The following is a 144,179-nucleotide window of genomic DNA, read 5'->3' on the forward strand; positions in this document are numbered from 1 at the left end:
CTAATTCTCTTTTATCCCATTCACACTTTTCTCATTTTGGCTTCTTAACGTGAAAACCAAATCCACACTGGAGTGATAATATATACGTTGGTACTTAATGTCTTCTGTGCCCAAGGAAATTTGTACCTTTTATTTTGTTTGCAAAGTGCTCAAGTCAGCAGTAGAAAATGTTTTTCTGACATACCTTCATTTTCTGATTGTTCTTTCTTTCTTTCTTTTAAAAAAAAAAAAAAAAAAAACACATGAGTTTTCTCCTGTCTTTATTCTGGGGAGGAGGAATCTTCCTCCTCCTCTTCCTCATCTTCCTCATCTTCCTCATTGAATGAACAGGGGGTTTCGCCATGGGACTCGGAGCAGTGAGAGGCCACACTGCTGGACTGGTGACTGTCTGGAGCAGGGAACTGCCTGGTTACTAAGGCCACTTCAGCATCCAAGCACAAGCCTTGGCTTACACTTGACTGGGGCATGGTGGCATTAGTGGTCAGGTCTAGATTTGAAACTGATTGGGTAGAGTTCAAAAGGAGTCCCTGCTTTAACCAAGAAGGTCCTGTAGAGATATCTGTGATATAGCCTTCCAAAGCTTTCAGAACCAGTGACTTGGCAATTTTCAGGTTTTCTAGAGATTGTTCTTTCTTAATCTCTTCAGATTAGCTTGTGTTTTTGTTTTTGTTTTTGTTTTGTTTTTGTTTTTGTTTTTTTTCCTATCATTCAGCTTGGCATTGCCATCACAAAATAACGGAGACAAGCTACTTTGAAAAGAAGTGGTGTACTGAGCTAACATTTTGGGAAGTTTAAGGGCATGACACACAGCTGGACTCGGTTCTGATGCCAGTCTGCAAGGTGGGAATGTGTTCCAGAGGAGGCCAACACAGGAAGAAGGGCAGGCAGGAGGGCCCAGCCTTGATGCTCTTAAACAACACGTCTTGAAAACTCAGGGGACTCCTAAGAATGACTCCATGTAACAGCGACATAAAGACTGGTCCCCACTGTCAGGTCTAAAGGAAACTCCAATTCACCAAACTCCAAAAGGCAGTCCAAATATCTAGAGATGAGTTCAAGCTGGACTATAGAATGATTTCTAGTGGTTAGATAAAAGTCAGCATTCCTCAGATATTTGTAAAGCCGGTTTCCTCTGCCAAAAGGAGTCATTTCCTTTACCTCTGGCAAAGGGGACTTATAACTCTCCAATAAACATGTACCTGTGACACCTAACATTTTATCAAGGTCCATGCTAGCCCCCAGGCTTCCTCAATCCCTGCTTCCCCCCAGCTACTCATCCTTCTATCCCAGGTAGACTCACTATTCTGACTCCTGCGGCTCACTGTGTTCCCTCCATTCTCTATTCCTCTGCTATTCTTCCTTCTCTGGCAGATAACCCTCATGGGTCTGCTGGCCATGTTCACTCTACTTCTTTTTCTCTCAGCTCTGGACTCTTCCAGAAGCTTCTGGCTGTACTCTGTTATACTTACAATAAAAATCCCTCCCCTTAATCGTACCATGGAGCAATCTTGTACAAAGTTTCTCTACTTCAGCCCCCATGCTTACATCTGGTGCCCAAACCCTCCAAGCCCCCACTTCTTATACTTCCACATCACCTGCTGCTATGGCCAGGCGAGTCCCCTACCCACAAATCTCTGGGAAACTAAAAACTACATTCAAACCTATTGTGTGACAGTTTCCTAAGAGACTGAAACATTCTGTCTTGCAGGGAAACTCTTTAAGCAGAGAAGTAAACAACTCAAAATAGCTTCAGGAAGTCCCTAAAATCGACCAGATTCACTCTGCCAAAGTAAGCAATAAAGCTGCAAAGAAGACTGAGACCAGACCATCGGCATGGAAGATGCAGAAACCAGCAGAGTTGCCTGAAAGAGATTTAGACCAACTGAGGCACTTGGAAAGGACACTCTCCAACGCATTGAGCTGTCTGCAGGCTGTGCAGTGTGCTCCAGGTTACCAGATTTGTGAGCTGTCACCCATGCTGAAGGTGATGCAACTGTCTTTGAGTCATTTCTTCTCCTGTAAGTGACCCCTCACCCATATTCCTGTAAGTAACCCCAATAAAACTTATGGTTCACCAAACTGGACTTTGGTCTGTCTTGGGCTCTCTATCTGGGATGAGTAGACATGTGTGTTGCGTCCCCCCAGGAAAAGTTTTGTTACAAACAAAACCATAGTAGTTTTGGAGAAAACATCAAGTTTCCCATGAAAGTTGGTCAACTATTCCAACTACTAGAATCTTATCTATGCCAATTGTTTCCTACAGGAAGAAAACAATGAAATTCTCCTTACTTTTTGTTTAACAAGTTATAGAACACAATGTGGACTGTGGATATGACCAGAGTTGACAGCTCAATTACTCATTTGTATCTAGATACTTTGAAATACTTGTCAGTTACACCTTTTACTTCATGTTTCACAAACACACATGATGCACATAAATCTGAATCAGGCAGAGAAATACAGTGAGAGCTTTATGAGACTAGGACTTCATACCTTCAAAGTGACCATATTACACACTCATTCAGCTTTGACCTAGTGCTCACAAAAACTATTTGGTAGAAAGGCCTTCCATCCACAGGCTTTCCATCTTTTTACTCCCTTGCTAAGTCTGTGTGTCTATTTACTGAGATAGGATCTCACACAATACAGGTTTCAAATTTACTATGTACCAGGAATGACCTTGAACTCCTGATCCTCCTGCCTCTATCTCCTGATTGTTGGCATTAAGCTTTGATACGAATGTGTGCAAACTGAGGTCATCTAGTCTCACGCTCAACCTATTTGAAGCAAAAGAGGGGAAAATCGTCTTTCTTAATATTCAACTTTAACTTGTCCCCACATAATGGATTGACAATTGGAAATATTAGGAGATGTTTAAAAATGGTAGAGATATAGAGAGGTTCTCATCTGCTCACAATAAAACTGAGGAGTTAAACTCAGATATTCTTTGCCTTCCCTCCTTCACCTTTCACTCCCCTCTCCCTTCTCTGTCTTTCTCCCCCCACCACCTCCCTCTCCCTCAAGGACATGTTTAAATGGTTTATAAAATAGTAAGGCAAGAACTTTTCCTTTCTCTGAGCTCATAGCGACTCATTTAGTTCATCAAATGCCCTCCTCAGATTCTATTTAAATGACAGTAACATTTGCTCCCTGGGAATAGGACTGATATTATCAACCTACTTAACAGGGGCTATGAAATTTGAGACGGACTGTGGGAAAATGCTGGCTCAATGGATAGCGCTATGTCCAGAATGTCAAAGAGATAAGATGCTGAATTCACATGAGTTGCTTTCCCTGGCCTGGCTGCACATTGCATGGCAGATGGCCGAGTGGAGGCTGATGCTCTTGAGTAACTTAAGTGTGGGTTGGAACTAAAGCCAAGTTATTATCTTCACTGTTTGCCCCTTGATCAGTGAGGCAGCCTTGAAACTCATGACCCCATTTTTAAACAGTGAAATGTCTTAAAGAAAGAAGTCCTGATTCATTTTAGCTAACCAACAAGAGAAAGAAAGACTCAACACTCTGTGTATTTACTTCTGAGCTATAAGGAATACTGTATGTGGGCAGAGCTCTTGATAAATTATGAGATAGTTTCCAGGCAGTGTTCTTCTTAAGCTATTTTTATATATCATTTATACCAAATATATAAAACATTCATCTTTTCATTTATTTAGAGTATTTAAGAACTCATGGGTACCCATCCCTAATAACCTCTTCCTTCTCTCTAGGGGCAAACACTTATCCATCTTTCCTTCTTATCATAGTTACTTGCTGTATATGTGCTCTGTATACTACATGGTCTGTGTCAGCTGCTATCACTAGATTCTAAAGTTGGTGAGCACAAGGTTCAGCCTCTTGACTGCACAGAACAAACCTACTATCAATGTTTTACACATCTCATGATGATTCTGTGCAGAAAGTTTTCCGTGAGTTGCTTCGACAAGAGGAATAACTGGTGGTCTCTCTCTCTAAGCATACAACTCATGTCTAGTTTTGTGTGTGGCATGAGTAAATCTTCCTCTTCCAATAAGGTGAATTAAACCAACTCATATATTACTCCCAAGCTGTTAATGATGTACTCTGCCCAAACTATCATGGTGTTTTTTAATTATCTGGATTTTGTTGAATATCCTTTTGCTCTGGGACTATATGGCCTTTACTTTCTCACTTCTAATTTTTTCTTTAGTATTCAGAAACAGTGCAGACATGTTTGCAGCAGTCACCTTTGTATATTTCCCAGCATGTTCAGTGGTCTCTTTTATCATTTGGAATTTACCATCTGGTTTATCAGGGGCTTCATCGTCTAGTTTCCTTTGACGTCTAGCTATCACTTCTGTAATGATGAACTCCTTTCTTCTTTTTTCCAAACTTCCTCACTCAGACTTTTATTGCATTATTCTTATTTTATCATAATATATGGTATCTGTAAGTTCATGATCCACCTCAGTGGCCTTAGATGCACTGCCATGCACTGGTCTTCCTCTCGCTGACATTTCTCCAGCTACCACATGCTAGAATAGAAGACTCTTCAAGCACCGCATCACACTTTCTTGCACTTTAAGAAAGGTTTTTGGAGCCTTAATATTTGAAAGACAGCTTGCTTAGGGTGACAAATCTAAAAAGCTGGCCTCCAGTTTTTTGAATGTCACTAATATGTTCTCCTGGTTGTGTATGTGTTTCTGGATATCCAATACAAGTCTAATGACCTTGACTTGAAAGCTATTTGAACATCTACCTGGAGATCTTAAAAAATTAAGTTTTATCTTTGAAAGTTGATGATTTATTGGTCAACTATTTTGGATCATACACATAAATAATCATATCATCTAAAATAAATGATTTAGGCTTGTATTCCTGCCCCCCACATTCCCTCCTTCCACACCAGTCACTGTGCAAATCAAGACTAATTTTGCTTGAAGCCTAATCCAGTCTTCTGTGGACGGCACCCTCTGACCCTGTGTGCTTGGGTCTTCTCTCTGCTGTATCCCTTGTGGTCAGCAAGCAACAGCCTGAAGCTGCAACAGAGGAGGTTTCCAAGTTGGGCCCTTTGGGCACTAGGTTAGAAATCCAAAGTCCTCTTTTCATTATACGGTGACTCTGTCCACTTCAGTTCAAGCTGGTTTAAATAGATCTTTAATTTACCAATATAAAATACTAAGACAGATGACAATAAATCAGAAGTGCACTAAACACTCACATAAAGAAGTAATTAAGAAAATAAGTGGTTTAAGGATCCAGTGCCAGACACACAATAAAAGTCACCGTCTGCCACTTCTCACTCCACAAACACAGGGTCATGTACAAACTCTTCACTTTGGCTTTATCACCCTAAATACAGATGAGGGACATAAATAGCTAAACATTTAAAATGCCCTTGAAGTGTGATACATAGTGGAAATAAGTGTGCATCATTTAAACTGAGTATATTTCTTTTTTTTTTTTTTTTTTTTTTTTTGGTTCTTTTCGAGACAGGGTTTCTCTGTGTAGCTTTGCGCCTTTCCTGGAACTCGCTTGGTAGTCCAGGCTGGCCTCGAACTCACAGAGATCCGCCTGGCTCTACCTCCCGAGTGCTGGGATTAAAGGCGTGCGCCACCACCGCCCGGCAAAACTGAGTATATTTCTTTTAGGAATGTTTCCATTGCAATTGTAATGACTACTTCCTATGTAGCATTTATGTTTAGCATAGACAAATTACAAAACTCGACCAGCAACAAGAATTGAGCAAAGAAAAGAGCAAAGAATTACAAGTTGTTTGTCCATTTCGGCCATAATTTTGAAAATAAAAGGAGTAGGAAACTCTTTCTTGCAAATTCATCTCCTTTTGTTTTACTTTTTAAGCCAAAAACAGCACCATTTAATGAAAACAAAGTTAAACCCTACTGAACAGAAATCAGAAGACTCGGGTTTTCCTACTGACTTCTATGACCAAGCACCGTTTGATGTAAGGTGCATGCACCTGAGGCTGAGTTTCTGTCTGCAACAGAACCATCCTACACGAGTTCCCCTCTCCCACTCATCACTGTCGCTCTGAGATGATACAAAGAGGCCATCAAAAGCAAGTCACCATCGCTGAGTACCCACTTGATTTATGGGGAGAAGAGCATTTAAGCAGCTTACATATAAAGACACTGACACTATATCAGTTTAAGTAACTTAGGTCTGGGGGTGATTGCTCAGTGTGTAGAGTGCTTGTGCAAACGTGAGAACCTTATCTCAGATCCCCAGCATCCACACAAGACAAGAGACAGAACATGTCTATAACTCCAATGCTGAAAGACGGCAACAAGGAGATCTCTAGGGCTTGCTGGCCAGTCAGTCTCACCAGACTGGAAAGCATGAGGGTCAGTGGGAGACCCTGTCTCAAATATTAAGGTGAGAAGCAAATGAGGATGCCGCTTGACATCAACCTCTGGCCTCTGCATACACCTGCATGCACATATTCACACATTTACTAACATGTACATACATATACATCGTACATACAAAGAGGAGGAAGGAAAAGGGAAGGAAGGGAGGGAGGAAGGAAGAAAACTCAAGTAGCTTGCATTTGAAAGTACTTTTAAATAGTAGAGCTGTAGATTAAGTTGGATTGAAACAGAAAAATTTAATTATGAGCTTTTAAAGACCACCTTCAGCCAGGCATGGTGGCTCACACCTTTAATTCCAGCACTCAGAAGGCAAAGGCAAGTGGATCTCTGTGAGTTCAAGGCCAGTCTGATCTTCATAGTGAGTTCCAGAACATACCAGGGCTACATATAGAGACTCTGTCTCCAAAACAAAACAAAACAAAGAGGAAAAGAGAAAAAAACAAAAAACAAAAAAAACCAAGATCACCTCCCCTAATCAGCAGGAATACCTTACTCCTGTGCTTAGAAATCCTGTCCTAGAAGAACCTACAATATGTCAAAAATGAACTTCAGATTTGATGAAGCTTACTTTTGTAGGTAAGAGTCAAAAGACCTGGCTTCACGGGGTTGGAAAGACGGCTCAGCAATTAAGAACTGGCAACTCTTGCAGAGGACCTGGGCCTAATTCCCAGCACCCACATGGTGGTTCAAAACCACCTGTAATCTCCAGTTCCAAGAGGTGTAACCACTGCGCCATCTCTCCAGCCCCTTAATGCCCCTTTAATGTAAAATATTACCATCACCAAGATAGAAATATTGAGGATTCACCATTGCCTCTCCATGGCAGATGGGAACTTCCATACCAAGTCCCACATAAAATAGGGTCCAACCCAGCCCTAATCTATAAACCTCTGTGGATGGACCTTGCCTCACATAATCCCATCCTCAGTTTTTACTTTCTCCTCCTCAATTCACATCATTGATACACACCTCTTTGCCCCATCTGTAGTTTGGTGGGAATGATCTACCCTCTTATTTCACAGCCAGAACTGACGGTGATAAACAGGTGAGATATTCTTTGTGATTTGTTTTGTATGTGTACCTATGCACAAATGCACATGCATATGACACAGCACATACGTAGAAGTCAGAAGACGACGTGTGGACGTCAGTTCTCTCCTTCCACCATGTGAGTCCCAGGAACTGAATGTAGGTCATTAGGCTTGGCAGCAAAGGCCTTTATCCACTAAGTCATCTCAACTGCACAGGATACATCCTGATCTGATAAACTGTCCTAGATATTCAAAATATCCCAGATAAGGATGGGATCTATAATCCACTAAGCAACATTGGGCTTTGTTGTATGAAAATTATTTTTAATCTGCTATAGTTGTCAAAATGAATAATAGAAAGGCCACAATGATCCTCCAGTTGAAAAATCCATCCCTAAGTACTGAAATTAATGTTGCACCTTGGGTGGACAAATGAGACAGTTGACAGTGCCCTGAAAGGAGAGGACAATGGCCCAGCACTGGATCACACCGACCATCTGTGCAGCCAGGGCAGAAAAATCCTTCTATGATGGAAGTACACACACTGCTGTGTTATAATCTGAGCCTAACCAAAATCCTCCATAATAGTATATATATATATATATATATATATATATATATATATATATATATATATATATATATCACTTAATAGTTAGGAGAAAAAGAAAATGTTACATAGCCTCATTTTAACATATATTATAGAATATGAATACTCCTAAAATATTCACTAAGGTTTAAAGAGTAGATTAATGATACAAATTTTCATCTTAGTTCAAAGTATAACAAAGCACAGGGCAACAGAATGAATTGCTTAATTGAATCCTAACAAGTGAATAAAGAAAACTGCTAAATTGACTTGGGAGACAGAATAGAGGTGGAAATCATCAATAGAGATTATGTTTGAACTTGCTTAATATATAAAAACAAAACTAATTTATCCTAATCATACTTTTTTTTTTAAACAGAGGACACAGATTCATTGTTGCCACTCAGAAAATGAGTGAGATGGGAATACAAACCCTAATAAAAACCTTCTGGCTTCTTTTCAGTCCTAACACATAGTTTAGAGTTCATGCCATGGTTATCGGGAGAAATCTATGGAAAATAAAGCTGAACAGGACTGCAGATCATCAACAGGCTTAACCTTGTCAAGCAGGGATGAAGCCGGAAGTGCTGTGTGAGACTGACTGACAGGAATGAAAACCAACCAAGGAAACACAGTTGCAAGAAATGGTAAAGTTAATGAGGTCTGTAGTCTGCCCTGGCCAAGATCAGAGAAAACTGATAGGCACATTATATGTTTCAACAAACTGGTAAGTTCCCCAACCCTTTGAGCCTTTCCACGGTACTGTTTATACAATCCTGATGGAGGGCTATGAGCGTCATGTGGGAAGACAACATTTCTAATTGTACAAATTACATCCTTGATGTCCTGATGCTGAGGTTATTGTGGTTTAAAAGTTGTACACTGAGTTATGTCAGGTCACCAAGGGAGAAAGATTCCATAGACTAGCAAAATTCTTTCATTTAGTATTCCTGGTTTTTTCTTCTTCTTTTTTCTATTAATTACTATAGTCAATTTTTAAACTGTGATAAAATATATGTAACCTAAAAGTCATCATCTTAGCCATTTCTAAATAGATGGCTCAGGATTGAAAAGTACATTCATTTTTGTGCAAACAAGATCCAGAATTCTCTCTCCTTGTGAAACTAAAACTCTCCTCCTCACAATCCCTGGCAACCAACCTTCTGCTTTCTCTGTGTAGCTGACAATTCTGGGTACATCATATATGAAATCAGATAGTGTATATATAGGGTGTATTGTATATATGTATGATGTATATATGTGAGTTGTGGTAGTTTGAATGTAATTGGCTCACATGATCTCTTAGGGAGTGGCACTATTAGGAGGTGTGTCTTTGTTGGTGTGGATATGGCCTTGTTGGAGGAAGTATGTCTGTGATGGTAGGCTTTGAGAATCTCTTTGCTCAGAATACTACCCAGTGTCTCAGTTAACTTCGTATTGTCTGCAAGATGTAGGACTCTCAGCTACTTCTCTAGTACCATGTCTGCCTGCATGCCTGCCACCATGTTCCCTGCCATGATGATCATGGACTGAACCTCTGAAACTGTAAGCAAGCCACCCCAATTAAATGTTTTCTTTGTAAGGGTTGCTGTGGTCATGGCATCTCTTCACAGCAATAAAAACCCTAAGACATATGTGTACAAGTGTCCATGCACACACATGTGAGGGTCAGAGAATGATATCAAGTGTCTATCTCTATCATTCTCCACCTCATTTTATTGAAACAGGTCCTCTCACTGAACCAGAAGCTTGCTAGCTAGCCAGCAAGCTCTTGGGATCCACCTGTCTTCACCCCTTCTTACCCCCAATGCTGGGATTATTGGCATGTATAGCCATGGTGGCTTTTTACATAAATGCTGGGGTTTTGAACACAGGTCTGTAGCTAGAGTTTTCCTGCCTGGCCTAGTCAGGACAAATCTCTCTCACCTGCCAGTCCCACAGCCGCTCAGACCCAACCAAGTAAACACAGAGACTTATATTGCTTACAAACTGTATGGCCGTGCCAGGCTTCTTGCTAACTGTTCTTATATCTTCAATTAATCCATTTCTATAAATCTATACCTTGCCACATGGCTCGTGGCTTACCAGCATCTTCACATGCTGCTTGTCATGGCGACGGCTAGCAGTGTCTCCTCCCACCTTCCTGTTCTCTCAATTCTCCTCTCTGTTAGTCCCACCTATACTTCCTGCCTGACCACTGGCCAATCAGTGTTTTATTTATTGACCAATCAGAGCATTTGACATACAGACCATCCCACAGAACAGGTCTTTACACTTACAGAGCAAGCAAGCACTCTTCCCCACTGTGGCATCTCCCTAGCAATCTTTGATCTTATGGCTGGAAGCATATTGTTCTCAAGGTTTATCCATGGTGCGGCATGGGTTAAATTGCCTTCCTCTAAGGCTGAATAATATTTTGCTGTATGTGTATGCACTTTATACTTACCTGTTCCCTCAGTGAGGAGTAGTATTCTGATATATATATATATATATATATATATATATATATATATATATATCAGATATACTCTCATATTATCTCATATTATCTTTCTTCATCCATATGCCCATTTATCCATTAACCTATTTTTATTCATCTACCTTTTGGGTATTTTAAATAACACAGTTGTGGATCAGTCTTTCTTTTTCAGTCCTATGTTTAAGTGTGTCTTAGACCCACATTCATGAGAAAAAAACAAACCCATAACATCATGTTGTTTACATCCCTGCTAATAAGATGGCCAGAAGCAGCATGGAGACTAAGCACAGAAATGTGGCATGTCTTCCTACCAAAATATAAAACTGTGTTAAGGAAAGAGTGCACAAAGTTATTCCATGCTTGGAAGCTTTTCCTTTTCATGCTTTTTGTTGCTGATATAATTTATTTTAATGAAAGCTCATTCAGAAACATTTCGTTACGGCCACTAGTATGCATTCAGTAGCTCTCGGTTGGTCTTGTCAGTACATGAGCCTGTGATAAGCAAGAGAAAAGAGACTTAACCTGTCCTCAGAAAGAGGAATAGCACACTGTCACACATGCCATTACACCATGAGCTGATTGAGAATAAATAAGTAAAGGAGAGAGGAAAAATATGACTGGAAAATTCTAGACATTAACAGACTGAATGGAAAAGCATGTTAAAATGACAAACTATGAAAATAACTACTTGAATTGTGTTAAATCCCAAAGACAATTGTTAGAAAGGGTACTGTTACTATTTCCTATGTGAGAATCATGATAAGGTGGTCACTCAAAAAAAAAATGCCTATAGAGCTCAGGGTAATAGTTCCTCACTACAGCATTCCAACTGGCTTCCAAATTCATTTTATTGGATCTCGCTGTATTTCTGTAGAGTCTAGGATTAACAAAGAGACAAGTAAAAGGATAGTTAAAAACAGCTTCTATTAAAGTATAAGTCGATTGGTTACATTTGGAGTCAAGAACTCACTTTCTAGCAGGAATAGAAGCATGGCCTTGGTTACATTCCAAAAGCAGAAATCAGACCCTGTTATCTTCATCTGTGCAAGGGAATGGGGACTTGACAGTTTTCATTTCAGCCTAAATGACTCAACAGCATTAAAACACGGAAGAGACAAAGCAGGAGTCTCCTAAGCCTACTAATGGAGAAGGGGAGTCACATTGTATAATGCTCTCTCTGTCCTCCACACCCCACCTTTGCCTTTAAATCCCTTCTTAGTGAACTCCAGGAACAAGTCTCTGAGGAAGGCAAGATTGCTTCACAGATAAAGAAACTTGGCCTCAGAGAAAGTACATAACTTGCCCAAGGTCCCCCACCAAGTAACTGATAAAGCAGTCCCCTCTAAATGTCACTCCAAAATGGACCTGAGCTTTGGAAAGCCCTCCTCCAGTATTGCTTTCCTACATGACCCTACTGCAAACATATATGTTATTTTTAGTCCTATTGAAAGCATTTTGTAAATACTTCATTAAGTTTTGAGCCAACAGAATCATGATAGTGCAATAAATAATTGTGTGTTAAAAAAGAGATATGAAACTAAATTTTACAGGCACTATTTTCTGAGCATCTTTGTGGTTCCAAATTTTTAGCTATTCCAGGATGTTGTCTGAAGCTTACTTCTGTATGTTGTCCAGAATCATATATATTGTGTTATACAGTAGATTCACAAAATGGTGCACAAAGAAATATGTCAGCCATCTCCCTTTGTTAAAACTATCTTCTACATTAAATGACTAATAATGAGCTGCAGAGATGGTTCAGTGGTCCACATGGTAGCTCACAACTGTCTGTAATCCCAGTCCCATCTGATGCCCTCTTCTTACCTCTGAGGACATGAGACATGTATGTGGTACACATGCATACATGTAGGAACTCACACATGCACATAAAATAAAGATAAATAAACTAATGAACATGTGAAATAAATGAGTGATTGAATGAATGCACAAGTGTGAATAAATGGGAAAAGGAGGAATGTCACTGTGGGGGCTCAGGACTGTAAGGGCTCAGGACTGTTCACATTTCCATGTTCAGACTCATGTCCAGGATGCAGGAAAGCGTGATATACTAGCATTCATTGCATCTTTGAAACACAGCAAATCTGATAAATAGTGAAGTAAAATCAAGTCAACATATTTTTCTTGAAAGTTCAGTAGTTCATGAGGTTCTTTTCCTTTGACAGTTAAGCAAGCCTCGCTTCCTCTTGCCCAAATCTTAACCACGGTGAACCTCTATTTCTCCACACCCAGTGATATCCCAGGCTGAGGAGATGATCTCCACATTGTTTGGGTTTTCCCCAGCTAATTATCTCCCCGACTAATATGTAGGTATATGTGCTTCTAGCACCTGTATTCCCCATGGTCTTGACCTCAGGGTGTTCTCCACCCCTACTAACTAATGTTGTGTAGAGATCTGAGATACCAGAATGCTTTGCAAGATTTGTTTCTTTCAAGCCGTACAATTTTAGCAAGTCCTTGTCCTTCACCAATCTCTGTACCAGTCAGAGAGTGGATAAAGGTCAGGGGGAAAGGTAGCATACATGAACTATGAAAAAGTACAGCCCAGCCTGGAAGAAAGTGCTTGAAAACAGTGCATGAGAGCAACAAGGAACAGCTTGGAAAGACAAGCTTTCACATAGAAACTTCTAGATGTTTATGTCAGTGACTTCCTTGGTTTGAGCTTCTGTTGACTAGATTATGTTTTTAAGATTGAAAAACGTGAACATTCAAACTAGAAATGGTGGGGCATGCATGTAATGCCAGCATCTAGAGGGCTAAGGTAAGGAGGATTTCAAGTTTAAGATCAACCTAGGCTGCATAGCGAGTTCCAGACCAGCCTAGAAAAAAACAAGAAAGAAAGAAAAAACAATAGTTCTAAACTTCAGGCACACTTATATACATTTAAGAAGTACAAGTGGATACAAAAAACACAAAACAGTAACAACAAGAAGACAAGCCTCTCTTGTTTGGTAGAAATACATGGGGACTTCCTCAGGACCTCCCACATGCCACATGGTTTTCACCGTGGGCAGACAGAAAGCACAGGCATCCTTAGGCACACTTGAGGGGGAGCAAATGCATGTGCTAGGTGGGCGACGTGCTTCCCAAGACAGAGTGATCAGGAAACAGCAGAAGGAAAGTAAAATCCTTCACTGAAAGTTTTTAGAATATTTGCAATAATTCACAGTATGAACTTTCCCTGTTAAATCTAAAATTAAATGGAGTTTGTACTTTGTACCTGTAGGGGTTTTATTTCCTTTTTTCTTATAATGAACTTTATTATAATAGTACCAGTACATAAAATGTGCTTCTCTTTTTTTCTTTTTAAGAAATCATTTGAAGCTGGGGAGATGATTCCGTGGGTGACGTACTTGCTGGGCAGGTATGAGGACCTCACTTTGGATTCCCAGCATTCATGTTAAAGGTCTAGCATGCTGGTGCGCACCTGTACACCAGTGTGGGTGGCAGAGACAGGAGGATCCCTGGGGCTTGCTGGCCAACCATACTAAGCAAACCAGCAAACTCCACTGTCAACAAAAGACTCTGTTCTCAAAAAGGAAGAGCAGGGATATTTACACCCAACACATACACATGTACACACACACATGCACACACTCACACACACGTGTAAATAAATAAATCACACAGTATGTTTGAAAGACACGTTTAAACGCTGAGATCCTTCTCTAAAATAAGGAAACATCCAGGCTATGGACACTGGTTTAAAAGCAGTAAATAAGAGTCTGTTAGGAATCTGATGGAAGGAAGACAAGTACTTAGAAAACAGAAGATTTTTCTGACCAGCTTACTAAAGCTGAATGTAATGCCCACAGAGGTAACGGCTTCACTTTAAAATTGCAGGGGAACCAGCAACAGTGTTCAAAACTCAACGCTATTCAAATCAAGGATGCTCTACCCTGAACAGCCAGCCACCACCTCAGCACCAGCCCCTTCAGTTAGGCCCTGGGTCACTGATCTTGGGTCCTGGAGGGAAAACCTCATGTCCTTGCCTTGAGTCACTCTCAGATGAGTTGCAGATGGTCAAAGGTGTCCCAGATCCCAGCTAAATACCAGTCGAAACTGTTCATCACGACTTAGAAGCACTTGGTGCTTAATCTGAGTTCAAGTGCAATAAAATTTCTAATGTTAAGACGAGCTTATCTGGGGTGGTGGTAGTCGTGAAAGACGTTCTGTAGCTTTTGTCTATTGTTAAATGATCCCTTAAACCTGGGATGTTTGCCATAGAATTGCCTTGACCAGTCTTGTCAGTGTGAACTGTTGGGTATTCTGGTTTCTTTTCACTGCCTCAATTTTCATGTAATTATAATCCTTTGTTCCACTCCAAGTAGCACTTTACCTCTCTTGCTATTTAGACAACCAAGTAATTGCAGATGGCTATCAAGGCCTATCTTTGCTGTCTCGAGGCCAAGGCCAGCCTGTTTAATTCCTTCAACCTGTCCTCCGAAGGCAGTCCCATCCAACCACCTCAATCATCTCTCTGACTCCTCGTCTGAACCCTTTCCAAGAAAATGTCTACAGCTTTCCTGGTCTCAGGCTCCCAGAACAAATGCGGTTTTCAGGTGCCATTTGGTCAGAGTCACTTCCCTACCCCGGGGTTCATCTCTGGAATTCTTCACGTCTCTTTGGTCTTTTTCTCTTTTCCTATATTCAGGGTGGGTCCAAGGTATTTCACAGCCCAAGGCAAAATGAAACTTCTTTTTCTTTTGTGCTTTGTAATTGGACTCGTTTCAGAAGGGCCCACACTCCCCACCCCACCTTGATTTCTGAATTATAGATGAATTGCTAACTTCTCTGGCTGCAAGAGATCATAAATAAATACTAGGTCTTGTAGTGTTTGGAAACGGCATGCATTATGAGAGGCAGCATTGTGGAGGCTGGCAACTCATTTAATTCCTGAGAGTCTCAGTGTCCTCAGTTAATTAGGAGACCATCAGACAGGGGGAGGCTCCAGCGCCTGGGTCCCTAGGTAAGCAAATGGAAACCCAACTCAATGTAAACAACCAAGTGAAATTCAAGTTCATCCAATCAGAAACTGTCACTAGCTTCTAGCTAGAGAATTTTCATTGCCACGATCCAAATTCAGCTCTTGCTCTCCCCCAGCTAATCAAATATTTGCTTGGTTTGCATTCACACTCCCCTTTGGAAGCCTTCTCAGCCTGGCCCTTCTGAGAGCCTCTGCTGGAGCTGCCCTGTTCATGAATCACTGTCTGCTCAAAGAAAGCTCCTTAAACTCTCCGTGCACCTTAGTTTATCTTTTATACTATAACAAAAAAGGAAGTGCACATATATTAAAAAAATACACAAAATGGAGTTGGGAAGGTGACTCAGCACTTGCTACAAATCATGGACACTGAAACTAGGGTCCCCAGAAAGCCTTGTGCATGCCTGGTGAAGCACAGGGGTATGTCTTTAATTCTAGCTTCAGAGGGGACGGGAATCCCCCGGGGCAAGCTGGCTACGGAGACTAGTCACGTTGGTGAGCTCTGGGTTTGACTGAGAGACACGGCCCTGAAGAATAAGGGGGCACAGTGACAGAAGGTGAATCCTGACATCAGCTTCCAACCTCCACACACATGTGAACCCACATGTGTGGCCACATACATGCAAAAACATGCCTATACATGTGCCTACCACACACAGACATGAAAAACAGAAAAAGAAAAATACGCAAAGTTAAGTGTAATTCCTAACATATTATATAGAGGTGTTTTTGTTGTTATTGGTTGGTTATCATGCTTCAGTTTGCTAGGAAAACAAAATTGCAAAAGCCACAAAATGATGTAGGAAAAGTTAATGCTCCATAGAGAATAAATAAGAGTTCTGCTTCTCCCTTGCAAAAGCCTTCCAAACCTGAGTGATCTGTTTAAATATGTACCAAGTCATTTCTAATCCTAATCCTATCAGAGGAGAGTCTGTGGGGAGTCTCTGCCAATAGCATCCTATCAGAGCCCGGCAATAAAATTAAAACACACAGATTATCAAATTCATTTTTTAAAGTCATTTTTTTTTCCTACAAGAAACTTTAAATAAAGGTATTTGCTGCATAGCTTAACAATCCTTCAGTTCGGTTTAACCAGCACAGTGTTGAACACTCCCAGTCTTGTTCAGAAGAAAAAACAATTCTGCTTGCACATCTTTTCTAGTCTTTAATGTTCTTATTCTTAGGGTGATTAACCTCCTAATAATTTCTGGCCAACCTTCCACAGGATGAAGAGAAAACTGGCTAACCTCCCTACCTCACTGAACACTTCAATGTGCTGAATTCTGGCCTAGGACCCACTCTACAACATAATACCTCCTTCCTGGCTGTTGCCATCAGTGGCTTATGGTTCTTAGCGAAACCCACGTCTACAAATTGACCTGTGTTCAAAACAGCCCAACCCCAAGGCTAAGAGCCCCATTCCTTGCATGCAATGACTGACTAATGGAAGTGTGAGACTTTAGGCACCATGCATTCTGATGTGCACCTGTAGGCCTAAGCAGCAAGATCACTGGGACCTCAGGTTCAAGGTCAGTCTGGGCAGCTTGGCAAGACCTAAGCTCAGTTCATTGAGTATCTGATTGAAGCTCTCAGAAATGAATAAATATTTTATTACGAGTGCACTGTGGTTCAGCTTTTACACCAGTCCTGTTACCTTCTCTCCACTACATTTAGAACATGCACACTCTCCCATAATCTCTTATACCTATGTCAGATCCTGCACCTCACAGAACCCCATGAGGTTCACAGAGGCACAGCTGGAAGTGGAGTTTTGAATCAACTATATAAATAGCTGGGCTGCTGGCAGTAAAGACTCTCTCGCTGGTTTTAGGGAAAGTAGAGACAGCCCCTGGCATGCTATTGAAACTTTCACCTATGGAAATGTGGGCCTGTATGCCAGTGGAAATGAATGCCTGGGTTGATGCACTGCATCTCGCATTTGGTTATATGTTGCCGGGAACCGATGCTTTGGGGAAACACAACACAGCTGAGAGAGCAGTTAATCACCAATTAAAGTGTAGATGTTTCAGCCTAGCGCCTCCTTAGACAGCACACAAAGAGACTCTCATCTTTAAAGCCAGAGGGCAAGAACAATTTAGGAGGGATTAAAGATTGAAGCCTTCAGAGGAAGCTGTATTTTCAACCCAGACACATTCGCGTCACAAAGTTCAGGGACCTGTTTGGAGAGTAGCAGAAACCAAAGCATCAGAGTGGAGAATACCAAGGTAAATACATTCAAAACTCCTAAATACCCATATTTTTCTGAGCCCCCTGGGCCTGCAGAAATGGCCCCTTCCTCCCAGTTAAATGTCAGCGATGCTGGAACTCAACTATTCCCACTTCCTGACTCAACTATTCCCACTTCTTGGCCACCAGGCCAACAACTAGAGTCAAGTCAAAAAATACAGCCCTATGGAAGAAGCACTGGGTGTGGTGATATAGTGCGTCCCCCAGTGTATTGTGCACCCTAATAAAGCTTATCTGAGGATCAGAGGAAAGTGCCAGCCACTGTAGTAAACACAGAGGTCAGGAAACGGTAGCACAGGCCTTTAATCCTAGAGTTCGGGAGGCAGAGATCCATCCAGATCTCTGTGAGTTCAAGGTCACACGGAAACAGAGCCAGGCATGGTGGCACATGCCTTGAATTCCAACACTAGGAATTCCAACACTAGGCCCCATGACTGGATATTGGTGGCATTACAAGAAGAGAGAAGGACCAGAGGACTCATACATCCACACACACTCTGTGTGTCTTGTACCACCTGCGGACTCCGCCAATAAGAAGACCACCTTGAATCTCTGTAATTACGAGCGAAAATAAGCCTCTTTTCTGTATAAAGTATTCATTCAATCTCAGGCATTTCATTATAATAATTAAAGAGTAATACTATGTGAGATTACATCTTATCTTTCCTTGCACTGTAATGAGCATACAAACTTCTTGCCACAGCCTATAAGTCTGATCCAATACTCTCCATCTCTACTCTATTATTAATTTTATATTTTATTGATTACTGTACAATTAGATTTGAAACGGCATTCTTTAATTCCACCCTTTTTTTGTAGGTAGTAGCTCAAGGGCAGTAGAGCTGGGACCTCTGCTCCAGGGTCTCTTCCCAGGTACTGGATATATCAGCCTGTCATTTCACCCATCGGTTGGTGAGGGTCTTCTTCCCAGATTACTCACATGGTAGTGGGTGGTATTTAGTTCACTTGGGTGTCTGAGGATGTCAGTTATTCACTACTTACTCACCAAAGACTGCCCCTGGTTACTTGGCACAGGTGAGGCCCTTTAGAAGGGCCCGATTCTCCCTAGGGTTCTGAGGCAGAGTATGCAGTGTTGAACATAACCACGTTCTGTTAAGCACGGCTAAATGTTCTTGAGAATATTAATTTGACACTGAGCTTTCCTTAAATGTTAATTATAAGCATTCTCTAATATGTTTCTTTTGTAGATGAATAAAATCCTAGAGAGCAGGCAATACAGGCCTTTGAATAGTGGCAAATAGACTTCGCCTTATGCCCAGTCACCTAGAGGCAAGAAATGTCAACCAAGTTGCCCCTTATCTAGTGTGGATCTAAATTACCTCATGGTAGCCCATGACTCCTGTTCCAGGAGGTCTCTCCAAGTCACAACCATTCTAGACAATCAACCTTCACTGGTATTAGAAGACCACATGCCAGGCAAGACCAAGCCTTAGTGGACTTTTGATAACCCTGAAGCTATTCTCACTCAAGATGGGAAGGGGAGTACTTCCTCAGTGACTCAGTAGGAGGCTCGTGATTGGTGAAACTGGAAGCTGTTCAGTGATTGGTGTAAATCCAATCCTTCATTTGCATGGCATACGTATGCTACACGGACCTTCTCCTAGCTATGTAACCAGATGTCTCCTGGTTCACCTACATATATGCAGACATACTTATACAAAAAATGTCTTCTCCTGAATGTATTTCTTGCCTACCTGTGATTTTCATCACGTGTCCCATGGGCTGAGGTGGTAACGAAACGGGAGCATCAGGAGAGGCTAACAGCAGCCGAGAAGGTAGCACACACTACCCTGGTGGCAGCAACGTGGCAGCGTTGGGGGGAAGACCATAGCTGAAGAGGTCCTGAGAGAGGACAGAAGCAGAAGTAAATGGGAAGCAGTGTAAGTAGGAATGGCAGAAGAGGAGGATAGAGCTTCAAAAAAGCAAGACAGCAAAGAGCAAAGACCACAGAGGCCAGGGCGTCGGTGGCCCCCCACAGGAAGAGCGCACAACAGCTGCTTGGCCATGAAGCCTGAGGGTCTTCACACCCACGGTTCAAAAGTGATAACATCGGTTGACACTGACTGCTGAGGATTTCACAGCAGCTGAGGGCCTGGCTGCTGGCAATTGGAACTCGGGGCCTGAAACTGGAGTGCCTGAAAGTCTCTGGCTTCTAAGATCTGGGCTATAAGTCTCTTGTTCTCGGGGCTTGGAGCTGTAAGCCTATGGGTCTGTCAGCCAAGTCTGCAAGCCTTCAGCACTCAAGCATCTAGTACCACCAACACTGGAACTGTTCATTGCCTGAAACATCCACGGAGAAGAGCAAAAGAACCCCTGCTATCTCACTGGTAACACATAGGTTGTTCTGTAGAGCAGTTCAAAATGTTGTAGCTTGCTTCACCACCAAAGGAAACCCAAAAGACAGGGCCAGGCAGAGACAGAAATGGAGTTAGATAGACAGAGAACTCGAGCAAGAAGTCATTTCTTTATAACCTGATCTCAGATATGACATAGCCTCACATTTGCCACACTCTATCTATTGGAAAGAGTCTGAGGAGGGGATTACACAGGGTGTAACAAAAGGAGGTGAGAATCCCTTGAAGCCATATCCAAAGCTACTGAACCTAATCTACAACACCTCAAACTTCAGACCCCCCCCCGAACCCCTACACCCAGCCTTCTTCTTCTGTCCTTTATTTTTTTAACTTTAATTTGTTTTCTTTTTATGTGCATGCACTCTTTTCCAGCACGCATGACTATGCACTCTGTGTACAGTGCTCCAGGGGACCACGAGAAGGTGTCGCATCCCCTAGGACTGGAGTTACAGAACAACACAAGCCACCGAGTGGGTTTAAGAACTGAATCCCAGTTCTCTGGAAGAACAGCCAGTGTTTTTCACTGCTAAGCCATTGTGATGGCTAATGTCTTCAGTTTAAATTACTGTGCTTAATAGGTCTATAAAACAAAAATGCCTCTAACCTATAAGCCCAACTCGTCCAAAGACAGGTAACTTCCTGGAGTGCTGGGGGCTGTTTTTTCATGTAAGATAATAAGCATGTGTTTCTGCTTCTGTAAACATGTTCAGCTGCCCCAACTGCACAGGATGTGCCTGATCACGTGTAGGCGGGAGGTGTAGGTGGAGGAAGGTAGGAAGTACGTCAGGATGTGTGCTTGCCCTTGATTGGACGAAGGCAGGAAGTATGTAGCTTGTGGGTTTTGCCTTTGTAAGCCCCCAACTAATGTCATTTGGGACCATAGTCTGGGAATCCTGGGTTTGGACCTGGCCAGTGTCTACTGTTCTGGCCAGTATTTAATACAGCTTGCTTCAAATTTGGCTCAAAAATTGTGGTATTGGTCTTCTTCTCACCCAGCGGGATTAACACCATCACTCTAACCCCCTTCTTGTCCTTTAACACAAGAAGCTGGACTTTATCCTTTAGGGCCTTTGCTTACTCATTCCTGCCAGGAGGGATTATCCACCTTGATCATGTGGCTGATTGCCTCTCACTAATCCATCTCCACTCAGGCATCCCTGCCTTTCCCTGAACACAACAGCTAGTACCATCAGCCTCAGTGCCTCGCTGTCTCTCTCCCTAGCCCTGGCTTATTTAGAACTTGAAACCGAATCACCAGACCAATCACCCCTGTCTAGAATCAAAACAAACACCAGGAAACAAAATCACTTAGAGCTGACCGCACTAATGTGCAGATGGTAGACAGAGCCCCAAAGTTGCGAAGCATCAAGCAAGTGAAGAGGAGCCAGTAGGCCACTCTATCCCACTTCTCCTGGACATGACATGTGCCTTGAATTGGATGCTGTGCAGGTACCCAGTAAGAAAGCAGCTCAGCTGGTACAAGGCTTGCTAAGCATAGTGGTCCATGCCTATAATCTCCACACTATGGATATGGAGACAAGAGGATCAGGAATTCAAGGTCACTCTCAGCTAATAGAGAGTTCAAGGCCAGTCTATACTACCATGAGTAGATGAGCAATACAAATTAAACTTGGTGGGCTATTAAAAAAAAAAAACTTAATACAATATACAGTGGTCAGGAACTGAAACCAATACACGCAAATAACAAAATAGTATTTTTTAATAAATACTGTAGCTTGTATTTATATATGTGTGTATACATACATATATATACATATATACAAATATGTAACAATAATAATGAGGAAGAGGTTATCAACTTGAGAATGAGAGGAGGGACATAAAGAGTTAGAGGAAGGGGACATGGGGCAGGTTGGAGGGAGGAAAGGGAAGGAGAAAGGTGATGCAATTGTTTTACTTTAAAATGGATAATAGCCAGGCAGTGGTGGTGCATGCCTTTAATCCCCGCACTTGGGAGGCAGAGCCAGGTGGATCTTTGTGAGTTCGAGGCCAGCCTGGTCTACAGAGTGAGATCCAGGAAAGGCGTAAAGCTACACAGAGAAACCCTGTCTTGAAAACAAACAAACAAAAAAATTTATAATAAAAAAATATCTATTTTTTTTAAGAGGACATGCAGGGAGGTGGTAGTGTATGGTTTTAATCCCAGCACTCAAGAGGGAGAGACAGGCGGATCTCTGTGAGTTTGAGGCCATCCTGGACTACAGAGTGAGATCCAAGACAGCCAGGACTACACAGAGAAACCCTGTTCTGAAAAACCAAAAAAAAAACAAGAAAAAGAAAAAGAAAAAAATCGGGGGATAATGAGGTTGAGAGGGGTGGAGATGGATTTGACAGGATTTGTAGGAAGAGGGGGGTGAATATAATCAAAATGCATTGCATGCATGTCTGAAATTTTCAAAGAATTAATACGATTATATCTTAAGGAAAGGAAAGGAAAGAGGCACACAAACAGGTTTCAGTGTTTGCCTGAATTAAATGTTTGCACAAACTAAGATTAATTTATCATTAACTTTTAATTTTCCTCTCATTTTCAAAGAGCAATTAGTGTTCATATATGTTTATATAAAAAGAGAAAAATGTTTATCCCCAGAATAGAGGTGTCAGCCTATATGCTTCAAGTGGGAATAGTTTCAGTTAAATCTCTGGTGTGCGATATATAACAATTTCAAATCACACCTCTGAGGAACAGACAGTCCTAAAACTTAAAGTTGTGAGAGATGGAGAAGTCTGGATGCCTGTGAGAGGAAGCTCTTCATTTTACGGCAAGTCCAAGCACGCAGTGCGTTCAGAACAGGTTCATAAAACTTGCATGGTGGCTTCTTCCAAGCTCCAAGGATGTTTGACCAGAGTCTAGGCACTTCTCAAACAAAGACACTGTGATTACAGCCCGACATTGATAAGGATTTTTTTTTTTCACCTAAGCAGTTGATTTCTAAAAGGTCCAGGTTTCATTTGTTGAATTTAAGACAAGATTTAGTTAGGCAAACAAGCGTGCACTTGGGTTGCCCTCCTGTAATGCTGGTAGGTAGGAGGATAAGGACGTCTGCTTTGGTCAGAGCTGAACAAGGTGACCTCACCATTGCGATTGGAGAACTAAGGCCACCACAGCATGTATCAGGACTTATGAAACAGTCACAGGACACTCTAGCCAACCCACAAACACCGTGGAATAAACAGTAAGACCTGCTTACTTCAGTTAGCACTTACAGTGAATCTGAGGAGAAAAAGCTGACTCCCAGCTGCTGTTGCCTTCGGGATCAGCTGCTGCGGGAGACTTCTCCAGGACATGTGAGTCTTTTCCCATTATAACTTCACTCACAAAACTGGTGTGTTTATTTTTCTTTAGATTTTTGTCAAAATATTCTCATGAACACACCAGTTTTATGAGGAAGAGGGAGGGAAGAAAGAAAGGAAGACTTCCAAAGGATAAATTTCTCCTGGGACAGAGAAGTACCCTTTAGCTTAAAACCAAAAAAAGAGGCAGGGGATTGGAGATTATGCCATACCCTTTGATAAATAAAATATTAACCAATTAAGATTTCCTTACATTAACTCACAAAGTTAACTAGAACCTCCAGTACCATCAGAAAAATAAATACCAGTGATAATACAAAGTGATAATTTAATTTAATCAACTAAATAAAAGAAGCAAATACAATTTTGAAAATAAAAATAAAATTAACTGGAAAATCTCAGCTATGGTTACAGTGTCAGGGGCTCTAGCTCTGCTAGGAACAAACTCAGTTCTAAAGCCATAGCTGTTCCAAGCAGCACATTGCTGTCTTATGAAAATCCACATAAGTCATCAGAAAAGAATTTGAATTAGAAAAATAAATGTAAAAGGTACTTACCATCTGCTAAAAGTGACAGTAAAGCATTGAGCAATTGTTACATGTTCAACTGGGAAGTCAGGCAGGAGTCAAGTCACAGGGATCCCTTATCATTTACATTAAAGGAATCCTGAAGAGGTCAGATATTTGAGCATGAGCTTGGGACATTACAATGAAAACAATCTTAAATAATCTTAGAGATTTTTCTAATGGTGATACAAAGTCAGAAAGTAAGATTTTTAAATTTGATGCCACAACAATGAAACGTTTCTATATAGTCTACCAAATCCCATAAAGTCAAAACAAACTGGAAATAATATTTGCATTCAATATTTTAAAAAAATGAAAATCAGTTGAGAATGGTAATTTACATCTATAAACCCAAAACCAGCCTGTGCTACATAGGAAATGCTAGGCCATTCAGGGAATATAAAGAATCTATTTCTTTAAAAAAAGAAAAGTCAGCCGGGCGGTGGTGGCGCACGCCTTTAATCCCAGCACTTTGGAGGCAGAGCCAGGCGGATCTCTATGAGTTCGAGGCCAGCCTGGGCTACCAAGAGAGTTCCAAGAAAGGCACAAAGCTACACAGAGAAACCCTGTCTCAAAAAAACAAACAAAAAAAAAGAAAAGAAAAGAAAAGAAAAGTCTAATTTTGTTACTACAAGGAAATTCTAGGCATTGATTAAAAAAAAAAATCAAAGACTAATGAGGAAGCAGGGAGGATGGCTTAGTCAATAAAATACTTGCTACACACCCATGAAGACAAGACATAAAAAGCCAGGCATGGTGTTGCATACTTATAACTCTGTGTTCCCTAGTCTTGAGGACACAGAGATGGGAGTACTGCTGGGGGGGTCCTCTGACCAGCCACCCTGGGCTGTTTAACACACACACACACACACACACACACACACACACACACACACACACACACACACACCTGTCTTACTTAGGGTTTCTATTGCTTCTATGAAACACCATGACTAAAGCAACCTGGGGAATAAAGGGTTTGATTGACTTACTCTTTCTCATCACTGTTCATCACTGATAGGACAGGAACTCAAACAGGGCAGGAATCTGGAGGCAGAAGCTGCTGCAGGAGCAGTGGAGGGGTGCTGCTTACTGGCTTGCTCCTCGTAGCTTGCTCAGCCTGATTTCCACAGCCCAGGATGGCACCACCTACAATGGGCTGGGCCCTCCCCCATCAACCAGTAATTAGGAAAATGCTCTACAGGTGTGCCTACAGCCTGATTTTTTATGGAGGTGTTTTCTTAATTGAGGTTCCCTCTCAGATGACTTTAGCTTGTGTCAAGTTAACGTCAAACTGTCCAGCCCATCTGCATGTATATGATTGTGCACATACACACAAAGATCAATTAAAGAATGATTTTAAAATCTGAAATAAAACTGAGCATCTCTCCCTCTCCTGTGACTAGTGAAACCCAGAGAGTCTGATAATAAACAGCAATGGCACATGTAGAGACACAGGCACACGTTGGTACCGATGGGAGTGTGAAGGGACCCACCACTATGGAGAGCAATGGGTAGCATTTATCAAAACTTAAATGTGTATACTTTTGACCCCTATCTCCTGCCTCTAGGAATTAATCCTGTGGGGATATTTATGAATGTACAAAACAATATATATGTAATAATCCTCACTGCAGCTCTGTTTGTATTAGCAAGAGTTTGAGAAATTCCAGGAATCATGCATTTTACTAAATAAGTCATGGGACATGTAAACTCTGGCAGACACTCTTGCTTGTCTTCTGTTTTGCTAATCCTCTTCCCCAGCCCTGGAGATTATCGTGAAGGGTCTGTGTCAATGATGGTCATTCCATTTTCCTTTCTGAGCTCAATAAGATATCCAGTTACTGTCTCAGGGGGGACTGAGTAGCTGGGAAATAGGAGCAGGAAGGAAATACACCTTACACTGAACACTGTTTTGAACTCTCAAATTGGGTCCTATGGATGTGTACATGTGAACTATACACACTATTTTTAATTTACATCACCGTATAATTGTAGTCTAAAAGCTGAAGCAGACAGTTTTCATTTTCACAAGTTTTTAAGGCAGTAGTAGAGCTGGGAATACAGTTCAGTGGTAGTTGACAACAAGTCTTCTGTGAGTCTCAGTGAATCCCAACCATTCAGGACACATAGTTTGCTGTTACCTGTTTTGTTTGTTAGTTTATTTGTTTTGCCCAGTGAATGTGCAGGATAAGTAAGTGGCTGATGAGGATAAACTCAGAGAAATATCCCATTCAGTCTCTTGTCTCTAGCCTGTTCACACAGATATAGCTGAATATTTAAGACTGAATAATTTATAAGGAAATGTGTCCCTTGTTGTTCTGGAACCTGGAAGTTCAAGATCAAGGTAGAAGCAGATCAGTTGTCTGAGGAGGGCTGCTCTCTGCTTCCAAGAGTGTGCTTGATGCTGCATCCCCCGTGGAAAAACAGTGTCCTTGAACAGCGGAAGAGGAAAAAGAAAGTGAACCTTTTCCACAAGCCCTTTTCATGAGAAATAACCCAGTCACAGAGCAGGAAGCCTCCTGCCCTGTCACCTCCCAGAAGACTCATCTGGAGAGTAGGTTTCAATATGAATGTTGGAAGGAACACCATTCAACCACAATGGTGTCTGCCACTGTGTGTTGGTTTCATGATTGTAGGCAGGTATTGTAATTTCCTGAATTAGAGCTCAGCTCACTCAGAGTCAAACAGGAGAATAATGAAATTCAATGTTCCAACACTTCCAATAGTTTAAATACTAATTTAGACCAGGAGCTGTGCCAGGCTTTCCTGGGCACTCCATTGAATAGTTACTTCTGCTGTGCTCATTCAATTAGAACAGATTTGAATGGATTTGGGAGTCAACCTTTGGGGAACTGGTCAACATTTTTTAAAGTAATCTGAAACGCTATATTGGGAGCTATAAAGCTAAGACTAGGATAATTCCTGGTTTTGTCAAGAGTACTCTAGGCAGTTGTGTTATACTGTTAACTTTGCCTGAACATTGAAATCACTCGGAAGACTTTACAGCTAGTGTTTGGAATTCAGTGACAGAGACTCCAACTTGGTAGTCTGGGCTCAGCATCACTATTAAGACTCAATTTTCTAATTAGCAGGTAAATAACAATACAGGTGTTAAAATAATTAAATGTGGTATGTGAAAAGCACTTCCTAAAGTATAAAATGTTTTTAAATATTAATCATATGTTCACAAGAGAAATGTGTAAATGTTATGCAACCTTCTAAATTGATCCTATATACCAGTTCCTAACCGTCATCTATACAGAATGGCATCATTTCCTGTGTCTGTCATTTCTTGCCTCTCTAACCTATCAGATCTTACATACGTATCTAACACTTAACTCAGTTACCTTTACTCTCACTGTTATTGATAGGACTAAAATTTTCTCTCTAGAAGCAGGTATATCATGACAGACATTTTCCTTTTGTCCAGTAGACTCCTCAGAAGGAACCTATTAGGACTTCTCCTTCATTCATTCTGCAAGTGTGAGTTGAGAATTTGTCAGATGGAAAGTACTGCACAATCATCTGCAGCTGAAAAATGATTTAAGACATCCCTGGAGCTTAAGTCTCATAGAGGAATGTGAGAAAGATGATGGTATTAGCAAAAACCTCTCAGATTCCAGCATTAGAAAACCATCTTGCACAAAGTGAAGCTCACAGAACTCTCCAGCCCAAGCTGAGCTGCACAGTATTGGTGCTCAGGCACCAGGAGCAGAAAGGTCTGAGTGTTCAAGACAGCAGTTTATTCAAATATCTGAAAGATGTTCAGTACACCCGAAGAGGAGGGAAGTTGCAAAAGGAGAGTCTGGGAAGGCAAGCATTCATCACTCATCACAAGCCTTAGAAACGCTTTGAAGGACTTAATAGTCATTAAAATGTTTGAGACTAAAGAGTACACAGCCACATTTCTATATTTCCATGTGTTTGTTCTGTTCCAGTTGTTAGATTGCAATTTGGAACAAGCCTTTGAGGGGACCCTGATGAGGTAAGGACCCTGGATGTCCTGCTTTTGAGGATGGGTGGTTGTGGTCACATCTGGTGGTGTGATAAATGAAGTTTGGAGAGACATGGAAGGAAGCAGTGATCCTAACACAAATCTGAAAGTGTCACTGTTGATCAAAAATTCTTCAAAGTTTTCCTATTCTTGGAAAATTTTTCAGAATTCTTCAGATGGTGTAAAGTGCCCTATAGTCTACCTCCACATTCCCTCTCCATTCCATGCACTTGCTCTCTCTGCTACTTGTGTGTACCAATATCTTTGGAATAGAGGATGATCATGTAGTGTGTCTAAAAATACTTTGTACGAGGCACAACTGTTTGGTTCACAACAGTACTCCAAGAGCAAAGGATAATGTACTCCTAGACCTGCACAGCTTTGGAACTGAGTGGGGGTGATGGGAAAATGAAGGAATGACAGACACACAGATAGAAAAATTGGGATCAGGTAGGCTGTGCATTCTGATGGAGATGTAGCAACACCAACCCAGAAATCCAGCACATTTATTACATAGGGTGCTAACCAGATGGAGGTGGGCTAGCTTACATCAGTAGGGGGTCTCTTAGGGGAGCAGTCCCAGGTTGCAGTCATCTGAGAGAAAGAAGCTGAGGCTGATAGTTTATTCATATGGTTTTAGCTAAAGGTCAACTGTTTGTCAATATTTGTACTTGGATCAGGGGAAGACATTGAGATTTCCATGGGTCTGAGGCATTGGGGTTCTTGACATGGCTGTGCTCTTGTCAATAATACACATTCACTAACGATTTCATTCACTCCCCACAGAAGGGAGTAATTTAAGAGATGTTTAAAAAGCCAGACCAAGGCCGGGCGGTGGTGGTGTACGCCTCTAATCCCAGCACTCGGGAGGCAGAGCCAGGTGGATCTCTGTGAGTTCGAGGCCAGCCTGGGCTACCAAGTGAGTTCCAGAAAAGGCGCAAAGCTACACAGAGAAACCCTGTCTCGAAAAACCAAAAAAAATTTAAAAAAATAAAAATAAAAATAAAAAGCCAGACCAATGGGATCTGAAAGGAGAAAAGACAAGTGGACGTCAAGGATGAAACAAACGTTTATGGTGTGAGTAACAGGGTAGTTTGGGAAAACAGTCTGGAAAAGAGCCAGAAAAGCAGGCCAATGTAGCCTATGTGGACCTTGAGGCGGCTGCAAGATCAGGCAGGGACACTAAATAGCTGATAGGATACAAGTACTTCACACCTGTCAGATTATTTGCAAGGCATTTTAATATATATTATCTCACATAATTAACTAAAGCCAACTGTAGCTAGAAATAATTAGCTATCCGACCTAACTTTAAAGTGGGTTTACATAAATTATGGTCATGAAGACTAGTTCCTCTGGACAAATGAGCAATTTATCCTGGAGGAGTTACAGAGTACATGATGAGTAGAATCACTTCATTTCCTGAGTTTCCCTATAGCACAAAGCAAAGCATATTTTAATGGCTTGGTGAGTGGCTTTATTCCCACAGATGAGTTTTCTTTTCCCTGTGTTTCACATGAGTCATTATGGGGTCCAGTTCATTTCACACAATTCCAACAGGCCAAAGAGGGAAACAGCCTCCCACTGCTCCCTCAACAACCCTTGTCACTCTGTTGCTTCCTAAATCTCTGTTTGTAAGGATTTTGTCATTTCCTGCTCTAGGCAGGGAGCCTTGAAAAGTTAAATCTGTTAAATATTTATTCTTCACAGTTATATAGTCGGTACATTTTTGCTATGAACCCAGGAGCAACATTCTGCATTCAAGACACACTTCCACTGTGTCTTCCAAGCCTTCAGACTTCAAGCTGCTCATCAGTAGGATAAGCACTTTGCTCTATGGTATTTTAGAACAGTATTTATTATTCATGGATCATCTTGGCAATGCAAAATACAGCTCCTTCCAAGGGAATAACTGATGGTTTGCTCTAAGCCAAATATGAGTGATCATGGACGGCCCAGCAACATGGATTCTGGTTGCCCCAAGGGACATGTTCCACCATGAAAACAGTTATACAAACTCTTATAGTCACAGAACAGAAGACAGCCATAAGTTATTGTGTTTACCACATACACTGGTGAGGACCACAGGTAGGTGTGTTATAGCAGAGCAGGGAAACTCTGCTGAAGGTTTCAGGTGCATAGCTAATGATGGTCTCTGCTTTGGGGAAGAACATCACCATGCTAGTAGCCTTCTGAGTTAATGCATTCCAAATGTTTTATCTGATAGTGGAAAGAGATGTTAGGTTACATACAAAAGGTGGGTACTAAATTAGTTAAGGGAACTAAAAAACAGCCTCAGACAATTTTGACTGTGAATTTGTAACATTCCACTGTCCACATCACTAAGTTCATATTAGTTAATAAGCCTTGTGTTGTCTTCAACAGAAGTGTGGCTTTTGTCTAAGAACTTAGCATAACAACAGTAGCCAAGCACATGAAGATCAAGAGGGCTATTTTCTTACAGCACACTCTTATGTCCATACCCAAGGGGTAATTGTTCTCAAGATGGGATTAATGAATCTGCACTTTGAGCAGCTATCTGGTGATATTTATGCACACCATTGTTTGATAATTTTTTATGATGTAGGAAATTCCTATCTTATAGCCTACCATCAGAAAAAGTTTGCTGAACCTTCTTAAGGAGAGATAATAGGCCAGAACAAGTAGCACATGAAAAAATATTTGAATCTTTAAGTAAGAAAAAAAAATACCATCGGAGGAAAAAAGAGTTTACCTGCCTTCTACTAGAGTAATTGCTGAAGGACCAAGTTACCACTGTCTTACACGTAACTAGCAGATATTAATCGTTGATTACAAAAAAGTAATTGAAGATAAATATAACGAAAAGGGGGTGCTTTACAATTCCTAAGAGTAGGGAAAATAATTCTTAGGCTTTGCGGCTTTGTTGCTTTGTTTTAAAATTTGCTGCTCATCTTGTTTGTTTCTCTTTGTGTAAGAGCTTTTCAATAATGTTTCTTTAAAGGTATGACAGGACTGAGTCCCTAAATTAAACTCTCAATTGTCCACAAACCTTTGTTTGGTATTCCAATATCTATACTAGAACACATAGAAAAGTCATGTAATATATAAATATACATGATATTATATGTAAAGTCATTGTTTATAATATAACCAATTATTCATAATACAAATTGAGATATTGTAAGTGGCTAAAACTCTTGTGTTCCAAGACAAATAAATACTATATTTGAAAGACTCTGGACAAATAGAAGTATATAAGATGAGATCTTGTTGAAGTACATGATCTATATTTCTTAAATTTGAAAGAGAAGAAAAATTACTTCTGTGAATATTTTTATTTACAGATATGTTTTATTCAGGTGCTAAAAAGTTAATTTTTAAATGTGTCTCTTTTGTCAAATAAGTAGAAAACTCCATTATCTATTAATTAAACATAGGTAAAAAGTAACAGACAGTGACCAGAAGAGAGATACATATTATGCATGCAGGGAAAATTAAAACTTGAGATGTTGGGGGGGGTGTGCTTTGATGTATGAAAGAGCCATTGTTGATGTGGGACAAAACCTCCCCAGTGTGGGACAGAGATTAAAAAGGAGGGAGTTGCTAGCAGATCAAGGTCAACTGAGATATATGAATAACATAAATGCTATTAATCTAGTATTGAATGAATCACAGGAGTTCAGCGGGGTATGGTTATGCGGCCGAATTCGAGGCAGGAGTGTTTTATGTCACTTGGTATTAGATAATGAGCAAATTCATCAAGATTCCTAAATACCATCCAAACTGGCACAGAAGCAGCTTAGAGGAGCCTGAGAGAACAAATCAAAGGACTAGATCTGAGGCTGAGAAAGGTAATAGGGATGTTCAAACAGTGCAATGAGGTTCGGTACTTGCAGGCATCCATACAATCTCACTCTGCAGGAAACGGCGTGAGAAAGGATTTCTTAGTTGGACTGGGAGCAGCTTATTATGTCTTATGTGGCCTCCCTCATTATGTCCTCATTTGATAGTCAGAAAAGATGCAGGCAGTACTACCTTAAAAGACTGGATACTGGAAAACGTGGAGTTCTTTTCTTCTGTGATTCATTTAAAATACAAAACGAATCGCTTCTCCTTTCTCCAGGGAAACTCTAAAGTAACTAAACAAGGAGCATTGGCTGTTCTCAGACTCAAATCTGCCTGAACGTGTGCTATCGTCTGGGTCTACAGCTGGCATAAACCACGCACACTACTAATTAGCCAGACACATACGTGTGTGTGTGTGTGTGTGTGTGTGTGTGTGTGTGTGTGTCTATAAGACACTATAGACTCGTGTCTTTTAAAAAACAGTGGCGAAGAATTGGAAAGGACATGAGAAAAGAAACAAAAGAAAGGAAAACAGATATTTAAAAAAAGACTAGTGATGGTGACCAAAAAGGAAGAAAACCAAGAACAGAGAATATGAAAGTAGGAAAATAATACAAAGATTAGTTTTTTAGTAGTATTAGCACTTTCTGCACTTATGGATTTTATTTCTGTCAGCCCACTAAGACTCACAAAACTTTAAATACATTGAAAAATCATAAAAGTGAGCTTCAGAAGATTGTCATGGAATAATAACTTAATTTGAATGCAGTGGCTTCATTTTCTGAATTTCTATGGCTTGGACCTTGTTTCAACTTTATTCACTCATTCATTCAACAAGTGCTAAGGGCCTTGTATGTACGAAGCATTGAAGAGTCTGTAGTGGACAAAGCAGACGAAATTCCTGCCCACATAAAATTTTGATTTAAGATTGGGTGCTGGGAGTGTAGTTCAATGTCAGAGTGCTTGCCTAACATATACAAGGTTCAATCATAAGTACTGGGGAGTGGTGGAAGGCAAGGAGCAGGAGGAGGAGGGAGAGGATGATGATGATGATGACAACGTAGGTGGCTATTAACTAGAGTTCTTCCAAAATTAACGTCCATGATGAACTTCAGAATCTTACCTAAATCAGAAATAACATTCTTTGTAGATGTAACTATGGGAAGAACTTGAGATTAAGGCATTTAGGTTGAGCTCTAACTCAATGACTGGTCCTTGTGGGAAGACACGGAGGAGAGCAGTGATGGGAAGAGAGCGTGGAGTGGTGTATGGCCAAGCTGAAGACTCCTGGAAGCTATGGGAGAGAGAAAGGGTGGGTTTCTCAGAGCCTCAAGAAGGAACCCAACTTACCAATTTTCATTTCAGACTCTCTGGCCTCAAGAACTAGTCAATAGTGACTTTCCTTTGTCTTTTTTAAGATTTATTCATTTTATGTGTGTTTCACCTGCATGTATTTATGTGTGCCATATGAGTGCTTGGTGCCTTTGGAGGTCAGAATAGGGTATCAGATATCCTGAAACTGAAGTTATAGATGGTTGTGAACCACCATGTGGATGCTGGGATTGAACCCAGAACCTCTACAAGAATAACATGTACTCTTAAGCACTGAGCTGTCTCTCCAATCTGAATTTCCTTTGTCTTAACCCATCTGGTTTGTGCTCATTTGTTACATCAGCCTTAGGAGATACTAAAACAGTGGTGAAAAGAATTGATGGGCCAGCCTGATTCCACCTTAAGATTAAAAGTCATATTGTTACAAGGACATAATAAGTTCATTCTTGTTTTCTGTAAAAATTGGATTTGACCACATCTTGACCCATTTTCTAGAATTTGACATGTCACACCCTGTACCCTAATCTCCACCCTGATAAGATGTTCTACCAAATAATTGTGAAATGTTCAGCCAAGTCCCTTTGTAATCGAAAACCCCATGGCCTTGCAATTTGGAGGCTAATATAAACCCCACCTTCTCCTGTGTTCAATACTATTTTCTCAAACCCTGCTTTAGGGAGATAGCCCTGTCTGATAGAAAATAAAACTTGCTTAATTCAACTAAAAGAATCTGGGTAATGGTCTTTACTCTCTTTCAGTGGGATTAACAAATCTAAACAAGAATGAGCATCCAAACTAAAGACTGCCTATCACAAAGGGCCCTAAGGAGGCTGAGAATACAGCAGTGCAGATGTGGCACTGTCTTTGAAAAAGTCCTCAATAAAGGGACCAAAAGATGAGGGTGGGTTCCTCAACAAATCCTCAGATGATCAAGTCTGGGAGGGACATCTTGTTCATTTCACAGCTGAAGAAACGGAAGTGATCTGTCTTTTGGCTTTCTTTCCCATTTGCCTCAAGAGAGGTGCAGATGGTCTGTCTTGTCTCAGGCAGGAAATGTCCATCTGGCAGACACCCCGAATAATGCAGCTGGAGTCCCAATGAGGGGAATATCTTACCCGTGATATGGTAAAACATTCATTAATTCCACAGTTATTCTACAGCAGTGATGTTGTACATCACCATGGGAGAAACAAGCAGAATGGGTCATCCGTTAGAATCACATACACAACCCTAGAAGAGTCCCATTTCATTAAACTGCAGGCAAAGTAAATCAAGCACATTTTTAGTTCTTTAGGTTAAAACTAAAGGTTCAAAACAAGGCAGAAGTGAAAGCAAATGAGGTGATTTTTCTTACCTCCTGTAACAGAATACCTAAGACCAGATGACGTAAATAACAGATCTTTTCTCTCCTAGTTACACTGGCATTCCCGGATTGGTGGAGTGAGGGTACTCCCTGGTTTACAGATGGCCATCTTCTCTCTGTGCCCTCACATGATGGGAAGGGCAAAGAATCTCCATGGGTCTCTTTTATATGGTCATTAATCCCATTAAGGGATTAGTTATGATATCACATTAATTACCAGCACTCTGCTTTCACGACCAAATTGCCATCCAAAGGCCTGACCTCTTAATGCTATCACTTTGCAGGTTAACATCCAACACATGAATTTAACCTACTCAGTTCATTGCAAAACTGGAGCCCATTTCCATTTATGGTACTAAAAAAAAAAAAAGCAGGATTTCCCATTTGTGCTTAAAGCACACCTATTGTACTACTAGTTATAAAGCTTCTAGTTGTAGGAAAACAGAGCCAACAATACACAGAACTACCAATGGCCCAGAAGAATCATGAAAGTAGTCACAGACTTGAGAGTGTCAAGATCTGTGAGAGAAGAGTCATCAAGGCTGGGTGCAGAGGTTGAGGAGATGGGCAGAAAATGATGCAAAGACGCCAAGCAAAGCTTTTAACATGCTCCTGGGGCAAGAGAAAAGAAACTCAAGAGTTCGATCATATCAAGGGACCAACAATGGAAAAAAAAAAAAAAAAAAGAAAGCCAAAATCTTGGAGCAGGGAGGAAACATAGGAAAATAAGCCCAGTGCTTCAAGCTGCTTTTTCTCTTGAGATAGTCATTGTTTCTGGGTCAGCCTAAGGGTGGAGAGGCAGATCCCAGAGTGTCTGCAGAGACTGGAGCACTAAACAGAGCTGCTGGCAGTCACACGGAATTGGGAAGATTTTTTGTTTGGTATGTAGCCCTGGCTGTCCTAAAACGCACTCTGTAGACCAGGCTGGCCTCCAACTCACAGAGATCCGCCTGCCTCTGCCTCCTGAGTGCTGGGATTAAAGGTGTGCGCCACCACCGCCGCCGCCGCCGCCGCCGCCGCCACCACCACCACCACCACCACCACCACCACCACCACCATGCTGGGAAGAAGTTTTAAGAAACAGAGTTCCAGGAGTTCATTTGAGATTTCCTGCATTCTACATAGACGTGAAGGCAAACTTGAAATCATAGGGACCTCTAAGACCTAGACACAGCTCCAATGATTTGCTCTCTGGGCAAAGACAACCTTGTCTTGTATCCAAAAGCTAATTAACATTGTCTCCGAGACAAGGCCGTCCCCTCAGACTTATGGCTTTCCTCCATGCTGTCCTGTCTTTGGGAGTACCTCAGGCACACAGAGAGCAAGAAGTAGGAGGGAATAAAGAAACACACAAGAAGTTGTCCTAGTCAAACAATCAGGCCCTCGTTTTCGAACAGAGCCACGTTGTCTTCCTCTCCCAGACGGTCCATGAAGGATCACAGACAAATTTGTCATGCGTGAAGCTAGAAGAGGACCTGACCACCACACCACCACACCTGGCTTTGGATATGGGCGCTGGGGATCCAAACTCAGGTCCTCATGCTCGGGAAGCAAGTGCTTTATCTACGATTCATCTTCCCAGTCTCTTTGGTGGCATTGGCCACAATTGTACTTCTTTTGTTGTTTTGGTTGGGTTTGGTTTGATTTATTGAGACAGGATCTTTACAGCCCAGGCTAGATTCAAACTCACTATGTAGCTGAGGATAAACTTGAACTCTGATCCTCCAGCCCCTACCTCCCAACGGCTGAGGATACAGACATACAGCACCACACCCAGCCCACAGGTGCATGTCTTTACACCTTCATGACTGTTTCCACGATTCCAGGCTTTCCCCAGACTTCTGGAATCTTGAACTATTGCACAGTGCTTGAAGTTATACACGTAAGAAGGTTAGGGAAGACTTGGTAATAAAGGTGGAAGATAAGAGAATCAGAGTCCAAGCTATGAGTCATAGTGCCGACCAGACTGAGGGAAGAGGGTAGTCACCACATCAATTCCACTAATATTCCTTTCTTGGTTTTCATCAGAGACTGGGGGAGAACAAGCCAAAACTTAAAACTAAGGCAAACCTTCCTATGACCTGAATCAGTGTACTTTTTTAGGACTTTCCTCCCACTTTACTTGCCCTTCTGTGGACATTGCACTTCATTCCGTACCCTGACAGTGTCCAGAGAGTTATGCACATTCTACTGTCTTACCCGTGGGCCTGGCCTGGAGCTTTCCCTGAGGTAATAATATCTGGAGCGAGGCCAGCATAAATGAGGCCACAGAGGTCATCTCCCCTGGCAGCATTAAAACCCCCAGAATGAAAGAGTTCTAACCCAACAAGCAGCTCCACAGGGAGGGACTCATTTACTCCCTGTAAGTGGGCCTGTGGTGGGCTTGGCCTTGGGTACGATGTGTACATTTGAAGATGAAAAACAAGGAGAGAATTTTTGTTCTGTCTCTCCTTTCCCACCATTCCTTTCAGCGACGAAGCAGTTAATGCAGCGTTGCTCCTCTTGGCTGGAGTTTTCATGTTTTATTGGCACTGTTTTATCCCTGGAGACAATGGCAGATTGTTTCTGCTGTGCGCAGAAGGATCTTGTTCTGGCAGGCAGGCTTCCAGTCAACAAGCTCCACATCCTCTGCGAGAAACATGCATGTGCTTTGTTCCAACCTGACTTTCAACTACCTTTCACAGACAGCCTCATCCCAGCCTGCCATGTCAGTTCGAGCTCGCACAAAACTGAAACCAAAAAGAGTGTGTTAGAAGCAAACCCAGGGAAGGAGGCAGCTACTCAGATCCTCCGGCCGAGATGCTTTCAACTGCACGCTCTGCTCATATCACCTGACTAGAAAGGGCCCTCTTTCTCTCCTGCCTTTCCCCTGCTTAGCAGCCTTCAAACAGCATGTATTGGGAATCCAAACTGCAGCAATCAGTCTTGATGAGCTGCTCTGCCAGCAGCTAGGGAAGAAATTTAAAGCAATACGGAACTCCTTACTTTTGCTGGAAGGTACATCTTCACAGCCGAAATCATCCACCCCATCCACTCACCCTTTCAGGCCATAATCCCCTCCTGAGCATCAGCTACACTGTATCTTGGAGGAAAAAAGTCACCCAAGGTGGCCTCTGTAAGTTGTTCTTTAGGGGTCAAGAAATCAGAACTAAGGACAACTAATTCCCAAGACTTCCATACAGCCATAGCTCATAAAGCACAAAATGTTTATTAGATCTTAAAAAAATTTTTCAAAACTGAGCGTGGCAGCACATGATTTTAATCCTAGCACTGGGGAGGCAGAGGCAGAAGGACTCCAAGTTTCAAACTATGCTGGACTACAAAACAAGACGTGAGTTCGAGGCCAGCCTGGTCTCCAAAGCCAGTTCCAGGAAAGGCGCAAAGCTACACAGAGAAACCCTGTCTTGAAAAACCAATTAAAAAAATTAAAAAAAGACCTCTTAAAAGAAAAAAACATTCTATGAAGACATAATTTAAGGAAACAAACCACTCAAGGTTAAGGGCTTATCAATGGTCACGTAGAGGGTAAATGGTAAAGTTGGTTGTTAAAACCCATTTTCCAGGGTAGAAAAGACAAGTCTTCCATGTAGAAAAGGGCTATTGTGCCCTCAGAAGGTGCAGCAGCTCCACAATGGCAGCTGTGCATCTTTCTTCTCTCTCTCTTTCCCTGTGTATATGTACACATCCGTGTCCCCGGCAGGGATGCGTGTGCACATGTGTGTGCGAGCCAGAGATCAACAGGTGTTTTCCAAAATAACTCTCTACCTTCTTTTTGAGATGGGGTCTCTCACTGAAGCTAGAAGTTACCCACTGGCTGGACTGGCTGACCAGCAAGCCCCAGCTTGGAAGCCTGTCTTTTCCACATCTGTCCCGTCCTTGTATCTCAAAACCACACAACTTGTTTGATGCCTCATGTCACTGCTGGAGGGGAGTTTACCTCAGGATGGGTGATGCCTTGTGTCTGCTCCTTTTCTGAGTTGTTCTGAGTGTCACTGTTAAAAGGTGGGACCTCAAAAAGGTGATCAGGCCATGAAGGTCCCTCCCTTCCTTGTGAATGAGATCAGGTGTCCTCATGAGAAGCGTGGCAAAGGGAGTTGGTTGTTCCTTGTCCTTTTGCCTTCCTCCAGGAGAGGGCACTGTGGGAGGGCACCAAGCAAATCAAATGCTAATACATGGATTTGAAGGCCCCAGCCTGGGCCTGTGGTAGGCTGTCACAGCAACACCAATGGAACACACACTAACACACGTTGTTTTTAATAAAAAACAAGCAAGTAACAAAGTTCAGAAGGTCCCGTGTGGTGCAAGTAGATGAAAGGGAATCCAGAGGGCCTTCAGCTGTCCTCGTGCTGAACGACGGGCTACAGCCACACATCTGTCCATGGTAACGGCCATTTCACATATGGAAGTTATAACACTTAGAGTGTTTGGGACTTAATAAAAAATGACAGAGACAAAAGCAAACAGTATGAGGACTAATTGGGCCTGTTGACTGCCTTCAGCGAGTGGAGCTGCTCTGACCGAGGATGAGACATCCCACTTCCATGTGAGATTGTGTGAGCAGATTCTGGGGCAAGAGAAGTCACTGTTTCATTCACAACCCAACGTTGATGGGGTGGACAGGCCTACTGTGAGGCTTTCTGTTTGTTTATCCAGCAGTTAAGCTGTACTTACTGTCGACAGCAGCGTAAGTGTCAGAGCCTAAGACTTCCTTAGGTGCTGGCTTTGGGCTTTCCTGGTGACTCCTTAAACAAGGTCAAAGCAACAGCCAAATCGGGACCTAGTGTTTAGGACATGCACTTTCCTGAAAAAGGGGGGGGGAGTTCTATCTAATAGCTTTCCTGAGTCAAGGCACTCATTTAAATGGAGTTTTAAGCCTGTAATTGCCCTCAGGAGACTGAAACGAGAGACTTGCCACTGAGTTCACAGCCATCCTGGACTACATAGCAAGGCCCTGTCTTTTTAAAAGTAAATAATTAACTAGTTAATTTGTTCAAAAATTGGTTTTATGTTAAAATTTTTTTCCTCTTATAAAATTACAATAACACTGTTGAAATCTGCTTCATAGGAATATTCTTGCAGTAAAAATGAGAGTTCCTCCCATTATGGCTTGAATGAAAACAGGTCCATGTATTTAAATACGTGGTCCACAGCTGGTGGAACTGTTTGGGAAAGAGTAGGAAATGTGGCCTTGTTGAAGAAGGTGCGTCCCTGAGGGTGGGCTTTGAGGTTTAAAAATCCAATGCCGTTCGTTCCCAGCGTCTCTGCCTCTCTGCTTCCTGCTGGTGGATCAGGATGTGAGATCTCACCTACTGGTCCACTGCCATGCTTGCCCACTGCTTTGCTTCCCACCATGATGGTCACAGACTAACCCTCTGCAACCATGAGCCTCCCATTAAATGCTTCCTTTTATAAATTGCCTTCATCATGGTATCTTACCACAGAAGTAGAAAATAACTAAGACTCCTCCCCAGTGTAGTCAGTAAATCACGAGGAGACTAATCCATACATTGGAAACTCTCCCCCACCGAAGGTTAATAGTTAAGCTTTTATGTATGAATATTCACAGTATTTGATTTAAATACATAAGGCATGATATAACTTTTGACAAGGTCCTTAGACTAATAGTTATATAACGGACTTTTAATCTCATAGTCTAAAAAATTCAGACTACAAAAGTAGTTTCTATTCCTACATGAATTTCTTTCATGAATTGTAGCTAAATTAACATCAGTCAAGCAGAACTTCTCCGAGCAGTTCAGAAAATTTTCTTTACTCTCTTTTTCATTTCTACAAGGTGGCATCTACAATTTAGAAGGATCTATACACCACCCAGGTACTAGTATTAAAGGGCACCAGAGTCCACTGTTGTCCATACATGCTGGCATTTTCTGACTCTCACTGGTCTCTAATGCAGGACCATCCCAACACTTACCGCTGCCCACAGTCCTATCTTGTTTTCCATATAAACTGGACAGTTCCTCTGGGCCAACTTTGTATAAACTTTGGGGTGCAGGTGTGATAACCCTCCCCGCCAACCCCCCACCATCTTAAGGACAGAGCAAGGTTTCAGATGCTTTCCCTACTGTCTTGTCTAGAACTATGCCTGGACCATGGCAAAAGAGAAATGTGGAATCTCATCTCCTCCCAGAGCCCATCCAGGAAATAGCACTGGGCGTGAGATTGAGTCCCATATCTTCAGGATTGTGCCAGGAGTCCTTCATCCCTTCAGCCCTATCCATCAACCATGGCTGTCCCTTTCTATTCTTTTCCTCTGGATTGTGATAACTTGAGTCTGAGTAGGTGGACTCCCTCTTTCTGTACAGTCTTCTTCTATGCCTCTTGTCTAAGGCACTTTTTTTTCCAAGGTACTGATTTTTGAAACCTTTTTTTTTTTTTTAACAATACAAAATACCTTTTCCCTTCAACAGTTATCCTTGTCCTGAATCTCAAATGTCTGAGAATTTGAAGCTGAACATTAACTTTTCAGTTAGTTAAATCTTTTAATGTCGGGTTTGGGATTGCTATTATAATGACTATATTCTGAGAACTGCTGGTGTCACCTGCTGCCTAACTGGGGGTAAGTGTCAGGAATCATGAGAAAGACCAGGAAAGGACATTCACATCCCTATTTGGGGCCATTATCTCGCTGCACTAAAACATTGAAGTTATTTTGGTATTTTATTTCAAAATAAGTATGGCATTAAAAATGAAGACTTTTCCTTTACTACTATGTATACACATGAAAAGGAGCAATTACTAACTCTGTGTCAGTGAATAGCCAAAGTATTTACAACACACTGGTCCATCTTTATTGGGGAGGGGGTGACTTATTTTGAGAGTCCTAATTAATGATATTAATGAAAACATTTCTTAAACATATTCCTGGTGGAGTAACTGTCTCCCTGCAATAAGCCAAAGTAGTAGTTTGGCCAGGCCACCTCACCCACCTGTGTATGAACATGTATCAGAACTGCAAAGACGCCCTGCACACCCATCACAGGCGCGGCTCTCTCCATCAAAACAGTTACAGTTTGTGTACCTCACAGGGAGCTGAAGATTCTGATCCACATTAGTCCAGTCCCTCCATACCAGTGGTAACCCCTTTACTAATCAAATTATTTTTTCTTAGTCTGGTTTTCAAAACCAGGTGACCCAAGGCAGAGCCAAATACTAGTCTTTAAAAAAAAAAAACCTGGGGGGGTGGGGAGTGCCACCTCTGGCTTGCCGACATGTCTCCATTGGGACCCATGTGTAGGGGATTCCCTTTCATTTTGTGCTAAATGTCAAGGAATCATTGTATCCTGGACCTCCTGCACTCATTACTCTTCTCATTCTGCCCAGTGAGGTATTTTATAGGAGGCAGAACAGAAGAGGTAGAGCTGGACCATGACTCACCCTCCTGTGAACCTCAGCTGGACCATTAGAGCCCCTTGGGCAGACCAAGAGCCATGATTAGAATCTCTACTCTTTTGGCTACTGCTGAAAGCATGGATGTCATGTTCCATCCTGTTTATAGGCCCTGATTTACCACTGCTGGACAACGACTGCATTCACTCCTTTATTTCCATGCGTAATGCTGCCATGAACATCTTTATAGAGTATTTTTTCCTTCTGGTGAATTTTTTCCATGTGATAAATTCCCATAAATGAGATTATTAAAACTCTTCCAAATGATAATTATGACAATTGTATAAAAATCAGATTGAGGATAAAACACTGTTAAAAGAGACTGCAAGTTTGCCTGAAAACTAACAATAACTGTGCATGTGGTCAAGATGTGGAGGAACACGCCAAAATGAAAATTGTACCAACATAATGGGGTTAGGCTGGTTTCTTTTTTCTTTCAATGTTTATAAAATACTGTTAAATTTTGGTGGAATTTTTAAAAAGACCACTGACATTTTCTAAGCTTAGGAGTATGTCAGTTTCTCATTGGAGATTATTATTCATATTCTTTAAAGGGCCTATAAAAGAACAGCTTTCCGTCAGAGCCTTCCAGCTTTAATTACACAGACTATACTTCCATTGTTTGGTGGAGGCTTCAGTAATTGAGAAGTATGTACAGGACAATGACAGAGAGAAACATTCCCATGTCACTGTCCTCCCCGTTCTCCTAAATATGCACACTTGGGGATTCTAATCACAACTGGCTAGTAACTAAGTACATAGAGAGTAATGTTTTCATGTTTCAATCCTCATTCAGACTTTAATCTAATTTACATCTTATATGCAAATTCCAGAGGAAAAGCAAACAATAAGAAAGAAATACCATTAAAGTTTAAGTGGCTGCACTTTGGGTGGACGAGTAAGACATCGCCTTTATTTGTAAAATTATCTTTAAAAAATGTCTCAGAGCCATTAGTGTATCCTAATTGCTTATTAATTTAAATCAAATATAATGACCACAATTCTTTTCTTCTAGTTTCCAAGTGTCATTGTGTCATGTTACTCTTTCTTTTTTTAATAATCTTTGTTGTTTGAAAATTTTATACATGTAAATGTGTTTTGATCAAAACCACCCATTCCCTTCCTTCCAACTTCTCCCCTATTCCCCAACTTTCCCCTCACATTTTTGTGTACTTCTTCAGAACCCACGGACTCCACTTAGAGACGCCTGTATACGCACGAATGTAGGCATCTACTTACTTCAACATTATGAAGCCTCTACAGCCTCAAAAACTAACAAGTTTTTGGTTTACATTTTTAAAACCCTACATAGGCTACAGCATATTTTCTTAAATCATGGATCCCAATCCTATATGGGGTCAAGTAATTGAATATAGGGGATGTAGAAAAAATTGGCATCAGTAAAATATTTTTAAATGTACAATGCCTGAAAATCAATCCAAAAGCAAACGTGTAATGAGTCGAAAGTATTTCTTCCTGCACTTGGTGCTGTGTTATTTTACGGCAACCTTGGTTCTAAACATATGAGGAAAGAGAAGTTACAAGGGAAAAGGCGTTTGAAGTTCTATTGACTTGTGTTTGCTAATCTGGATGGGAGTCCTGCAAATAGGTCACTCATTAAAAGTTTATATGGTGAATTCATGAAGGCTGATCCCGAGAACAGCAGTGAAGGTTTTACAGGCCGCCCTGGGTGGGCATAAGCACACAGCAGCAGCATTGCTCCTTCATAGACCCATCTAACCATTCAATGGGTATTCAGTCATTACCCTTACATAAATAAAGCAAATCTTTTTTTCCTCCTTCTTCTCATGAATAAGAGAAGAAAACTGGGTTGTAAAATTAAACAATTCATTCCTCATACAGTTTTATAAATAATGTGAATGTTAAAAAGTGTCAGAGCTAGGGATGGGGGAATGTTAAATATATTATGGAGTCAGCAGGCTATTTTTCCTTTATTTAATGATGTCATCTTTTAGTTTTCAATTTTCAAAATCCACTCAAACACATGTGGCCCATCAGCAGCCCCATGCACTCAGGATGGAGATGCTGAAGGTTCTTACATAGCCTCTTCAGTTTCTGTTAACACAGACAGCTAATTGCTGACATGTATATTTGGGAAATAAGAAAATTTGCTCTAGCTTTTATTAGAATAGGTTTCTTCCCTATAGGAATCTTACTTTGTTTTGCCAATATTTCCAGAAAAGAAATCCAAATATACAAGTCTTGTTTTTACCTGGCTGCATTGGTGTCCTATCTCAGGGCTACTTGGTGCTCTGAAGGGTTCTGTTCCCTCCCCTTCCTCCTTCTATGTGCTGTCACAGGCCTTATCATGTATGGTTAGCACAGCATCAAGCCTAGGGCATGATCCTCTCAAGGCATCATTCTTGAGGTCTTAAGTTCAGTGATTGCTTGATTTCCTTTTCCTCTCCCTCCTAATTCCCTTCTCTCTTCATTCCTTCACTTTCTCTACTCTTCTTCGACACAATCACTGATTTTTTTGAGAAAGATTATATAGTTTGTGGGAATTCAAAAGCCAACAGGAAACAAAACTAGACCAGAGTTGCTTATAAGCCTCTAAAGACAAGCCAGAAATTAAAAGTCATCAAACATTACAAAGCAAAACATGGATGTAAAATTGTCCACTGGACAGGGGTGGAAGAACAGAGAAAGAGACTAATTCAAATCGCTTCCTTATTTGTGAATCTAGAAGTCAAGTCACTGTCAGCAACATAGCACATCTGCATAAAAAGCAACAGACTGTAAATGGCACTGGGAAACAGAGTGGATATCGGACATCCTAAATCCAAATGACTATGGAACTTACACAACCAAAAAATGGATTGTATTGGTTTAATTGGTTAAAGGCTTAGAAGAGACACTAGGTAATTTTTTTCTTCTATATGTTCAATTAATAAGCCAGGTAGTGCCTGATGATTTTGTAAGAGAAAAAAAAAATCCTCCTATGAGACATCATATATAAATCCTACATTTGAGTCATCTATATGGAAGATGGGTCATGGGACAACTGGTGAACAGCAGCTCTCATGAACTGAGGAACCTTTTTTTTCCCATCTGAGATATCCATTAGTCAGTAAAATAACAAAGCAGTACTGTGTGGAAAGCCAAATAGTAACTCTATTACTGGTCAAACTAGAGCAGAGGAAACGGCTTAACTAAATAAATTCTAGAATTGTGCACCCTGGTCTCTGACCCAAGGAATCCTAGAATAGGATCAACTTCCAGAAACAGAGCCTGCTCTGGAGAACAGGAACACCTGAGGGTTATTAGCTCCTTGAGGAAGAAGAGCAGATGAGAGAGCATCCCAGCATTCACATTTCAGATTTACCCATCAAATAAATGACTCCCCGGGGGAGGAGCTAATGGAAGTTGGAGGGGGATTAGGAGTTCCACTAGTTACAATCTCTGCCCATGGAGGAAATAAAAAAAATGGGGGAGGTGCTCCCATGCCCTTCCAGCAGCAAGGTGAATCATTAAAAACAAAACAAAAATGGGCTACTAGACACAAAAGATTATGAGGACCCAGGGATTTGAAAATATCCAGGAAGGGCTGAAGGAGCACACTCAAGCAGAGTAATTTCTCTTGCAACTTTCTTCCAATTTTTCTTTGACACAGGCTGTACCTCTGTCTTTGGATAAATTAGATATGTGTTAGTAAAGAAAGGGTGGGAAAGGAGGAGTAAAAGTTCTCTAAGAGGTGGCTGACTGGGCAAGAATTTGCCACTCTAGCCTGCAGACCTGAGTTGAATCCCCGGACCCCTCCCAAAGATGCAACGAAAGAACTGACTCCACGAAGTTGTCCTTTAATCTCCCTGCATGGGAAAAACATGTTCGCACACACATTGAAATTTAAATTGGCTGGGCATGGTAGTGCATACTTTAATCCCAGCACTAAGGAGGTAGAGAGGCAGGCAGATCTCTGTGAGTTCAGGGCCAGCCTGGTCTATGTGGCAATATTTTGTTTGTACTCTAACAAATAAAATTTGCCTGAAGATCAGAGGACAGAGCCAGTCACTAGATTAAACAGAGGCCAGGCAGTGGTGGCACACACCTTTAATCCTAGCACTTGGGAGGAAGAGATCCATCTGGATCTCTTTGAGTTCAAAGCCACCCTGGACTACACAAGATTAATCCAGTGTAAAAGAGAAACAGAATAAGGCAGTGGTAGCATACACCTTTAATCTCAGTACTTGGGAGTCACACACCTTTAATCCCAGCAGTAGGAAGGTTGAGACAGGAAGTGATATGGTTGAGCAGAGAAAGGAATATAAGGTGTGAGGAGACAGAAGGGCTGAAGACTCAGGGGCATTTAGTCTGAGGATTCATGGAGACAAGATCTTCCCTTTTCAGGTGAGGAGCTGGTGAAGTAAGAAGTGGCTGTGGCTTGTTTCCTCTGATCTTTCAGCATTTACCCCAATATTTGACTCTGGATTTTTATTATAAGACCATTTAGGATTCATGCAACAGGTCTACATAGTGAGTTCCTGGACAGACAGGCCCAAGTTGAGAGACCCTGTCTCAAAAAGCCAAAAGAGAGGGAGGGTGGGATGGGAAGTAATTGCTGTTAGCAAGTAGGTAAAAATAATCCTAAGACTTTTCCTTATAAATCTCCCTTGAGTTCAACTTAGACTAGAAAGAACAGTCATTTTGGGAACTGTAACAGACAAGAGGAATACATCTCTGTAGGACTCCACTACGTCTGCTGCCTTCACCTTTCTCTGAATGGAAATTATCCTTCTGAGAATGGACCTTTCTGTGGGGAAACAATTATACCAAACTCATATTAAGGAGAGTGAAATAGCACACTAAGTTGTGGTGGTCATTAGAGTTATATTTTAGGGACACAGCAATGTAAGGCTTCCCTGGTAGAGACATCCAATGAGGCTCAAAGTCATTAATCCTGCAACAGAGAGAGAGGACAGGGTTTGGGGCAAGTACAAGTGAAGGTGGGAGGCGGAGTGAGGGGAAAGGTCATCCCTACCAACAACAGGGCCTTCACTCAGAACTCTCCTTGGTTCAAAAGAGAACTTGGTGTCTTAGGGTTTCTATTGCTGTGAAAAGACATCATAACCAAGGCAACTCTTATAAAGAAAACATTTAATTGGGGTGGCTTGCTTACAGTTTCAGAGGTTCAGTCCATTATCATTATGATAGGGAGCATGGTGGATGAAGGCAGATGTGGTGCTGGAGTAGTAGCTGGGAATCTTACATCTTACAGGCAACAGGAAGTCAACGGAGACACTGTGTCATATCCTGAGCATAGAAAACCTCTAAGCCTGCCCCCATAGTGACACACTTCCTTCAACAAGGCCATCCCTGCTCCAACAAAGCCACACCTCCTAATAGTGCCAACTCCCTATGCGATTACAGGGGCTAATTACATTCAAATGAACACACTTGGTTTTATTATTTCTGAAAAGAAAAACCCAAATCTTGCATTTGAGGGCTGGATTACTGGGAAAGGGAGTGCCCTTTCACCTAGCCACTCTCATTTATTTTTTTACCAAGCAGGGATTTGAAAATGGTTCCTATTTAGTTAGTAAAGTTTTAACGGTGGTCAGGATGGGTGCCCCTCTTTGGAATCAATTGAGAATTAAGGACTTACAGTTGGAAAATAAAGGGAAGGAAAGATAAAAGTCAAACAGAAGTAAAACCACAATTCACACACTGCTACTGTAATAAATCAGTTGACAATAAACCTAGGACAAGGAATCTGAATAGACAGGAAGTCTGAGCAACTCTGCTGTGGATTCTAGGTAAAAAGCACCATTGTAGTAGCATCTTTTCAAAATTCACCAAGATTTCCCATGCCATAATGAGTCATTTACTTGACCATGGAGATTTTACCTTCAAGCATTTTGAAAGAAATCTAAGAGTCAATACATAGTCCACAGCATTCAAATGTAGGCTCCAAATGCCATCAAACTTGAGTTCAGGATGAAAGAATTTAGAAAGAGAGAAGCAGGACGACTTCCCAAAGGTTTGCTGTTCTATTTCCTTTTTGTTGCTGTGATAAAAACACTCTGACAAGAAGCAACTTGGAGGAGGAAAGAATTGGCTTTGTGGTGGTTTGATGAGAACATCCCCAACAGACTCTGATATTTGAATACTTGGTTCCCAGTTGGTGGCATTATTTGGGTAGGATTAGCAACTATGACCTGGCTGAAGGAAGTAGGTCACTTGGGGTGGGCTTTGAGGTTTGTTCTTTCAGCTTCCCACTTAATGCTCAAGATATGAGCTCTCAGTTGCTATTCCAGCCACCATGCCTACTTCCTACTTTCCCACTGCCTCTGCCTTACCATCAGAATCTTTAACCTTGAGAGCTATTATCCCAAATAAACTCTTTTATATATTGCCTTGGTTATAGTGTTTTATCATAGGAATAGAAAAAAACTGCTTACATGTCCAGGTCATAGTCTATCACTGAAGGAAGTCAGGGCAAGAACATAAGCAGAAACTCAAAGTAGAAACCAGGGAGAAACTATTTGCTGGGTCATTCTCTGGCTCTGGTTTAGCTAGCTTTGCTATACAGCCCAGGACCATGTGTCAAGGGATGGTGCCACCAATGGGCTAGATAATAATCAAGATCATCCTGCACAGACAAGCCCACAGGCCAGTCTGATCTAGGCAATTCCTCAATTGATGTCTTCTAGGCCGTGTCAAGTTGACAGTTAAAGCTGAGTATCACAGATTCCCAGACAACTGATAGTTTAGGATATGTCTGTGATGGTGTATCCAGAAAACACGTACTTTAATAAACAGGCTGGTTAAAGATATACTCTTCACCCTACATACACCACTTCAACCTTTGGGGTATACACTGGGAGTTACACCATCAATTCCATAGGTTTTTGGGTCATGGGAACTCAGTAAGTCAGTAAGTTACAACACAGGCTTTCCTGGTTTTCTAGCTTGCCAATCACAAATGGGAGACTTCTGGACCTCCAGACTCACATGAGCCAATTCCCATAGTAAATCTCCAGGTAAATAGATACACACATGCATACATGTCTTGATTCTGCTTCTCTCAAGAAACCTATCACAGAAGGGATCTAAGTGTTTTAGGATTTAGCTAAAGAATGGGTAATAGATCTTGGAATCTCTCTTTAATCTTAAAGCAGAAGTAATTCATTTGAATCCAGAATCATTTTGGTCTGTTTTAATCAGTCTTGAGCTCCTTCTTTCTGGAACAATCTGATTCCAGAGAACTTCTTACCAAACCGAAGTTTAACATCATAAAGTAGAATACTCAAATGCTGTAAACATCATATCTTGAAATGGTGAATCTCTCAAAGGCTTTGAAACTACAAGTCCTCCTTTATCTAGAGAGAAAAAAGATGAAAAGTAAGACCTGAGTTTTCAGTAGAAATAAACTATGTTTGTAGAAAAAAAGTGATCACCTTTGAGAACGTGTAGAATACAAAGAAAAAGGAAGACTTCCAAAGAAATTGTAACTGGGATCCTCTCACCTGCACATGAAACCAGAGAAGTTATGTTGACAATGTAGAGCACAGAATCATCCTAGTAAAAAGTTTATGGAGAAAAAGTCTATAAAAGTATGTAATTGTTCCCGATAGTTAATTCTGGGAAGGGAGATGGCATTAGGAGATAGGCAAAAGGGTTACTTACAATTAATATTTATTGTACTAGTGTATTTAGTAGAGAGGGATGCCTACATCAGTGATGTCATCTGTAGTTAGTAATATTGCAGTGGCAAAGAGAAGTCACTCCCAAGAACATGTGGACCATCTTGATTTTTACTTTTTTATAAATATTTATTTATGCATATGAATGTTTTGCCTCCATATATGTATATGTACCCTGTGCATGCCTGGTCAGAGGGCATTAGAACCCCTGGAACTGGAGTTAGAGATGGTTAAGGCCACCATGTAGGTGTTGAAAATTGAAACTAGATCCTCTGTAAGAGCAACAAGTGGTCTAAACTGCTGGGCTATCTCTCTGGTTCCTTGATTTGATCTTTAAAGACACTGTCTACTAGAAATGTCAGAGAGACTATTGAAATTCAATCAACATGGTTGCCTAAATAAGACCTAAATGATGACAACACAAATGGACATACTAACATGGAAGGGAAAAGCTTGGAGAGCCTCCACCCTAGACAAAGAACTATGGGCAACTGGGAAATGCTGAGAGTGGGAGAAATGGTCTTCCCCAGGGAAGAGTCCACAACCAATTATTCAATATCAAGTGATCAGTGCTGAGGTCACACACATACAGGTAACATTACTCAGACTGAGCAGTTTCTATTTATGTATTTAGGAATACACACACACACACACACACACACACACACACACACACACATACACACACCAATTAAAGAAAAAGAGGTCATAAATTTGAGAGAACAGGAGGGATGCACAGGAGGGATTAGAGTGAGGAAAGGGAAGGGGAAGATGATGTAATTATATAATAATTTCAAAAATATTAAAATTTTTACAAGAGAAAAAAAGACACTGACAGTGTATAAAACACACGGAGGCAAGGATATTACACCAGAGATCCTACCCCAGGCAGAGTGATGAGGCATGAATATAACCATTGTGACACACAGCAGAAAATTCTTCAAGAGGCTCAAATGAAGTGTTAGAAGAATTGGAAAGATGACTACTTCCTTCTGAGGAAGATCAGAAGAGGCAGAAAAATACCGAGGGTGAAAGGGCTCAAGGGGGCGCCAGATGGGAGGAGGCAATTATGTATGACAATGAAGCCTATGACTTGGTAAGCAAGTTTAAAAGACAAGGAGCTGGAGAGACGGCTAGGCTATTGAGAGTGATGGCTGCTCTTACAGAGGACTGGTGTTCAGACCCTAGCACCCACACTGGCCTAGCTCAGGAACACCTGCTAGCTCCAGGGAAGTCAACCCTCTTCTGGCCCGTGTAGGCACCTTCCCACATGTGCACACACATATGTACACACATAAACATAAAATAAATCTAAAAATGGTATCTTTCAAAAATAAAGAAAAAACACAGTAAAAATAGTTAATGATTATGAAATGCTTAAGCCTCCTGCATAGTTCTAGGTACCGTTTTAATACCTAGTTCTGACACTGTTTCAAGTAAAAGCTACCTGAATACTTTAAGAGTTCAATTGTTCTAACTTATAATATTTTTTTACTTCTACCTTAACATATTTTCTTGTTTATAAACCTTCCTCTATTGGACTCAAGAGCTAGAGTCAGAAAGCATCTGTTTATGTACAGACCCTGGTAGCAGACTTGATTCCACCCATCTATTTATCGAGTTTACTGAGCTCTGTAGTAAGAATTAAGAAAAATACTAAATTGAAGACATAAAAGTCAATAATCAAAGCACAATCTCAATAGGGCTTTGACAGAAATGATATTTGGAGTAAGAGTGTCAAAATCGTAATAGCATGAAAGAGAAATCCTTTTCCCAAAGCAATGGTATGGGAACTTTTCTAATGGCTGGGTATATGTATGAACATGTGGGTGTTGATACATGTATGTGAATGAACATGTTGGATTATTTTTAAAGGTAAAACAAGGAATAAAGTGTAAGACGAATTTTTGTACACAAGTAAAAGCATTGTTCCTTGAAACACCATGAGAAGGTGCACTTAACAGTATTTACAGGACCCAAATTATTATCATGGGAGAGACTAACGGACTTACCCTCCCATTGAAATGTTTCCATTTTGAAGTACAGGCATCCTTGAGAATAAATCTAAAGCTAACCCTTGGTTACAGAGAAGGCTGCAGAGGGAATCTGCCTGGGAATAAGAAACAACTTGTTGATGTCATATTCACTCCCTAACCAGGACTTTAGGGCACCGTCTCATTTTTTACATGAGCCATCGGTCATAAAATTACATCATAATCCACAGTAAAATGAAGAGCTGGCCAGAGGGCCCTCTGCTGAAAGGATCTGTGAGCTTCCTCTCCTTTAACAGTTGAAGCTATACTGCTTCATTCCTTCACGTGTAAGTGTAAGAGAACAAAATGTCATATAAGCAACTTTTGCTTTAATTCCAATACTAAGGGAGAAAAGAAACACTAGTTTTATATGATCCTAATCACCTTGCTTTCCAAAGGGTCATGTAGATGTGATGTCATCATGCAAGAGCTTATTTCAACTTCTGAAGATGTTTGTTGTTAATAGGCAGCTCAGGAAAGGCAAGCATCAGATACACTGATTGACCTTGGGAAGATTTAAATCTCATCGAATCCTCAGGTACATGACTGTGCTTCCCAACGGGCAAGAAGAAAACTAAGGCTTCAGTTACGCAACGTGTCGGAACTTGTATGAGAGTACCAAATCCTTCCTTTCAGCCCCACAAAGCTCACTCTCTATGTAATCTACAAGGATAGGGAAAGGAAGTTGGCAGTAGAAAGAAATCCTATTTGTTGCATCAGAAAAACATCTGGATGAGAGAGTAATCCACTTGTGTTCTTTTTACAATGATGGAGAAAGTAACTGACATTCTGTCCCAACACTGCCACACTCTGGTCATCTTATTCTGCAGTCATGTCATAGGTAGTAAATACGATGTTAATACCGGAAAACTGCTTGACATAGAAGTCATAAAGCAGGGCCTCAAAAAATGCCTAACTTCTATAACCTAATTATATATGCCTTGAAATCTTACATACATATGTGCTAATGTTTTCAATTTTCCACTATATATATGCAAAGAGCTAGAACTGCCAGTAACACCCACTGAAAGTCAGTCCACAACTTCCAACTCAGGAAATGCACTGTCACTGGGGCAGACTTACTGGGATGTTAACTATGGAGAAACTTCCAGTTGATTATGTCTAACACATCACATTGACTAGCAACCACTGCCTTGGAGAGAGGTCCTATTAGAATCATTCATACAAGATTTCATCCCTGGAGATTCTAAGGATTAGGGAAATGTTCTTTCAAAGTCTCCAACTCTCATATGTCAATCAACAAAATCTTTCAAATGGATGAAAAATCAATTTCAAAATAGCTATAAATGTAAATGTATTTAAAAATTTTTATTAAATATTTTAAACTTTTTTACATCAAAGTTAATAGCTCTTGGTGATGTGAGATGACTCAGCCGTTAAGAGCACTTGCTGCTCTTCCAGAGGACATGAGTTCAATTCCAAGCAACTACACAAGGTAGCTCACAACTACCTGCTAACGACAGCTCCAGGAGATCCTAAACCTCTGGCTCCTGCAGGCACCTGTACTTATATATGCAGACACACACATACATACACATAACTAAAATAAAACTTTTTTTTAAGTTCATAGCTTTCAATGAACCAATGCTGTACTTTTTTTTTTCAAAGACTTCATCAAACCCCTCCTCTCAGGGCTCAGGGAACTCTACAGAAGAGAAAGATTGTAATGGAAGACACCGATGAAACAAGGCCTTCTAAACACAGCAGGATTCACGCACATATGAACTCATGAGAAGCCATGATAGCATGCACCAGGCTTGTACAGGTCCGAGTCAGATAGGGTCCCAGGGCTTCGAAGGGAACACTATCCTCATCCATAACCCAGAAGCCATCTTCACGTGTCAACCACTTGAAAAGGAAAATCAGTTTTCTTCAATAGAGTCTCACTAGGTATATAAACCACTTAAGGGCAGGCCCCATGCCCAGCAGTAGATGGCCAATGCAAAATGAACTCAGTGGCATTTTTGTAGACTTTTTTGTCTCAAATTGCTTTGACTGGGTATTTTTCTTACTTTATTGGTCTTTTGCTTATATATCATAGAGTGAGTGTGTGTGTATGTGTGTGTGTCCTACTTTTTGTTTTTCCTGTTTATTTTATTGTTTTGTTTAGTTTTGCCCATTTGTTTTTTAAAGAGAGAGGGAAAGGAAGCATGGAGTTGAGTGGGTGGGGAAGAGATGAGGAGCTGGGAGGAGATGAGGGGAAGGGATTAGAAATAAATTGCATGATCAGAATAAATTGCATGAAAAAAATTACTTTCAATTAAAAAAAAGTCTGCACCTAGGAAACAATACTTCATCACAACTTATTTTGTTAGGTCTGAACACCAATTAGCAATGAAGAATCTTTAAGTCTCAATAAATGAACAAGATGGGAATTAGAATTTTTACAGCCCAAATCACATAGCCAAACCAAACCACTATTCTAGAATTCAGATGGCTGACAACCTAAATTTTGTGAGAAACAAATACATACATTCCCACACATGGAATATATGCACATGCATTTCTGCAGAATTCATATTTTCCAGTAAGGTTATTTGCTACTTGCCATATTTTAAATGAAGTGGCTTCTTTCCAGACTTCATCTAAGTTTTGGGTTAGCTACTTTATTTGCTGAACTTACTCTCTGGTAAAGCCAAGAAAAGAAATGATGCCTCTTCATGTCCCTGAAGTGATGACCTAAGTAAAGGGAACACACACAAGAGAGAGGGGTGAGAGACAGGAGAAATAGAGAGATGCAGGCATATGTGTGTGTGTGTGTGTGTGTGTGTGTGTGTGAGAGAGAGAGAGAGAGAGAGAGAGAGAGAGAGAGAGAGAGAGAGAGAGAGCAAGAGTGACACACAAAATAGCTCTTTGTAAACATAAGAACAGCCTCTACTCCCTTCCTATCCCCTTGAGAGTCATTGGCATGGTTTTGTTTTTCTGTTTTATTTGCTGGATGGTAGAAGCACATGCAGATGATGCCCTACATGCCACAGCATGCATGTGGAAGTCAGAAGACAACCTATAAAAGATGGTTCTCTCCTTCCACCATGTGGGTTCTGAGGATCAAACTCAAATCATCCATCTTGTCGTCATTATCCTGTGACATCCTGCCAGCTCCTAGACTGGAGTTTTAAAATGTGGTTTTCATTGAAATCAGGTGGATTTTTTTTTTTTTTTTTTGAGAAGCAGACAGCACAACCCTTCAAAACAAAAACATGTCTAAGCTGAAAGCATCAAGGGCTCACCTTGCTTACACAGGAGGCCTAATTCTTGTTCTAACACCAACAAAAAGAAGAAAAGAGGGGAGGAGAGGGAAGGGGAAGGTAGAGGAGGGGAAGAGCCAGATACATGTGTTGAGCTAAAAATAAACATTTTGCATTGTTATCTGTTGTAACATAAAAACAAAAACATTATCTTCAAAAGGTTGATTTGCTTGCATAAATTAAACTGTAACCTATCTCCTAAAACAAAAAACAAACAAACAAAAGACTTTGAGAAGTTTAAATAATGCTGCAACAAGCAAACTTACATCCCTACCAGAGTTGTTTCTGTCTCAAATCTTTCAGTCTGATATATAAACATGCCAGAGAGGTCAAGATAGTGATTACATACTTAGAATCCTAAACTGGTTTTCAAAAGAATGACATTTCCATCTATACAATTATATTAACAAACCACATGCCAGCATGTTTCTTATATAAGCAAGGACACTGTTAAAATAACAAATGGCACATTATCATCTAACAGTTGAACTTCATCAAGAATGTCTTTAAAATAATGTTAATATTTCATGACTATTTAACTCAAATTCAAATGATACAATGGCAGTTAAAAATTCTAAATTCCATTGTTTATTAAATATTATAAACTGTAATCAAATTTAGCTTCTTTTAAAAATAAATTACTATGCCTCTTTTTTAAGATAAAAAATGGTTGTTTAAAAAAGAATGTAATGCTGGGTGGTGGTGGCGCATGCTTTTTTTTTTTTTTATTTTTTGAGACAGGTTTCTCTGTGTAGCTTTGCGCCTTTCCTAGAACTCGCTTTGGAGACCAGGCTGGCCTCGAACTCACAGAGATCCGCCTGGCTCTGCCTCCCGAGTGCTGGGATTAAAGGCGTGCACCACCACCGCCCGGCGGCGCATGCTTTTAATCCCAGCACTCAGCTCTGTGAGTTCGAGGCCAGCCTGGTCTACAGAGCGAGATCCAGGACAGGAACCAAAGCTACACAGAGAAACTGTCTTAAAAAAACAACAACAAAAAAAAGAAGAAGGAGGAGGAGGAGGAGGAGGAGGAGGAGGAGGAGGAGGAGGAGGAGGAGGAGGAGGAGAAGAAGAAGAAGAAGAAGAAGAAGAAGAAGAAGAAGAAGAAGAAGAAGAAGAAGAAGAAGAAGGAAAACAAAACAAAACAAAAAGAATATAAAACATCCTATTTTGGTTCCTGCCCCTCCCCAAGTTTTCTCTCTAGAGTAGTGAGTTATAATAGTCAATTCTTATTTAAGGTGCCCATATATCTTACCTTTTTGCACTTTGGAGAGAGGAAGCACAATTTAATCTGAGCAGGCTCCAGACACCAGTGAGGGAGGATCAGATTCAGTGTTGCTGTGCCTTTAAAACAGTAAATGCCATTTTGGGGAAAAGTGTTGAGAAACCGTGACTTCTTCTCCAGTTGGACATTTTGAACTCTACTTTCCCAATTATGAAACGTTTAACTAAAAATGTGGTGCAGGTATGTGATTTGAGCTATGTGGGCAGCTGAGGCAGGGTGACAGCAAATTCAAGGGCTGCTCTGAGCTACAGTGTGAGTTCAGGGACAACCCCAGGAATAAAAAGAGGACTTGAGGTACAGCTCAGTGGCAGGATGCCTGCCTAGCTTTCACAAGGTCCTAGATGAAAGAGAAATAGGGAGGTGGGAACAGAAGCAGAAAAAATACTTGTGACCTTAACAACTAAAATTTATGAATTACTTCAGAGACATGTCTAAACTGGGATTTATCTGCCAGGTTAAAATAACTGGTTGGAGATTAGTGGGCTTTTTTTCTGTGAAGTAGAGCCTTTCAGTTTAACTTGGTATAACAGGATACACATTTTAACTTTCAATCTGTAAACGTCATCATAATGCACTACATAGAAAAACACATTTTGCTATAAAATAGTCAATTGCATAACTACATCAAATGGATTATTCAACATATAACAAGCTTATTCAAATACAATAAAAATCACTTAAGATACTTTTACATTAACATCCAAGCTCTGGTTCACATTCATTCAAAATGGTTTAGATACTGTGAGTTTTGACTTTCAATATTTAAGCCATCATGTAAATGTGGTCAAGGGTCCCACAAAACAGAACAGCTGTTCAAACTCACAGGAAGTGACAGGATCTATGTGGGAGTCCACATATCTATCTGAGAAGGAATACTAAGTTTTTTAAATAACACTCTGGCAATCCTACGTGGATGATGAGATTTATGGCTACCGCTGAACTAACACAATTATAGAGGATTATGTAATATACATTTGAACTTATAAATTTAAGGGAGAAATCAAAATAAAAATGTGACGTTCTGATGCTGGATCAAAAATGGTACATACATATGCAAAACCAAAACACGAATACTATAAAACTGAAAGGAAAGTCTAATAAATTGACGTTTGGTAGCTGAGCTTCCTTGTAATTGAAAGTCACAGGAAGAGACTCTAGAAAGCAGCGTGGGTCTCTATTACTAGTGCGCGCTCCCACTGAGGCCATGACGCTCGGCCCTCTGCTCTCCTTCCCCAGCCTAGTGCCTTACTTCCAGGGGTGGAGCACATGCACTTCAGTCAACAGTAAAAGTTCTATGGAGGAGAGAAAGAAAGTCAATTAGGGAAAACAATTTAGGAGGCTCCATTAGCAAACAAAGCTGTATGCTTTATTTACCAAAAACAAAAAAAAATCATAAAATACAAGAAATACAAAAGAGGTAATAAAATATAATAAATTTTATTTTTCCTTAAAACTGGAAAAATGGTCCTGAACAGTGAGATGTATCTTTTAGCTAGTGTCTAGCAGTCAATTTTGTATGTTCTTTATAGCTCTATTTCTTACACGTATGCAGTCATGTTATTTCTGTTATCTTTACTGTTGGTGTTCAAAGGCTAAGATAGAAATGAAAAGAAAACCACAGGGGACGGAAAATGATTTGTAAGATGCCAAGCATTATGATATGGATGTAAAAGAAGATTCCAGTAGGAGTAATCGTCGCACACACTCACCACACAGACACTCAACAACCCTGTATTTCACAGATACGCTTCCAGAACATGAAAGTATGTATTTTAAGTTATCTCAATTCGGGTTATATGTTTTTTTACAAATTAATCTTGCAATCATTAAGCAAGGCGCTATTAACAGAACAAGATTTTATTTGCTAAGCTTAACAAATTAAACATTTAAAGAAAAAATGATTACAGTAATATTGAAAGGTATTTTTATTGGCTTTTTAAAAGACAAATGCAAATGAGAATATATTTGGTAAATTAATTCTTTAAATTGTCTTAGATGTAAATAAATATAAGATCTACTGCAATATCTTCTTGTAAGAATTGGTAAGGTGAGTAATCCTTAAATCTAAGTTTCTGATTTGAAAATCCCTAAAACTAGTATTGCCTCTTAGCTTTTTGTTTTTTCTTTAAAGGACATTTGGTATACTCACATTTTCTTAAAGTTCATCTGAAACCACGCTATCTTTAACAAAGTTTATTTCTGTATATTTAGTTTACCTAATTTTAAATTAATGAAAAGAAATCTAGACACAATTTCTAAGAATGAAAAAAGCAATGTATGCACGGTTATTTACAAGAGTTTTCCTAAATAATACCATATCCAAAAATCTGACAACTCTTTTCTAATAATCACACTGCAAGTTTTAATAAACATCATCTATAGCAAAGAATATTTCAATGTTTGGAATTACCAGGTGAATCTAAGTGCCAGAAACTAAAGCATTTGACAAGATTAATAATGTAATGTTTATTACACTAGTGGTCACGTCAGAAGCATTTACATGCTGGAAGGGTTTATCACTCACCTCTTCCAACTCTATCAAACACTGATTAACCAAGTGTGACTGGACTTTGCTGCAACAACTTTACGGATTCTTTCAAGTATATGCATATCTTTTACATAGGCACATATGCAAATGTGCAAAATAAACGAAATACAGATAACTAAAGAATGAGCAGACATGGCTGTTAAGCATAAACCCCCTGCCATGGATTTCGAAGTTCCACCTTTCACTAAGTTTTCTTCTGCTCTCAGTCGTCTTCTATCTTAGCAAAGCTGCAGGCTTACAGATGACGTGGACACTTCACATTGGTGTAAGAAGGAATGTTGGGTTGATGCAGTCTAGAGACAAAGGAAAAAGTATTAAAATGTATTAAGTTATACTTGTCGGAATCATAATACAGTAAAAACACATTTTACAGCTGCATTTCATTTAAGTATATAACAGTCTTGGGATAAAGATAACTATGTGCTTTAATATTGTTCTAAAAGACAAAGCCTGTATAAAAGACCTTCATGTAGTCCACAATATTTACATTATATTTGACTCTTGAAAACTGCAAAATAATCACACTACTCAGAGAACAGTGTTCAAGCTAGTCATTTTTTTTTTTTGCCTTTTATCTTCCTGTTAATACCACCAAATCCTTCGTGCCACTATTCACAAAGACATTTTAACAATTAGAAAGAAAATTTAGTATCTTCTGGGAATAGAAGATCTTAGGGAACACTTAGACTAGTGTATTTTAATGTAATCCAGAAATACATTTATATAGACATTATATTTACATGTATATTCTTCAGCAAAAATAATGATATATTCTTACCTTTTTTTAATTAAAATATAGTTGAGTCATTTCCTCCTTCCTTTTCCGCCCTCCAATCTCTCTTAACTAAGTCTCTTTTGAAATCAAGGCCTCTTTTTCTCTGTCACTGTTACATATATCTATAAATGCCTAAATATATAAATATAACCTGCTCAATCCATTTAGTGTTACTTGTATGTATACAGTTTCAAGGCTGACTACTTGGTACTGAATAACTAAGTAGAAGATTCATCCCTGAGGAAGACTATTTCTCTCAATCTCAGCATTCCTTAGTTGCTTATCTATATTTATTTAAGGGTGGGGCACTTATAATAAGTAACATAAGCTATAAATGTAAATAATCAAGTCATAAACCACATAGTTTACTTACAAGGAGTATCATCTTCCCTCAATAGCTACAGTGGATTGGTTTCAGGCCCTCCCTCCACTATCAAACTCCTCAGATGCTCGCATACATTAGATAAAATAGTACGGAATGAACACACAGCATGCCTCATCCTCTGCTAGTGTGTCTCACCTCTACTTACGTACAACACTTAATACAATTCAAACACTATGTAAATGTTTGTTACACTGAATTGTTTGAACAGTATGAATGTAATTCTTTTTCAACTATTTAAAAATCCATGAACATAGAACCCATAAATACAAAGAGCTGAGTAAAGACATAAGTTCTCTATCTGAAGAGACTCCTCGGCTGTTTAGCAAACAAGTGCTGACTAGACACACAACTTCCAGAAATTCTCTGGTAACTATCAAGTTCTCTCTGCTTCTTTCCTTTTTTTCTTACTACGTGACAAAGTGTTTTCCAATCACAAACTTTGGTCATTCTGGTTTGGTTTGTTTGTTTGTTTGCCAGATCTCTGCTTGGACTTTGCACTACTTTTTGCAGAATATCCATCCTTTCTATGTAAGTATGTTGTTATGAAAATTATAGTTTTCAAATCTTCAAGTTTGTGCTGCTACTTACTTTAAATGTGCCTGTAGCGAATCATTAAAAAGAAGTTGAGAAAGTAGGACTTAAGTTTCTCTGGGCATAGTGGTGCACACCTGTAATTACAGCACTTAGGAGAGTCCCAATTTTTTTTGTTGTTGTTTTGTTTTTGATTTTTTGAGACAGGGTTTCTCTGTGTAGTTTTGGTGCCTGTCCTGGATCTCGCTCTGTAGACCAGGCTGGCCTCGAACTCACAGAGGTCCGCCTGGCTCTGTCTCCTAAGTGCTGGGATTAAAGGCGTGCGCCACCACCGCCCGGCTGAGAGTCCCAATTTTAAAGCAAGCCAGGGCTACAAGGCAAGAGCCTGTCTCAGAAGGCCAAGGCCAAGGGCTAACAAGCTTGCTTGTTGTTTCACATGTGAAGCATTGGGCTTGATCCCAACACCACAAAAATAAATAAATACAGTTTTTGTTTATAATTTTGTATTTTAAAATTTAAATTAATGAAATTCAATTTTAAAAAATGTTATCAGTTATCTAAAAAGGTCAAAAGCTTACTAAATTTCCTTAAGTTATTAAATACAGTATTTAGTACAAAGCATAGTAAATACATTAAAAATTATAAGTGCACATTAAGTATTTAGTATGTATCTGGAAAATATGACTCTACAATATGAATAAATAAACATATTAACATTTCTTACCTCTATAGTAAGAAGAAGTATCTTGTTCTATGTGCAGCTGCCATACTTTCAGACATGTTTCTGACTTTTAGGTAATTAACAAATCCTCTGAAGAAAAGGAGCAGGCCTACAAAGATTGAAATAACAGATATGTTCTTAACATAAGGGGAGTACATAAACAATAGGCAATGATACATATGATCTCTTCTGCTCAAGGAAGAAAATCTGCAGAATCCCATTTATTCTATATTGTATCTTAAACTACAATGATAACTCCATCATTATAAAATATAGTAACATTTTATTGACATTCTTTCAATTTCTTAATCCTAACTGTAACAAAATTAAAGCAAACATAAGTTATAAAAATCCATAGTCACATAGAAATATGCAAGCAATGATCACATTAAGTACCAACGTTAATGCATTTTAAATGAGCTCACGTCTAAAAATCTTAACCTTTTTTTAATTTTTATTGATTCTTTGTAGATTTCACACTATGCATTCCAATCCCACTTATCTCCCCATCTCCTTGCATCTGACCTCTGTCCATGCAATCTCCTCCCCCTGGAATCAAATCCAAATTTAAAAGAAAAATCAAAAATCAAGCAAAAGAAAGAAAGAAAACAAAACTAAAAAGAATAAACTAAAGGAGAATCATGTGGAAGCTGTAGTGTGGCCCGTTGAGACACACGGTTTATTCACCCTTTAGTCTTTCCTTGTATGAAACTTTCTGATGAATAGAACTCCTGAGCAAATGAAGATGTTTATTTTTAAAGTACTCAGACAAAATGAGGGCAGGTAAAAAACAAGCCTGTCTCACAATATAAAGTGTCTGCCATTTGTGAAATCTGCAGTCAAAGACGGATACGCTTTTAAGTTTTTACTTTTAATTAATAAAATACTAATAATAAAAACTGAGATAAGCCACTCTAGTGATTTCTTTTGATTAGACAGCTGAGGTGGCCCTCTAAGCAAAATACTATTTTACATAATACCCATTTACCTCATATACATTTGTAATATTTAAAAAGAAATGCCTGGGCTGGAGAGATGGCTCAGCCATTAAAGGCTAGGCTCACAACCAAAAATATAAAAAGCAATGCCTGTGAAACGCTTCAGAGCTTCAGATAAAGAATACTAGGTAAGTGTAGAAGCATTAACATTATTAGTACAAGCCTCTGTACAAACAGAGTTTTCTGGAAAGCACTCAACTCCAGTAAATTTATACCCAGAAACAGTGGGGAAAAAACAAAAGCAGAAGGTATGTATGTATATGACTTCCTTCACTAGGAAGGAAGAAAAATGCTTGTGAACTTGAAGTCTTAAGTCCAAAACAAACTGCACCCCACTCTGAGACAGTAATCAGAGTGCTACAGAAAGAGGCACATTTGTAACAGACTGCAGAGAGGTTAGCACACACACACGATGAGGGAATGAAGCAGGAAGTTCAGTTAAATCTAGTCCCACTGGCTTCCATACCCAGCTCTCTCCATTTGTGACCCCCTCTCTCCGAATTCTACGCATTCCTTCCAGATGCAAGTCAAAAACAGAAACATTGGGTTTTTCTTTTTCTGGGGTTTTTGGTCGTCGTTGTTTGTTTCTTCCAAATACAAAAAGCACTTTTGAAAACTAACAGACAACATTTATTTGTGAGATCTCTTTGTCTATGAAGCTGCCAGTTCTTAGGCAGTTTCTTGTGCTCAGGCATTTTCTAAACTAAGCCATTCTTTTCTACAGCCCACTCAGTGAGCACTAGTCTTAGCAGCCCACTTGCAGTCAGCCTGTTTTAAGTACTGACAGCAACATTTGAGTGCTGATGGAGTCTGCATCCTCCTGGTCTATGTGGAACAGGGCTGTCATCTGCACTCGGCCCCATGGTTATCTTCCTCTGTTCACTCTCTTAACAATGGACACGTACGCCAATACACTCACTAGTATGTCTAAATACTTAACACAATTAATAGGGTTTTTTTCCCCACTTTTAGGTAAAAGACTCAATAAAGATAAAAAAAATTCAGGAAGCTAGGATGTAATTAACAATATATAAACCCACGTTAACCATTATATAAATATGATCCCCAACACAGTTACAACATTAAAATAATTTCACTATAATATTACAGAAAGAATTTAGCGACCTTAACTGACCATTGACAATTTGTTCTCCAAAAATATCCTAAAGGTCCAACAGTATGACTAAAAACCTAAAGAGAAGACTGCCACCTACTGTAATCTAAAAGAATTAAAATATGAATTGTCAGTCAAGACATTTAAAATAAGGGCCAAAAGTACAATATGATGTTAAAATTAATTTAATTACCATGTATTACTGAGCACTCATAAATTACACCAACATAATAAAAAGCGACAACCAAACAAGTGCTGTGATCAGTGGGCATGAAGTCTTTCCCTGCACTGGCAGATTAATGATTAACACAGAGCACATTTCAAAAGCACAAAGACCGTTTCTGTGATCCAAAAATAAGAAGGCCCTGACTGCTCCAAGGCTCCTTCTCACATAGTACCATGAAATCGTGCACCTGTGCTTCCTCAGCTCCTCATCAAAGAGAACAGTATTTTAGTGAGGCTGCCATGTTGAATTCTGCAGGACTGATTTCTCACTCAGCCACTGGATCTCTGTGCTGGCAGCCTCTGCTTTTCCGCCTAGGAGACAGCGGCACCAGAGAACTGGGAGCTGAGGAGCGAGTGCAAGGATTTCACATCAGAGACTTGAGTTTTGCACTGCTAATACACAGCTGAACTCCACTTACGATTTTAGAAATATCACTTAACTGAGTAACAAACTAAGATTATTTAAACTGAACGACATTAAGAATAAACTTACCAAGTACAAGAAATATCCACCAAAGCCAATATTGTCCATTGAAATAGCCAGTAAAATAGTCAGAAAACTATGGAGTGAACATAAATATATTAACCATCTTTGTATTATTAAATTTGAACATTCAGATTGTTCTAGGTTTCAGAATAATTTATCTCACATAATCTTTAGTGCTTAAAAAACAGCATATAAAAAACAGCACAAAAGGAAAGCACAGGAATAATACTTAATGATATACATATATATTTGGGAAAACCTCTCTTATGTAACTGCAAACTTATATACTTCATAAACAAAAACTCCAAACTGCTTGCAAGAGAATAAATGCCTAAATGTTATATAATGGAACTGAACATTTTTTTTATTGAAAAGTTCACATCAGTTTCTTATACTCTTAAAGCTACAACTAACATCCCACATACACCACAGCACCCTGCTGCTTTGGATATTAGCACAAAAGCCACATTAGTTTAATCTTATCGGACGGGGATGTTGTGCTGACCTCTAGAAAGAAGCGCTTTGACCTTCTGTACACCCCCTACTGTTAATCACTGCCAAAATACTAGGCACAAAAAGACCCCCAACTCATTAGAGATTTTTCACTTTCAAACTAAATGCCTGGCATTCAGTTCCCAACAGTGAACTGAGAACAGCTAAATGAACCCTGAAGTGGCATTTCAACAGTTGCCATTACTGGACATGTTAGCTGGTCTTCCACTCTGTGTGAGGTGGCAAGTTAACAGGCAGCTGGAAGGCAGGGCCTCTCAGCACAGGACACAAGTATCTTTTTTTGAACAGGCACTGAACCTTCATGGAATGTAAAAGGTTTATCAATCCAGTGTTCTTAACCTACTATGGACAATGGTCCCCTATATAATAAGCAGCTTCTGTATCTTAAATTATGGATACTATGTATCTTAAATTACCTCAAAATAATTATTCTTTTAAGCATTTCAGATAACCTATTCTAAATAAGTTTTTAAAAAACTTATTTTAATTTCTTTCTTTCTACTGGTCTCCAAATTGAATCTTACTTACCTAAAAATAATTTTGTTAAATGCAATATTGATGCTTGAATCTGAAATTAATTAAAAGTATTTCCAACTATTTGCTGGTAATTTTTATGAAAGCTTAAGAAAATCTACAGCTTTGGAGAGAGAATGGGGCTCTAATACCCTCAAGGTACAGGCCATACATAATGGGCTGACTTCCTTCTTGTGTATCAAGAATGACCCTAGTAAATTATCAACTTTCGGAAAATTTACAAATTCGTTTTTGGATAGTTTCCTGTGTTGTATGATTTAAATGAGAAATTCCATTTGAGTAACAACAGGTCCACTGGCAATACTGCTAAGTCTGGACATACTTAGTGCCAACTCTTCAGTTTCTTACCAAGAAAATCTGCAAGGACAGGACCGTAGCTTTGTCTTTGTGTTTTATTTACAACGTCTAGTAGATTTAAGCTCCTGGTAGGAACTCACTGGACATCTTTTAAAGCAAAATTAAAATGAAAAACTACCAGAGGACAGTTCTCACAATGGCTCAAACTTTAATCATCTTATAAGAAACTAGTATACAGATCCCAACCAAGAGTCAATAGATTAACATTTAAAACCTAAAATCGGATATGTCCAGTACAGGATCTGTTAAAAGAACCAAGAGCCCTGGGAAGCTATAAAACAAATTCAAAAATAATAATACATCACTCAGAATATTAATATTTGTAACAATGGATACTTTTAATAAATTAATAAAACAGATGCATTATCAAAGCATCTGGAGCATTTAAAGAGGCGAACATTTCAGACTCGTGATTCTACTGAAAACTTTAGGAAGATTTAGCTCTTTCAGTCAGAAAGCAATGTTTAATAAGTACTACTTTAATTTAGTAATTGGCTAACATCATTTAAAACTCTGTGGCTGGCTGGCATAACACAGTGCAAGAATGGAGACATCTGAGGGGAATTCTGAGTGCTTGTGAGAAAACTCCAAGAAAACAAAAGTCTTATGACCTCAGTTTCTTCAAAAACACAGAACTGTTCTTGGAATGTGCTTTTTATGCCCCTCCCAGGGGTCTGAGGCTCTGAATTGCATGAGACTTTCATTTGCCTCATTGTTAGGCTCCATTCTCCCAGGCTGCACTGTCTTTAGAGAGGTGAGCAGAGAGCTTCACAGCAAAGTTGACACAACAGTGAATAAAGCTACCCATGCCCACCCTTCTAGGTCCACCCTTTTAGAGCCTGCAGGAGAGACTGCAGAAACGGCTCATTAGGCAAGACACTTGCCACCAAGTCCAATGACTTGAGTTTGGGCCCTAAACCCACATGGTGGAAGGAAAGAACAGACTCTCACAGTATGTTTTACACTCTCTCTCTCTCTCTCTCTCTCTCTCTCTCTCTCTCTCTCTCTCTCTCTCTCACACACACACACACACACACACACTCAATGAAAGCTAACAAAGCCAGGAAGAAACATTTGTGAACAGCCCCCCAAAGGAACCCTTCAAGAGGCAAAGGTAAGAAGTGATCTGAATGTGTCTGACAACGAAAACACCTACACAGCTTGGGCAGAACACCATCTCATAGCAAGAGACGCCGTTGAGACCCAAGTGAGAAAAGGACATGACCTTGAAAGTCACTTCAGGGAAGAGGAAATCCGGAGAGGCTTAGGGAGAGCCCACGGAGCGCGGGACGAGGGTTCCTCAGTAAGCTTTCTCCTTCTTTCTCTTTTTCTGTTTTGAATTTTGAGATAGGGTATTACACTGTAGCCCAAGCTGGTCTCAAACCCTTCCTCCACCTCACAAATGCGGGCTGTGGGTGTCTACCATAAACTCAGCAAGAGCGAGTTCTGACAGCCATTTCATAGGCCTTTACTTTTGAGCTCTCAAAGCTCTAAGGAGAAAGGAAGTATTTAGTTATTATTTGAAACAGGATCTTCCAATATTTATCTCTTCTCATTGTATTTCTAAACGTCAGAGTTCTCAGTTCGATTTGAGTATACTTTAAAAAGTCCTCGGCAAGCTCCACATTATTCTTGGTGACCTTGATATCTCTTTGACCAACCTTAACTAAGAACAAACGGGCATAGTAAAAACCACCTTTGAAGATATTTAAACTCATAATAACTCATTAAACAGAAACCTTTGGTTTTTGATTTAAGGCATACTTGTACTAACGATATCACAAGAGCAGAAAGCATGATCTGTTCAAAACACATATACTGTATTTCTGTAACCTATATGTGTATATATATATATATATATATATATATATATATATATATATATATATATATATATATACATACATACTATATTTCTGTAGTCTGTATGTTCGAAACACACATCCATTATTTCTGTAGAGTATAGGTAACTGGGCAAAGCTCTCTGCTTTCCATCCTCAGAAATAACCACATGTGGCAGTTTTTATCAACTTATTATAAGGAAACCAAGTAAATGGTAAGGACAATTTAGATAATTTAAAACGAGGACACAGATACCAAAGGTGGAAGTATTTTCTTATTTCAAATTAACAATCTTTCACATTCAGTTATGGCACATATAGTTATACCAAATCTTCATGGTTACAGAATGCCAGAGTAAAAAGTCTTTCCTGGGTGGAATATGTGTGCATGAGCAAACGCTGAGATGAACCACACGTTTTACAGAGGAATGATCGAAATGCTCACCCTGACAATAAGGATCCATTTGATCAGAGAAAGGCCAAATCCGCAGATAGCACCATACCTCCCAGCTATGGTATTGGTGATACAGAAGGACAAGCAGAATCCAAGCCAGTTGAAAATGAATGCCACTAAAAGTAAGAGAAATATGCTTGTTAACAGATTAACAGAAACACAGCCCTAGCAATACCTCACTGCTCACAGGAAACAGCAGCTTCCTCTAACTCTACCCACTGAGCTGTCCGTAGAGACTGCCACGGCTTGCTGTTTGCAGGTCTATCCATTAATACGCAAATAAACTAGTAAACTTGGGTTCCTGTCAGTCTAGTCAACAGCCTCCTTATCAGTTCTTTAAGTTTTATTACTAGTATGCAAAACTACATTTTTATTGATGCATTTCACTTTTCATTAACTCTTTAGGGAGCATACAAAATAATCGTTTTGATTTTCCATACATGTGGATCACTGAATTTGCTCATATTTGCCCCTTTACTGCCCCCCCACCCCCTACTCCTGTCTTCCCTCCTACTGGTCCCCCTTCCTTCAGATGCTCCTACTTTTGTATCTCTCATATGTATGTGTGTATATAAGAGTGTACAGAGTCCAGGACTACCAGCCCAATGGTAGCACCATCCACCATGGGCTGGACCCTCTTCCATCAATCACTAATTACGAAAATGCCTTACTGGCTCCTCTTATGCACCATTTTCATAAATGAAGTTCCCATTTCTCAAATGACTTTAGCTTGTGTCAAGCTGGCATACAACTATCCAGCAAACCCGGCAAGTCACATTTACATTTCAAAATAGTCTTCTGGTTCTGCTTTTTTGTAAATGTTAAGTTAGAAGAACATTAATTTTTCTTTATGTTTTCCTGAAGTCTAAAATAAGAATGATCTGGGTAATTAACTATAATGTCTCATTCTGACACAAAGATTCTGGCACACATACTGCAAACAGCTAAACCGTGGAGGAAGTTTTCCCACAATGGTCCACCACATTTTAAAGCATTAAGTCATTTTCAACCTGGTCAGTTATCTATTAGATCACGTATTAATTTCTAGAGTTGAATTAACTGAAAAGCAATTCTATTCTACTCTATTCTCTTAAAAAATTTTAAGAAGCACTTTATGATAAAACCTAACCAAACATGAGATTACTTCTCATAATCCTACTAAACACTATCCAGAGATACAGAGATATACACATTTCTCCCCTTTTATTTTCTATACATGAAAATGTAATTATATCACTAAATTTAACTGTAAATCTTTTCTAAAGTTACATGAATTAAGAAGCAAAAACATGAATGTTCGAAGTACAGAAGTCAAGAATTAAACCTATGAAAGGTTTTTATTAAAACTCTTATATTTGCCGTGATTTTGTTTGCAAAAAATATAATCTAGAATGTTTAAGTATAAGCTATATTAAGGAACATATTTCCAGACTATTAGTTTAAGCATGGAACAGAAACCAAGCTGCAATTTCAAGAATAGCCACTAGATGGTAGTAACTACAAATAAATCTATGCTTATCAAAGCAGGCTCTGGGCATACCAGAATAAAATACAATTTTAATCTTATATAAAATATTTGCAAAAACAAAGAACATAAAAGCAATTAACTTGTAGAAATATAATTTCACAAATTTTACTAAAATTCAGAAATTTTGTATTAAATCTGGGAATACATATTTATATAAATCAATATACTGTCACTGACCAAAATAATCTAAGTTACCATGCATTTATAACATTTATAAGTAAAGTATTTCAAATCCAAAACATTTATTGAGGTTAAAGGAAACAATATATAAGTTCAGACTCAAATACTTAGATGACATAAACGGTTTGCTTTCATTTCTAAGGAGGTTGCTACTTATACTATCAATAGTATATTCATAATCTTTTCTAATTGATAGTTTTCCTTTTAGGCCATGTATGTGTGTGCAGTGTAGATGTGGGCATATGTTCATTTGCATGTTTTTGGGCACAGTGTGTGGGATGCACATGTGTGAACATGGGTGTAGAGGCCAGAAGTTGCTAATGGATGTCTTCCTCAGTTGCTCTCCACTTTATTTATGGAGGCAGGGTCTCTCATTTGAACACAGAGTAACCCAGATCACTCCAAGGATCACTGTCTCTTCCTCTCAAGTGCTGGAATTACAGGCATCTGCTACACCTGCTCAGCACCACACCTGCTCAGAATGGGTTTAAGGAATCCAAATTCTGGTCTTCATATGTGCACAGCAAGCTTTACCCACTAAGCCATCTCCATCGCCCCACATTTTCTTAAAAGACATAACCATGAAAGGAATAAATGTTTAAGATATTCCTTATGTCAACAAAGTAAGTGAGGAGTTTGATATTATTGTAAAAGCTTACTAGATGAATAAAAATCAAAGATTAAAAACTAAGGTACACGAGACTAGCAGTAGGCACAGCAGTGATTAGTCATCTGTAACCTGAGAATCCACTCCTCCTTCTTGTTCTATCTACCACATCCACCTAAGACTACAGCAAAAGGAACTTAGGATTCAAATAGCACAGACTGGATAGCAATGTAAATACAATGAGTGAATCTGAAAAGAAAGCTGACTGTCCCCATCTCCTTACACATGTTTTTTGTTTGAAAAAGGAAATAAAGAGAAGAAACCATCTCAAACTGAGAAAAGAGGGTAAGCCAACTTCCAGACTCAAAAAGAGTTCAACACGTTAAAAATGATTATTTTTTAAGTTGAGTGTATCATTTTACATAAGTAAACTATTTCTCATTTTTATCTGTCGAGTAAACAATACATGATCTAAGTTTTTACTGAACATTACATGTCTACTATTGGTTTTAGCCATTTAAGCAATTTGTTCTATGCCTTTTTGGTAATATTTACCAGTGAATTTAATGCATGCTAATCCTTGTGTTCGGAAATAAAAAACACTATGACAGTCTCCCCTCGCAGTTTAAATTGACTCTGTTAAGTCAAATAATTAATAATTTTGTATGAGGTTAAAAATATTCAGGATTGTAGCCTTCTAACTATTACCCTGAATAAGACTTGTATATCCATACCTCTGTGGCACTGTTCTGGATTTCTAGAATTTTCCCTTCTCCAACCCTTCTGACTTAAGGCCATTTGGAGAGACGTCTTCTGCCCCCAAAGCAGAAATGTACAGTTCACTGTATATATGACTACAGCCTTGAAAGGACACAGTATTTCTCTTTAAAATCTTGTTCTGCTTTTTTCCCCTGTAAAATCTCATTCAGCTTAAATATGCATATACTTCTGGTCAATATCAACCATAAAGGCTGCTGCTATCAGAATTACCTAACAAACACTTAGCAAGTTCTAGGATTTACTATGTCCACTGTCTTGAGCAATTTACCCTTTAAATAAGGCGGACCCATGCCAGCAGCAGGTTTCCTTCACTGTTATTTTAAATATACTTACACCAGTATTTCCTAAAGGTAGAATGGAAAGGTCACTTACTGAAAAACGCCAGCATGAAAATGCCGTCATTGCCTACTCTAAGCTGGTCTACATCGCTGAAGTCATCTCTTGGTGTACACTCTTCCTCCTGGTTCTGGAAAAGACAGACCAAAACATGTCACAAAAATAATTACAATGTTATTACCTTCAATTTAAGAGTAAGAACATCAGTGACACCTAACGTTCTCAAGTGGTCATACAGGTAAGACATCAGCAAGTATTACTTTATCATAGGTGCCGTTGACATCTTTAACGGCAAACCACAAAAGGTAACTTGAGGGCTGGGAAGACGGCTCAGTCAGTACAAGCATACAGACCTGAGTTGGGACCCTAAAAATCCACGTAAAAAGGTTGGCATTACAGCATGTGTATAACCCCAGCGTTGGCGGGACAGAAACAGGCAGATCCCTGAAGCTCACTGGCCAGCCAATCTGGCTAAATCAATAAAGTTTTGGTTCAGTGAGAGCCCCTGTCTCAGAAAAGAAATGTGAAGAGGGAAGGAAGGACACCCCAAACCCAATAATACACCCAACACTTACCTCAAGCCTACACACACACACACACACACACACACACACACACACACACACACACACACACAGAGGTTGCGGGGGAGAATAATATCAAATTCAGGAAAAAGATACAAAGAAGACAGATGTGATACCACTGCATAAATGTCAAGCGGGAAAATAGAACTCTCATAATCAGTGACACAGGGCAATCTGGATAACCTCTGGTTAGGAAGTAGAAGTAATTATTAAAAATGTGTATGTCCTCCGATCTAGCAATTTCGATTCTTGAAATAAATTTTATACATATATACATATATATGTGTATATATATATATATATACTGACATGCTTATAAGAAATAATGTATTAAAAAAATTTATTGTAGTGATGCTATTAAGAACAGACTGGACACAATTATAAATGTCTCTTAATCATGCGCTGAGTTGGGAGATAACTCTACAGACGTTTCGGTTTCTGTATATCTTCATATAGAAACACTGACTCCTTTTTCTGGATACTCACACAGTGGATAGCTTTGGAGAAGAGTGGAATCTCCCAGCAGAGCAAAGATGTGGGCATTCTTTTTTTTTTTTCGGGGGAGGGGGAGGGGATGAAACAGGGTTTCTCTGTATAACTGCCTTGGCTGCCTTGAAAACACACTCTGTAGACCAGGCCAGCCTCAAACTCAACAGAGATCCACCTGCCTCTGCCTCCTGCCTGCTGGGATTAAAGGCGTGCGCCACCACCCAGCCAGATGCAGGCATTCTTAAGGATGGCTGGAGAGCTGGGATCCTAGCAACATAATCCACGGTGTGGTGGCCTGTAGGAACTGGGGGGCTTGGTGGACAGCAGAGCAAGACAACTGCCACTGCTCCGAATAACCAAGTCTTTCCTTCTGACCTAAGGAACTTCCTGCCTTCTTTCCACAATATCAGAAACTGACAAACTAAGAATCTGTCTACCAGCTGGGTTAAAATTCAAGTCAGTTCTTGGTAGACTGATTAAATTATAGGACATGTACCCTATGAAACTAAAAAGTCAGCATTAAAATTTTTAAGTTAATTTAAAAAGGTTTTTAATATCTTGGTGTTTTTACTATTCTAATAATCTCTAAAATATACTAAATGAAATAATGTTTTATAGTATACCTTCTGCTTACAAAATAATGCACTAACATATAAATGTTTTTGCTTACAAATGTAAAGAACTCTGAAATTATTGGTAAAATCTGTTATCACTGATTACTTCTAATAGTTAAGAAATAGTACTCCACAAGGTTTTGCTTCCTTAGCCTTGAGCCCTATCATTTCTCACAAACAAACCTGCACGCTGTTCTAGAGCCCACACAGCAGTCAGATGGAAGGAGATAATAAAGACGTATCGAGTTATTTATTTAATTATTAAGAGTAAATGAATATATGAAAGGGGAGGAGTAAATGATACACTGAGGGTGGATAAAAGGAGAAGCAAACAGGAACAGAAAATAAGACAATGTAGCTTTGATGATAAGACCATGAAATCTGAACTGTCTCAGGAGAAACAGGTCCATGGGCAGGAAAGAGAATCAGTGGAAAGGAGGTCCACAGGAAAGAGAATCAGTGGAAAGGAGGTCCACAGGAAAGAGAATCAGTGGAAAGGAGGTCCACAGGAAAGAGAATCAGTGGAAAGGAGGTCCACAGGAAAGAAAAGAACCAGGAGGATGGTGCGGATCAGAGTGAGCCGACACGGACTTTGAAAAAGTCAGTGTCTGGTATGTCTGAAATCAAATTAGGACATGACAAATGTATTGAAAAAATAAGTTCTAGGATGCCGTAAGCTGAAGCAGGGCATAGAGAAGATCAACAGAAAGTGAGGAGGTCAAGGACCAGAGACGGCGAGTTTATCTATAGAGTGTAATGTGACCGATACTGACACACACAGACAGCAACAGGAAGACTACACACACTCCTACACACAGGGAACGATTTTTACATTCCGTTTACAGAAAGCCACAAAACACTGTCAAACAAACGATGGCTTTACTCTTTGAGGTGTTTCTGCTGCTGCAGCTGCCATGGCAGCAGCTTTGGCCTTTTCAGCTTCATCATACGTAGGAAGAGAGGTAGCAACACTGTATGGAGGTGGCACGGGGTAAAACTCACTGTAAACTTCAGTATCTACAGAGAAACAAGATATTTAAAGGAAATCATTAGAATTTAATATGATTTTATAGCCACGGTCATACTTTAATAACTTACAATAAGACACTAAAGATTACTATTGCTATTGTAGGTCTGTATTGTAAGTATATAACACAAAACACTGTTAAACTTTTATTATCTTTTATTTGTTAAATTTATTATAAAGAGGATGGGATGACAAATACCATCTAAAGGATAGTTCCAACTCAAAAAGGGCTCAAGATTGAGCATTTTGAACATTCATTTATTTTGTATGTGCAAGTACATTTTCCCCTTCAGCTGTGTGGATTCTTGAGACCAAACTTAGGTCATCAAAGAATGGCACTATCTCCTGAGGCACCTCACTGATGCAAAAATGAGAATTTGAAAGGAACTTTGGAGCAGGAAGTGAGACTCTCATAGGATGTAACATCTTCCATGTGCTCACCAGGCTACACAAAGCAGCTCATGCACTCACCATTTCACACCCAAACCAATCAAAGATAAGCCTTTAGAAATTAGTAATCACAGCATCTATGTAGTGCTGACCATGGTGTCTGTCTTCTCTATACATTGTTAGCAACCCTGAGATCCAGGAAAACTACGTGACTTATGAGTCCCAATCACACAGAAGTGGCATCCCCAGAGTCCTCTGCTCTGAGGAACAATACAGGGTCATTTTTCTACATTAATTTCTGCAGCTACCCTAATCTCTTACGAAAATTCCATATTCTCTTTGCTTAAAGACTGGTGGACTTTTAGTCTTTCTCATTCTCACCTCCTTTTCCTTCACTTTCCCCAATATCCACATAGTTCTCTAGATTTTCATTAACAATTTCTGTCTCTGATTTTTAAAGCATTTTTGAGAAATGATCGGCAAAAACTATAGTAAAATTGTAAGTATAGACTGCTCATTTTGAAAAATAAAAATACAGAACATATTTCTAATATAATTAGTGTAAGTTAAGTTCAGCATGAATTGATAACGTTTACAGCAGAATAATGACTGTGGAAAACGTAGATTCTAAAAGCACTGTCAAACACTGAGGAACACTGAATTTCTTCTAACTATAACTATAGTATTTTGATATTTTTCTACACTAGCTTATAATTTTCTCTGTAACAGAATTTCTTGCATCTCCAATATGAAAAGTTTTTATTTTAGTATTATATTTTCAGCTATAGAGGTTTTAAGAAAAAAATAAGTTATCAACATAGGCTAAGAATCTGAAGCGAGGTCATTTCTAATCTACTGTCAGAAACTGGTAATAACAGTACAATTGAGAAGCAAAATCTAAATGAAAACACAATTATTAATCTAAGACAATAACATTGAAATTATACATTTAAATAGGACACATCATCCAAGAAGACATAATCTTCTCTATCAACAGCATGTAAAACCTTGAAAATCTTTTAATATTCAACATAGAAAAGAACCAAGCCATTAACAGAAACTGAGACATCTCCAGCTCCAGCATCAACTGTGACAATTTAATTCTCTGCTCTGTACACAGGCTTCTCAACAAGACTGAAGTCTGGGAGCTCCGTTTCCCAGTCTCCCAAAGACACTGACATGCTATGGAGCTTGACTTCCCCATGCACACAATGGTATTACAAAGGGAAGTAGCATCTAAGAGCAATGTGTCATGAAACACAAATGTCACATATTATTACTGATGCTACTCAGATCTAGAAAAAAAAAGTCATAAAATAAGCTAATGGAGAATACAATGTCACAGAAAACTAGGAAAAGATCATATTTAACACATAACTAAGAAACCAATAAAAATATTATCAATAATTTTTCACTAAAGAGACTCCAAATCTAGAATTACTCAGTTCTTGTGGTTAATTAAAGTCTTGAGTATCCTGTTAGCCAGAGTTGTAAATGAATGCAAAGACTCACCTCTACAGAGGATAGTGCAACAATAAATGAACACTCAACAATCAGACTCATCTTAGTTGAAATTTATCTAATCCTTAAAAACTATATGCTACATTATCTACTCCAGATCACAGAAAACCAGAAGCTTCTCAGTGTGTTTTATGTTGTAGTCAAACTACAAAGACAGTATACAAAGCTTTAGGTCCCATTAAGCCGTGCGAGCTCTACTAAAGTGTTCATATACCATATCCAGAAGAAATGAAGCCATGGCACGACAGTTCATTCCAAAAATTAAAGATGGATCAATTTTTGAAAATCTAAAAATTATTTTTGTTGCTACTTCATAACTGTAATTTTGCTACTATTATGAATCATAATGTAATTATCTGTGTTCTCCCATGGTCTTAGTGGACTCCTGTGAAAGGGACAGTCCACCTCACAGGGGTCACGACCCACCAGTTGAGAACCATTTCTAGCCAATCAGAGCCTTTTACTGACATAGCAAAGACAGTAGAAAAGGGCGTGGTAGCAGCAACAGAGCAGCAGCACTGTTGGCAGAGCTTTAGAAGCCCCAGTTCTTAGCAAGAAGCACTAAGTAAGCACTGATAAAATAAGCATTCTAACAAATAAAAGCAACACACTAACTTTATTATGGAGGACCTCAGAAGACTGCTTCCAAAAACTGCCTTGAAAAGTCAATGAACTTCAAGTGCTTGGTCTTTTTACAGGTTACAAATACAAAAATGGTAAGTGGACAAAGTTAGCATGAGCTTCCCACATGGAGTCAACCTTCACTTCACCAAGAATCAGGGAAGAAAATGTAATGAAGGCTTTGCTTGTGTTTGTGGTGTTGGTGATCAATTCAAGGGCCTCATGCGCACCACCATGTAAGCACTCTACCAAGGAGCTACAGCCCCAACTTATGAAGGGGTGTTTTCTTCTGTTACAATGTTTTTCAGTAACTAATTATTAAAATCAATACTTTAAATGATTGTGAAATAGAGACCTTATAGACACTTTTAGAAATTATTACAGTACTCAGGAAAATTACAGTAGTAAACAGAATCATACAATTATAAAAATAAAGTATATAAAACATGGGAGTATATAAATTATCATGTGCCTCATTGAACACTGCTGAGAAATTACACACTGACCAGGATGACCTGACACAGAGGACAAACAGCAGCAAGTGGGAATCTCTGACTTGGATACCAGCATTCGTATCATACGTATGCTCACCCATACCCACCACATTCTGACTCACTCTTTTCATTATCAGCTTTCCATTACAACCTTATGAATATATGAGCACAAACATATTATGTCTGTGTATATAGAGAGATGTGTGTGTATGTATATACAAGTGTGATTATATGTGTGCATGTATTCGCTTCAAAGTTCATTCAATAAGCTGGTGCAAGGGCACATGTTTGTACTCGGAGCACAAGTCACTTGGAGGCGGAAGCACAAAGATTATGAATTCTAGGCCAGCCTGGGCTACACAGTAAGCTCCAGGCCAGCCTGGGTTATAAAGCAAAACAAAACAAGCAATCACCCCCATTGAAAGACTTGATAATTACACAAAACCATCCCGTCAGAAAGAAAAGGATGTAGTGATCATGACTACATTCCCACCTGAAGTTGTAGGTACTTCCACAGTAATGCTACTGTAAGGAGGAGGAGAAGAGTCCGTTTCCAGTGCTGGTGCTGAAGAAGCAGCTTCCGAAGTCGGTGCTGTGGAGTTAGAAGTTGATGGCTGCTCTACAGCAGATGATTCTGAATTATCTTCTTCATTGTGAAGCTAAAGAAAAAAGAGAAAGAACATTAATGTAGTAACTTATTGTTCTCTTCACCAGCTAATTCTTAAAGATTATTTAAATTTTAAAGATATTCAGGAAAAGGAAGAAAAAAATAACATTTCAAAAATGAACAAAAAATTTAATGATTTAATCAGTATAGGGTAAAACAAAAACTATAAGCAGGAACTAAGTTCATAAGCATCACCCTGCAAGCAAGCAAATGTACCGAGTTCTCAGCACCTTGCTTTAAATATGCACTGAAATTTGGTTTCACATTTCTAACATAAAAGTATTTTCTGTGAGTAAAACCTGTCTTGGTAAGCAGAATACACTTGTATTCTACGGACAGGAGGCCTAAGTCTCATCACCTGGCCAGCTTGCACATCTGCTTAAAATCAGGGTCAGCAGGGCTTTTATCAAACAACTGAGCTGTCTGCTAGCAAAAGCAGATGTTTTGTTTTCATCTTGAAATTGCTTGTGTTAGTTTGCATTCTATTACTGTCATAAACACCGTAAGCACAAGAAATGGGGGGGTGGTATTTCACCTCACAGGTTATAACCCATCACCAAGGGAGGTCAGTGCAGGAACCTAGAGGCAGGAACTGAAGCAGAGACCATGGAGGGATGCTGTATTGGCATGTTTTCCATAGCTTGCTCAGCCTGCTCTCTTACAGCATCCAAGACTATCTCCCCAGGTGGCACCACCCACAGCGGGCTGGGCTCTCCCACATCACTTAATCAAGAAAATACCTCATAGACTTGCTTTACAGGTCAGTTTGATGAAAGTATTTTCTCTACTGAAGTTCCCTCTTCTCAAATGACCCTTGCTTGTGTCAAGTTGAAAAAAAAAAAAAAAACCACATGTGCGCGCATACACACACACACACACACACACACACACACACACACACACACACGTGCACTAACCAGCACATTGCTGCTGTCTACTCTTATGAATGAAAAAAATCTGTAGACGAGTATAGGATATAACTGGATTTTAAGACGAGGACATAATACTGTAACACATAAGAACAATTCAAACTTCTAAAACAGTACACAAGAACAGTTGTAAGTTAGGAGAAGCATTCTTGTTATCTGAAAATTTTTACCCCATATTTAAATTAACATAAGCTTTAACATTTTTTGTTTGTTTTTTGAGACAGGGTCTCGCTATGCTGGGATTAAAGACATGCACCAACACACCTGAGAGCCTGCTTTAATATTTTTAATAAATAAAATAAAATGCAGTAAAATGGAACCTAGAACTGCTAGTTTTACATATCTCAGAAGCAAAAATGTTAAGATACACACTATTCCCTATTTAAAAAAAAAAGGGTTTCTCCAACATACACTATATCAGAGATTGTTAGAGCAGCTCCGTTGTTTATTGTTGAAAATGGTACAATACAGAACTGTAACCAGTCAAAAATGTGCCTAACTAATGCAAATAAGAAAAGGTACCTATCTTTTCCAGAAAATGAAAGGGAAAGATATTAGTAAGCCTGTGAGATAATTATAGAATAGACAATAATTTTTTGGGGGGTAGGGGGAGTTTCTCTGTATAGCCCTGGCTGTCCTGGAACTTGCTCTGTAGACCAGGGAGGCCTCGAACTCAGATCCACTTGCCTCTGCCTTCTGAGTGCTGGGATTAAAGGCATGTGCCACCACTGCCAGGTAACAATCGAATTTATACTACCAAACTAGAGTCTTTCTGAGCTTCAGACCTGTGTAACCGTTTACTAATCCATTTTTTTTTTAAAGACACCAAGCAATGACCAAAAACAGGGCTCTTGATTTACGTTCAATTCTTTTTCTCTTCTCTCTCAGTGTTCAGCTAGTCTACATATTCTTTTCTGACTCTGAGACAGTCTTTCTATGTAGCCCACACTGTCCCAGCCCTCCTGATCTAGCATCTCACATACTTCACTTTTGTGTGCCTCCTTCAGTGACAGGACTCCCACAATTTAAGAAGCTGTAATTCACAATGTGTTTTACTAACCAAAGATATCTATAAAAGTGGAGATTAGTCTGTGAAAGCAAAAGTAACCCTCCAGGAACACTTCTCCAATCCTGCTTCAAATCAAGAGGACAGGCATTGGAGGTCCCGGTCACAAGGAGACTATGAAGGAATAAAATGAAAGAGAAGCCTTGCTACCCTTGTACTTTCAAGTCCCTCCCCGCCAGTCACTGACTTCCTTAAGTTAAAGGAGAGGAATGGAAGAGTTTTTTCATCTCAAAGCCTTCCAAAGAACAAAGAAAGCATGTAGGTGGGGTAATGATCTTATATAAACTTCTGCTTTCAAAAAAAAAAAAAAAATGACACCTCTGCTTGAATTCCTTTTCATGTGCTAAAGCTGCAGCATAAATATCTGGGAGATGTTAAGATGCCTGCCCTCTGTACGGCACTCATGTTCAGCCCCTCAGTTAAGTAACATATGCTGCTTAAAATGCTCTATCAACCAAACTCCACAAACCATTTAGGAGGGGAGGGTAATGAAAGGTAGCAATAGGGAAGGCAGATATGATCAAGGTGGGAAACACAACATGTGTATACACTGAAACTCATTAACATGTACAACTAGTGTACATTAGTAATAAATACTAGCTCTCTCAGACCTCAGCTATGAAAATTTTCATAAATCTGTTGTATATTTATTCTTCTTTATTAATCAGGCAATATGATCTTAAGAGATGATTAGCAACTGCTGACCTAGTCTTTAAGGAGGGAAAAAGGGAACAAGAAAAAAGGAAAAAAAAAAAAAAAACTAAATAAATAAAGCCAGTAAAACAGCTGCCTGTGCTGAACTGGAGCCTCCTCCCGTGGTCTTTAACCTGAGGTACCTGTTAGGTGACATCAGAGGGGAAGACGCCAAGGATGAGCCCTCCCTCAGCAGCAGCAGTTGGCAGATCCAGGAACAGGAACAGCAGGACTCTAAGCACTGGTCAGAGGACTAGAACCTGAATCCTATCTCTGACTCGGAACTGCCTGGAGTGTCACTAACTGATAACTATCTAAACCTGGTTCCTGGAGCTTTAAACCTTATGAGATTACTGGACAGCATCAAGCTTTCTGATAAAGAACAAAGGTATACCATTGCCTCCTCCTCTAAGAGTTAATCCAACAGGGCCTGTCAATCACCTAAGACAGGAAAACATCCTCAAGAAATGTCTGCCTTAGATATTTTAGAAACAGTATATAAAGCCTGCCTACTCTGTAAACTGATGTAATGGTCTCTGCTGCTGGGCACTCCACAGCTTACCAGTGCCTTACTTTACCTGCACCGGATCCTGAACTCTTTCCATAGTGAACACGAAGACTGGGAAGCAGATGGGAGGCCAGAGCAAGCCCCCAGTGACAGTCCATCATGGGAACTGCTTCCTACCAGCCTCCACACGATCTTTTCCAAGACTGACTTCATCAATCTCGTCGTACCAGTGCAGCACGAAAAGACCACAACAAAGGGCAGAAACGTCTACACAGTTTATCAGGAAGTTATTTATTGTCTCACATTTTTCAGTTTTATACCGAATTGTATTTCACTTTCTGATGTTTGGTTTTGGTTTGTTTGGAGTCAGGATCTCAATATGTAGCCCCAGCAGGCCTCGATCTCCTAACCTCCTACTATAACCATTCTGGCAGGAAAGAAGACATTCTGAAGAGAGATACTTGTGACTTCCCTTTGGCTACAACACTATTAAAACAATGATCCCCAAGGAACTGAAATTTCCTCAGGAATCTCAGGGAAGAAGGACCGCACAAGAAGGAAAAGGCCGAAGCCTGGTGCCAGTCGGAAGAGGAATTTGTCTCCTACAAAGAGAGGCAGACAGTTCTGACAACTTGCTAGACCATCATGCAGGAAAAAAAAACAAGATCAATGAAGTACCTTGACCAGGACTCCTTAGTGACACACACATCCTGCCCCCTCTGTTTAAATGTTAACCACATGCCAAGACTCCAAAGACAGACTTGGGATCACTGGACCTCTTTAATATTTCCTCTTCAAAATATGGCCAAATTGAACAGATCTCCTTTGCCTGTTTTTCATTACTTGTCTCTTCCATTTGTGGTTTATTGGGGATGGTGGCTGAGCCCAGCTTGTAAAGGTTGCCAAGGGCCATGCTCTCAACCAACTACTCTGGTATCACTGCTTCTGCCTTTTGAGGGCTGAGATCCAGGCCTGGTCCATCATATCAGACTTGGGTTTGCTTTTAAAAGATGGAAATTTTTGAAATCTAGTCTCTAGGTTTGGTGTAGCATCTGTCCATGGCACACTATTCTATGTCATCACTTCAAGCAAGTTTTTGAGATGTATTTATTAGTGGGTACGCTATAGTTTTAAGCAATTAAGGAAAAATATATGACTGTTGCTTCCTTCTCATTACAGATCCATGGCACTTTGGGTGGGCATTAGTTATATCTAGACTATAGACAGACACTGACTATATTACTCATCAAACTCCTTTGGCAAAGCAAATCACTCCCAACATCCAGCAAGGCCCTCCTTCTGGGAAGGGTACCTGGGAAAAAGACTGACTAAAATAACAAGGTAACCTAATTAAAGGACACACAAAAGCATATAACTAAGGACAAAAAAAGGAAAGCCCCCACACAATTAAGGAAACATCAAGGTATGTACCTATATAAATTTAACAGAGCTCATTCATCTTCAAGACAGGCATGCTTTCTATCAAATCACATATTAGAAATAACAACACAAGGAATCCTAGTTTTTAAGCTTCCCTTCCTTAAATGGCTTGAGAACCAAAATTTAGAAACCTAGATGGAAAAGATACTATAAGACATTTTTTTCTAAGAAGGAAAAAGTTTAAAAAATAATGTTTGGCTTTATAAAGCCATTTAAATGTTGAGTTTCTATGGGAGCCCACAGAGGCTCCCTAGTAAGGCCTTACTCAAGGTCAGAGAATCTGAGCTTGCTTTACCCAGCATGGCTGCATAATAATATGATTTGGCCAGGGGCGTGGTTACCAGGTGTTCTGAAGGGTCTACACTTGGCTGTACATTGTGCACTTTGATCTTGAAAGGGGGAGGTCTTTTGCCTCTCCCCTTGGTAGTGTATAAAAATCCATTAGAATAAAACTTGAGGTGACTGGGTATTGACCCAGGGCCCTCCCAAAGCTATCCTGTATCTCTGTCTTTCTAGTCGTCTCCGTCTATATTTCTATCTAATACTTCCTCATTCCTCTCTCCTCCCCGCAAGAACCCTTTGACAGGTCAGAGCCGGACTCCCACAAGTTTTAAAAAGATTCCAATGCTGACTCTACACACTCTATTCCATACAGGGACTGATCATATAATAGTAACAGCAATTTGTAATAAAAGCTTCTACTCCTTTCCTGTTCCTGTAATCAAATTAAATAAGAACATTTTGACATATCCTCCAGAAAGTTTCTAATTTGCATGAACTAAAAATAAGCCAGCAAAGTGGTAGTTGGTAAAGTTCAAAGACTAAAATTGTCTAAGCACACATTTCTCAATGAAGAGCTGAGACAGCACACCTTAGAGCATAGATAAACATCCAAACAGATGTCACTGGACTTGGAATCTATCTCTTTTAGCTATTAGAATCGGAACAATCTAGAAGAGTTTAAAGCAAAACTGTCGGAGACAGGAGCTACTGAGGCACAAACAGAGCAGGAGCTAGTGAACTGTAATTGTAACCATTCTCTTCCAGGGAGCACTGAGTCTGTGCTGCGGTCATGAGGCTCTGGGGTTAAAGACCTTGGCTGGATGTTACTGTCTTCCTAATCGGATAATAAGCCTAGAAGTTTAGGAAGTGGGTTCTGTTCATTTTAGTAGTCAATAAAGCAAGAAGCAGAGCCTAGGGTATGTACAGGTCCATAAACTTCCAGAAGTTTTCTCTAATTGAACGGGGAGCTTAACTCAAACAGTGTTATATGTACTGAACAACTCAAGATCGAGTAGTATGCACACATCTTGGGCTAGCTACAATTCTCACGGTACAGTACAGAGTAAAATGTGGAAATTTCATCACTCAGCTACCGTGAAGCAGTCATAGTAACCTCATAAGCAATTACCTGCCTCCTAAATTTACTAAATTATTCTGTTTTCCCAAAACCACAGATCTATACTAAACATAAACTCCAGGGGCTGGAAAGAGGGTTCAGTGGTTAAGAGCACTGGCTGGTCTTCCAGGGAACCCAGGTTCCATTCCCAACACCCACATGGCAGCTCACAACTGTCTGTAATTCTAGTTCCAGGGGATCCAGGACCTTCTTCTGGTCTCCATGGGCATAGGCATGTATGTGGTACACAGACATACATGTAGGCAAACACTAAAACACATTAAAAAAAATTTAAAAAAAAAATAAACTTGCCGGGCAGTGGTGGCACATGCCTTTAATCCCAACACTTGAGAGGCAGAGGCAGGCAGATCTCTGATGAGTTCAAGGCCAAGGCCAGCCTGGTATACAGAGTGAGTTCCAGGATAGCCAGGGCTACATAGAGAAACTCTGTCTCCAAAAAAAAAAAAAAGGAAAGAAGGAAGAAACTCTAACTCTGTGCATCCATCTTTAAAATAACTCCACTAGACCTGAGCTGCTACCTGAAGTCATGTTGACATCTGAGACCAGGCTGCTACAGAGGACCAGGTCTGGGTCCGTGGTGCTACCACAGCCGGGTTCTGAATTGCTGTCTACGGCCCACGGTGCCACCAAAGGCTACATGGATGCCTGGGGTCTGGACAGCAACCTGTGACCATGTTGATGTCTGAGGGCTGTGCCAACACCGGGGCTGATCTGCATAGCCTGCTTGCCACATGGGGCCATGGTGTCATCAGGGCCCAGGCTGATGCTGTGGACCATGTCTGGGTCCATGGCCCAGCAGCAGCCAGGGTCTGGAATGATGTTGTGGCTCCTGTTTCCACCAGGGACTGTGCAGATGTCTGGGGTCTAGACAGCTATCTGAGACCATGTTGGTGTCCGAGGGCCTTGCTGCCACAGGAGGCCATACTGATCTGGGTGGCCTGTGCTGCCACCAGGGCTACGGTGACATCCCAGCCAAAGTTGCTGCCAAGGGCCATGGCTGGATCCATGTTCCTGTTGTAGCTGGGGTCTGTGATGATGTCCTTGGTCTGTACTCCCACAAGCAGTCATAGGAATCATGCATGTTGGAATTGGAGGGACATGCTGAACTGGCCCTGTCCCTCACTGGCCCTGGGATAGCTGACCCTGCCCCTCATGGAACACTGCAGCAGGAGAGATGGCCCTACCCCTCACCACAGGCACAGGAGAGCCGCCTCCAATGGCATAGGCCTAGGAGAGCTGGCTCTACTTCTCACCTGAGGGAGCTGATCCCAGTGGCCCTGACTGGCCTGCTCAGCTACCACCAGACCCACATCCTAAGTCTCGGGTTAGCCCACCCTAACATTTCTACCCCATCTATGACCTGCTGGAGTGTGTGAAGGGACTGGTCCTGCAGAAAGATAACCAACTGCAGGATCTCCACGACTCAGGAAACAGCAGTATCAGTAAGGGTCCAGTGAAGATGGTGTGCCAGAGGTCTCGAACCAGGCCAATGACTCACTGCAATGAACATTTTGCCGGTGGGGATGACTGGACAAAAGAGTATACTATATGACACACCACAGCTCCCAGTGCCACTAGGATGAATGAAGAGGTGCTGGAAAGACGGAAGATCAAGGTGGGTTTTTTGTTTTGTTTTGTTTTTAAGCATGCTGCAAGGGTTAGGAGTAGATATGGAAAGACTGAGAAGTGAGTGGGACTAGGACACATGAAGTGAAATTCCAAAAAAAATTTATGTCATAAATAAATAAATAGATTTGAAAAAATAAAAATAAAAAATAACTCTACTAGAGATGATTCTTACCATAGGCAAACAACGAATACACAGACACACACACATTTAAAAACTCACCCTCTGCCATGAGAAATCAGAAAATAGCCAGTCCCTGGATTAAGGACAGACTACCTACTACTCTTCACACACTGAGGGAAAAGGCACTAATGACTTACAGCACTGAACAGCAGCAAATACCATCCATAGATATGACTTTACTCATTCAGGAAACATATACTATCAAAGAACATAGAGATAAAAGAGTAAGTTGGTCATAAAGAGGCAATTTCATACAAATTAGCAAGAATACCTCTGGGGGAAAAAAAACAATTTTATTGAATAAAACAACACAGAAGTAGTATTAATAGCAAAAATAAGAAAATGTTGCTAGAAAAATTGTACATCGGGGCCAGGAGTGGTGCATGCCTTTAATCCCAGCACTCAGGGGACAGGCAGGAAGACTTGAGCTCAAGGCCAGTCTGGTCTACATAGGGAGTTGCAGCCAAGCCAGAGCTAGAGAGACCCCTGTCTCAAATAAAACAAAATAAAACTGCACAATGGAAACAACAGACGTCAACTTCCACTAGTAAGGGTAAAATTAATTTAACCATATTGGAGAAAATTTGGTAATTTGGAGTAAAACTGGATGTGTACATAACCCATGATTCTATTTTCTAGATGTCAATACCTGAAAATTCTTACACTTAGACACACAGAGGCATGCTCAAGGTAGCACTTTTCAAAAGAGCAAGAAACTATATAGCCAATTATGCCATGAGTAAATTATTATATAAATATACCACTGTTACATATTATACATACATATATTGACATATACTATACCATGTAAATTGTTATATAATATTCCCTAATTTATATAACAGAATTCACAACTTAAATTGGTAAGTTAAATGTGTAGTAATTGTAATGGATAAATCTTAAAAGCATACTCTCCTAGTTTCATGTCCTTCTGCTATTATAAAATAACCTATAAAAGCAGCTTAAGGGGAGTTGGGGGATTTAGCTCAGTGGTAGAGCACTTGCCTAGCAAGCGCAAGGCCCTGGGTTCGGTCCTCAGCTCTGGACAAAAAAAAAAAAAAAAAAAAGGCAGCTAAAGGCAGCTTAAGGGAAAAAGGGCTTATTTGAACACACATTCACACAGATACACATACATACACATACTTAATAATAAATCTCTAAATTTAAAAAAAAAAAGTACAACTAGGCTAGGAGCCGGAGAGACGGCTCAGCAGTCCTGGCTGTTCTTCCAGAAGAACCAGGTTCAATTGCCTGCACCCACATGGCCACTCACAGCTGTCTTAACTCCAGTTCCAGGGGATTCGAGGCCCTCCTCTGGCCTCAAGTACTGCAAAAACACGGTGCACAGGCATACATGAAGGCAAAACACATATACCCATAAATTAAAAGTAAAGATTAAAAGAATTAAGCACCAAAATAAGGTAACAAATGCAATTCACATAATCTAATCTTAAAGGATACATTGCACTGAAAAACATTTTGGAATCAATAAAAGTAAAGAAAGTGTACACAAACAAGGGGAACTTTAGGGTCACTTGGAGGGAAGAGACAAAGCAAGACGTGTACGGCTTGGAATTTGGGGAGGTGGGAGAAATGCTGGTGACCTAAAACAACACAACACAACACCATCATCAGTTGTTTCCATGGTATGAAGTCTTTCATATTATTCTATATTTTTATGTTGGAAATGCTTCATAATTTTAAGATTTTTTAAACCTGAGCCAACCAAATTGACTTCCAAACACAACACTAAGCGGAATATTTTCCAACATAAAAGCAGTCAAGGAACACATAGCAGTGCTTTCCTGTCCTTACAATAAAACTGCTTCAGGATGAAACACAGGCAAGCAAAGAAGCAATCAAAGCAAAAACTAAAGAAACAGAAAAGCTATGTCATTTTTTAATGTAGAACCAAGGCTAAATACAGAACTAAAGACTAAGTTAACTTCTGGTAAACAAAAAGCAAGTCTAGTAAACTGAGAAACAAACCTAAAAACAATACAAATACCAGAACTGGGGGAATAGATAAAAGTATTTCTATCACTCTGCCTTTCAACATAGAGATTTGATCTCTAATATTTAAATCTTCACCATTCAGTTTCAAATTTTACTCTGATTTCTTATGTTTTTTTTTTTTCTAAGCTCTTTTTTTTTTTTTTTTTTTTTTTTTGGTTTTTCGAGACAGGGTTTCTCTGTGCAGCTTTGTGCCTTTCCTGGAACTCATTCTGTAAACCAGGTAGGCCTCGAACTCACAGAGATCCACCTGCCTCTGCCTCCTGAGTGCTGGAATTAAAGGTGTGCACCACCACCGCCCGTCTCTAAACTCTTTTCCTAATTTTAGTGAGATCTTACACAATTTAAGACTTCTGTGGTGGCCGGGCATGGTGGAGCATGCCTTTAACCCCAGATCTTGAGAGGCAGAGGCAGGAGTAACTATGAGTTGAAGGCCAGCCTGATCCAGTCTCAAAACAAAGGCAGTAACAAGAGGCCAGGATAAAGAAACCTTGACTGAGATTTGAGTAATTCAGGTTTTCCCTTTTGCTGTAAAATTCAAACAAGACCACTGTCTTAATTAGGGTTTCTACTGCTGTGAAGAAAGAGACACCATGACCACTGCAACTCTCATAAAGGAAAATATTTCATTGAGGTGGCTAGTTTACAGTTCAGAGGTTCAGTCCATTATCATCATGGGACATGGCAGTGTGCAGGCAGACATGGTACCGGAGAAGAAACTAGAGTTCTACGTCTTGCAGGCAGCAGGACATGGTTTTACTGGGTGTCGCTTGAGCATATATGAAACCTCAAAGCCCACCTCCACAGTGACACACTTCCTCCAACAGACCACACCTACTCCAACACCACACCTCCCATTAGTGCCACTCCTCTTCGGGGCCATTTTCTTCAAACACCACCATCATATTTATACTTTTATTTTTAAAATAACCCCGCTCAAAAAATCACTCCAATCTGTCTATATGAAAACATAGGTTTTTCTGGCTGATGAGATTTGGGTGCCTAGATTGCTTGTGTCTCTGTACTTCTGCTACATATACTTTTTAAGCTAAGCAAATGTCACTTTTTACAAACTAAAGGAATTAGGAGAGAAGGAGCATACTACAGGCCCAGCCCTCAGGAGGCTGAGGCGTAACAATCACCAATTCAAGGATAGCATGGGCCAGCTAGCAACACAGCCAAACTGGGCTCTGTACAAAGAGCCTGTCTTAAAGAAACAAAACAAAAACACTAAAAATAAAAAGAAAAGAGGGGACCACTATAACACACATTTCAAACTAATATTTCCTATTTTAATATTATGCCCTACAAAACTACTCAAAGGTAAAACAGGAATTCTTATAAAGGTATTACTCACAATGTCCTATTAAGAGAAAATTAGAAAAAGCCTATTAACCCAAACTAGAATAAACATGCTATATCATTATAACAGAATGTAAGCATTTTAAAGTGTTTTGAAATATTAAAATTAAAAGACTATAAAGACTATAAAATTAAAAGACCTAAAGAAATTAAAAGACTTGAGAAGTGAATCATATTTACCCAATTTTCTTTTTTTATGTTTATTTAGTGTGTGCATACGTGCATGCTTCTGTGTGATGGGTAGGTATGGACATGCACCAGTCATGGCACACATGTGGCGGGCAGAAGATGCCTTGATGGAGCTTGTTTTCTCCTTCTATCTGTATGTAGGTTCCAGGAATTGAATGCAAGTCTCCAGGCTTTACAGTAAATGCCATTACCTTTAAGCTATATCACCAGGCCCAGTTACTCCAATTTTAAATAAGACATAGGGTTATTTAAAAATGACTATTCAATCTCCATTATTTCAATTTTCAATAAGACAAAAGGTTGTTTCAAAATGACTGCTAATAAACAAGATAGGTAGAATGGATTCTTGAAAATTTTGGATTCTTTTTCTTCACTTTCTTTTTTACTAATCTGCGCTTCCCCCAAGATCTCTACAAGAAAGAAAAAGGAACATTGTTTCTAATGTAGGACATAATGACGTAATAAAGAGCTTTCTGTATTTAAAGGAATTTCTGTAGGCTGGTTAAGCCTAGGGTTATAAGAAAGATTACATCTGTAAAATTTCTCCTTGGTACTGAACAAGATCATCACAGACTCCACATATTACTCAAAACGTGTATAACCATCATCAGGAGAAAAGTCAGGTCACAGATCCATACATGACACTATTGTTCCAGTCCACCATCTTACAGCACATAAATACTGTACTATCAGCAGGAATCTATTTCCGTGTGGTGATTCGCTAATGAAACTCAGCTTAAAGGTCAAAGAGCTTCAGAAGGGCTTTGTGCTGCTTTGCCACCTGTAATAACACTCTTGGTATCCTTTTCCCACACACAACATAAACCACAGATATTCGCGGATACAATCTGAAGAGGCATTCTGAAGCCAGGGTCCTCAGTTAGAAAGACCCTGCCTCAAAAAAGAATCTGTTTTTAGTTTTGAACTAATACTACCTATTCATTAGAAGTATGTTAAGGCTGACACACACTGTACACAGCCCTGTGAGAAATGCTCACTAAGCAGCACAGCAGCAGCAGCAGCAGCAGGAAGAAAGCAGCCTTCGCCCACTGCTGTTCTACCTACAAGTGCAATCCACACTAAATTCAAGAACTCAAACCCCATTACCTTATTTAAACGCTATATGCTAAGAAAGTGCCAAGATGATGCGGACCATGTCACAAAGACATGATCTGAGTATTATACATAGTAAGTATACAATTATAACTCAGAGAATAAAATATGAATCTGTGAACTCAATGTGATATGAGTGAATAAACAAATTGGCCCTGGGAAAGCTCTTCCTTTTAGAATTAAAATTAGTAAGTTCTTAAAGAAATGATGAACTGGGAAACCAATTTGACAACCACTACAGCTACTATTTCAGTCAAGAATAGTCAAAGAACCATAAAGCCAACAGACCACTTTAAAACCAGGACATTTGTAGGCTGTGTTACAAAAGAACTGACCTGGCCTTTTCCAATACACCGTCAGGAAAGACTACAAGACCAGAATGGTGCTCCATTTTCCACTCTACCTCTAGAAACTCTGTGTGATCACTAACTCTACTCCACTCTCAGCACCTAACAAAACCATCTCTCCACACATGATGAATCTCTGGAACAACAACCCTGTTCCTCCTACCCCCGTCCTTGACTATGTACCAGAACAAAATGATTTGGGAGACTACAGCTGCAGATCATAAGCCTCTCTTCAAGTCTGTGCAGTCACACAGCCTACCAGACCCTCTGGAGGCAGGCTAGAAAGACAAGGCAAATGAAGAGACCATGAGAAATAAAGAGTCCTTGCTCTCTTGCTTTTGATTTAAGTCTCAGGGTCAAGAAATTCAATACAAAGACCAAACCATTACCAAAGTGACTACACTCTTGCTATGTTTTGTTGTTTTGTTTTGTTTGTGTGTGTGTTTGTTTGTTTGTTTTGAGTAACATTTTAAACAAGAGCATTAAAACAGCTAATAAAAATACTAAGGTCAAAACTTGTCTTAAACCTTTGTGACTTTTGATTTTTAATCTTATCTTACTCCTTTATAATCCATAAACATGGACTTCACCCTGTATAAACCATGCCTCAACCTCACAAAGGAAATTCTTTAGATAAAATAAACCTTTGTACCTTATTTTAAAATTTATTGTTTTAAACTTTAATCTTCAAACTTAACTACAGATTGTATCTCTAGAACAAAGTAACTTTAAAAGGCACAAAAATCTCTTACACAGTTACAATTAGGACATTTTAGTGCCTTTTTTTAAGCATTATGAGCTTTTTTATCTCCTTTATTTTAGTTCATGTACTTGGTGTTTTGCCTGCATGTATGTCTGTGTGAGGCTGTTGGATCCCCCGGAACTGGAGCCATAGACAGCCATGAGCTGCCACATGGGTACTAGGAACTGAACCCAGGTCCTCTGGAAGAAAGACCAGTGCTCTCAACCACTGAGCCATCTCTCCAGCCATTAGCGCCCTGTTTTATGTCCTCCACACCATGTGTACTTTCCCCTGACTAATAAACTCCAAATTTGCTCATACTATTCACTCCCAAATATCAGACAAATATATCACGAAGATCCTGCCTCCTAGTAGAGTTTCTCTTTAAATTCTATCTCTGACTTAGTGCTATCTACCTACGTCACGCACATGTATTTACTTACATCACACTAACAAATAACAGCAAACAAAAACCTGCCCGTTTAAAATTACTCTTTTCCTTCTTTTTGAACTGTCTCACCCTTTATTCCTTCACACTCATCCTGAAAAGAAAAAATAAAAAGAAGTCTAATTTCATTCTCTGTGATTTTAATTTCCACTTCTTCCCCAATCCATTACCATGTGGCTTTTACTCAAACATCTCTCACTAAGAATAATGACCTTCTAATTGTTAACTTTGAGTTTTATTTCCAGTCCTCGGCATCACAAAGATCTTCAATACTTTAACACACCAAACTGTATTGATTAGATTTCAGCTTCCAATCATTCCCTTCTCCTTTTATTTACCGACCATTCAATCCTGTTCTTTTAAAGAATCCATATTTCCCTTTAAAGATTTTGGTAGTTTGAATGCGAATGGTCACGTGGACTCATATATTTGAACATCTGGTTCCAGGGTGGAAGAACTGTTTGGGAAGGGTTAGGAGGTGTGGCCTTGTTGGAAGAGGTGGGTCACTGACGGCAGGTTTAAGGCTTCAAAAGATATTCTACCATTCTCTGTGGGCTTTCTACTTCCTGTTTGTGGATTGGCAGGTCTCAGCTGCTGCTTTGGTGCCATGCCTGCCGGACAGATCCTCACCATGACACCATAATGGTGATATACTCCTATCTTTCTGGACCCATAAACCCCAAATAAACCCTTCCTTTTACAAGTTGCCTTTGTCATGGTGTTTTATCACAGCAACAGAAAAGTAAAACAAAGACTCTTGGACAAAACTGACTCCTGAGCAACAGATGCTGTCTCTAACACCTAAGAGCTGGACTGAAGGTAGATAATACATAATGGTTTGGTTGAGTTTATTTGTAGGCGTTAAAGCACCTACCCTATGGCATTACTGCCAATGCACTGTCACAAGCACTCATCTGACATTTTACAAGTTAGCGTGATGCACCCTCTCATCTCCTATGCTTCTAGAACAGTGGTTCTCAACCTTCCCTCTGAGGGTGCAGCCCTTTCATACATGTTGTGGTGACCCAACCATAAATTTTTTTTTGCTACTTTGTAACTGTAATTTTGCTACTGTTATGAATCATAATATAAATACCTGTGTTTTCCAATGGTTTTAGGCAACCCCTGTGAAAGGGTCATTTGACCCTCAAAGGGGTCATGACCTAGGTTGAGAAACACTGTTCTTGAAGATCAGATAGTTGCTAACTGAATAAACTAAAAAAGAACATGATTTGGTGTCAGGAGACCTAAATTAAGATAGACACCCTACTAGCTAGATAAGCTTGACTGCATTAATAACCTCGTTAAGCTTCATTTTATTACTGTGATTCATGTATTTTTTTATTTATTCAATCAAATCATCAATTAGTTTTACAACCAAGACTTACTAAAGCTAGGTTTAGTGATATAACATATATTACAATACTGGGCACAGGGAGTAGATTCAATACCATCAATACCCAGAACCTGTAGGTTCTAATGACAAAGGAGTTTGGGCAAAGGGCTGTGACAGAGTGCAACCAGTGCTACAGTAGGAGAATAAGGGAGCGGACCATACTGGATCATAGGTGATGTAGCCAACGGAGGCCACCGAGGACCAGGCCTTCCAAAACGCCAATTTCTTCACAGAAAGCTTTATTCTTCCCTTTACTAACACAGAGAGAAGCTAAGAACAGAATCCTTAAGCAAAACTAAATACAGTGCCATTTGTTACTAAGGCATGCTGTTGCTGGTGATTCACTCGGGAAGCAGCAAGGGCCAAGACACTACAGACAGTATTAAAGGGCTGATCCCTCAAAGTGTTACATGCAAGACCAAAGACTCTCAAAAGTTGGTGAGGTCTAAACACATAAACTGAGTAACTCTAGATTACCAGAAGACAAACACCGTGTAAACAAAGACTATGAATCTCTCTCCTCCTTCCCCCTCCCCTCTAAGCTAGCAATAATGTACCTCTAAACTTATTTACCATAGTAAGTCTTAGTAAGTTTTTAGATTTCAACTCACAGCAAATGTCAGCCTTAAATGCAGCAACTTCCCATATAACCCTGCCCCTCATATACAAAGTCCCCTTCCCCATTATCTTTATCCGCACCAAACTGGTATACTTGTTAAAACTGATGAACCCACTATGACACACGTCATTGTCATTCAAAGTTTAGTCTTGCTGTTAATTTTGCAGCTTATGATAAATGTCTAAGGACCTCTATGCATTCTCACAGTACCAAACAAATTCCACTATATTGAAACTTCTCTTGTACACCCAATCACCCGCCTTTCCTCACTAGGACATAGCAATCATTGATTTTTTTTTAACTGTCTCCGAAAATACTGTCTCCAGAATGTCATACAGTTGAAATCACATAGTACCTAGATTTATCAATCTGACTTCTTTCAGTTTAGTATTATGCACTGTCATTTCCTCCATGGTGTTTGATACCTAGATCTCTCATTTTTGTTCTAAATATATGTAACTGTCTGGAAGAACTATACTTTACTTACCTGTTGAAAGGTATACTGGTTGTTTCCATTTGGGAAATTACAATCAAAGCTGCTCTAAGCATATATGTGAATATTTTATGTGAACCAAAAGCTTTTTAAGAACTTCTGATTTCATTTGTTCACTGTTTACAGAGAAACAACTGACTTTTCCCTACTAATGTCATATACTTATTGTAATCGTAATCATTTATAAGTTCCAAGAGTTTTGTTTGTTCTTCCATATTTTATAGACTGCCAACAGATTAACTTATTTCCTAATCTATACATTTTATTTCCTTTTTTGTAGTGAAATATGCAAAAATTCTTTCTGCTATTTTGAAATATACATTATTAACACTACTTATATAGCTAAGCAACAAAAGAGCAGAACTTATTCTTAGCTAACTGAGTGTCAGCTGGCCAACTTTCCAACCCAGTCTCCAAACTACTATTCCACTTCCACTAAGCTACTGCCACAGCTGCCTAAAGAGCGGACGTTAGCTTGGGAAGCCCCCAGTCAAAGGCTGGCTCCAAGAAACGACACAACTCAAACCACAGAACAAGTGATGACCACAACGCAGCTCACAGGAGTGTAAGTAGACACAGAGCAACATCCAAGTTGAAAAAAAACCTGAGGAGGAGCAAAAGCAACTCAAGAAATTGAAGACCTCCAACATATGTTAAAGAAAAACAAAACTAAGAAGAAAGTTCAATACAGGGGTGAAAAACGTCAAAAACCTGTCATTGGCTCTTGTTTCAACATGGCAGAGGCCACCTGCAGGCCAACCCTCCCACTGCAAGAAGTACTGTTGCTTACTGTAACTATAAAGTCAGGACAAACATATTAATAGCAAACCTCTAGACATTCTTAATATTAAAGAAAATGTTCTGAAATATAAAGGAACACGAAGTGGGGAGGGGAGAGTGGAGGAGAGAGAAATACAGATATACCCTGCTCAGTCTGTTTAGTGTTACTTGTATGTACATATTTTTAGGACTGACTACTTGGTACTGGATAACCAATTGGAGGACTCACCTCTAAGGAAGACTAATTCTCCCACTCTCAGCAGTTAATTGCCTGGACTGCTCTTCTAGGTTAGAGCCCTGTGAGATTTCCCTTATCCACCTTGGAGTGTTAGTTTCTGTTGTCATTGTTCAGGTCTTGTTTAGATTCCATGGGTGTGGCTTCCTTGTCATATCTAGAAGACTTCCTTGTAGCAGACTTCCTAAAAGCTTTCCACCCCCTTTCTTGATGTTCCCTAAGCCTTAAGTGTAGAGGGTATGTTGCTAATGGGTCAACCGGGGTACCCCAAGGTCAGATGTTCTCTGTATTTTGACTAGTCATGACTCTCTGTAATACAATCTCCATCTGCTGCAAAAGAAAGCTTCTTTGGTAAGTATTTCACATGCAGTGAGGAATTACACTGGCTTAGTAAAGTGGCATCAGAAGGCTCTCCTCCAAGATCTCCTCCATGACCTCACTAGCCATGGGCAACTGGTTAGTTTACAGTATCACGCATGATTTTTCTCCTGTCAAAGCAGACCTTAAGTCCAATTAGACAGCTGTTGGCTACCACTAAGATATGAATGTCACCATGATGGTCATTGTAACAGTTCACAGGCGCCACAGCTAGCTTTTGGCAGCTTACATAACACCTTCTAGTATGGTAAAAGTAGTTGTCAGAGGAGGCTTTCAGATCAGTTCCAGCTTCGATTCTAAGTCCTGTGTCAAAAGTGAGTGGTGTCTTCAGCAATAGAGACTAATCTTCAATTTCTGGAAGGCAGCGAAGAGCAACAGCAATAGCCTATATTGTTTTGGGAGTCTCTTGGACTCCCCAGACCAAAAACTTAAAAGGAGGTTTCTCATGGTCCTGGAGTTTTTGTTAGACAGTCTATGGCTCTTGGTGAAAGCATTATTATCCCAAATGGCATAAATTCATTTAGGGTATTATGTGTATTATATGCCATTGTAGGCAATTACAAAATGATTCCCTATGGCCTCTTCAAACATCCTTAGAATTATTCATCCACCCTCCCTCCTTGTCCTTCTGTATTGTTTTGGTATAATTTGAATATTTCAATTATGTTTATAAGTAATGAAATTTGTCCACCAAGTTTGCTGTATAACCTCAAACAGAAGTTCCTAAAGATAGACTTCTACCACGTGGGATGGTTGAAGAAAATGAATAATTAAGTACTCCTTACTTACAAAGTACCTAGAAAGAACTATTCTCCTTTTCATAGTGTCTTACTTAGGGAGTTAGTGCTGTGAAAAGACACCATGACCACGGCAACTCTTATAAAGAAGACATTTAACTAGAATGGCTCACTTACAGTTTCAGAGGTTCAGTCCATTATTATCATGATGGGGATTATGGCATCTCGTAGGCAGATGTGGTGCTGGAGCTGAGAGTGCTACATCTCGCTAGGCAGGCAACAGGAAGTCGACTGTCACACTGAGGGAAGCTTGAGCAAGAGAGACCTCAAATCATACCCTCACAAAGACACACTTCCTCCAACAAGGCCATACCTCCTAAGAGTGTCACTCCTTTTAGGGGCCAATTTCTTTCAAACCACCACCCATGGACAGAACAATCGACCCATGGTTACTATCTTACAAATGTAGGTTGCTAAACAGAAGAGGCATTATGTAAAAAGATCAGAAATAGCAGTATTATATAAATGCAGTACCTATCCTAATGGTGAACATTAATGATATTAGTATTATATAGGTTATACAGCATACTTTTCCAGCACAGAACTCTGAAAATTATGTATCACTTTATAATACACTCTATCTATATTTACACTTTGAACACTCCGAAAAGACATTCATCTATTTATTTTCATTTCTTTTCTGTATATATGCCTGCTCTGGTTTTCTGAGATAGTTATCAGGCCATGTAACCCAGACAAGCTTCAACACATAATCTTCCTGCCTTAGTTTCCCAAGCAATGAGATTACAAGTGTGCATCATCACATCTAACTCATTTATTTCTTCCAGAAGTCATTTATTTTATCCCTATAATAAAGAGGCCCACAATAATCTAATATACTATTATAAGCAATAAAGATCTAGTTCCTATTTCCTATAGACTTTGGTCTAGTGAGCAAATATATTCTGCAAAATAAGAACTACAATAAGCATAAGTGCACAGTGTCAAAACATAACTTGGAAGTAGAAAGTGGAAAAGGGCAACAAGGAGGCAGAAAGTGAGAGGACATTCTCCAGAGAAAATAATACCTAAATGCAGATACACGTAAAGATCAGGATTTAGTGCAGAGAAGGAAGGAAGGAGGGAAGACAGAGAAGGGGAAGAATAGTGTGTTTAAACATCAGAAGGCCGAGGTTAGCATGGAGATTACAAAGGAGAGAGAATCAGAGAACTAAGAGTGTAACATATGGCTGCAAAGTGTACTGATACAATAACAAACTACACAAATAATCATTTCACTAAGAGTACAGACAAGCCGGGCGGTGGTGGCGCACGCCTTTAATCCCAGCACTCGGGAGGCAGAGCCAGGCGGATCTCTGTGAGTTCGAGGCCAGCCTGGGCTACCAAGTGAGTTCCAGGAAAGGCGCAAAGCTACACAGAGAAACCCTGTCTCAAAAAAAAAACCAAAAAAAAAAAAAAAAAAAAAAGAGTACAGACAAATTCACTAAAGCCTCAAGTCTTATCTCAAGACCCTTGTCTCTTGGAAGAAATTACACAAAATGTCACCTTACTTCAATAAAAGCTCTCCTGCAGTAAAAAATAACAAATGACCTTCAAAAACTGACATTGGAAAAGCCATTGGTATTCCAATATCCAACAGACTACATGCCTTGAGACCCCCCAAAATTACTAAAGAGGTTAGCATTATCACACTAAAAGATATTTATAAAATACATTTGAGTTATTTCCTTATTCTCAAACTTGCTGTTCAAGTAGCATGATTTCTCTACATAATGTCAAGGATAACTCTGGAGAGACATCACAGATGAATGAAAACACAGCACATTCCTGAACTTAAAATTATTATGTTGTTCATGTTCAAACAAATCTTAAAAGTAAGCAAGTCAAAACAGTGAAATAATCTGATAATAAATCTTAAACTACTGCAACATTTCTCAACTTGCACTTGGCATGTCTTTAACAAGAATTTTTACCCACACCTTAATTCCAGCTAAGTGATCAAACTTCTAAAAGAAGCCATAACAACATGGCCAGAACACATAGACTTAATGATGACTTAAAATCACATGGTAGGTAGGGCTAGCCTTAATTATAATGATCATGTCAGTAAATTCACATTAATAAATGTCAGCAAGATGTATTCCATAGTTATTTAAACGCATGTCAAGACTATATAGAATACAAACAGAATTCCAAAATGATGTTATCAAATACATACACAACCAGACAATATTTTAAAATGTGAGTTGGATATTAAGTAAAGAACAAAAAGAACATAATTGCTAAATAATCAATATAAAACAAGTAAGGACAAGCTAGAGAAATGGCTCAGTATTTAAGAGCATTTATAACTCTTTCAGAAGATGTAAGTCCAGTTATGAGCACTCATATCCTACAGCTCACAACTGCCTGTAACTCTAGCCTCCACCAACACTGTACATAAACTCACACACACACACACACACACACACACAATTCACATAATTAAGAAGTGTTTAATATAATCTGCAGTCATTGTCTTAAAATTCTTTTTTTTTTTTTTTTTTTTTTTTTGGTTTTTCAAGACAGGGTTTTTTTGTGTAGCCCTAGAACTGGCTTTGTAGACCAAGCTGGCCTCAACTTTACAGAGATCCACCTGCCTCTACCTCCCAAGTGCTGGCATTAAAGGCATGCACCACCACAGCCAGCCGGGTTGATTCTGAATTTTGTATGCGCTATCCAATTAAGACTGCCATGGAGCATGGGCTAGGGACTTGCAATCTCAGCTCATAGTTTACCTTCCCTGCAAGGGTTTAATCAGCTTCACTCTGACTCAGTTCATAGTCTCCCAGCTTCATATAGAGCCACAAGGTCATAGCCATACATTGTAGCTGGCATCACCTTGAAACTTTAGGCCAGCAAATCAGAAGAGCCTTTACACTATTGCTGATTCAGATATTGGCATGCCCTACTGTGGTGGTGGCAATCCCTTAGACTTTGAGGTCTGTCTGCAATGAACTGAAGCAACAGACCACAGAAAAGGTGAGCTGACTTTTCACTTCAGGCCAGAGTCTCCGTTTCATTAGACTCTGCATCTTATTACTTAGCTGAACCTTACTGCTTCCATTAAATAAAAATTAGAAACTAGAGTTATCAATGGAGTTCCATTTTGTTATTCTGAGTTTTGACCCACCTCCAATTCCCACCTCACAGAAGCCTCATGGCTTTCTTTTCATGTTTTAAACCAACAAACTCAAGTAGGCCACTATCATACCTGCAATAGTCACCCACAAGAACTAGATCTTTTTCAGTCAAACTACAGCCTAACTATTACACCTTCATAGTGGATGGGATCCCAAATATCCTGGTATTTATTACTGAGGGGTCAAAATGTCTAATTCAAAGATGAACAACACCAATTTATTCCCTCCACATGGGTGCACCTTCTATCCCATTAAAAAATGGAAGTTGAGCCAGTGTGGTGGTTCATGCCTATAACTCTAGAACTTCAGAGGCTGAGACAGGACAATTGCTGGAAGTTCAAGGCCTAGGCTGAACTACAGTGTGTGACTGTCTACAAAAAAAATGTGAGAGTGAGGCAGGAAACTTATTCCCTCTCCTTCTGAATCTAGGCTGGTCCTACAATTGCTCTGACTAAAAGAGATGCCAGAGAAATTGAATTTTAAACTTTTAAGCCTAGATCTCAAAAAAATTGGCAGTTTCTTCCTCCTCCTAAGCTGTGAGAAGCCACACCCATATTGAGAAGGCACATGAAGAAGACATAAGAAAGCACACACCAAGAATTGGGGTGTTTCTGTCAACATTTTTTTCTATATTTTCTTTTTTTGGTTTTTTTGAGATAAGGTTTCTCTGTGTAGCTTTGTGCCTTTCCTGGAACTAACTCTATAGCCCAGGCTGATCTCGAATTCACAGAGATCCGCCTGGCTCTGCCTCCCAAGTGCTGGCATTAAAGGCATGCACCACCACTGCCTGGCTATATTTTCTTTTAAAAGATTATTACTTTTAATTATGTATATGTCTGTGTATGGGTATGTGTGCAGGTGCCCTTGAAGTTCAACACCACCCAACAAGGGTGCTGGGAATTGAACTCTGGTCCTCTGCAATAATACATACCCTTAGCCCTTGAGCCATCTTTCCATCCTCTAAAATAAACTTGCAGATTATTTCCTTCATAGTATTTTCATGATCTAAATTATTATTCAAATGTTACTGAATATATATTACACTAGTATTAGAATATGTACAGCTCAAATATACCTAATAGGGTCTGAATTTGATTCAGCATTGCTCATGAATGCTGAATTCATTCATGTATATAGATATTTTAATGAGATACATTTAGGTCAATGGCACAGTTACAGTTGTCATACCGTTCATAGAAATAGCGAGGGGAACTTTAAGGTGCACTGAAAAACAATTCACTCTTGCAATCAAGGGAACATAATACTGATCCCAGAACTGAATACAACACATCAGAGTGCTGATGTACACCTTGGTAAACTACTTGGTACACAAAAATCTGAATGTAAATTTTCTCATGTACAGATTTTCTAAATCTTAAAAGTCTATTTGAAAGATTAAATAAAAACGAGTCTTTCATAGAACCCCTGAAGTATCTTTGAGGAAAGCCCTTCACTCCACAGTAGAAAGACATACAAGCATGTAATTCAAGACAATGACTTTTCTACTATTGTGATTCTCCACTTTTCCTCTGCCTTGGTGCAAATGGCAGATCCAAAAACTCTTCTACTCATAGATTTAAAGGGATTCCTACACTCAAGAATAAGACTGTATGTGGCAAATAAACCAAACTAGGACTTCTCATAAAGTAAGGAGAAATATAAATGGGAGAGAATATACTATGGTCCAAGAATTAACAAGAAATAAGTCCTGCTAGACTTCAGGAATCAGGACATAAAAACCAGAGGGAAGGTTGCTGAGCTCTGGCTCTACAGATACTGAAGGCCCAATCAAGGAACCTGTATGCTAAGAATTCCACACTTCATCCAAAAAGTCATCAGAGGAGAAACAATTTTAAAGACTGAAAAAACTAGATAACTATTTCAGGGGAAAAGTTTGGGTCTGGTGGTTTCTTATGCAATTAAATATACATCTACACTATTATTCAGTAATTCTATCCAAAAGAAGTACATGTCCACAAAAAGACTGATACAAGAATATTCCTAAGTTTCCTTTATAATAGCCAAAAGCTAAAAACAATCCAAATGTCTCCCAACAAAGCAACAGATAACAGAAATATATTCACACAACTTGTATCAAGTAAAACTACTCAATAGCAAAAGGAGATGATCCATTGACATTTATAACACGGATCCATCTCAGAGCCTTCACACTGAATAAAAGAAGCTTTATAATCTTAGAAACTAACCATTCTAAAACTAGAAAGCCTACCTATTTAAAGTGGTAAAAAAAAAAAAATTACCCAGGGGGGTAGGAATTGACTGGCAAAGATTGTAGGAAAACTTTCTGGAGTGATGGTAATATTCTGTATGATGGCAATGAGTTCTATTTGTAAAGAACAATGATACAGACTGGGTACTTGTGTTTCTCAGGGCTGCAGAGTGAGGCCTTGTCTCAAATTTTAAAAATTACAAAGAGGGAGCTAGGTGGTGGTGGTGTACATCTTTAATCCCGGCACTCCAGAGGCAGAGGCAGGTGGATCTCTGTAAGTTCAGCTGTTACACAGAGAAACCCTGTCTTGAAAAAAAAAAAGTTAAAAAGAGGACACTAAGTTGGGAGGGAATCCAATGGGAGTAGATCTGAAAAAGGGTTAGGAGAGTAGGATGAATATGATCAAAATACATTGTATGCAGGTATGAAATTCTTGTGGGATAAAAAATTCTATCTTTTAAATAATATTGAAGACATACAAAAGCATTAAGTGTAACAAACTGCTATTTCTTCCAGTTTTCTATATTTCTACATATTTGAAAGTTGTAATAGTAAATGCTGTTGAATGGTAGAGTGGGGGTTTAGAAGGAAACCACTGAAGGTTTTTGAGGAAAAACTCGAATTTATATTAAAAGAACATGACTCATTCCATGCAAACAATAAAGCAAAGGGCAGCTAAGCAACAGAAGAAAGTAGTAATTATTTCATAGCATGAACCAGGAAGAACTCACATGGAGAATAAAGACAGAGACGTCAGAAGAACGCTCCTAAGTATCAGGAATAAGGAAGGACTTTCAAGGACAATACGACAGAGACTAAAGTAGACAAGAGCTTAGAAATATCAGATTATGCAACTGGGCATGCTTGAGTACATAAAAAGCAGTAACAGAAGACAGATAATATATATTGATAAATTCAAAAGCACGAAGGTCACGGAAATCAGGAGAGAAAAAAAAGGAGGTAACTAGAAGCAACATAAAGTAAAGGGCTGTGGTGTTTCTCTAAAATGGAAAGTGAAAGCAGACAGCTACACCTAGAAGTCACCCTCCACTACGTCACCTAGAGTGGTCTACTGGGTGAGGCAGTGGTCCTGGGTCTCAAAATCTCACAGCAGTCTTGCTTAGTGTGCTTTCCTAAGCGCAGTGTTCAGCTTCCTGATGACTGAACCCTTCTGTGATAACTCCACCGACAACCGAGAACTAAGGTCAGCACAGAAGCTCCTTACAGGGCAAATAAACCAGCAGTGTTGTTTGTTACAATGTTATCTGCTTCCTACAAAATAGATCAATAAAAAGTGCTAAGCCCAAGACTCTGGTTGACTCAGACGTGAGGCTAACTCACTGCTGTGTCTCTCCAAATACTCATTAGCCTCACAGGACTTTGGAACCAGGGAAACTACTCAAATATGCTGTGTTCCTGTTGCTTGGTACAACTATGAGTAATGTCATTTGTTCTGACTTAAGAGTCTTCTGTTTTCTGCCAACAACCATGAAACATTAACAGACTAATTCATTAGCTTACGAAAACAGTAGTTATTTCTATGTGCCAGCATCTATCAGTGGTTCTCAACCTTCCTAATGTTGTGACGCTTTAAAACAGTTTCTCATGTTGTGGTGACCGCCAACCATAACATGATTTCATTGCTACTTTATAACTGTAATTTTGCTACTGTTATGAATCGTAATGTGAATATCTGATATACAGGATATCTCATATGGGACCCCTGTGAATGGGTCATTCCACACAGCCCCCCCTCCCCACCCTCTACCTCCCCCAAGAGGTTGCAACCCACGGGTTGAGCACCACTGCTCTCTATGTTTTACATGTATTATAGTATTTAGTTCTCACAATAAATACTTATGAGGTTGTACTAATATGAGGAAATGGTGCTTTAAGATGTGAAGTAACTAACCCAATGTTTCAAAACCTGCAAACAGGAGGCTCAGTGGGATAGAAACAAATACAGAGACCCATAGCCACACATTAGTCAAACCTCAGGAAATCCTGTGGAAGAGGGGGAGGAAGATTATGGGAGCCAGAGGGGCTAAGGACAGCACAGGAAAACACACAGCCAACTAACCCAGGCTCCTTGGGGGCTCATGGAGACTGAACCACCAACCAGAGAACTCGCATGGGACTGACCTGGGCCTTCTGCACATGCCTTACAGTTGTGTGGCTTGCTCTTCTTAGGGGACTCCTGGCAGAGGGAGGAGGAACTGTCTCTGACTCTGTTGCCTCTCTTGGGACCCTTTCCTCCAGTTGGGTTGCCTCATCTGGCCTCAGGGGCGAAGAGGAGCCTAGTCTTGCTGCAGCTTGATCTGCCACAGCTGGGTGATGTCCATGGGAAGCCTGCACTTTTCTAACAGGACAACTGGGGGAGGGGGCGGGTTGTAAGGGGGGAGTTGATTGGGCTGGAAAAAATTAATTAATTAATAAAAATAGAAAAGTTTAAAAAAATAAAAAAGATGGCTCAGTGGTGAAGAGTATTTGATCTCTTCCAATGACCAGAGTTAAGTTTCCAGCACTCACACCAAGTGATTTACAACCATCTCAAACCAAAGCTTCAGGGGATTTTCTGGTATCCTTGGAGACCAGCACACACATGGCACACACACACACACACACACACACACACACACACACACACGAAAAAAGGTGTTTTTTTATTGCAAACAGAGCAACCTAAATATAAGCCTAGATGACATTAAAGCCTGTTTTTGTTGGTTTGTAGTACTTGAGATGGAGCAGCGCCTTCTGTGCAAACATTCTAGGCCAAGTGCTCTGCCACTGAGCTACATCCCAGCTCCCTAACTTGATTTTAGCACTTCAAACCTCCTTCCTTAGCTGATTTATCAGGAGCAACTTTAATTCTCCAGATACAAAAGTACTCAGACCTCTATAGTACAAACACCTCAAATTATATTGCATAGAAAACTTACATTGTAGGAATGTTAACATTATCTTAAAATGTAAAAAACAAAAGTATTTTGTGGTCAAAGATCAAAAACAACTAGAGTAAACAAACCTAAGCTACTGTCTTTACTAAAGAGCTTCTCACTATGTTAGTATGTTAGACGCAGTCCAAGAACAACTATTGTCTGCATTCTAGTACATAGTTCGAGAAACTGCTGCTATAATTAACACTGCCAATTCAAACTGTACACAGTCTTTTAAATCTTAGTCGTCAGCTTGTTGTAGGTACATGAACCTTCAAAATAGAGAACATCAAAGCCAGAATGTAGTTTGGCAGCTGCAAGACAAGTTAGCTACCTAACCGTTTGGCACATTGCTCTTTTCCTACCAAGCACAACTAAATTTCCCATAATACAGTGAAAGTATACATCATGCCCAGTTTTATTTTCCAGAAATTAGAAGAGTACCAAGATTTAGAGGCTGTAATTTTATCTACTGTTATGGATCTTTTTAACAATGGATAGGAAAGAGGAGGGTGAAAAAAACAATATGTATAGTCAGGAATGGTGGTGTGTGCCTGTGACAGTAGTGCGAGGCTGAGGCTAGACATGAGGGTGTCTTATTCAGCGGTAAAGAATGAAGCTGCAACATTCACAGGAAACAGGAAGACAGATGGAACTGGGAGGTGAATATGTTAAGTGAAATAAGCCAGATTCAGAGAGAAAAATACATGTTTTCTAATAAGGGGAATCTAGATTTAAATTTATACATACCAACGTATACACACATACATATGTATATGTGGGATGTGAAAGTACAAAAAGAACTTATAAAATTCACTACTTAATATGCTAGCCGAAGCAACAATAATACACTTCAGACGGTCCAGATAAAGTGTATATATACATGCATTAAAACACAGTAGGTCATTCTGGTGGCCCAGGCATCACCAGTCTGTAGAGGTGAGTTTTAGCTCTTTAAATAAGAGTAAAGCAGCACAGCACAGCATTTCTCAGCCCTACATACAGTTCCCTATCTCCTGACCTAAGCATCCCTTAACACACAACAACCAAAGTTGTTTATGAATCATTCTAGAGTTTCGAAATAAGACCTGAGCTAAAGGCAGCCATAGAATAGTCGTATCCATCATATAAACTGGGTTTCCAGATTGAAAACTAGCTATGAAGTCTACTCAAAACATGAAATTCAGCTGTACCCATGCCATGTTCCCAGACAGTTACGTAATGGGAAGCCATTCTCAGCAAACCAAGAGTTGTCCCTGAGATAAACTTACTAGGTAACTGCACAAGTATTTAAATGCAAATTTAAACTGTGATAAAATTCTCTAATGCTTCTGCTTCTAAAGAAAAATAAAATAATATTCTACCTAAAATAAATAATTTATTTAGAACGATTTTTGCCCTCAGCCCTTATGGAGTGCCTCCACCCATTCAAAGTCTACATAGGACCTAGCTTCAGTTTTGAAGTGGGGGGAGGGGGAAAATGTGGTATTTTCAACCTACTTTGAAAGTTAGACAAAAAGGAAGTAAATTAACAGTAAAAGTAAACTCCAGTGTTTTATCTGGAGAGATTTTGAGGGGGGAAAAATAGTTCCAACTAGTTACATCTATTGAAAGCAAAAGAGACAACATAATAAATTGTTTACCATGAAAACTATTGTTAAGTAGAGACCATGGTTGAGCACAATAAGGAAAATCAGACCAAAGAAAGAATTCAAATCAATTTATATCACTACAAGACACAAATAGAAATGGGAAAGATTTGAAAAAGAAGTATCAATGTTAAAATTATCCAAGATGTCTATCAGTGGCATTTCTTTCTTACAAACACTTAGAAAAGTGTCTTTAAAAGTATAATGCCACCCAAAACTGACAACTCGAAAAGCACCTTCCATAAAATGGCAATTTTTTTTCCTAAGCCGTTCTGAAAATTTTCAGAAAATTCATAATCTGAATCACCTGGCCATGTTACAGCAAATAAACTCAAATGATGCGGAAGTCTTACCAAAGAAAAATGAAAAATTAGTTATGGTACGATCCTCTCTTACACAATCCTTGGCATTTGTCTGGCCTGAGTGACAACACACAAGCTAACAGACGGGAAAGGTGACATATGGGACCCACTGTACAATTTTATAAACTACCACAGGCACCATCAACAATATGCACAAGTGCTCTTCTCCTCTCCCTCGGTCAATAGGTTTCACTAAACTACCTGAAAGTTTATAAACGAAAACGCAACACAGCAAATACTGCTGGCCGTGATACTTACAAGAGTTATTCCCAATGACACCATTAGAACACACCAAGGGGGAAAAAAATACAGAAATTCTGACAAAGAAAATACAGGGCACGTTCCACTCATTTAAATATAGTTAGAGGTTTATACACTTGAGAGGTAAAACTCTGTATTAAATGAAAACTATTTTTTTTTCAAACAAGAGCTGAAATTTATTTCTAATAAAACGCTCCACGCCCACCGAAACCCACACAGAGACACACACACACAGAGTGGGGACAGATATTTTTCCCCAACAAACGATCCCTGTAATACTAACAGAATGGAAAAGGGCAGAGTGACAAGGTTAAGTAGAAGAGAGAGGCACGTCCGTCCCCCACCACCGCTGCTCTCTACACAGGTCCGTCCACACAGCCCCTAAGGCGGGTTTTCAACCCAGCTGCACCCCACTCTACAGTGTTCACCCCCACCGACCCCACTCCATCTGTGACGCCGATCGCCTCCCTGACAGGTCCGTGCACGCAGCCCCGCCGCCGCCGCCGCCGCCGGAGGAAACCCCACGACAAGGTCTCACGCGTGTCTGAGCCGGGGAAGAAGGAAATGACAGGAGGGGACACGAAGCCGGAGCGAGTCGGGGAGGTCGGGGAAGGAAGCGGGGTTTGGTGCGGAGCAGGCCGTCGGCTGCGGCCGGGGGCTGGAAGGGTCTCGCGGGGACGGGGAGGCAGCCGGTCCTCTCCGGGGTGGCCCGGTGGCGGCGGCCGTGGGGTCCCCCCCGGGGCCCGCGCACTCACCACCTGGTAGCGGCCAGTCCCCGGCTGGTGGTGGTCCATCCTGCCCGCCTCGGGGTCTGGCTTCCGAGCGGGCGTGTCCCCTCGGGGCTCAGGTCCTTCGGCCTCCCCGGTGGACGACGTCGCCGCCGCCGCCGCCGCCGCCGCCGCCGAGCCCCTTCCGCCGCCCCGGGTTCTGCCGCCGCGCTCGCCCGGCGGGGCCGCTTCACTTCCTGTCGCTCCCTCGGCTCCGCCGGAGACCTCCGCGTCGCTCGCCGATCCGCGCCGCAGCTCCGGGGAGCCGCGCGAGCTACTGAGCATGCTCGGGGCGGACGCGCATGCTCGCTGGCTCCGCCGGCGTCCCATCCGTGTCCCGGCTGCGAAGGTGTCCCTAGGTGGGAGGAGATGGAAAAGTCAGGCAAGTCCCGGGGAGATCTCGAGGGTGTCAACCTGTCGGGAGTGGGCGGTGGCAAAAGAAGCGGAAAGGAAAAAAAAAAAAAAAAAAAAAAACAATCGCCCCGCTTGATTGGACTTTTCCGCGAGGGCAGGTTTCTCTGTGGGGCGAGCGAATGCACCGTCACTGCGAAGGCAAACGTTCAGGGGAGAGGAGGTGCATTCCTAGAGCACGTGAGAGCAAATCGCCCTTTTGATAGTCCCAAGCCTAGACCCAGCTTCAGGGCAGTCGTTCAAATCACTAATGAGGTAATGAGTTACCAAATAAATGTACATTATACAGATATATAGATATTCGGCTTTAGAGTCACAGAAAAAATTCGAGGAAGGAAAAAGACACATATTCTTGATTCCGCTTATGCACAGCCTTCCTCAGTAGAACAGGGAGGGCATTTGTAACAGCTGTCGAACCCACAATAACATACCATTGTCACCTAGAGTCCATAGATTGTCTTGGGGTTCGTTTTGAGTGTTGTACAGTCTATGGGTTCTGACAAATAATGCCGTAACGATGCACCTTATAGTTCATACCTAATGGTTTCACTGCCCTGAAAATCCTGAGCAGGACTTTTCCTGCCTCTTTCTTTCGCCCTTTTCTTGGTAGTAAAAGATTTAAGAATCCAGCTGACTCTTCAGACATGTTCCTATGTCTTACAAAGAGGCCTTCAGAAATAGGAAATGAGAAGGACAGAAGAAAATAATGAAATGAGGTAGGATTTTTGTGGTAATACTCGGGTAATACTAAGATTTGACAATACTAAGGAATAACTTTTTGTGGAATATCATAATACCTGGTGGCTAGCAACACATGACCTACTGTGTATGTGCATCTGTTTTTCTCTCTCACAAGGCGCGGAGTGTACCAGGCTTTTTCTTTTAGGCTACCAACCAGCTCCCAAATCATGACATGGAGACTTATTAGTTATGAATGGTCACCCTAGCTTAGGCTTGTTTCTGGCCAGCTCTTTTAACTTGAATTAACCCGTTTCTTTTCATCTACCTTTGCCTCGTAGCTTTTTACTTTTCTTCTGTGTATCTTACTCTCACTGCTTCCTCCAGTGTCTGGCTGCTGGCTGCCTGGGTTCTGGCCCCTCTTTCTCCCTCATTCTCGTTTCTCCTTCTTCTTTCTTGAGGCTAGATTTCTCCTCCTATTCATCCTCTCTGTCTGCCAGCCCCAGCTGTCCTTTCTCTGCCTAGCTATTGGACATTCAGCTCTTTATTAGATCAATCAGGTGCCTTAAGCAGGCAAGGTGAAACAAATTCAACACATCCTTACATAATTAAACACACATCCTTACATCGTTAAACAAATGCAGCATAAGCGGATGTAGCACACCTTTACATAGCTAAAATAATATTCCACAGCATAAACAAATGTAACACATCTTTGCCTAGTTCAAATTATATTCCACAACAGAGCTTGTTTCTCTGCCAAAAAGAAGAGTATGGTGGACCAGCAAAAGGTACCTTTTAATCAAAACATCTACTTATTGTACCCTAAGAACTATGACCCCACCTAATCTGGCCCAACCATCTTTTTTAAGATAACCAAGCCCTTTCTCCATAAATTATCTTACTCTGGAGATCCCCTGAGGGGAACTGGAGGGATCTGAAAACCTCTCACTTTACTTTCATATATGTACAGAGGAGAATTCTAAAATAAAGGAAGCCAGTAGAGGAGCCTGGACAATTGGTTCAACTAGCAAGATACAACAAAGTTCAATAATCTTTGGAAAATCGTTAACTAAAAAAGTTAAGTCTTCCTGATGTTTGTTTTGTTTGTTTGTTTGTTTTTTCAAATCATTCATCAGATCTCTATTTGGGCCATCTTGAAATATCTAATATCAGCATTACCAGTCTAACAATAATAAAAAGCAATGATATTGCCATACCTAATTTTCTTTAAATTTGCTTTCATGTGCTCCAATGTAATACATTTTAAATTCTAAAGTAATAAGTGTCATTTCATTGATATTATTAGTATAAATGCTAGCTCCCCCTTACAGTTATCACCCTAAATAGTATTATCTCTCATGACACCTAATGTTAGCAAAGAAAAATTAGATTCCTATACAACTTCTTATCTATAAAGATGATTTAGAATTGAATTTTTATGTCCTTTTATTTTCATTAGCCGCTTAAATGCATTTGTTTTTAAATTTCATTACTTCTAAGAAAAAGGAGTCATTGAAAAATCAAAGACCTGACTCAAAGTAGACACCCTGAATCCTGTTTATATATCAGTTGTTGCATTTCGCCCCTGCCCAGGTTCTCTGAATATGTTTCTCCTCTCACAGAGCAGATGACACAATTCAATGACACAACACATTCCCAGTGAGGAAGTAAAAGAGAACAGTGGAACAAAGCACCAGCACACAGCACTGGCATCTCCTGAATCTCGTCCCTGTGTGTGTCATTTTAGCCTCCACACAGCTCTTTGGTGTAGGCAGACATCACTGTAGTCACCACTTAACAGAAAGAGAAACTAAAGCGCAAAGAGAGTGAGCCACTTTACCAGGGCTAAAGTCACCAGTAAGTGGTGATAGGCACCAGAACCTCTACAGTGTTAGGCACTGTGCTAAATATTGCACCGTAGAAAAAAGAACAAGTCCTTGTCTCCATCTCTCCCGTGGCACTCACGTAGAAGAGAGAAAATCATGATACATCATAAATAGCCGATCTGAATTCCTTCAGTCCTACCTTTTTCATCCGCAGGAAATTATGATGCTTTCTTGTCATCTGCATAAGAGGCTTTCTGATCACTTTTTCCCATGTCAACTAACCTACGACCACAACAAAACAAGATGCTCACATGTCCCCTGGGAGCCACTCCTTGGGGATGAAGTAGAAATCCTCTTAAGAGATCTGAAACAAGAAACGACAATATTCTCTAGAGGTCTTAATATCTGGTAATATTTTTAACACTTGATCTTTTAACAATGACTCCACTTACCTAAAAAAAACTGATGGTGATTCATTACCCGAAGCCACCTCAAGTGGAACTGTAGAATTTTACTGTAGTTGACTAACACTTCTTGCGAGCCCAATCAAATTGCATCTCCAAATACAACCACCCAAATGTTTACAAGTGCTGCATGCTATCCTGGGTAGAATATCTGCCCCAGATTCTCTTTCAGGAAAGTTCGGTCTGCTTAGCTGTAAGGAATGTGGGCCACCAGCATCTTCCGGTTATTGGCTTTGAGGCTTTAATCCTGAAGTGATGCCCTTTTCTGGACAGCATCCAGCCACTCAGTGATGAGGCAGTTGGACAATGCCTAAGCTGTTCTTTTGTAACGCCAGACCTCTTTAAGCCAAACTCACCAAACTGTTGAGCAGGTACTTGGTCAAATCTGCATCATCTTATGGCTGCTCTCCCTGCCTAACCCCTTTTCCTTTCAGACTTGTTACTCCCCAGTGAACCTTAATTTTATGTCAGCATCTGCTTTCTGGAAAGCCCAACCTAGGCAAGTACCAAGATGTAAAATGATAGAATATTATTGATACTATCAAAATTGTGTTAAAATAACTACAACTGTCATTTTGTGGCTAGCCTTTCATGTCCACTTCTCATATAGATATGGTATGTCTTTAACCCTCACATTAAGAACAACTGATGTTATTCAATAGAACAATAACATGAGGTCATAGCAAACTCTTTGACACTTACTTTTCACTGGGAACTACTCCCACCTCCCCAGAGGCATCCCATTCCCTCTGTGAGTAAACTGATTTTCTTCACCATCATCCTTCCTAAGCAGGTCTGTTGACCTGCATATACATATACTGAATTCTTCATTAAGACTCCCGGAAGTTTAGAGCAGTAGAGATGCTGTTCTCCACAGAGAGCCGCAGGTCTAAATCACAAGTTGGCAAGGGGTCCGATCTCTGGAGATTTTTAGTTTTGTGTTACTCCTTCTACACTGTATAACATGTAAATATGTTATCCTCAAAGTAGCTTCTAGCTTTTGGTGGATAGTGGGACCCAAATCCTGACAATTAACTGAAGAAATATATGTGACTTTGTACATTTATCTACACAATGACTGAAAAGTAAATTACCTTCTCCTAGAGACTTCTATCTATATCTAACTAAACCCCATTGTCATTTTCTGAACTTTAATATTCTAAAATATATTTCAGAGCATATGGAAGTCTGCTTTTCACTTTAGTAGATGAGAACAAGCACATTTATCAATCCAGACTCTTTCAACATTACTGTATATATTTGTCCTTAAAGCAGTTGTAGGCTTGAACTCAATTTAGCATCATATCGTGTTCCATATTTAGCTGGTTATGAGATTCCTGTCATCTGTTCAGCTCCATAATTTTAGAGAGAAAATGTAAAGTTAGCAATTTGACAATGTGGCACATGCTTTTTTTGCTCTCTCCTTGTTCTCTTCCAGTATAAAGGGAAAATATAAAATGAAACTATCTTCCGTCCATCAGAATTCAGCTACAGAAACTGAATCAGAAGGAAATAGATGCTAAGGATGTGTTGGAGAGGGCTGGAGAGATGGTTCAGCCAGTAAAGGCTAGGCTTACTACCCAAAAGGATATATTTTTGGTTTGGATTTTTTTGTTTGTTTTTTAGCTATGTTTGTTTTGAAGAGGTTATATGTGTTTTTTGTTTTCATAGATTAGTGCATGTAACTGGGAGTACTGACTAGATAGCTCAAGATCTAAAGCTCTGCCCTTCTGGGAGGAGCTAATGGTTCTGTCTTAGGCAGAAAAAAAATCTTCTTAGGGAAACCCAGCTCTGCTTTTAAATACAATTAAGCGATCAAATCAGCTCCATTTAGATTCTAGAAGATAACCTTCACTTAAAGTCAACTGATGATGAACTTCAGTCGTACTTTAAAATGCCATCAAAGCTATGCTACTTTTGACTGATTAGTCAGACACTAGCCATATTGATGTGCTGAACTATATCCCAGGTTTATTTAGACATAAGCTAGAATGGTCTCTGTAGAATAAAGATAGAGTATGAATAGAAAGAAAAGGAAGGTACCGAAAAGGTAGCTTATAGATTAAAATAATTTTCTTGTATTTGTTTCCTGTCAGGTTTATCTCATATAAAGTACTTAGGTATAGTTGTGTGGAGGCATCACTAGGCAATAATTCAAGAAGATAAGAAGTATAATTAACTGTATTTCAGTCCTGACACTGCAATTAGCATTTTTTGTTTTTCCCATTGTTTGGGTATGGAAAACAAATTTGAATAAATCAATAGCCATTTTGCATTAGGGAGTTCAAACTTGAATTTGAACAACATATAAGTTATTACGATAATCTCTTCTATAACCTGAATACCTCTAGTTCTTTGACTATACTAAAGCAGAGCTTTGTGTAATGTCATTTTGTCTCCTTTTTTCTCTGTAAGTCAATCCTTGTCATTGTACGAAATTAGATATGACCCTGAGCTTTATTGACTATTGTGATAGGTTCCTTTTAACTGATTAATATGTGATCTCTGTGTAAGAAAAAAAAATGTGTGGAAAATACTAGGAGAAAGGGATGTCTCTCCATGTTAGTGAGCACAGTTCCCATTCTTCCACCACAGTGGGTCTGTGTCTCTCTTGTTCAGCATTAAGGTCACTAATGAGGCTGCCTTATTTTCAGTACTGAGCATAAGAGATGTCTAGCATCCAAAAGGATGAATGAAGATGATAGCCAGGCAAAATGACTTCCCAGATGCTGCTTTTTCAAAAGCAGGAAGCAACTCAAACCTACTTCCTGTCCCTAACTTTCAAGTAGAGAAAAGGCTAGTGTCTCATAGAGCCTCAGAGAGTGAACATAGTGGAAAAAAGGACGTTCCTTTGACATCACACTCTGGTTGTCACTAGTATGTCACTGGTGAAGTTTCCTTGAAACACCTATAAACTTTGGTAGCTAAGGATATTTACTAAAAGATCTGCAGAGTCAGGCACAGTGGTGCACACCTGTAATCCCAGCTCTGGGAAGAAGAAGCAGATCTCTGTGAGTTCAAGGCCAGCCTAGTTGACATAGCCAATTCCAGGCTAACCAGAGCTATATAATGAGACCGTATCTCAAGATAAATAAATAAATAAACAAACAAATTTCAGGAGAGAGTCCCTCTAAATCAAAGACATCAAGTTTTAACCTTCTTTCTCCAGATACTCTTAAAAACACACACATAAATGATCCAAACATATGTGCACATATTAATTCAGCATATATAGTAGGAACTTTTTATTAGTTTGAATGAAGCAGATGATAAGAATGACAGTGACATTTGGCTAGAAACCAACCCTCCAGGAAACAGTCATAAAACTCCAGCGTTTGTGTACTTACCGCCCAAAACTACAAGATCACCCAACTCAACACCTTCATTTTAAAGAAAAGGAAACTGGTTTTGGGCACTGGGAAGATAGTTCAGTCTGTAAAGTTTGATTCCCTGAGCTCCAATTTAGAAGGCAGGCAGTATGGCACATGCTTGTGCTTGCAGCAGTAGGGAGACAGAGACAGGTGGATTTCTGGAGCTAAGTAGCCAGCCAGACAAGTCTATCTGGGGGCTCCAGGTCAGGGAGGGACCCTGCCTAAAGCAAAACAGCAAAGTCGACAGTGTCTGAGGAATAACACCCATGTTGACCTCTGCCTCATGCCACGTGTTCACATACCAAACGTGTGTGTGTGTGTGTGTGTGTGTGTGTGTGTGTGTGTGTGTCTGTCGTGCATAAACTGAAGCTTAGAGAGGTAAGTTCAGACACTTAGGCTATATCTGCAATCTATTACCACTTCTCTTTCAGCTTTGCTTAATTGTTGAAACTTTAAAAAAAAATGCAAGTACTTTAGGCTTTTCCCACCTCATGCAACAAGAAATAGCTCTCCAAAGCACTACAACTGTTGTAAATCAGTAAAGTAGAACTCCAGCAGTCATTAGAAGAAATAAGACCGGTATATGTATTGCCCCCAAAAAAGTCTAAATTGGTATGAATTCTTTCCAGGTTTCTGCTTTGAAACAAAGAACACAAATGCAGTAAAATATGTTCCCATAAATTATTTCTTTGCAAATTATAGTAGATAATGTGAGTTGCACATATTCAGGCTTGAAAGTCAAACAATCCTTTTCGTTTATATAAAGTTGAAGATGCAAGAAAACCTAAATGTAGAGATAAAGTAAATAGGATTCTGTCTCTCTTGACTAAGCCTCCACTCTATGGCCATGGCCATTTTGACATTTTTCCTAAAACAATACAGCTACACTGTCCAACACGACAGGCCCTAGTCACATACGGTCATTTACATATAAACTAAATAAACTACAAGTTATTTTCCTTACTCACCCAAGACACATTTCAAATATTCAGTGCCACAGGTAGGTCTAGTGGCTACCATAATGATCACCATAGATATAGAACACTTACATCACAGAAAGGTCCATTGGACATTATTGCTCAATAAAACATTCTCCTATTCACCTTGAACTATCCCCGCCACCCTTCATTTCCAGAATTAGCCAACTAATTTTGTAATGGCCTTGGTCTCCACTTTGCCATGGCTTAGCAATGTAGCCCCTGGGTAAGTCAACCTGTTCAGCTGGTTTGCTCATGTTTCACATCATAATAATTCCTTCTCCATCTGTCCCAAAGATTATTTTGAAGCTCAAGTAAAAATGTAACCATCCAAATAGAAAGGACTATTGTTTCCAGAAGCCCTTTCCTATTGTTAATGTTCCAGTGACTGTTAAGAAAAAAAGCTTTAAAATGTTTGCACTTAAATTTTGGGATAAGTATTATAATCTCTGTATAACACTGAAGCCAATTAGGTCTTCCATCATTACCACAGCATATGTTTTTCTAGTATGATTGGGCTTATTCTATACATACCAAGTCATCATAAAGTAATAGACTTCACTGTGTGTCACCAGAGGAAATATATCTGAAGTTGTTTATCCAGTTGTAAAATTATGATGTGGCATATTAGTCAATCATAATTATGGTAATAATGAGTAATGTTTATGAATGTTGCTAGGAGTTTTTCTGAGTGTTTCAGACATATTGTCTCACTACATTCTTGCCATAGGCCAAAACAGCTTTACTTACTAACCAATGGGAACAGCATATACTCACAACATACAGAAAGATATCCCACAACACTATATTCTCAGAGTAAACATATGGAGTAAGCACTATTGTTGCTTACTTTTCACATAGCAAAAAATTTACAGCCTGAAGGAATTTACCAAAAGATACAAGCAAGTCAGAGAAGAGGTGTAAATGGATGTTTCCTCTCCCACCTGCCAGTTCCCAAATAACCATTCAGGGCTTATATTACTTACAAATGCTCAGCCAGTAGCTCAGGCTTGTTACTAACTAGCTCTTACATTTAAATTAACACATTTCTATTAATCTACATTCTGCCACGTGGCTCATGGTTTGTTACCTCATTTTTTTACATGTCCTGCTTGCTCAGCGGCTGGCTGGCTGGCATCTGTTTGACTCCACCATTCTTTCTCCCAGCATTTTCAGTTTGGCTTTCCTGCCTAGTCTTATTCTGTCTTGCTATAGGCCAGTCAGCTTTTTTATTAACCAGTGAGAGTAATACATATTCACAGCATATAGAAGAATTATCCCACAGCAAAGAGGGATGTGCCATATTATAGTTTTACTTTAACTGTATTTTATTTCAATATAATCACACATAAGCAAGTATACAACTCATAAGTCTATACCTTATGGTGTGTAGATGATTTTTGTAAAGAATATAATCTCATGTAGCCAGAATCCAAATTAAGAAATAGAATTATTTCTAGAACACCCAAAATACACAGTGATTTGTTTCCTATCTTTTCCCTTGTGCAAGGAATAACAATTAATGTGACTAGTGGCACTAAAAATTAGTTTTTACTTTGAAAATTTTACATTAAATTTACTGTTTCATTTGTTTAATCTTATATTGTTAATATTTACTCATATTGTTGAATGTGGTTGTTTATCTGTTACTATATATCTATTGGTGAATATACCATTCATTTCTTACAAGTTTTACTGAGTAAGTATGGCTTATATTCCTTTTCTGGGGCTCACCACATAAAAGTACCATAAACTATGTGATTTAAGAAACAGAAATGTATAGTTACAGTTCTGCAGGTTAGAAGTTCAAGATCAGGGTTTCAACAGGGCTAGTTCCTTCAGATATCCATTAAAAAGAATTCAGTTTCATGGTTCCCCAACAGTTTCTGGTGGTTTACTTGCAATCTTTTGTGTTCAGTGGTGTGTAGATGTAGCACTCACTCTGTCTTCATCTACTTATGGTATTCCCTGTGTGCCTGACTGTACAAAAAGGGTTCCATTTTGTGGGGTCACCAGATAGTGGACTAAGGTTCCAAAGTGCTGACTTCATCTTCACCACAACTGTCTACAGCAACACTATTTCCTTAAAAATTCAAGTTCTCAAGCCAGAACTTTCAACACAAAAATGCAGGAGATAAAAAAAAAAAATTCAATGCCTAAGAGAGACATTGTGAACAATACTGCTAAAAATGTTCTCATACATGTTTTGGTGAATAGATGTATTCATATTATAAATGTCCCTACAAGTGCATATGCTGGATTATAAATATGTGTGTAATAAATGTTTGTATAAATATATGTGTCTTTGTAGGTTTGTGTATGTGTGTGCGAGTGTGTGTGTGTGTGTGTGTGTGTGTGTTTCAGCTTTAGCTGATACTGCAAAACAATTTTCCAAAATGGTTATAAGATTATTTTTTCTTCTAATCAGTATATGGGAATTAAATTGATCTACAGCTTTGCAAACATTTGGTTTGTAAGAAAAAAAAAACAACCAGCTTTTAAATATTAACCATTCTGGGGCTAGAGAGATGGCTCAGCAGTTAAGAGTACTGGCTGCTCTTCCAGAAGACCTCAGTTCAATTCCCAGCCCCCACATGGTGGCTCCCAACCATCTGTAACTCCACTTCCAGGGGCTCCAATGCCCTCTTCTGGCCTCTGGTGTGTCAGGCATGCAAGAGGTGCACAGATATACATGCAGGCAAAACACCCATACACACCATGTAATTTTTTTGAATTTAATTTTAGCCAGTTTTGTAAGAGTCTTGCTTCTCTTAATGATAGTAAGTTTGAACTTGTTTAGATGCATCTTGGTCGTCTTTTCTAAACTGCTCATTTGTCTGCTTTCCATAACATTGACTTTTTTGTTGTTGCTAGATTTGCCAGCAGTTTTTTATTTTATTTATTGGTTTGTTGGTTGGTTTATTGAAATGGCTCTTTTGTTAGATATAGCTTAGCATCCATTTTCATTCTTCTTGATCTTGAGGCAAGCTTCAAGAGTGGACACTTGCAGTTGAGTTCCTCCCTTTTCTAAATTCTTCTCGAGTGTGTTCTAAATGCCTGTCCTAGAGTTTCTATAGCTGTGATAAAATGTCATGAAAAGCAACTTGTGGAGGAAAGGGTTTATTTCATACTTTTCCAGATGACAGTCCATCATTGAGGGAAATCGGGGCAGAAATTCAAGTAGGGCAGGAACCTGGAGGCAGAAACTCATGCAGAGGCCATGGAGGAGTGCTGCTTGCTCCTCATGGCTTGCTCAACCTGTTTCTCATTCCATACAGGATGACCTGCATAGGGATGGCACCGCCCACAATGAGCTGTCATCAGTCATCAATCAAGAAAATGCAGTACAGGCAAAATTTATGACCGCATTCTCTCAACTGAGATTCTGTCTTCCCAGATGGCCCTAGCTTGGTCAACTTGACATAAAAATCATCCAGGACAATGCCCAATCAATGATGGGAGGGAAAAATCATCCTATAAAGCGGAAACAGGAGCTGTAAACCATACAGAACTGTCCATCAGTAGATGGCCTATGTGAAGACTGATGGTTTCCTTCATTACTCGACCTTTAGTTTCAGGAATGAATGCATTTGTATTTGTCTCTGTGAGCATCAAACTCAGCTGCTACTGAAGCTCCTTTCAGAGACTGTAGCTGTTCTGCCTGTTTCGTGGATTTTCATCAGGCTTGATTCCCCTTTCCTCAGCTCTGATATTGTTAAGATTTATTCATAATGTTACTGGGGTTCGTCCTCTCTCAGAACTTACTATGGGTCCTGCACAGAGTAGGCCACCCTTATTACTTTACTAATTGACTGATGCTCCTATTCCATCACAATGATGGGATGATGATAAAATGCTACTTCATTTAATAAACGTTTTCAATCTCAACAAAGAAATACCTCAAAACATAACAGAAGTGTCACGCTTTACAGGTGCAGTGTAAGAAGCCTCTAATACTTCTCCTTGACTTGCCCTAAGTGTAAATGGGGTCTGGCCACTTGAATGCCATCTCCTTTCTATTTTCATGTATTATTGTACAGTCTCTCCTAGGATCTCAATTCAGTATTGGTTCTATAATGAGCTAAACTACAACTCAGGTTTTAAAAAGTCACTTTATTATTGTGGTAAAATAAACACAATAGAAAAGTGGCCATATTAACCATTTTAAGTGTACAGCTCACTGGCATTAAACACACTCACATTTTCTTGTCTCCGCTACAACCATCATTCACATCCAGAGCTTTCACCATCACATACTGTAACTGTGTGTCTATTGAATATCAACTATATGTTGCTTTCTCCTCGTCTCTGGGAACTGGTCACCTTTCTGATTTCTATCTCTATCATTTTGCCTCATTAAAGTATTTAATCTATGTGAAATTATATATTTGGGTTTTTTTTTTCTTTGACTTACTTTAATTACCATAAAGTCTTCAAAATTCACCCATGTTGGGCTGGTGAGATGGTTGATTAGGTAACAGGACCTGCTGTCAAGCCTGATGACCCCCAGGAGCAACATGATGGAAGGAGAGAACTGACTCTGTGTGACACACGGACACATTTGTGCAGCCGCACGTGTATAAACAATGACTCAAATCGTTTTCCTTTTGATATGTCAGAATTTCACCCATGTTACAGTACGTGTTGGGACTATTTATGTGGCAAAATAATGTTCTGTTGAATGATAAGCTAAGATTTATTTATATAATCATCATTGAATAGACATTGGGCTGTTTCCACTTGAGGTATTTTTATTTAATCTCTGTAACTACAGCCCAAGGCAAAACTGAATTTTAAAGCTGGTTCTGTCACTAGATATCAGTTGACCCTAGCTAAGTTGAGTATTCTCTTTATATCTTAATTTCTTCACTAAAAATCAAAATGAATGTACCCACCTTACTGTAGTGGAGTGAACATTTAATAAGAAAACAAAATATCTAGTGTATCTAGAGCCTGCCAAATAGTTGGGTATCTATCAACTGGCAGCTAGATAGGGTTCACCTTGACAATTGAGAGTTTGCTCCACATACCTAAGATGACATCCAGACTGATGTATACAATACATGTCTTGCTTTATGAAAAGTCATCTTAGGTCAAATATATATGGCTTATCCCCAGGATACTTTTAGCTTCCACAGTAGATTAAAATCAATGAATGGAGACAGGGATAATTTGTGAACCATGTCCTTTTTCTTCCAGCCACAATCTGTTTGCCAACCTAATAGAGGTTAAAATGTCAGCTCAAAAGTCTGGTTTTTAAGCATTATCAATTTTGTTTATCAGACAAATAAAATCATTCCTTTAAGGAATACACACTTAGTAACTTATATAGAAAACATCTTCAGAATCAGCTGAAGACAAACTAATTCAAGGGTGGCACTGATCAAACTTTTCAGAAGAATTTTTTTAATTAATTGTGTGTGTGTGTGTGTGTGTGTGTGTGAATGACTGTGTAAGGTATACCTCTATATGTGTATGTGTGTAGGTGCACTCACTTCGGTGTGTATGTGTGTGGGTCCACTCCTGTGTATGTGTGTAGATGCACTCACTTCTGCATATGTGTGTGTACACTCACTTCTGTATATGTGTGTAGATGCACTCCTGTGTGTATGTATGTGGGTGACTCACTTTGTGTGTGTGTGTGTGTGTGTGTGTGTGTGTGTGTGTGTGTGTGTGTGTGTGCACTCACTTCTGTGTGTATGTATTGGTGAAATTATTAAGGCCACTCCACGTAGTTAAAAGGGAGGTTTATTTTGTGGGGTAACTTACAAGTGAAGGGATAGGTTACAGGGTCTGGGAAAGGTGTTCTCTGGAGAACTCTGCTCAGTCTTGCTCCAGCATCCAGGGTCCAGGAACCAAGAGAGCCGGCACATCTGGATCTTGGGTCTTCAGCGTCCTCTCTCAGCCAAGCCTTGTAGGCGTGACCATTACCGAAGCCTCAATGGGGGTTGGAACTTCCAGGTCAAAGCTGGAATGGCTACCCACTACATGTATGTGTGTGTGCACTCATTTCTGTGTGTATGTGTGTGGATGCACTCACTTTGTGTGGGTGCACTCACTTCTGTGTGTATGTGCGTGTGGGTGCCCTCAATTCTGTGTGTATGTGTGTGTGTGCACTCACTTCTGTGTGTATGTGTGTGGGTGCACTCACTTCTGTGTGGGTATGTGGGCACACTCACTCCTGTGTGTATGTGTGTGTGTGCACTCACTTCTGTGTATGTGGTGGGGGTGCACTCACTTCTGTGTGGGTTGGATGTGGCAGCCAAAGGTCAACTTTGGATAACTTCTTTTATTGCTCTGTACCTTATTTTTTTTACATGTTTTAATTGATTTGGGGTGGAGGTTCTGCACACGTGTGTGGAGGTCAGAGCACAGCGTGTGGGACTCAGTTCTCCCCCTCTTCCTTGTGGTTTCCTGGGATTGAACTCGAATCACCAGGCTGGAGACAAGTGCCTTTTACATGATGAGCATCTTGCAGCCCTCCACCTGATTTTGTGAAAATTCTCACACTGACTCTGGAGTCCTCTGTGTTCAGCTGTGTAAGCTGGCGGAGGAGCTATGGGACCTGCCTGTCTCGGCCTCTCCTCCACTTCCCAGCAACCCCTCCAGCATCAGGTTACAGAAGCATGCCAGCACACCCAAATTTTATGTAAATTTTATTCTAGCTGGAACGTGGAACATGGGTTCTCATGCTTGCACGGTGAGCACTAACCCCCTGACCATCTTCTCGGTCACCTTGGAAGTGTTTTGAGTGATAATATTTTTATTATCTAAAAAATAGTTTGCCTCTTATAAAATATTAATATAAGCTGTAAAAACCTTTAGGTATGCTTTATAATTTAATAGCTAGAGTTTTAAAATAAACATTTTCTAACTGAAGAAATTAAATTTCCAAAAGGAAGACTAATGATTGAATTTTGGCCTATTTTTCCAAACATAGTTTTTGGGGAAGGCTGAGCCTAATAATTTTCTATATTCTTTTCTGTTTTGTTTGTGATGTGGTCTCCCTGTGTAGTCCAGGCTTGCCTCTAACTCTCAACAATCCCACTGCCTCAGCCTCACTCCTGAGTGCTGGGATTAAAGGTATGAGCCATTATGCCTGTCTCTGTTTTCAATTTTATATTCTCTCTTTTTTTTCATGTAACATTGTAAAGCAATACCCTACACAGATTTTTTTAAGTGATGAGAAATTTTGTGAGCATACTTTAGAATTTAATAATTTTCTTTTAATTCTTCTGTAAGCAAATTATTACAAGAGAGGTAATAATAGCAAAGTAATTAAGAATAGACCTGCACAAATTTATGGTTCCAAATCCCAGATGATAGCAGAATATTGAGAAGTTGCTTTCTCTATTCTGAAAATACAAAAATATTAACTACCTGATAGGGCTGGTATAAGGATAAATATGCTAATGTATGCAAAATATTTGCAATGATGTGTCTCTTTTTTAAAAATTATATATGTTATGTGCATTGATGTTTTGCCTGAATGTATGTCTGTATGAAGGTGTCAGGTCCCTGGAACTGGAGTTACAAACAGTTGTGAGCTGCCATGTGGGTTCTGGGAATTGAATCTGAGTCCTCTGGAAAAGCAGCCAGTGCTCTTAATCACTGAGGCACCTCTCTCCAGCCCCAATGAAGTCCCTTTTATTAGCAGCTTAAAACCTAGGTATGGTATTCTAAAGAATGAAATGTTAAAATGATATATATATGAAAGTATGATGTGAGTGCATGTGTGGGTACATGTTCACATTTATGGGTACAAGTATGTGTGTGTGTGTGTGTGTGTGTGTGTGTGTGAGAGAGAGAGAGAGAGAGAGAGAGAGAGAGAGAGAGAGAGAGACAGAGACAGAGACAGAGACAGAGACAGAGACAGAGGCAGACATACAGACAGACAGACAGAGAGAGCTGGTGCACATGTGTGTGCATGCTTGTAGAGGTCCGAGGATCTTCCTTGATTACTCTTCCACCTTATTCTTTGTGGTATGGTCTCACCTTCAAACCCCAGAGCGTCGTGATAACTAACTAGTCTCACTCACCAGTTTACTCAGAGACCCCCTTTCTCCACCTCTGAGACTGAAATTACAACTGGGCTGCCTCTTCCAGTATTTACATGGGTTCTGAGCATCCAAATTTCTTGACTATTTGACAAATACTTTACCTGCTGAGTGATCTTCCTAGCTTCTGATTTAATTATCTATTTAGAGATAATGTATCTATGATGAATTCTTACTTTCAATTTCAATAATTTGAAGTCATGCAATATAATTGAATATAATCCTCAATTTTTCATTTATGCAATATTGTGATTTTTTTTTGTTTTTCTGAGAGAAGTAAAATTTTAATGAAAAACAGTGTGCGTGAAGAATGTCCTAACCAGAATGCAAGCCGTGCCAGAGCTTCCAGCCTTTGTCACTGTGGGAAGAAGACGTCTGTTGTCCACACTGCCTACTCTATGGGACTTACTGTAGGACTCTGAACAAAGACATTATGTATCACTATAAGAAGTCTTTTAAAAATATATGAACATATCTGTTTTCATGGCTTAAAAAGTGAAGCCCAACAGAAGTTCTTATTGTCGTGTATATGTAATTACATGTGCCATTTCAAAACCAACCAACCAACCCAGTTAGTTCTTCTGACTTCAACACCAGGAAATGTAAAAAACGTTACCAGTTTAAGGTCACTGACCCACTGCTGTGAGAAACACCACAGATCGGTGGTTCTCAACCTTCCTAGGGCTGCACTTTAATACAGTTCATGTTGTGGTGATCCCCAACCACAAAGTTGTTTTCATTGCTACTTCTTAACTGTGATTTTGCTACTGTTATAAGCAGTAATATAAATATCTCATATACAGGGTATCTGATACGTGACCCTTTGAAAGAGTCATTTGACACCCCCCCAAGGGGTCACAACCCACAGGTTGAGAACCTTTGCCAGAGATCACTAATCAGGAAACGAGATCAGTATATTTTATGTATTCTTTGCTAACAACCCCCCCAAAAAAACCTTTACAAACAAACTCAAAAATTATCACTAGAAACAATAGTATTTATAAAGCTTTAAACAATAAATTGAATAACTATAATGAAAAATGTAAATTAAGGTACCTATTAGTATGGCTACCATAAAAAAAAGACAAAAAAAAATGCAAGACTTACAAATGTTATCTGTGAGAAACACAGGATTTGGAAAAACTGGATCTTGTGTGCACTGCTGGGACCAGATGATGTACAGCTGCTACAGAGGACAGTCAACAATATTGAAGAAATCAAAAATAGAATTGTCCCATGAGCCAGCAACTTCATTTCTGATACATGCCAAATATAATTAGAAGAACCTAGAAGAAATATTTGTACACCTTATTTAATGCACCATAACTCGAATATATTCATGCACATGTGAGATATATATATATATATATATCTGTATCACATATATATGAATTATATGTGTATGGTGGGGTATTATACAGCCTAAGAAGGTGGGAAATTCTGTCACAGGGAAATTCTGTTACCATGTGTGTAAATACTGAGGGAAATGAGCTAATCACAGTAATAAATACTGTACATTCCATTTGTATGAGGCAGAATGATCAATATCCTAGAGACTGAGCAGGATGAAAGTTGCAGGGTTCATAAGGTATTGGGGGAGGGACTTATGATCTGATGGGACAGAGCTTCAGCTTTGCCAGATGATGCTCCGGAGAGGGACAGAGTGATGGTTGTGCCGTATGAATAGTCTCTCACAGCTCTCTACACTTGAAATGGCTAACATGGTAAATTTTGTTGTATATATTTTGCTACAATAGTGGAAAAATTTAGCTTTATCCTGTTTACAACAAAAAGCAAACATTATGCTTACAGAGTGAGACAAAATAGGTTAATAAGTATTTAGTGCATTTCTTTGCAAAGCCAACGTGAATATACCACTGATCCCAGCACAGCTGAAAGTAAAAGGTTCTCACTGCTGCAGGGAGACTATCATTTCTAGTTCATGTGGGGAAGCTGACTAATAGTTCAAATGATTATGAAAACATGAAAGGTCAATGATAAATGTCAGCAGAGGTGGGAAGGAATAAGCTGATTCACTCAGTCTATTCAGGATAAAGTAAGGGGTGAACAATAGAGTGTGAAACTTCTGACCTACTTCGCACAGAGGTTCAAAACCAAGAATGAATAGACAGGACATATTAGCATTTGAGTTAAGGCTGTTGGTTGGATTTATAGGATGCATCAGGAAACTCAGTCACCATTGCAGGGAAGAGAAAGGAAAGTCCAGAAAGCCAAGGTACAAAACCAAACAAGCGAAGGAAAACATGCAAGAAGCCGCTGAACGTAGAATCAGTTGGTTTTGATGGAGTGTATACATGAATTTGAGTCACATTTTATATTTCCATTTTTGTAATCACCAAGCATTTGTAAAATGGACTGTCTGAACTCTGAAATTTTGTTTACCTTTCAAAATACAGTTGAGCCAAGCATGGTGGCACATGCCTTTAATCCTAGCCCTCAGGAGGCAGAGGCAGACGGATCTCTGAGTTCGAGGCCAGCTTGGTCTACAGAATGAGTACCAGGACAGCCAGAACTACACAGAGAAACCCTGTCTCAGTAGGAAAAACTTTTCTGAAACAGAATATTAGACTTAAAAGTGACTCTTTGAAATATTAATTTACATTGTAATGCTTCCTTCCAGGATATACCTTGTTGACTTATAAATATTCTTAATTCAGTCATTCAGTGATTTATACTGACACAAAATGAACTCCAAAGATATCTTTGCAGACTTTTTGTCTCATACTGATGTGTTTGGGCATTATTTTATTATATATTATGGTTTCTAATTTTGTGTTTTTATGGTGTGTGTGTGTGTGTGTGTGTGTGTGTGTTTGTACACATGTTAGTGTGTGTATGTGTTTCTTGTGCTTTTTTTTTATTCTGGTATTTTTGTTGCTGTTTGTTTTCTCTAAAGAGAGAGAGAAAGAAGGTGTAGAGTTGGGTGGGTGGGGCAGATTTGGGAGGATTTGTGGTAGGGGAAACCATGAACAGAATATATTGTATGAAATAAATTATTTTCAATTAAAAAGAGAGTGAGCACCTGTAACAATCTATATGGCCCTTTGGTGTACTGTGAGGACCCCCTCTACCTTTAAGGAACTCAGCATCAATGGCTAGGATAGAGAGTTATCCTTGTAATTGCTTCCTATTAAGGGGTAGAGAGTGAGGTAAACAGTGGACAACAGGTGTTCCAAGGAGCAAGACTTCAGAGCTGCACAAATAAAACCCAGCAGGCAAGAATGAACAGTGCCTGAAGAAATTACAGGTGTAAGCATTTTAGGGGGAAGAGTGAAGAATAAATTGGCTGCATGATTAGGAATGGCCACACAATTAAGAGCCCTGTTTGGCATGCTAAGGTTTTGGATTTTGTCCTGAAAGCAAGGAGACTCGTTGAATACCCCTAAAATATGAACTTGTGACAGTCTGTCTGAGCTTCAGGTAGTACTGCAGGAGGGTGGCAATACAAAGAGCAGCTAAAGAGAGTGGGAGTGACTTTATTCCTGGCGGGAACAGCACGTGTCAGACCAAAGCAAGAGATTCTCACAGGAGATTATATTTCCATTTAAAAAACAAAACAAAACAAAAAAAAACCCTGCCCTCAACATTTAAAGATTCTGTCTTACATAAATGGGTAGACTTTACCAAGGTACATTTGTCATGTTACACTACAGCCTAACTCTTAGAACATTATTCTTATGAGACTAAGAAAAGCAGGTCAAATTATAACAATGTAAATTATATTTTTCTAGGCTCAGTATTAATGCTGCAGTTTAAAAATGATTTGTCCAAGGAAAGAGTTGATCCATATATATACTGACTTCCTGAATTACCAATTTAAAGATAGTCTATGATCCATGAATATATAAAATGACAAAGTATATGTATGTATCTATACATTTGTGTACTGATCACCAAACTCAAATGGCTAGCAACCTATCTTATTCTCTGAACTCAAAAATCTTAGTTATATAGCTTCAAGTGAATTACAAACATATAAACAAACTTCAAGGAAACCTACATTCCACTGGTTCAGTTTTACCATTACCACAGGACAAAAATGAAGACCACATGATTTTGGAGTCATGCTTTGATCACTCAGACCTTTGTTATAATAGCGATGTTCGCGTCCTGGTTTATCATTATCAAAGAGACACACTACCAAATGAGTACTGATTCTTCAGAGACAAAGCTTTGGCTTTTATTAAAGATATAGAAGACAGCTAGAAGGCATTTCCTGTGGCCTCCTTTCAAGCAGATGTGGAGTAGAAAGGCTTGTCAAGAGAATAACCAACTTGCATGAGTCTTTCTTCTACTTAATGTTGCTTCTTGTCTGGAGGTCTAGCATGGTGTCTGGACACCAACAGTACTCTGGGACCATGAGAAACCCTGAAAGTAACAGTAGCAATGGCACAGTAGAGATCCAAGAAGCTGGGCCTCTAAAGGCTATGGTGACTGAGATCTAGGCTACTTGCCCTCAAGCTCCTTTTATTTGAGAGAAAAAGTATTAAAGATTGATATTTTTATTACCAACTACTAAATGTCAATCCTAGCCAATACAGCTGTTAATTGGGAATATTAGTAATCATTAATATTTCCTGGATTAGTAACAACAGCAAATTTTTGAATACTTATTATATACTAATCTTTGAAATATCCTAAATATTATCTTATTTGAACATTACACCTATGAAGTAGGTATTATAATTAGTTTTTCTATCATAAGAAAAGTAGGCTTGGAAATGTTAATGCTCAAGGTTACATAAAGAGGAAGAGACCGTATTGGGACTTAAACCCAAACAAGCCCTCTCAAGGCCTCAGAAGTGATAGAAATAGCATTCCTAGCTAAGAAAGCAAATGGAGGGGGGGGCAGAGTTTAAATGTTTAACAAAGTGGCTGTTCATTTGTGAAAATGCCATTGAGCATTTCTTATGAGCTGTGCTTGTTCACAGGAGGTAAATGTATGTAGAAATGAATTAGACGTGTTTCCCCATCTTTTGTAGCTCCTAGGCTTCAGAAAGAATGATTGGAAAAGTTTTCTTCCCTGTTTATGCCTTTTGTTGTCATTTTGTTTTGTTTCACTTGATTTTTTGAGACAGGGTCTTTCTAACACAGCTCATATTAGCCATGAACTCACTATGAAGCCAAGAATGACCTTGAACCCTTTATCCTTTGCTTCTGCCTCCAAAGTGCTGGGAAATCAGAGACTGCACCACCACCCACATCTGGTTCTAAAGTCTTTATTAACATCTACTACACACCCCTAGGATGCACTTCAGTAACACTTGGGAAAGCATGAGACAGGGTGGCTTCCTTCAGATCCCTTGGAGTCTCTTCGGCCCTGCTGCTTATAGGCAAGGCTGAGTGTACAGCTGTGCAAGGCTCAACATGGCAGGATCCTAGGGGCTCTCTTCACACTGATCTTTATCATTGAATTCTGGTATTTGGAGAGAAAGTTTTCTATTAATGGCTTGCTATTACCTCTGACCCCCAGGAAAACTTGATTTATTAACATACAAATAAAATATCACCACATTTCCCCATTTTTGTCTAAATAAGAAGGAATAAAAAAGTTATAACTAATATAAGAAAAACTATATACAATAAGCACAACAACTATATACAATATATACAAGCAATAAATACATCAACAATGTCTAGTTGTTAATTAGGTACATTTTGTTTTGTTTTGTTTTGTTTTTTTGTTTTGTTTTTTTTTTGTTTTTTGTTTTGTTTTGTTTTTTTTCGAGACAGGGTTTCTCTGTGTAGCTTTGCGCCTCTCCTGGAGCTCACTTGGTAGCCCAGGCTGGCCTCGAACTCACAGAGATCCGCCTGGCTCTGCCTCCCGAGTGCTGGGATTAAAGGCGTGCGCCACCACCGCCCGGCACAATTAGGTACATTTTGGTAAGTCCAAAATGTACCTAATTCACTTTCTATCCTAACTTGTATTACTAACAGAAAACTATCCTATGATGTCTTTCAAACTTTTTTTTTTTTTTTTTTTTTTGGTTTTTCGAGACAGGGTTTCTCTGTGTAGCTTTGCGCCTTTCCTGGAACTCACTTGGTAGCCCAGGCTGGCCTCGAACTCACAGAGATCCGCCTGCCTCTGCCTCCCGAGTGCTGGGATTAAAGGCGTGCGCCACCACCGCCCGGCGTCTTTCAAACTTTTACATTTTATACCTCCTTAGTGAGTTTCTTTTTGAAATTCCTTAACAAGGAAAACTGTAACTATAACTATCTAATCTTCAACTCCCTCAGAGACCCAAGAAGGAAATAATATTACCTAGTAAAACAGGAAGCACAAACAAGCAACTTCCAAAAAAAAGATGTGAGTTGACAGAAACAGCCAGCTGCCTGGACAGTCACCTGAGGTTTCTCTGTAACGCTGGGGCATCATCTTCAGCCTATAGGCTTAGTGTATCTGACAGACTCATTTGTGAAGTAGGATGTACACAAGGCCTACAGCTCGACCTCACATTCGGTGCATTCAGTGCGAGTAGTCCATGAAACAGGTAAACATGAATTCCACCAGTGTCCTGTCATGAGTCAGCATTTTAAATTCTGGAAATTGATGGTGTTTTTGGAATTCAACTGCCTATTCTTTTCAGCTTGTGGATGGCTTCATCTCAGCGTCCCATTCTTCTCCACATCCCATTCTTCTCTGCTTGTGGGTGGTTTCATCTGGGCATTCCATTCTGGTAGAGCATGAGACTCTTAATCTCAGGGTCGTGGGTTCATGCCCCACGTCAGGCACCAATGGAATGCAGAGAAGAGTGGTTGGCGTCTCTCCTGACTCTGCCCTCCTTCTTCCCATCATTCTCAGTTTGGCTTTCCTGCCTAACTTCCTGCCCAGCTACCAGCCTGTCAGCTTTTCATTAACCAGTGAGAGCAATACATATTCACAGTGTACCGAAGGATTATTCCACAGCAGAAGTGTGTTATTGTGGAGAGGTGTTTTGAGGTCTCTTTTTCTCAAGCTTACCTCAGTGTGAGAGTCAACTTCCTGCTGCCAGCAAGATGTAGCACTCTCAGCTCCAGCATCATGTCTGCCATGCTCACCTTCATGATCATAAAGGGCTGAACCTCTAAGGCTGTAAGTGAGCCAGCCCACGTTAAATGTTTTCTTTATAAGAGTCGCTACGGTCATGGTGTTTCATCACAGCAGTAGAAATCCTAACTAAGACAGTTACATAAATAATTGCCTCACTCCTCAGTTTCTTTTTCTTTTCTTTTTTTTTTTTTTTTTGGTTTTTCGAGACAGGGTTTCTCTGTGTAGCTTTGCGCCTTTCCTGGAACTCACTTGGTAGCCCAGGCTGGCCTCGAACTCACAGAGATCCGCCTGGCTCTGCCTCCCGAGTGCTGGGATTAAAGGCGTGCGCCACCACCGCCCGGCCTCAGTTTCTTAAGAGAAATTTTGTGCATGCTGTATATCATCTATGAAGTACTTACCAAGGTGTTTCAAGTACTTAACTATACCAGGTAGCCTATCAGCTCTGTCCCAATCTTCAAAGTCTAGTCTTGATTGATTGTTGTGTTTGTTACACAACTGTAACTTAGAAGTTCTTTTACAATTTTTTAAAGGAGATATATATATATATACATGTACACCTTTATGCCAGAAGAGGGCATCAGATCCCACTAAAAATGGTGGTGAGCCACCATGTGGTTGCTGGAAGTTGAACTCAGGACCTCTGGAAGAGCAGCCAGTGCTCTTAACTGCTGAGCCATCTCTCCAGCCCCCAACTTAGAAGTTCTTAAGGCTACTATTCTGAGACCTTCCTGTGCCTCCTATCTGTTTTGGCTACCATCTTTCCTGTGGCCCCTGGAGTCTTGGCATGGGTGCTTCCTCATTTTATAGAGCATATTATCCATGAATTTCTTACAAAAGTTACATAGCTCAATCCTCATGTCTTAAATGGCTTTATTTACCCTAATGCTTAAGTTTGTTTAGGAGAAAACTCTTGTCTCACACACTTGTGGAGTACGGCTTAGTGTCCTGGATGGGAACTAAATTGCTGCTGACAAGCCTGATGCCATGCAGACTCTGAATCCATTGCCTGAGAACTGATTCTAAAGTCACCTTCAGACTCCTTCACACTGATATTAGGAAGTATCATGGCAATATTCCTTCATGCGGATCTTTTCTCATTTGTTCTGACTGATGCTCACTGGGCTCCTTCAAATCTGAAGATGCACAGCCTCAGGGCATCCTCAGGGATCTTGTTCTCTTTGTGGTACTTCTCTTTTTCCAGATGCTATCCAGGATCCACCCTTGGGACCTATTACAGTTTCTTTACTACTGTCTTTTTCTCCTATTTTTCTGGGAGATTTTTTTAACTTTATCTTTTATAACTTCCAAAGTTTGATGTTGCTTACCATATTGTTTATTTCTATAAGTTCTTCTTTGTCATTTTTCATTTTATCATTTTTTATTGTTAATGCAAATCTTGGGGAAGTTTAGGTATGCACGTGGTAGCAATATTTATGGATCAGGTCAAAGTGACACAATGAACCACCTCCTTTGGAGAAATATTAGAACCAATATGCTAGGCTGGGTGTGGGGGCACATGACCACAATCCTAGAACTTTCAAGGCGGGCAGGGAGGTCAGAAGTACAAGTTCACCTTCAGCTACATACCAATTTGCAAGCCAGCCTGTCTACATGAGACCTTGTCTCTAAACACCAAACAAAAGTTAAAAAGCTAACACATTTTATAAGATCACCAGGAAAAAGGTGGACTGTACTTCTTATTTCTCAGTGTGTCTTTAGGGCTTCACTAGTCTATAGAACAACATTTTAAAGAGTCAATTTAGTATATGGATAGTTTTAAGTAATCATCAGATACTCTAATTGGCTAGAGAACCATTTCTAACAAAAAAATGACTTTCCTCCCTATAACAAAAGATTCAGGCAGATCTAATTTGCCATCTAATTTTCTGATTACAGCATCCCCTGGCTGCAGGAATTAGAGTGCTACATTTACATAATAGACATTTGCTTAGTTTCACATTTTGAGAAGGCAGAGAAATCAGGCATACTGGCTTCCCTGATTCCTTCATGATTAGTGCTTGTTCTTTTGTAGTTTTTGAAGGGAATTTTGGTTTTTACATCTGTCCTGAATGACCAGCCTAGTTACCAGGAATCTTTGAACTGTATTATTCAGCTGTCAAGTTAGCCTCAGTATTTCTTTCTCTCTACTACCCAGATGATCTAACTGTATTAATTTCCCCTTATGAAGTTCTAGGGCAGTTTGGGTTGGGATCAACATCACGCCCTCACCTTCCCTAGAGAGGGTCAAACGTTTTCATACAGGTAGGATTGTCTTCAAGTAACGATCTTGAGGCAACTAGAGTATAGGATAAGGGAGGGGCAGTCAGACAGACCATTCTTGGGAAGACAGAGACCATGTAGAGCTGACAGCATAGACCTACCTCACAGTCTGTCTTTTATAATGGCAGTTGCCTCCTCTAGAACAAGAGTCAGAGCTAGCCCAACTCTGTTGTTGCTGGTTGGTTGTTTTGTTAGTGGTGACACCTCTCCACTCCCATTTCACCTACACACTGAGTTCTGGAGAATCACCCCAGTTTCCAGCTCTGTGGAGGTGGCTTTTGATTCATCCTCTCTCTTCTTCAGTGGCCTTTTAACGGGACAGTCATTGCGTCTACTTTATTTATTTTGTAACTTGCAGGCTTTTTTTATTTGTTTGCACACATGCTATAATTGGGTTTAAAAATCAATCAATTTGTTGTGCTTTATATAAAGCTACTTCACTCTTCTGCTTCCCAACTAGAATTTTTCTTTCCGTTTGGGGAAAAAAAAAACAAAAAACAAAAAACAGTGCAAGAGGATCTTGTATCCTATGAAATAGTCGATATAATATTTCCCCAATAATGTTATCAGTAATTGTCTGGAGTAATGTGAAGAACTGCAGTTGTAGGAGTCGTGTGTAGGATCTGTTTATTCATTGCTCTACATACAACACTCTCTCTGGAATGAGAGGGATTGCCAATGTGTGCAACATTGACGCATCCAACAAGCATGACTCTGCAGTGGTAAGTACTTGAAAAATAAATCATCTCAATTCTAGTAGATTCGTTTCTGTTTTCATTTAATTGTTATAATTTAGAACTGTTATAATTAAATATAATACACCTTTTAGAATTGAGATCACCTAAAGTCACGACTCCAAATCTCATATTTTTACTACAAGTTACTGGCAGCCGAGGGAGTGTCTGAGCACCTACAAACAGAGGGTGGAAGAGGGGGAAATACAATCACCGCTGGCCGAAAGGCTGGAATGAAAGCATATTATGAGTCTAGGAATTGAAGCAGATAGCATGTAAAGGCAGAAAGAAAAGAGTGTGCCCAAGTTTCAAAAAGAATAGAAAATGCATGACTTAAACCGAAGGCAGAAAAATGGTACCAAACTGTGACGCTCAAGTTGAGAAGCGTGGGACCTTCTTTGGTGGGACTCCACTCCCCTGGGCCCAGGCTTGAGGTTTACAGCCAGGTCTAACTTTGCCTCCTAGTCCCTCAGGTGTGAGGAGTCTCAGCCTCCAGCTCCTGGTGCCATGAATTCTGCCACACCTTTCCCACCACGATGGTCTGTATCCCCTCAAACCAAAGATCAAAATAAATCCTTCCTTACATTTCTTCTGAGGTATTTGGTCACAGCAATAAATAACTGATACCACAAAAGTAGTAGTAATACCACATGAAAACAGTTAGGAGCAAATACAGGAACAGAGACAGTACTGGGAAGTGTTCCCTAAAACACTGATTCTTGAAGACGAGCATCACCTAAGAATATGCTAGCAATGCAAAGTCTCTTGCCTTGCTTACTGAGTGGCAAACCTAGGGCTTGATAGCCAGCAATTTGCTTTCACAAGTCCACTTGGGAGTTTCTGGTTCTCATTCATGCTACAGTGGGAGAGTGCTTCCTCAAATACCAGTTACAGCTTCAGCCTAACTCTGGGGGCTTGTTTCTGTCTTGATTATTCTAGGTCAAAAGATTCTTCTACTTAAAGAGAGAGAGAGAGGGAGCCATCTAAAATCTTTATGTTGTATTTAGATTTTAGAGATCAAGCACAAATATTTTTGTTAAAAACAAAAAAAAAAAATCTGCTATAGAAAAGAATGCCATTTTCTTAACCACCAGGAATCACCATAAACTTTTTTTTACGGCTCTGAAAATAAAAGATGCAAACAGAAGAAAGACTCGGTGAAGCTGCCGCTGATTCACCCATTCATTTGTACTGCCATCATCAGTTTTCACTCCCGCTATGATATGACATCTTAAGACTGTGATGTACAGCAGTGCTTCTCAAAACCAATTCAGATATTAATGCTCCTGGTGGGTATTTCATGATAGAAAGGATTGGGCTCCCCAGCATGCCCTCTTCTCCTGGAGCACAGGAACTAAGAGAACAGGAAGTACATTACAAACAAAAACGCAACCTGATCCTGTCCTAACACTTTCAATGAGCAGAAGGCAATCTGCTTGATAAGAACATGACTTCCTTTTTGCAGGGCACTCTGATCAGAATGTGTTCTCTAAAAACACATACTTGAAAATTTAGTGACCAATATACTACAGAGAGATCCTCTGGGGGTGATTAATGGTAGTATACCCCACAGAAGAGGTATGAGGGAGCTGTTTGTCTCTGTGTCACCGTGTGTGGACAGCTAGACGGTCCCACCTGTGAGGAAAGCGCCCTCACTAGACACTAATGCTGCTGCCTCTTGGGTTTCCTAACTTCCTGATCTCTGAAACACAGACTTCTATTGTTGATAAATTACTCTGTCTCAGTCTTGTGACAGCAACACAGAGGGACTAAGACAGAACTTATGCATCAGGATAGCAGAACCTTGCCAATTATTTTAACAGGAAATTTGAGAAATGGTTTGACAGTGGAAAGTGACCTGCAGTCAACATTGGAGGAGTTGGAGTTTTAGAAGAATCCAGAGGCGTCACTTATAAGTCAGGCATGGTAGCATACACCTTTAACTGGAGTCCAACTAAATATTTATCTAAAATCTAATCTGACTTAATATTTTAAAACTCATATATAAGATAATAAATGAGGGAGAAAACATCATTAACATGCAAATACATGTGTAGACATAGCAAGCAAATACAAAATTTGCAAGATTACTGCCACCTTTGTTTCTGTAGCTGGCCATGAAGCTACAAATGACTTTCCATTATTTGGGAAGAAATGAGCTGACTGAGTCTCTCTAATGGAAGAATGAAACGACACTATTGATGGAGTGTCTGTACCCCTAATAATATTTTTTTCTGTGTTTAAAGAAACTCATTCTACTTGTTTTTGAGGAGGGTATTGCTGTGTTTGTCATAAACCATAGTGCATGGGATTACGAAGAGGCGGTGCAGAGAACAAAGTGTTTCTTTCTTCTGCATGTAGCAGCTACCACATTTCCCCTGAGTAGCTCATATGCCAACTAGCTAATCACAATTACGTACCAGCCCGTTGAAGGATTTGTTGTTGTTGTTCTTTCTTCTTAATTGATTTCAAGATATAGAAATGTGGCAAACTTAGATTTCACTTCAATAGAAGCATTGTTTGATTTTCTGCTGGAAGCATTCCCTCGGAGTCAGAGCTTGGCCTAAGCAAAACCTAGAATTTCTGAGACAGGAGGCAAAATCTCTATAAGTGAACTAATTATTAGGCACAATATTAAGAAAACTCACTCCCAAATCTATTCCTTAATTTCTGCTACCAAATGTTATGGGGGAAAGACACCTCCAAGCCTATAGAGCATTACTATGCTCTGTAATACAGAACCTCGTATCTTCACCACACACACACACACACACACACACACACACACACACACACACACAAATAGCTGGCACCATAATTATGCTTTCAGTATGCTATGTACTATTTAACTAGGTCAGCAACTACCATGCCTTTGATTTCATACATTTTTTTTAATAGAGAGATTTTGATGTTTACTTTTTAGGCAGATAATGAAAATGGTTTAGTTTCCATTATCCACATGAAACAAGAGGATCATGACACACTTGTGAAACATGTAGGGAACTATAAATTAGATGCTGGCTTGGATGAGAGAATGGTTAAACATCCATTCCCAGCACGTTCAGAGGTCAGTGTTGCCTGGAGAAACATACCCAGATTATTGCAGCACCCACATGATGGCTCACAACTGCCTGTAACTCTGGTTTCATAGGATCCACCACCCATCCTGACCTCTGTGGGTACTAGACACTCATGTGGTATTCCTAAGTTTGTGCAAGTGCTCACACTATGATGTATAATTTATCTGTAAAAAATGAGTTTTTAGGACCAGCAATATTGTGGCTTAGTAGGTAAAAGCACTCACTTCCAAGCCTGATGGCCTGAGCTTAATCCCTGGGATTCACATGATGGAAAGAAAACCCACTCCCAAAAGATGTCCTCTGACCTTCACACATGTGACATATGCATTAGTGCATACATGCACATGCTCACATAAGTGCACACACACACAAATAAAAGTGTACTGAAATACAGATGATTTTTAACAAATTGGCTGAGACAACTAAGTTGCTATTTGGAAAAAGATAAACTTAGATTTCCATCTTACATCATACACAAAAATAACTTCTAAGTTGACTCTGAATCTTAGAAGAAAATATCAGCGAATTCTTCTTTAACCTTGATATTTTGAAGGAGTTCTAATTATGCCACAAAATCTAGGGGTACTAATAAAATAATGAATTTGACTATATAAAAGCTAAATTTTTTCATGATCAACAAACCCTATACCACCAGCAAAGTCAAAGTATACTTCCAAACTAGGAGTACATGTACTGATGATGCATGATACAGAGTCTGAAAGTCTAATATACAGCAAACTTTAAAGTTAAAACAGTGCTTACTGGGATATTTACAACATCAAATATTTATGTTAGTAAGGAAGAAATGTCTCAAATCAATAATGTTAGCTTCCACTTCAGGAACAAACCAAAGAAGAGGAAAATGACCCAGAGCAAGAGGAATGAAGGAAAATAGTGAAGATTCGAGCAGAAACGGAGTTTTGAAACAAATAACAGTGAGAGTTAAGGAAACAAAAAGCAATTCATTGGAGGAAAGCAAGTAACATTGATGACCCCCAGCGAGGCTGGCTAAAGAATAGAGCAGGACACAAAGTAGCAACATCAGAAACAGAAGCAGAGAAACCGGAAATGGAGAAGGCAAGCCTAACACTTGGGAGGCAGAAGCAGGAGGATCAGGAGTTCAAGGCCAGCAAGAACAAGAAACAAACCAAAAGCAATGAAAGAGAATATAGCACTACGGACCGCACAGACAATACAGACATCATAACTATGGACTTACATTTAAAAACCCTTTTATAAACATGAATTCCTTAAAAACCACACGCTACTGAAAACCATTTAAGTTGAAATAGGCAACCTGAATACTCCCACAACCACTTAAGATATTGGATTCACAGCTTAAAAATCTTCTGGAAAAAAAAAATCTAGGCACAGAGTATTTCACAAGATAATTCATTTCCAGTGTTTAAAGAAGTGACTGTTAATTTATGCAATCTCTTGGAAACATAGAAATCCTCAACACACTGGGACACCTAATGTACCAGCCGGACTGACCAGCTCATTCCCCACCCAGTCCCTCACCTCAGATAGCACCCAGTTTTACGGTCCCACTCCTGCTATACCGACCTATACTGGCACTCTGCCCAGTGCTCTGGCCTGGTAGCTCTCTCTTGCCCCCCTGCTTCCTCTCTCCCTCCCACCCTCCTTCTCTCCCTATCTCCTTCTTAAGCTTGCACCTACAAACCTGTAATATCCTCAGCAAAATATTAGAAAATAAGATCCAACAAAATAAATAACAAATACACTGAGACCAAGTGAGACATGTTGGGAATTTAAATTTTCAATCATAGTAATTTAGTGCATTAACAAACCTAAGGAAGAAATGACATATGTTTATTATCAATTGATTTAGGAAAAAAACCTCTGACAATATCCAACATCTATTCATGATAAAAATTCAATACATGTATAAACGAGAACTTCTTCCACTTGTAAAGAGTTTCTACACAAAGCCTACCAACTGTGTATATGTATGTACATATCTTACAGCATGCACATTGCACAAAGATAGTCACATTGCACATTGATAAAAGTGATAAGGTGCTCATATTTTATAAAACTGAAATAAAGCTTTTTGTGCTGAGTAGATGGTATGGATCAGACATTTGCATAAAATGACAATGCTCTCTTCTTCCTTTCTTCAAAAAATAGATGCTATGATATTATCTTCTAACAATCATATTTTTTTGGTTAAAAAAGGATGTCAAGTTCCAAACTATAGTCTGTTCTACTTTCAAAAATCTTTTCTTACCAGGCGGCAGTGGCACACACCTTTAACCCCCGCACTCAGGAGGCAGAGCCAGGCGAATCTCTGTGACTTCAAGGCCAGCCTGGTCTATAGGACAGGCACCAGAACTACACAGAGAAACCCTGTCTTGAAAAAACAACAACAAAAAAAAATCTTTTCTCTAGTTACAAAATAAAAGTTTCTCATTTAAATGGCATTGCTCTAAATGTAGTTCCCACAAATAAAAGTAATGATATAGAAAATTGCTCCAGAATTTTCCTCCCTTATGTCACATTCAAAGTCATTTTGTAACTTAATGAGTATACTGAAAAGATAATATACTTGTCACTTGTTTATGAAATAAAACGTGTATTTTAGACATGTGTCTTCACATTAAATGGGTGTCAATGAAAAGGCTGCACTTACTTCAATCAAAGAATTCTATATTTGCTCCTGTGGAAAATTTGGGGGATGGAAGTTCAGTTCCTCTCATCAGCCTCTGTTAATACAGTTTACAGCAATTATTATATTGCCATTAGAACACAAAAATTTCCAAACCAATGATGAGAAAAAAAATGCTTTTATTTTCGTATCTCTTATTTTAAAAGACTTAAGTACTTTTGTATTTTCTTTCTGAATATAAACAATAAGAGCCAAAATTCTAAGAACAATATGAAGGAGTTATTGATTCAATTTTGTCCCCTCTGAAGATTTCAGTGTTGAAGCCCTAATCCTTATCTTAAAGTGTGATTGTAGAGATGGGTGTGTCTTGTTTTGTTTTGGACACAATTTCAGTATGTAGCCCAGTCTACTCAGAATCTACCTGCTGATATTATATGCATATATCATATGTGTGCCATCTCTCATACTCCTGAGATAGAGCCTTTAAAAAGTAGGTTTCTATTGCTGTGAAGAGACACCATGACCATGGGTAACTCTTACAAGGGAAAACATTTAATTGGGTGGCTTACATTTTCAGAGGTTTAGTTCATGATCATCATGGTGGGACATGACAGCATGCAGGCAGACATGTACCGGAGAGGTTGGTAAGAGTTCTCCATCTTGATCTGCAGGCAACAGGAAGTGAACTGGGCATAGCTTGAGCATATATGAGACCTCAAAGTCCACCTCCACAGTGACATACTTCCTCCATCAAGGCCACACCCACTCCAACAAAGCCACACCTCCCAATAGTGTCACTCCCTATGATTTTACTGGAGCCAATTACATTCAAACTACCACAATAAGGTTATATGGGTGAAACCTAATTAAATATGATGGTGTTCTTATAAAAAGGAAGTTTGAAAACAGACATGTGGGTACACAGAAGAAAGTCAAGGTGTAGTCACAATGAGAAAATGATCCATGTTTTGTTTATGACAGCCATCACTATAGAATGCAAGGAGTTTTCCACTTTATCTTCAGTGAGGATTAAAAAATGCTTAAAGTATGATAGAAACTATGGAGAAGACAGACATTTAAATATTTGTTTTATTTTTTAGAATACTCAAAATTAGGCCAGATGTGATGATACACTTGTAATCCCAGAACATGGGAGATGGAGGTAGGAGAATCAGGAGTCAAGGTCATCCTTAACAATACAGTGATTGAAGGCCTGCCAGACTGCAGAGACTTTGTAAAAATAAATAAATAAATGAATAAATAGAATTCATGTTAAGGTGTAGTGGCACACTCCTTTAATCCTAGCACTCAGGAGGCAGAAGGGGGCAGATCTCTAAAGTTCAAGGCCAGCTTGAGCTACAGAATTAAGAAGGTTGAAGACTGGGTTTATAATAAACAGGAAATGAATATAGACTATATTTTCATGAATTCTTTATTAAACAAAAGAAAACTGAGTTTTCATTTCATATGTCTAAAATGATTCACAATGTCTGCTTGAACTATATTCAAGAGGTAAATGTTTACTTTCAGGGAAGGTATTAATGGAAACTAATTTTTCTAGCTCAACTGCACAGGAATCATGAGAAATGCAGAAATAAATGTTTTGAAACTGATACAACATTTAATTGGAATGCTCCAATAATCTCCAAACAGGTGATCATTATCCATTGAAAACTTAGAACCTGAAGCCAGGGAACTGGTGTCTACAGTTGAATGGAGAACAGAGTCACAACACCGAAGGACCTAACACCCTCTCGGTTACACACAGACTGTCATCACTTTGCAAAACAAGATTCCTCTTGCACTTATAATTGTTTTGGGGAGTCATATCAGAAAACTTCTTTTCATTAAAAAGTTTTGAAAGTTGCACAATTTCTTTCCATTTTAAAAGTATCCAAGTAATTTAAAAGAAGAAATGTTAATAAATCCAAGTTTTGCCTAATCTTTGTGGGTCTGGTACAAACTGTATAGTGTGTTCCAACCCACTCATCTGCATTACTCATCTCTGTTGCTGAATAATTGAAAGTCAGCCTCACATTTGAGCACTTCCTACATTGTCTTCTCATACATTCTTAATATGGTGTCACTATTAAGTTGATAATGTACCACCCTGAAGTTAGAAATAAATAATGAACCTGAGGTGCTGGACGCTGGTAATATGATCCATCAGTCTCTGAGTTCATATCTCTGATCACTTGGGCCAGTGGTTGGGATTAGCTTATCCTCTGATGAACATCCCATAAGCATTTTGATAAAGCTTCTTCCAGAAATGAATTAACTTAATCAGAGAGGAACAAGAGCAGATTTACAGACATATTTGTAGTATATACTAAGAAATCTCTCCAACATATAGTTATTATTGAAAACTCCACGAAGCCTTCTCAGGCTGTTCATACATTATATGCTTCATAATTACATAGACTATATTTCTTCATTTATCCGGTCACTTCATAAGATTTACTGAATACATACTATAAGATAGCCCTTACTGGGGCTGGAGAGATGGCTCAGTGGTTAAGATCACTTGTTGCTCTTAGAGAGGACCGGAGCTTAATTCCTAGCATCCACATGGTGGCTCACAACCATTCACAAACCTAGTTCCAGTAGATCTGATGCCCTCTTCTGACTTCCACGGGCACCAAGAATAGACATGGTGCACACACATACGCGCAGACAAAAACACCAATATGCATAAAATTAGTTAATTAATTAAATTTTGTTTTTAAAGGAAGAAAGGTAGTGCTTACCCACTAACATGACCAAGTCTGGGTGAAGGGCTGAGGGAGACTTCTTGTTGAAATGATTAGCTGAGCATGTACTCTCAGAAGAGGGAGGAGGGGGGGAGAAACGGGAGCTCTTAGCAGAATACCGTCGTCTCATGCGGTTCTACGTTCAGTACAGCTTAACGGAAAGCTGGTTTCCTTAGCAGAAAGGGTGAAGCCAGTAATGGCGGCTGTAACTCTCAAGGGTGTGGCTGTTTTGATTTTTCTGTTGTATTGAGAGCAAAGGAGCAATGTTTCTGGAATGAGAACATCTTTAAAAAAAAAAAAAAAAAAAGTAGAAGGGAGTTGCCTGTGCCCCAGGGCACATATGGAAGTCAGAGCACAATTTACAGGAGTCAGCTCCCTCTTCCACCATGGGGGTCCCAGAGATTGAACTTTGTGGCAAGTGCCTTTACTACAACAAAGTTCCCGAACAGCTATGAGATGGCCAAACCAGGCACGCCAATGAGGCAGGGCACCGACAATGTCCACAGCTTCCCTGGATGCCTGTGTGAGACAGTCAAGACTGCCTGGGCTTTTAGGAGTATGAAGCAGCTTCCCGATCACATAAGACCTCACCATTCACTTTCCACGTAGGGGTCGGAAATACAATAGTAGCAGAACCTAACTTGTCCTAATTTGAACTAAATCACAGATGTGGCATCCAACAAGTACAACTTTATTATGCCCTAATTCCTATTTACTTGCAGACACTTAGCTTTTGGCTAGTGTATAAGTAGCAGAAACCTTCTCTCTAGTCTCCATGCCCTCCCCCATATCAAAAGAGAAGTAACAATCTGATAACACGTTTGGGTTCTAAGTGTTATAATAGGAAATAATCAACTACTCAAAAATAGGTAATGGAATGAATTCATCTTGCAGTGAATTTCAGAAGAAATCAATACCAAAATTTAGATGAGAATGCAAAAAGAAAGGAAAAAAGGCTATAAACTAGAAATAACAAATGAGAAATGAGCAATCAATTTCTTCCTACTATAAACGATGAGGCAGGAACACCCCAGGTTGGAAAAATGCCCAGAAACAAGAGCGCTAGAGAGCAGGGGAGCTGCTGTATCACCATTGTTTTAAAGCAGCACTAAATACACACTTTTTATAGGAAAGAGTCTTGAAGGATACAGAATTGTGATTCTATTTTCAAATCATTAGAGCTGACATACCAAACCAGAAATTCCCCCTTTCTCTTCAGTGGCTTTCCATGTGTATTTACTCTGTCATAGGGTTCTGTATTAATATCAGGTACAGAATGTGAGAGTCATAAGTTCTGTTTAAGAAGCTCTTACCCTGGAGTTCCTAAACAAATTCAGAAGACCTTTGAACTTGATTGGATGAAAATATTGCATCGTTGTTTTCAGTAACATTTAACTGAAATTTAGATACTCCTTTGGGTATGAATATTAGCAAGTATCTTGGTCTCTGACCAAGAAACCACAGATATTTTCATATCACAGTGAAGGTGCTGTAGATATCTCAAAGTATTATTTATTCCTGTCATTCAGTCACAAACACTCTGGACTTAATCTTACCCTTCTGTCTACAGACACACTCACTGTCCCTGGGTGACTAACGAGGAACACAGCGCCACCAAATGGTGATGCTGCAGAACTTCATAATACAATTTTACCTTAAACTGATCTGGGGGATTCGGGTATTTTCAAAGGACTAAATGTCTGTGTCTCCTGCCACCAAACCCTTATGTGAAATCCTGCTCCCTGAAGTGAGACTGTTAGAAGAGTAAGTCAGAAGGGTAAAGCTCACAGAAATGTGATTCCTGCCTTAGAAATGACACAAAAGGGCCAGTGAGATGGCTGAGCTGGTTAAGTGCTTGGCACAGATGGTGGTTTGAATAAGATTGACCCCCATAGACTCGTTCATTTGAAAGCTTAGATACCAGGGAGTCAGACTGAAAGGATTAGATTGATTAGAGGTGTGGCCTTGATGGAGGAAGTGAGTCATTGGGGGTGGGCCTTCAGGTTTCAAAAAACCCAAGCCAGTCCTCCACCCTCCACCGCCTCCCCTCCTCTCTCCTCTCTTTCTCTCTCTCTCTCTCTCTCTCTCTCTCTCTCTCTCTCTCTCTCTCTCTCTCTCTCTCTCTCTCTCTCTCTCTCTCTCTCTCAGCTACTGCTGCAGGGCCATGCTCCCTGCCATGAAATGGACTAAGCCTCTGAATCTGTAAGCAAACCTTCAATTAAATTTTTTTTTCGTAAGAATTGCTCAACTATGTTCATATCCAGAACCTGGAAA

The 144,179-nt window shown here is 39.7% G+C and overlaps 1 protein-coding gene across 2 annotated transcripts; it reads right to left on the reverse strand.

Moving 5' to 3' along the window:
• Positions 1-58,092: 58,092 nt before the first annotated feature.
• Ndfip2 (Nedd4 family interacting protein 2) lies at positions 58,093-115,376 on the reverse strand. 2 transcript variants are annotated; one of them, XM_059273220.1, is made up of 11 exons: positions 115,316-115,376; positions 110,965-112,473; positions 110,712-110,876; positions 107,583-107,949; positions 77,295-77,460; positions 73,632-73,765; positions 71,098-71,191; positions 67,622-67,746; positions 63,938-64,004; positions 61,111-61,216; positions 58,093-58,988 (listed from the first exon to the last, which is right to left on the reverse strand). In XM_059273220.1, the coding sequence occupies exons 4-10, from the start codon at positions 107,922-107,924 to the stop codon at positions 61,113-61,115; spliced, it is 1,032 nt and encodes a 343-aa protein (XP_059129203.1). In that variant the 5' UTR covers positions 107,925-107,949; positions 110,712-110,876; positions 110,965-112,473; positions 115,316-115,376; the 3' UTR covers positions 58,093-58,988; positions 61,111-61,112. The 2 variants fall into 2 exon arrangements, with proteins under 2 accessions (XP_059129203.1, XP_059129204.1); XM_059273221.1 differs by lacking the exon at positions 110,965-112,473 and having other exon boundaries at positions 115,316-115,375.
• Between the last annotated feature and the right edge of the window lie 28,803 nt (positions 115,377-144,179).

Source organism: Peromyscus eremicus, chromosome 9, assembly GCF_949786415.1.
Source record: "Peromyscus eremicus chromosome 9, PerEre_H2_v1, whole genome shotgun sequence".
NCBI lineage: Eukaryota > Metazoa > Chordata > Mammalia > Rodentia > Cricetidae > Peromyscus > Peromyscus eremicus.

Coding starts and splice junctions, on each gene's coding strand:
- Ndfip2 (XM_059273220.1), bottom strand. CDS start 107,924: ATGGGACGCCGGCGGAGCCAGCGAGCATGCGCGTCCGCCCCGAGCATG. Junction 73,766..77,294: donor GGAAGTACCTACAACTTCAG/GTGGGAATGTAG, acceptor GTTTCTCTGTAG/ATACTGAAGTTTACAGTGAG. Junction 71,192..73,631: donor CAGCAGAAACACCTCAAAGA/GTAAAGCCATCG, acceptor TGTCTTTTCCAG/AACCAGGAGGAAGAGTGTAC.